This window comes from Peromyscus eremicus, chromosome 16_21, assembly GCF_949786415.1.
Source record: "Peromyscus eremicus chromosome 16_21, PerEre_H2_v1, whole genome shotgun sequence".
NCBI classification, from domain to species: Eukaryota; Metazoa; Chordata; class Mammalia; order Rodentia; family Cricetidae; genus Peromyscus; species Peromyscus eremicus.
In genome coordinates, this window is record NC_081432.1 from 60,169,696 (window position 1) to 60,305,536 (window position 135,841).

Consider the following 135,841-nt stretch of genomic DNA (forward strand, 5'->3'; position numbering starts at 1 on the left):
GGCACCCCTCAGTCTAACCTGCCCTCACCGGCGGGGCCATCTGGGGTTCCAGCTTTGCCCCGGAACTTTCAGGGAGGGAGCCGGGCGCGTCGGGCCGTCATAGGTAACAAAGCTCCGCGCCAGGCGCGCCCTAGGTCAGGTCGGTCGGGATCAGGACCCAGGCCGGTCTCCCTCACCTGGGCTCCAAGGCCCCGGACACTCCCAGGGTGTCGGCACCCTCTCACGGGATGGGAAGGCACTGTTCCCCAAAGAGGAGCTCCCCAGCAGGGCTCGGGAGCCGGCGACTCCGGGCAACGCTCGAGCAAACTCTCGGGTCGGGCGGGCGGGCGGGCGGGGAGAACTCGCGCCCCAGTGCACCGCGCGCGGGGGCGTCGCCAACCCCGGGTCCCCGAACTCCCAGCGAGCCTCTCCACCGCCCCAATCGCCCGGCCCACCTCTCCAGGCCCTTCCTGCCCCCGGGACTACCGCGCTTCTCATAAGCCTAGCTCGGTACCCCCGGGTCTCGGGGGACTCACCGGCCAGGAGCGGCAACAGCAGGGTGCTGAGCAGAGGCAGCGGGCGGGCTCCCATCGTGGCGGGCTGCAGGGGAGCGGCGAGGCTCAAGGCGCACGGACGAGCGGGCGCGCGGAGCGGAGCGGAGCGCGGGGGGCCGCTGCAGCAGCCGCAGCCCGAGCCCGAGGCGTCCGTCCGGAGCTGGAGCCGCGCGCGCCCCGTACCTCCAAGCCCTCGCGCGCCACCGCCGCCGCCAAACCACGCCCCCGACGCCCCCTCCCCTCCGCCCGCACGGCGCCCCGCCCCCTGACGCCCCCCTCCTCGCCGTCGAGGGGAGGAGCTGGCGGTGGAGGGAAGGCTCTGGAGAAGGATGGGGGACAGTGGCAGTCCCAGGGGAGTGCCAGAGACCGGGATGTTGTGCCCACCGCCTGGTTTGTCCACACCGGGACGCAGGAGGACCAGAGTGACTCTCGGGATTCTGTGGCCCCTTAGGAACGATGGTCACTCTGGACCTACCTAGAGGTCTGGACCAATAGTTTGCCCGGTGTTCTCCCAAGTTGGTGGAGATAAGCAACCCAAAGTGCCGGGAGACAGCCCAGCTAGGTGTCGCAGGCGTCCACAAATAAGACATCGGAGGGCATAACCGTGGTGCCCTGCTGATCAGAGGTAGCTAGCGAGGGGGGAGGGGCGTGACTGCAGTCAGCTTTGGCACTGGACGAATCTGAACCCAAGGTAGAAACACTGGGCTCCGAAAGCCAGCGAAAGAAAGCTATTAAACAGACATTCATCCCAAGTCCATCTCCAGGCAGTCTGGGCTGTGTCAGGGCATGGCCAAATCTCCAGCTGTGGGGAGGCCCAGCACAGCCCTTGTTCCACGCACCCTCCACCCCCAGCGCCACCACCCCCACATTCTTTCTTTGTTGTGAAAGCAGCAAGGGGTGTGGGAGGCGGGTCAGGAGAAGTCAAGCTCTCAAGGATGGGCCCCAGCTGCTGACAGGCCTCCAGGATATGCAAGAGGAGATGGGTAGTGCCTTGTCCCCCTTCTGGCTCTGGAGGGCCCCCCAGGCCTGCTTAGACCTCCCTTCCCCCAAGCAGCTGGGAGGAGGGAAGGAAGCCACAGAGGGCCTCACAGGCAGGAGAAGTGGCGCCAGGACGCCAGGGTCCTGCCACATGGCCACCACATGTCCCTGACAACCCAGTCCACAGCACCTTCTTCTTGTAGGCCTCCTTCCCCATCCCCCAGATGCCTTCCTCCAGGCCCTGCTAAAGAGGGCACACACACACCGGGAGGAAAACGGGAAAAAGCCAAGGATCCAACAGTCCCGCTGCCCCATCTACCACCGCCCTCACCCTCCGCCAAGAGCCTAACACACCCCATACTTCAATCAAGACTCAAGCCGCAAAAGGTTACCTGATTCTTTTATTAAAGAAACATCGTGAAATACATGGACCTGAAGTGAGGCAGAGGGCAGGGATGTAAGAGGCTAGCCCCAAACCCTCTGACAGAAAAACCAGCAGCAGGCACATCCCGGAGATGCAACCTGCTTTTCAGAAGCCCACCTTGGGGGTCTCAGTGAGCTACTCTAGAGGACTCCAAAGTAGAGAGGATATCCTGAGGGCCCTTCCAAAGGGGGCGGGCGTTCGTGAGGAAGGAGCCTAGACCCTAGAGGCTGCACTCTTCCCTTTAAACTGTCCTTCTTCACCTTCCCATTTGGGGTGGGAAGGACAGGAGCAACGAGGAATGCTGGGAGGCTGTGGGGACCCAGCAGAGGGGGGTGTGGGGGCTGGTGTCTGAATGTCAGCTGCTTGAAGAGAGGTCCATCGTGCTGGCACTGAGGCCCCGGGAAACCTGAAACAGATCCCACCAGCCAGCCCATGAGCACTGGGGGCTCCCGGAGTCTGCCTGTCCCACAGTCTCTCTGGACCTGGGATGGAACCTCCCACCTCCACCCAAACTCTAGGACTCAGCTTAGACACAGTCTGCTGGAGCATACCAGGCGGAAACCCAGGATTACTGGCTTGTAGGGGTTATGAGCCGACACAAGAGGGCACCGTACTGAACTAGCACTGCTGTTTTCTCAAAGACACTCAATACCTTTTGTGTTGTTCCTTTTTCATTCCTTACTAAGACCTCAAGGGACATGCAGCTCTAAACCATTCTGGGATTATTCCTAATCCCAAAGTACCAGTTTGGAGGGCATCAGTGGCTGGTACTCTCCTGATGAACTTGCTACTTACTGTCTGGCCTGAGACTCACTCACTTGCTCAATCTCTCTCTCTCTCTCTCTCTCTCTCTCTCTCTCTCTCTCTGGTTTTTCTTTGATTTTTTTTGAGACAGGGTTTCTCTGTGTAGCCCTGGCCAACCTGGAACTCACTCTGTAGACCAGACTGGCCTTGAACTCAGAGATCCGCCTGCCTCTGCCTCCCAAGTGCTGGGATTAAAGGCATGGCCATCAGTGCCCAGCATCTGAAACTGTCCCTTGATGCCTAGCACCTCCAATACCAAGCCATCAGCTGGACTCCCGAAGGGCTCCAGGCTCCCAGGCCACCTTCATCATGGGGGCACTTCCACCCTCCCTGCTGCCCCTGGAGCTGCCTTCTGGGAGTCCTTCCTTTCTCACCTGGAGTGGAGCTGCACTGGGTTGATTCAGGTAGTTCAGCGAGGCTGCCCGCTTCATGTTGCTGCTACAAGGGAGAGAGAGAGCACTGAGGCCAGCCCATTGTCCCTCGTGTGTGACACTTCCGGGCCATTTCTCCAGCGCCAAGAGAAGCTGCAGGCAAGGGCTTGCTGGCCTGCCTTGTCATACCTCAGCCGTGTCATGTACCTGGAAGGCCGAGGCTCAGTCCCTTGCAGCTTCCTCACCAGGAGTTCACTGCTTCTACGAAGCACATCCCGGATCTTGCCCAGAGAACCACTCCTCTGCAGGGCACCACTGCCGTCCTATCAGAAAGAGATGGGCAGTGGGGGCAAAAGGGTTCCGTGTGGCCTGGCTTCCAAGTCTACCCCTGCCATTTACTCTGCACACGCCCCCTGTCCCTGAAGCCCAGCCGCTGAGAACAAGAGCCCCGTCCATCCGTCCAAAGCAGACTCCAGCGACAGACCTAACCGGTGGGGACAGCAGGACCAATACCCTGTACAAACTTGGAGAAAGAGCCTCAGAGCTTCTCGGTGCCCATAAGAAGGGACAGGGCAGGGCAGCGGCACTGAGCAGACTTACCCCTGACCACTCCACAGCCACTGACGCGTCTTCACCTCCCTCGAATTTCACACTGTCCCCAGGGCCCTCCTGAGTGGTCCTTCTCCCGTCACCATCCCCGAGCAGCTCCGCCACCTTGGTCTGACTGATGGGGTCAGTGCCCTGGGAGGAAGAGGAGGAGATGCTAGGAAGATGGCCGAGCCGGAAAAGCACCAGCTGCTCTTCCAGATTTGGTTCCCAGCACCACACGGCAGCTCACCATGCCAGTAACTGCAGAGCCAGGGATCCAGGGCCCTCTTCTGGCCTCTCTGAGCACTGTGTGCAGACGCACATGCAGGCAAAATACCCCCACACATAAAATAATAAAATCTTTAAAAGACAAAAAAGTAGACGGAAGGCGCTAAGACTTCATAGTCCTTAAATCTCGGGATGGGGCTTTTGGTCTTTTTCTATCAGCGACTGTAAGGACGGCATTTCCCTGTCCTTACGATGCCCCTTACACAAATACTGGGCAGTATTTGCTCTGTGTGGTGGTAGTGCGTCCTTACACAGACTTATGTGTAGCTATGTCCCAGAGTGAATGGGCCACTTACTAAGTCAGCTGAGATCCGTAACTGGAAGAATTCTGACTTGGGTCTCTCCTCAACCTCACCTGCTTCATCCACACCACCCCGTCAAGGGGAAGAGCTGCATTTCTACAGCTCTGCCCAGTGGAGTGGATCCGTGTTGTGTTGTGTTCTTCTCTGTCGTTTGGTTTGTGCGTATTTGTACACGCTGTTGTAGGGAGCACTGACTGCCCTCCCTGTTGTCCCTCACACCATTCTCTCTGAGACAGGCTCTCACTGTACTTGGAGCTTGCCAACTGACTAGACTGGCTGGCCAGCAAACCCCAGGGAGCCTCTTGTCTCTGCCTCCCCAGCTTGGGTCCTCCTGGTCGTCTCCCCAGCTCCCCCCACACCTGACTTCACTATTGTTCTGTGTGATGGGAAAGAGACACACACACTGCTACAGCATGAGGTCAGAGGGCACTCTGGAGGGACTTCTCTCCTTCCACTTGTACATGGGTCCCAGAGTTTGAACTCAGCTCACAGGACTGTGCGGCAAGCACCTTTACCCACTGGGCCAACTTACCAGCCCTGGGGTTGTTGTTTGTTTTTTTCAAGACAGGGTTTTTCTGTGTAGCTTCCAGCCTGTCCTGGAACTCACTTGGTAGCCCAGGCTGGCCTCGAACTCACAGAGATCCACCTGGCTCTGCCTCCCGAGTGCTGGGACTAAAGGCATGCTGTAGCCCAGGCTAGCCTCAAACTCACAGTAATAATTCCACCTCAGCCTCCTGAATACTGGAATTACAAGCGCAAGCCACCACACCAGCTGTGAAAGGAGTCTTGACTCTGTACCATGACACAAAGGGCAAGGATGGAGTAAGAACGTTCTTAAAACCCACCTCAGCTACAGGACTGCCCCACCCTCTCAGCACATGCACAAAAAGCCCCAGCAGCCCCTTGTCCCCAGGCCCGCCCTTCTTGGCCTTCCATTCGGGACTTTTATTTTGGTTTGAGACAGGGTCTCTCTCTGTCTCTCTCTTTTTTTTTTAAGATTTTATTTTTTATATTTTTATTTTTTTTTTTACTTTCCGGAGCTGAGGACCGAACCCAGGGCCTTGAGCTTGCTAGGCAAGCGCTCTACCACTGAGCTAAATCCCCAACCCCTTAAAGATTTATTTATCGGCTGGGTGTGGTGGTACATACCTTTAACCCCAGCACCTGGAAAACAGAGGCAGGCAAACAGATCTTTGAGTTCAAGGCCAACCTGGTCTACAGAGTGAGTTCCAGGATAGCCAGGGCTACACAGAAAAACCCTGTCGGGGCGGGGGGATTTATTCATCTTATTTTATGTGTATATGTGTCTGCTTGAGTGATGTATGTACATCACATGCATGCTGGTACCCATAGAGGCCATAAGATGGCATTGGATCCTCTGGAACTTGAGTTACAAGCAGTTGTGAGCTGCTTGATGTGGGTGCTGGGGACTGAACCTGGGTCCTGTGTAACATCAGCAAGTGCTCACAATTGCTGTTATCCATCCCTGACACAGGATCTTCCTAAGTGACCATGGCCAGCCCGGAACTCCCTCCTGCTTCAACCTCCCAGGTGCCGAGATTACAGAGAGGCACCACTGCCCTGTGCTGTGGGGCTTCTGACCTGCTTCCGGGAACGCAGGGCACATTCCTCCAAGGTCTCAGCGGCCTCCAGCTTTCCCTGGCGCCTGTACAGAGCCCCTAGGTTTCTCAGGGTAGTGTTCACTGTGGGGCTGCAGAGAGATGAGAGAAGGCAGGGAGAAGGATTCAGAAATGGAGAACACAGCCCCACAGCAGAGCGCTTGCTGAGCGTACACAGGCCCTGCATAAACCCTAAGCATCACAAAGACAAGGGAACAGAAAGGGACAGGGAGGGGCTGAGGAAGGCTGAGGGACAGAGGAGCATCCCAGACCGCTGCCCCTCCTGCTGACCCCGGGCGGGCGGCTCACCTGCTCACTTTGCAGGCCTTGTACCACCCTCCATACTCTGCGTAGGGTGTGCCGCTCTCCCGGTGCCGGCTCTGGGGACGAAAGCACAAAGATGGTGCCGGGAAGAGGTGGGCGGCACAGGGCTAAGGTGCACACTGGGGTGGGAAAGGCACTGTACACTGAGGGCTGGGGCGAGAAGTCAGGAGCTAAACTAACACAAGGATCAAGCCAGAGATGCTGGTAGCCTCCAGCTCCCAGGCTGGGTCCCTACTCACCCTGCTCATTTCTTCCCGCTCCTCAGCATGCATCCAGATAGGCTTGTGGTCATCTGAGGATGATACATTGAGTGAGGGGGTAAGAAAACAGATCTGGACACTATGTGGGGAGCCAGAGCCCACAGGCCAATGGGGCTAGGCTGACAAGGCCTGGCTGTCCCAACCCACCCATGTGTGGTCCACGATCTAGCCCCCTTCCCAGACCTTACCACTCACCATCCACAGATCCAAACTCCTGCACATGGGCACGGGTCAGGATCTCTTTGTACAGAGTCTCAGCCTCCGAGTACTTGCCCTGCTTTAGGTAACAGGAAGCCTAGAGACAGAGAACAGAAACACAGGAGCAAGAGGCAGATGGAAGCAGGTCTCAGCCAGACTTCTTGGTGTCTGTCCCCGAGACCCTCTTCATTCATCCTGTTACAGCTGAGGGTTAGTTACCCCCACGCAACCCCCAGTAGGATCGGGAACCTCTGGCAGTACAGTGAAGCAGGCCATTTATCCTCAAAGCAGCCCTAGAGAGGCACAAAGTTGGCAAAGGAATGTGCCCCATTCTTAAGCTTTCTGAGTCCAGGATCCACGTGGGCGGCTTTTCCCTGCCCCCTCCCACCCCCCTGGCTCTTCCTTCCTTACCAGGTTGTTCTTGGTCCGAGCTACGTTAGGGTTGTCTGGCCCTAGCTGGCTCTCATAGATGGCTAGCGCCCGCTGGTAATAGCGTTCCACCGCCTCGTACTTGCCCTGGTTTTGACACAGGAGGGCCAAGTTGTTCAGCTGCTTTGCCACATCCGGGTGGTCGGTGCCCAGGACCTGAGAAAGGGCAAAAGAACCAATGACTACGATCGCATGTGTGCGTGCATGAGGAGCAGAAGGAAGAAGATAGTCAGGGAGGATGGGGTGAAGGGCTGGGGAGGATGAGGAAGAGGGCGGGCACCTTTTCTCGGATCTCCAGTGCCCGCTGGCACAATGGCTCTGCCTCCTTGTATTTTCCCCTTTTACCATACAGCACAGCCAGATTGTTGAGCGTGGCGGCCACCTGCAAAGGAAAGCCAACCGCCATCACACACCCGTGCTGCAAGTGAATGCCCAGTTCTCCATGCAGCAGAGTCCAAGGCAACAGGAGACACAGACTCCACGCAGGAAAATGCTTGCTGCCAAGCCTGCAGACCTAAACTCACGGGGGACGGAGGGACCAACTCCAGTGAGCTGGCTGACCTCTGACCGCTGGATCGACACCTCTCTCTCCCCTTTAAAAAGGACACAGTCTACCACAGAGCCAGAGGCTGCGAAGGGGAAACTACAAACAGATGCCTGAAGCTCTATGAGGGTGAGGGTATCGCCCTCTAGAGGGATTTCTAAACATGTCTAGAGGTGGTTTCTGGCTGCAGTACAGTGCTATTCACAAAGGGAGGCAGGAAAGCTGTGGAAAGAGTGTGGAAAGAGTGTGTGTGTGTGTGTGTGTGTGTGTGTGTGTGTGTACACACACTGTATGGCTCTGGCAACTTAGGAATGCCCTGCTAGGCCAGTGAGCGTGGGGCAGGAGGTCAAGATCGCAGGGCTGCTGAGATGAGGCATCCCTGCCTAGCTAATGTGCATCACAGGGACTGCTCTCACAAGGCCACCTCATTTCCAAAGACATTATTGCTCATTTTCTCAACTATGACAACCCATCAAACGCTTAGCATTCTGTCCTTACTCAAGGTTATTTCTAGAACTTTTTCCTTTTAAAAAGCTCTTAATGAGGGGCCAGAGAGATGGCTTAGAGGTTAAGAGCACTGGCAGCTCTTCCAGAGGTCCTGAGTTCAATTCCCAGCAACCACATGGCGGCTCACAGCCATCTGTAATGAGATCTAGTGCCCTCTTCTGGCCTGCAGGAATACATGCAGGCATAATAAGTAAATCTTAAAAATAAAATTTTAAAAAGCTCTTTCTGAATGTGTGTCTATATGTGGGAATGTACATGGGGAAGCAGGTACTGGTGGAGACCAGAGGTGCCAAATGCCGATTGCTGTAAGCCACCTGACGTGGGTGCTGGGAACTGAATTCCGGTCCTCTGCAAGAGCAGTATGTTCTCTTAACTGCTGAGCCATCTCTCCAGACCCCAGTTCTTTCTTTGGTTTTTTGAGACAGGGTTTCTCTGTGTAACCTTGGTTGTCCTGGATCTCGCTCTGTAGACCAGGCTGGCCTCAAACTCACAGACATCCGCCTGCCCCTGCCTCCCGAGTGCTGGGATTAAAGGTGTGCACCACCATGCCTGGCTGGCTTTCACTTTCATCTTAGCACTTCTATAATAAACCCAACATCAGATTATTTTGTTATTTCTTCTAGCATAGTTGTACTCAGCTATTTATTCTACATTGTATTGTATGTATTATGTAATTAAAAATTATGCTCTGTCTCTTCTATAGTCATTGGAGTTACTTTTTAGTCCTGTTACCTTTTGGGGGGAAATCATATGTACAGGTAGGATATTTTAATTGTAAATTAAATTTCAAGAAAAACCATTTGTCATAAAAAGAGAGTCAAAGGTCTAGGGGTATTGACTCATGGAGTCAAAGTTCAGTGGTAGGCTGCTTCTCTAACCTCAGCAAGGCCCTGGATTCGAGCCCTAGTTCCTATAGAAACATGAGGGAAAGGGGCCAAGAGAAGGAATAAGAAGGATAAATGTGGTCAGAGTATGTTATATACGTGCATGAAATGTATTAACTAGGGCCTAGAGCGATGACTCGGAGGTTAAGTGTGATGGCTGCTCTTCCAGAGGACCCACATTCGATTCCGAGCACCCACATGTAGGATCTGACGCTTCTTCCGGCCTCACGGGCACTGCACACACATGGTGCACAAATATACACGCAAACTACCCATACACATAAATTAAAATAGAAGAAAAGGGGTTTTTTGAAAGAAACTGTCATAATTAAACCTGTTATTTTGTACAATTCCTAAACACTAATATAAAACGCAAGTAACAAAAAAGGAGTCACTGGGTCTCAGAGAACTGAGAAGCACTGAGTTCGCTGGACAAAGCCTGAAGGTTCTCAAGCCTCCTCTATAAGCAGCTGTAGTGAGTGGACTGAGTTGCAAAACACAGAGGGCTAAGAGACCAAGACAAGAGAGTGGCCAGAAATACTGACGGCTGGGTGGTCCCGGCCCAGGGTGCTCTCCCGGATGCTGAGGGCATCATTCAGCAGGTGGGCGGCCTCCTTGTACTTATTCTGGTCCCTGGAAAACAGCAAAAATGATGAGTGTTAGCACACACTCTGTCCCCAGTCCATCTCCTCCCCTCCCTTCCTTTAAAAGGATTTGGGTACACTTAGAGATTAGGGACTCCCCTGAAGTCAGGAAGCCTGTTGGTGCAGGAATGAAGCTTCATGACACACACCAGGCTGCAGATCACTGCCATCCCCAGAGAAAGCCACAAGCTGAATTACACACACACACACACACACACACACACACACACACACACACACACTGTCTCCAGAGAGGCCAGAGAAACAAAGAGCTGGAGGGATGAGTATTCTCTGAGGTCAAGGGTTTGGGATTGGAGAAAGCGAGGGTTCTAGTATGGGGGACACACCCTTGCGGGAGCGTCCAGCAGAGAGGAGAGGAGGCAGGATGGGAGCTGTCATAGAAATGAAGGAGAGTAGTGCTCACCGATACACCAAAGCCAGGATGTTGAGCATGGTAGCCACATCAGGGTGACCTCGGCCAGATGTGCGCTCCAGGTCCTCTAGCGCCTGCTTGCAGAGTGGCACAGCCACCTCATAGCGACCCTGAGCGGCATACTGGATGACCAGGTTGTGCAAGGTCCGCAACCTTGCTGGGATCTCATATCCGCCCTGCTGGGCTGCTGTAGCACCCTGGCCACGGGACACTAACTCATCACAGAAAAAAACAGGGCATTTCCTCAGAGGACTCCTCCTTTTCCTTTACTGCCCCCCCAACACGCCCACCCATTGTCTCTATGCTGGCTCCCACCGGGCTCTCGAAGGAGACTGGAACCACTGTCCTTTTACCCACACCCTTGCACTTGTGCCCATCACAATCCTATTTATCCTCAGGGAGTCACTCACTAACATTTACTCAAAACGCATGCGCTAGAGGTGCCCAGCAAAGCCAAGTCACGAAAGGCTTGGGGACCCCTGCAGCTCCAGCCCAGGGCTATTCTCCACTAGACTGAGAACTGACTAGTGGACCCAGCATCTCTTGGGGACCCATGCAGCTCCAGCCCAGGGCTATTCTCCACTAGACTGAGAACTGACTAGTGGACCCAGCATCTCTTGGGGACCCCTACAGCTCCAGCCCAGGGCTATTCTCCACTAGACTGAGAACTGACTAGTGGACCCAGCATCTCTTGGGGACTCCTGCAGTTCCAGCCCAGGGCTATTCTCCACTAGACTGAGAACTGACTAGCGCACGACACTTATTAAATACTGATGGGCACGGGAGAGGGGAGGAGCTCTAGACCTAGCCTGGGACCCACCCAGTCCCCAAAGGAAGTGGAGAACTTGTCTGTGGATGTAGAGACCCTATCAGAGGGGGTCACAGCTGGAAGCAGCTTCCGGCTGCCCCTCATCACCCTCCAGCCCCAAAGGTAGACAGACTCACAGCCATTGCTGGAATCTTCCTCCTCCTCGTTGGGGAAGAGGTCATCCAGAGAATCCTTGGTGGCATCTCCTTCCTTCTCCTCCTGGAAGAGAAGGGACAGCATGCCAGACCCCAATGGTTCCTCTAAGCCACAAAGTCATCAAGCAAATGGGCAAAAAAAAGACTGTCCCAGCCTCTTAGGTGGAGAACCCAGGGATGTCTTAGACAAAAGCTCATGACTCTGCTTCTCACCCACCAAGTTCTCTTCCTAGCACCCTATTCTCATCCTCCCTCTCTCTAACACTCACTTCTGGTGATTATAGCCTTGTGCCGATCCCTGTGCGTTTACACTGATTATACGTCTCTCCTGAGGGGAGAGAGTATGTCTGCTCTTACTGACACGTACCCAAAGTGTCTAGCTCAGCCTTGGGCTCACCATCTCCCTTTGCTTAGTGTGGACTTAGGGCCTGGCCCTTACTATCTGACACACTTCCATAATGGAAATGTGCTTTTCTCCATCAGGGATGGCAACCTTACATGGAGACTTCAAACTCTAACAGGCTCGCCAGTGTGTCCCAGGCAAATTATCTCTTCACCGTCCCTGTGAATTCCCCTCCAGTGCAGAAACCTCCTCTTTCCCCACAAAATCCAGCACAACTCTTAACCATTTACATGAACCTGCCACCCTAACCGCTACCCAAGCCTGAACCCCACCTCCTGTCTGAACCCTTCTGACCATGCCAGCCCGCAGGGACCCATCTCTGTGGAAGTCCCTTTGTGGGACTGGCCACATCCAGACTGCGCACTTGCTGCTTGTCCAGTCACATCGTGTCCTTAAGCACGAGCCCAGCTCTCCACAGACGTTATAAGCCTGAGAAGACAGGTGCCTTTTCATAGATCTCCTCCTCTGCACTCATAAGGCCCAGGGTACATAAACACCTGCTCAGTGGGGGCTGAACCACGCATGGTTTGAGAGAAAATTGTAAGGGAATTTCCTGCATAAAGTGGGCTATGCTTTCCCTAACCGTAGCCCCTAGGATTCTGGGTCTGAGTTGTCTTGACTGTTTATCTTGCTCCACATACTGTTAACCGGGAGAACAAGAACTTCCGCCCCACTCTCTAGGGGAGTACACATTTAATTAAAGTTGACAGCTATCAAGGCTGAAAATGAAAGTCTTCCACGTGGGAACACGCTAGGCACTGAAGTTTCCTGTGGGATGATGGGGACGTTGCCCTGCCTGTGGTCCGGGCAAACCCTGGTTGCGCAGCTCACCATGCTGTGCCCATCCTCATCATACTGGCGCAGCTGCCTCAAGAACTCCAGGTGTTTTTTTTCCTCCTCGAGCTGAGCCACGGCCTGCTCACTGCGCTGCAGCCGCTGCTGAGTGCCTGCCAGCTCATCCCGGAGCCACTGGTTCTCCTGGCACAGGCGGCGGACTTGGGCCCGCAGCTTCTGCTTCTCCGACTCCACTGTGCTCAGGTGGCTGGCCAGAGCCAGCATCACCTAGGTGGGGACATCACGTGAGCTACAGTCTTCTGGACAGGAGCATCCAGGGGACTTCTGAGAGACGGCCAGTCTGGGAGAGGCATCCAGGAAGCAACAAGCAGGAGTGAGTGGCAACAGCTCTACCATCAAAAGACACTTGGAGGGGCTGGAGCAGTGGTCCTCAACCTGCGACACTGCGACCCTTTAATACAGGTCCTCATGTTGTGGGGACCCCCAAGATAAAATTATTTTGTTGCTACTTCGTAACTGAATTCTGCTACTGTTAGGAATTGTAATGTATATATCTGATGTGCAGTACATCTACTGTTAGGAATTGTAATGTATATATCCCATGTGCAGTACATCTGATGTGTACAGGAGTTTCACAATCCCAGTGAAAAGGTTGTCTGACCCCAAAACGGATCACGATCCACAGGTTGAGAACCACTGGGCTGGAGAGCTGGCTCAGTGATTAAGAGCACTGGCTGCTCTTCCAGAGGACCTGAGTTCAATTCCCAGCACCCACATGGCAGCTCACAACCATCTGTAACTCCAGCCCCAGGGGATCCAATAGCCTCTTCTGGCCTCTGTGGGTACCAGGCACACACGTAGTACACAGACAGACATGTAGACAAAACAGCTACATACATAAATTAATGGATTAAGTTTGAAAAAGATACTCGGAACCCCGTTTTCACCACCTCCACCGTTTGCATTCATCAGATGCAAACCACGGTTCCCACCCAGATCACCACAGCCTCTCCCTGGTCTTTCTCATCTGCTCTCAGTCCAGAAGGCAGAGGATCTCAGACTGAGTCCACCACTCCTTAGAACATCTCAATAGCTCCCATCTCTCTCAACAGAAAAGCAAAGACCCTAGGACAGCCTACCAGCTCCGCATGATCCAGCCCCATCTCCAACAGCATCCCTCCCCCTCCTCCTCCTCCTCCTCCTCCTCCTCCTCCTCCTCCTCCTCCTCAATTTTCTACTCTGTCTCCCCTCACTCAACATTCACTTTGCAGAAAGTCACACCAGCCCGCCCCTTGCTAACCACTAAACTTGCCAGCCACGCTCAAAGCACTTACCCTCTCTGCTTGGGACCCTGCTTCTTCCAGGGCTTGCTCCCTCACCCTCAGATCTTGGCTCAAATGCCACCCTTCCAGTGAGGTCTTTTGTGACCACTCTACATGAAGCTGCATCGTCTCTTTCTCCGTCTCTCTTTCATTTCATCTTGCTGTCTTAGCAGTTCTCACGGTAAATCATTGACTTATTTACCTGTGCCCTACCTCTCCCAGCTATAATATCAGCTCCAAGACGGCAAAGAATTGTACTGTTGTGTTCTGTGATGTGTCACCAGCATTCCAAAGAGGTGGCACACAGTAGGCACTTGATAAATATTTAATGAATGAACAAATCCAAGTTTCGAGGACGAAGTGACCCCCCCTTGCCTCGGGTGACTGACCCTCTCTGGGCTCTGGACCACTGGGCATCACCCTGACTCTTACCTGGGCCTCACTCAGTCCCAGTTCAATGTTCTCCATAGACCGCCGCAGCTGCCGGGCCTTCTCATGCACCAGCCCTTCCTCATGGCCTCCCTGCTGCAGACACTCAATGGTGTGCGACAAGCTCTGTAGCACAGCCTGATGCTCACTGTGTAGGGCCTCCAGCCCTTGGCTCACCAACCGGGTGCTGCCCAGGATCTCCTCCTGGCTGAGCCGGTGTCCTACAGGCTCATCCCGCTGCCCCAACACCAGGCCTGACATCCTGGCTGGGAAGGCTTGCCGGGCCTAGGGAGAAACCACCGAGCTCAGCTGGTAAAGACAAGAGACGTGCTGTTGGAGAGTGTCGGGGATCCAAGTGAAGGGAAGAGTTTGGGAGACCCTGTCCGTGGCTGGGCTGACGAAGAGAATGAGTAAGGGTTCTATGGCACTAACCATGAAACTAAGGTGAGAGATTAACTTGAATAAAGAGCTGTAGAATGAGCAGGTGTGCTTCGAGTTCCAGGAATTTAGGATTTAGCGATTGGAGAGAGCATGGGTTAGGACAGAGAAGCCGGGGATCCGAGGTATTCCAAGAATCATAGAGGGCATTGGGAAAACTGCAAAAGGAGCAGGGTTAAAGGGAACAGAATCTGCAGAAAACAGTGTTCCAATAAAGGGGCAGGACCCAAGGTTAGGGAAGGGGGTCGGGGGCCGACACGGGCCGACACAGAAGCCCTCATTACAGGGCTCCGGAAGGTTGAAGGTTCAGGCTGTGGCAGCAAAGGACCCAAACCCACCATCTCCCAACCTGGTTAGCTGGTGGCCTCCCTTGCCACCCCCCCAGGCTTCGGACTGTCTTCCTACTTCCACAAAACTCATCTTTGAAGTCTCCTTACCTGTGTAGAGAGCAGAGCCCTTGGCTTCAGGCGGCTCCCAGGCCTGAGCCCGGAAGAACTCTGAACTGCGGCTAAGGATTTAGAAAGATCTGCACTGCCCAAAGTCCAGAAGTCCGGCAGCCCCACCCTCCTCTCCCTCCACTTCACAGCCACCCAGGACAAACACCCTCCCTCCTTCTGCCTACAGGTTCTTCAGGGACTAGGACTAATGTCCTTCCTTCCGTAACTCAGTCTCCTCATTCCAGGTCTGAGGAGTGACTTTCTCCCAATAAGGAGAGACTGATTTAATCTGGGACCTGCGGCCAGGGGTGTGCCTGTGAAAGGCTGAGCAGGGAGACCCGGTTAGGATTCCCACCTGGAATACTGCAATAGCCTCCTTTCACAGCTTTGTCTGTCATGACCACCTAACCGGTACCTTAGGGTGCCTCTCAAGCGCCTGATGGCTCAGGAAAGCATAGCAGCTCTGATGAGCTGTGGGGTCACAGGGAAAGGCGCTGGGCGCGGGCTACCCTGGCCTGGGGCTGCAATTCAGGGGTGTCTACGGTTGCTAACTGCGCTGAGGCCCCAGGGTGAGCACAGAGACAGGCAGGGGCTGCGGGGAGGAAGGTGTGAGTGAGCGCAGAGTAGTCGCTGACCAAGACCCGACAGGGGACAAGCTCGAGGTCACAGAGTCAGGCGGTCCGGCAGGGGGCGGGGCAGGCTGTCCTACTGTCTGTCTGTCTGGATGCCGAGGGGCGGGGAAGAATCGTGGGGGGCGGAGTTTTTGAGTCAGTCTGGACTTTTGTGAGGTTGGTCGGAAGTGGTTTATTCACTTGTCCCGGAGTGTGGGGATAAGAGTTGGTGCCATCTTAACCCTCAGCCCCAGGGGTGCTCCCAAGGACTCACCTGCAGTCTGTCGGTCCGGCTGCCGCCTTGACGGGTACTGCCCCTTTAAATTCATCATGGCTGCCGCTCAAGGCAATTGTTTTGACGGCTCTGAGGGGCGGGGCCTGTCCTCCAGTCACGCGACCACAGAGGCCGCCGATAATTGGCTGAGAACTCGTTCTTCCAGGGCGGAGAGGAAGTATGTAGCCTGCGACGCTCCGCTTAGGGGCCCGCCTTACGTCGTCTGAAAGCGACAGTGCCGGGAATGAAACGTCATCCAAGAGCGCCGAGCTCTAAAAAAAGGTAAAAGCGTGCAGAGTCCCGGGGAGTCGGACCACCCATGGCCCTGTGCGCGCTCACTAGCGCTCTGCGCTCTCTGAGCCTGACATCCCCGGCCATTCCCGCCCGGCTTCCGACTCTGCTCCCTGCTGCCCAGGTAATCCGCTTACCTAGGAACTGGACTGTTTCCTCCTGGGCTGTCAGAGATCCGGCTAGTCACGATGACGTGACCTTGGGTAAACTCGCCTTCATCCTCTGCTCTTTATAAGTATTGCTCTCTCAAAGGGCTGGATTAGTCAGACCAGATACTGGCTTGTAAGTGCTTTAGCAGATCTCTGCTAAACAGGTAGCAGTCTTAACACTTATGTGCCTACTGTAAACCAGGCAAAATAGACGACTGCAATGAACGAACTCCTTTCAACCAAGTTATTATGCACATTTTGCAGATGAGAAAACTGGTCAGCAGTCTAAGGTCATACGCCTTTTAGTACTAGACTGGGTTCAGAGCTTGCTTTTGTTTTTGTTATGGTGCTGGGAATTAAACCTAGGACCTTGCACATGTTACTCACTCCTTCGACCACTGAACTACACTCTCCACCCCAAAGCCAGTGCTCTCGACCATTTTAATGTAAGGACGGCTTGTTGCTGAGATTAGAGAATGCCAGAATTTAGACTTGTAGTGGGCAGTGGTGAATCACAGAAAAGAAAAATTACCAATCTTGTTTCTCTGAAGTTCTCAGGCTGAGTATGGCAGAATTTAGCAAATGGGTATTTGATATTCCAAACTACTCTGAAGCACTGGGACTACAGCAGGGGGAAAGCAAAGTAATGGTTTCCATTCACATGTGGAAATTCCGGGAAACATGCAGAGGTCAAAAGGCACTGGTACTGATTGACGGTGCTATATGGGTGTGTGGAATTTACCAGCTCTGGAGAAGGGAATTCTTTAGGGAAGAAAAGGTTTCCTGACAAGAGCTTGAAACAGACTGGAAGATGATGAAAGGGAGAACATCACATTGGAGAAATATTTCAGAGGTGAGAGGACCAGATGATTGTCAACACATACACACACCTGGATAGACACATTACACTGATATTTGTGAAAGCTGAAGGTTGGCGGTTTGGGGACAGTGGTCTGAGGTGCTTCTGGGAGGAAGTGGCCTACAATCTAAACTTGGTCTATTCGCTCTCTCCCTTGATTCTCTGAAGAGAATATTTCTTATCCCTAGATACTTAGCAATGTTGTTCAGCTGCCCTCTGCCTTGGTGCTGCCTTCTCGCCGTCCAGTGCATATGTCTGTGGACCTTCATGCCAAGTTTGTGTCCTGGAAGAGTCGTACCAAGTACACAGTTAAACCAGTGAAAATGAGGAAGTCTGGGGGCCGAGACCATACAGGTGGGAGAAAGGACCCGCAGCATCAGGGAGGAAAATGCATTAGGATCTTGGATGTCTATAGTAGTACACTACAGCTTGTAAGATGTCAAGACATACAATTAGAAAGTATTCATTGAGGTGCTTCTTATTATGTGGATCATTATTGAAGCTGAAGAATAGACCTCACAGAAACAGTTAACTCGGGCTGGAGGGATGGCTCAGCAGTTAAGAGCTGTTCTTCCAGAGGTTCTGAGTTCAATTCCCAGCAAACACATGGTGGCTCACATCATCTGTATGAGATCTGGTGCCCTCTTCTGGCCTGCAGGCATAAATGCAGGCAGAGCACTGTACACATAATAGATAAATAAATAAATCTTTAAAAAAAAAAAAAAAGGAACCGTTAACTCACTCTACGCAGGAAGTGCCATGGTGTTTTTAACCTTCCCAAAACTCATAACAGTTGAAATTATGTGAGTCTAATTTATATCCTCTCAGAAAACTTACTGAATTCAGTAATTTGAAAAGACTTTATCTGTTTCATGCAATTTTAGTAATTCTGTTTTTATTTTATTGAGTCATGTGGTACCCCATCCCTTTTGCAAGGATGTCATGGCCCCCAAACACCCACACGATGCGGATCAAACCTGAGGCCTCGGTGCTTACAAACCAAGCTGTCTGCCCTGAGCTACAACCCCAGCCTTGTCGCTTTTCTGTTTGTGATATAACATTAAGGAGTCCTCCTGTCTAGTCTAGGCAAGGCCTGTTAATGCTGAAAGCTATTCTAACCTGAGTCATATCCCTGAACTGTCTTGACTCTAGGCCGCATCCGAGTACATGGTATTGGTGGGGGCCACAAGCAAAAGTATAGAATGATTGACTTTCTACGGTTCCGGCCTCAGAAGGAAACCAAGCCAGAACCCTTTGAGGAGAAGGTTGTTACAGTCCGCTATGATCCATGTAGGCAAGTTTGGGACGTGAGGTGGTGATGGTGTGGTCTGAATTGTTGTTTTGTAGCTTCTCAGAGAACGTGGACCTTCTTGATGGTCCGCTTATTTGTCCATCATTCTGAACAGGTCTGCAGACATAGCTCTGGTCGCTGGGGGAAGCCGGAAGCGCTGGATCGTTGCCACAGAAAACATGAAGGCAGGGGATACAATCCTGAACTCTAACCATATAGGCAGGATGGCAGGTGAGACACTGCTGCCAGATGCACGGGATGGGGTTGCAAAGGGTCTGGCGCTGATGAAACTGTCTTACAGTGGCGGCTAAGGAAGGGGATGCACACCCTCTTGGGGCACTGCCTGTGGGGACCCTCATCAACAACGTGGAAAGTGAGCCTGGCCGAGGAGCCCAGTATATCCGAGCTGCAGGTATGGGAGAAGAATCCACCCACATCTCACGGTTTGGCAAACGCAGGGTACCTGATGTCACTATCCTCTGAACACTGGGGACCACATCTGTTCCATGGACAGGAAAAAACAAGGCACAAGAGGATGAGCGTGTGCTGTTTCAACCTGACTCATAGTGTGTAGTCTTCCATGTTTCATGTGTCCCTGAAGGGCACAGGGAAGCACGTGGCCTAGATCCCCATGGAAACCACCCTCTCATTTGTGGAGGGTGGCAAACCTGCTTCTCCCTTCCCTAGGGACATGTGGCGTGCTGCTCCGGAAGGTGAATGGAACAGCCATTATCCAGCTGCCCTCTAAGAGGCAAATGCAGGTATCTGTGGGCACAAGTGGGAGGGGCCAGCAAAGAAGGAATTCCTGGAATGTACCTCACCAGCTCCCAAGTGTTTATGATGCCAGGAACTGCCTCCAGCTTGTCTGTTCTCTTTGCCACCTGACGAAGCATGCCTTGTCAGGTTGGCACCTTCTTGGAGTAAATCGAAATGCCTTTTCTCAGCGGGGCATGGTGGTACATGCCTGTAATCCCAGCATTCCAGACTCAGGCAAAAGAATCAAGCGTCCTGGGCTACCTGAGACCTTTTCAGGAAACCAGGAAAAGATGGATGTGGGCTGAACAGTCAGGCTGGAACTGGCTTATAATCTCATCACTCAAGAGGCAAAGGTCGGAGGATTTTGTTGAGTTCTAGGCCAGCCTGGTCTACATACCAAGACCCTGACTCCAAAAGAAAACCACAAAAAACGAACAAAAAAGGATAGAGCCTTTTAACTACTCAGCTCATCCTATTGGACCCACACTCATATACAGTAGAATTTTTCTTTTCTGTCCTCTCCCTGTACTCACTGAGGGTAGGAAGCCGCGCAGAGTTGTGCACTCAGCACTGCCATGCCTGCCTCTTGTCCCCACGGTACATTCTGCTTCTCTTGTCAGGTGCTGGAGACGTGCACTGCAACTGTAGGCAGAGTTTCCAACGTGAATCACAACCAGCGGGTCATCGGCAAGGCAGGACGGAACCGCTGGCTGGGCAAGAGGCCAAACAGTGGGCTGTGGCAGCGCAAGGGAGGCTGGGCGGGCCGGAAGATTCGGCCACTGCCCCCCATGAAGAGCTACGTGAAGCTGCCCTCTGTTGCTGCCCAAAGCTGATACCCCTGGACTCTAATAAAATGCCCCATGTTTTCATCTGTTATTACCTTTCCACTTTTGGAGGTCGGGGTACAGACTGAATGAGGTGTAAACAAGGGTAGAGGGAAGAGAAAGGAAAAGACAGGATGGGGAAGGGGTAGAAATGACCTCCAAGGTCTTTTCCAGTTCTGGCTTGGGGGAATGGGAAGGCACTTCCGGCAGCAGGAAGGAGGACGAAAAGGAAGAGGAAAGGGCGGTGCGGTGCTGGAGGGCCGTGTCGTCGAGGTGGCATCCGCGGCTCCGCCCGCCGCCGGCCCCCTGCTTTCCTCTAAGTCAGGCGGAAACGAGCGGCGACGGGGTACAGGGAGTGGAACCTCAGAGCGCCCCAGCCGGGACCAGGCTCCGCCCCGCAACAGCAGGCAAGCAGTGCGCCGGCGCCAAGTCCCCCGAAGGCCCCGCCCTCTGCCCGCCTGCAGAGGCACGCCCCCTCTGCGCCTCGACCCCTTCGGGGGGCCCAGGCGGGGCCCAAACATTCGCCAGCGCCGCAGCCGCCATCGTGTGCCGCGCGTCCCTAGCTCTGCAAAGGACAGGCCTCGCACCAGGATCCCGGCGGACTTCTGAGGTGGCCAGAGCCCCACCGCGGCCCCTGCCCCTATTCTGAGCTTCCGGATCGCGTCCCTTTCCCCACCATGCCTTAGGACTCTCCCTTATTGGGCCTACCCCCCACCCTCATCCCATCCTGCCGCGACCGCTCCCGATCTTATCAGGTCTTGGTTCCCATCCACCAAGCCTCGCGCCCCTTACCCATCGGACCCCTGTGCACCTTTTCCCTAGCCTCGCGTCTTTCCCCAGCCCCTGTTCTGCAATTGCTCTAGTCATGGATGTCTCCGTTCCTACCCCTTCTCCCAGTCCATCATGCTTTGCTGATGGCCATATTTCACCGTCAGTGCTCTTCTTGCCTTTGGGACTCAAAACACAGTGCTTCAGTTTAGAGATTGCATCCCTCTCCGACACAATCCTGTGCCTTCACACACCCCTTTCCCTGGGTTACCTTTTATCTGCCCCAGGACCTTGGGCTTCATTTGTAAATCCAACACAGCCCTATGCCACTGCCCCTCCGGCTTTCCGAACCAACCCACTTGAGGCTGCATGCCTTGGAGACCTTTTAGCTCCGAGATTTGTTCTTGAAGAACAAGCTCCGCAGTGTTCTGCCCAGCCCCGGTCTCACCCAGCCCGAAGCAGGCCCAGCTTTACCCCACCCAAGCTAACAGCTGTTGCTGCATTTGCTCCGTCAACTCCTGGATGCCCTTGATTTCTGACCTCCCCTCTCACTTAGCTTGCCTTTTTTCTCTCTCCCTCCCTCTCTTGTGTGTCTCAGGTGCCAGGATGGTGGGGGAACTCCGCTACAGGGAATTCAGGGTGCCCCTGGGGCCTGGCTTGCATGCCTATCCTGATGAATTGATCCGCCAGCGGGTGGGCCATGATGGGCACCCTGAGTATCAGATCCGCTGGCTCATCCTCCGGCGCGGAGATGATGGGGAAGGGGACTCAGGCCAAGTGGACTGCAAGGCTGAGCATATCCTGCTATGGATGTCTGATGATGAGATCTATGCCAACTGCCACAAGATGCTGGGCGAGGATGGCCAAGTCATCGGACCTTCCCAGGAGTCTGCAGAGGCTGGGTCCCTCGACAAATCTGTGCTGGGGGAGATGGAAACAGATGTGAAATCCTTGATTCAGAGGGCCCTTCGTCAGCTGCAGGAGTGTGTGGGCACCGCTCCTCCTGCCCCGCTCCTTCACACTGTCCACGTCCTCAGTGCTTATGCCAGCATCGAGCCCCTCACTGGGGTCTTCAAAGACCCCAGAGTCCTGGACTTGCTCATGCACATGTTGAGTAGTCCTGATTATCAGATCCGCTGGAGTGCCGGCCGGATGATACAAGCTCTGTCCTCCCATGATGCTGGTGAGGGGCAGTTTGGGGAGGAAGGGAGAACAGGAGAGGGTCTGGGTCGGCTCAGGGATTCACAGGACACTGTGACAGGAGCTTCTGACCTCATCAGTACGTAAATAGTTCTGTTGTCATTCACTTTAAGTTGGAAGAAAAAACGTGGGGGGCGGAGTTGGGGGAAATGCTTGTGGAGGGAAAACTGAATAAGCAAGAACATAGTTCATTAGCTTTTTTATGCAAAAGAAGAGCTTAGACTGTTGTAGTGTGTGCGTGAGAGAGAGAGAGTAAACTTTGGCTCTAAAAGCAAATCAACAAATATGTCATTCCGGATGAGTGCTGGCAGAGGATTGTTATGAAGTAGAAAACTAGTGAGTTCAGGGAGCTGCTTCTGATTGGAGGCGTGGGTTCCAGGGACCCGGACCCAGATCCTCCTGTCACTGAGCCAGCAAGAGGCCATCGAAAAGCACCTGGATTTTGACAGCCGCTGTGCGCTGCTGGCGCTCTTTGCACAGGCTACCCTCGCCGAGCACCCCATGTCTTTTGAGGGCGTTCAGCTACCACAGGTATCTTGTGAGGGTGTGGGGTGGCGGGAGCTGTGGACTTGTCGCAGAGGATGCTGTGGAAAGAGGGACAAAAGACGAAGACACAATGGGTGAGAATCAAAGGTGTGTCCTACAGGTCCCAGGACGGTTGCTCTTCTCCCTGGTGAAACGGTACTTGCACGTCACCTTCCTCCTGGACCAGCTGAATGGCAGTGCAGGAGAGCAAGGAGCCCAGAACAACTTTGTTCCCGCGGAGCTGAATGCAGGGAGGGGTCGGCTGGAACTGGAATTCAGTATGGCCATGGGCACTCTGATCTCTGAGCTGGTGCAGGCCATGCGCTGGGACTGGGCCTCGAGCGGACCAGGGAGGTTGGCACGGTCCCCCTCTTCCATTTTCCAGCCTCAGCCGGTAGATGCCAGCTTGGAGTTCTCCCGCCCCCACACCCAGCTTATCAGGAGGTCAAGGCGGTTTCGCCCCCGAACTGAGTTTGCAAGTGCCAATACCTATGCCTTGTACGTGCGGGACCATGTGGAGCCTGGGATGCGGGTACGGATGCTGGAAAATTACGAAGAGATCACTGCTGGGGATGAGGGCAAGTTCCGACAGAGCAACGATGGTGTGCCACCTGTGCAGGTGAGGGCTGCGTGGTAGCGGGACACCGAGCGGTTTATTCTGGGTAGGGCGTAACTTCGGTACAGGGGCCTCTTACAAGCCAGCTCAGTTTAGGTCAAAAGGGCAAAGGAGTGAACAGTTGAAGGGAGGGCTGCTTGGAGAGATTGGGACACGTGGGGACAGGAGGTCAGGAAGATGGGCTGCTTGGGGCCAGAGGGAAGCATAGAGGCGTGTGGTGTCAGGAGAACCAGGCATGGACGCACATGTCTGTAATCCCAGTACTGGGGAAGTAGAGGCAGGAGGATCAGGAGTTCAAGGCCAGCCTTGGCTACATAGCAATGCTGAGGCCAGTCTGGACTACGTGAGACCCTGTCTGAAAGAAAATAAAAATGAAATTAGAATAGATGGAGAACGGAGGTAGAGTCTATCGCAGAAGAGGAAGTGAGGCTGTCTGTATTCCGTCTAACACTGTTCGGGTGTTGGAGGTGGTTACATTGTGGACAGTAGTAGAGTCTCTCTTTCCCCCCACTGTCCAGGTGTTGTGGGAGTCAACAGGCCGCACCTATTGGGTTCACTGGCACATGCTGGAGATCCTGGGCTTCGAGGAAGACATTGAGGATGTGGTTGAGGCTGCTGAGTACCAGGGGGCAGTGGTCAGTGGAGCATTGGGTATAGGTGAGCTCTGGGAGGGGTCAGCTCTGAGCGGAGCAGCAGTGGTCTGCCTGGGTGGGCAGTGACATGGCCACGCCCCGTTTTCACAGCCTCACCCTCCAGGCGCTGGAAGCCCATAACTGAGCTCTTTGCTGTGCCCTTTGTGGTGCCTGAGGAGGAAGACGCCGAAGAGAGTGAGCACCTGGCCCAGGCTGAGTGGTGGGAGCTCCTCTTTTTCATCAAGAAGCTAAATGCAGCAGATCGTCAGCAAGTTGTGCAGCTCCTTCAGGACAATCTGGATGGGGAGGTAGGCACTTCTCAGTGTCCCCAGCAGCTCTGAACCATAACATTTGGAAAGCTTGGGAGGGGAGGTGGTGGTCAAACAGCATCAGGGGCCCACAGGGGAGGAGTCTGGAATGTTCAGAGATGCAAGTGTTGATGGGCCGCCGGTTCTAAGAGGTTCAGAGTGGCGGGCAGATGTGTGTGTAGACAGATCCCCGTTCCTACAAAGTGTCTCTCAGCATCTGTTCATTCAGCTGCCTGCAGGGTGACTTTCTCCCCATAGCATGTTCTGGACGATGAGATCCTGCCCGAGCTGACCGTACCCATTGAGTTGGCCCAGGACCTTCTGCTCTCTCTGCCTCAGCAACTTGACGACAGTGCTCTGAGGGACCTGTTCAACTGCTATATCTACAGGAAGTATGGGCCTGAAGCCCTGGCAAGGCAGCTCGGCTACCCGTGCCTGCTAGATGCCCAGCAAGCTATATTCCTGTTCAAAGCCGAGGCCGAGCCTCAGGAATCTGAGGGTGTGGCTAGTGCAGAAGGTGGGTGCCCTGCAGATAGCAGCTGAGAGACCTGCCTTCGGGAAGGGGTCCTCACAAGGATGTCTCTGCCAACGGTTGTGCCGTCTTGTCTGAAAGACATATCCTACCCAGAATCCTCTGTGTGTGTGTGTGTGTGTGAGTACCAGAGGACAACTACAGATGTCATTCCTCAGCTACCATTTATCTTTCTTTTTATTTATTTAAATTAATTTTATTTTAGTCAGGCGGTGGTGCACACGCCTTTAATCCCAGCACTCAGGAAGCAGAGGCAGGCGGATCTCTGAGTCTGAGGCCAGCCTGGACTACAGAGTGAGTTCCAGGACAGCCAGGGCTACACAGAAACTCTGTCTCAAAAAAATACCAAGCAAAAAACAAAACAAAACAAACCCCTTTTGTTATATGCATGTGGGTGTTTTGCCTGTCTGTGTCTGTGTACTATGTGCACGCAGTGCCCAAAGTGTCCAGAAGAGAGCATTGGATCTCCTGGGGTTGAAGTTCAACAGATGATTGTGAGCTGCCATGTGGGTGCTGGGAACTGAACCTGGGTCCTCTGGAAGAGCAGCCAGTGCTCTTAACCACTGACCTATCTCTTCAGCACCACCACCCCTGTTTTTTTAGGCAAGTTCTCTTGCTGCCCTGGTTCTTGCAAAGATCCACCCATCTCCACCTATTCGGTCTTGTGATTACAAGCATGAATTGCCATGTAGCTTTTGTTTCTATAAGGTTTTATTTTTAATTATATGTATATGTTGGGGCGGGGGAGTGTTGTACATGTGAGTGCAGGCACCCAAGGCCAAATGAGGTTGTCGGATACGTGGAGCTGGAGTTACAGGTGGTCATGAGCTGCCTGACATGGGTCCTGAGAACTAGCCAATTCTTACCACACCCCTGTTCCTATAGCAACAGAACCCCCTTCTCAGGGTGCCAGCCCTGCCCTGCAGCATCTGGTGGAGGGCTTGGGCCCATCTGGGAAGCTCCTTGTGGATCTGGAGCAGGCCCTCAGCTCCGACACTCCCCAGGAAGATGAGGTCAAAGCCTGCCTGCTGCAACTCCAGCGGCAACCCCAACCCTTCCTCACACTGATGCAGAGCCTCGACACTCCAGCCACCAACAAGGCCCTGCACCTGACTGTGCTGAGGTGAGGGTGTTGTGAGGGGCAGGTTTGGGCACAGGAGAGCCTCAGGCCAGCTCTATCTTTCTCTGCCTTCCCTCTCCTGTCTCTCCTCCTAGAATCCTGATGCGGCTGGTGAAGTTCCCTGAGGCGCTGTTGCTGCCCTGGCATGAGGCCATGGATGCCTGCATGGCCTGCCTTCGATCCCCCAATACTGACCGAGAGGTAACCCTGTTCCATTCTGGGGAGATGCTGGGAGGAGGAAGACATGTGAGGCAGACCCCTGGGCATGGCCTGGGGTACAACAGATAGAGCCTTTGTGCTCTTGAGTTAATTTTTGCTTTTAAAATGAAATTTTATTTTTCTAAATAGGTAATATATTCACAAAGCTCACAAATCAGAATGACACAAGGTATTCATTGAGAATTCTGGCTCCTACCTAATTTCTGTTTTCTCGGTGTCCCCCACCACACTCCTTATGGGTAACCCACCTGTATTAATTTATGTGTCCGTCCTGTGCTTCCTTTTTTTTTTTTTTTTTTTTTTTAATTTATTTATTTATTGTATATATAGTGGTCTGCCTGCATGTATGCCTGCAGGCCAGAAGAGGGCATCAGATCTCATTATAGATGGTTGTGAGCCACCATGTGGTTGCTGGGAATTGAACTCAGGACCTTGAAAAGAGCAGCCAGTGCTCTTAACCGCTGAGCCATCTCCCCAGCCCTGTCCTGTGCTTCCTTATGCAAGTAGAAACAAGAGCTCCATGGCTCCTTTTTAGCCAGGCCTTTAAGAGGAAGGGGAGGGAGCTAGAGAGATAACTCTGAGGTTAAGAGTACTTGGTACTCTTGCAGAGGACCCAGGTTCAGTTCCCAGCACCAACAGGGCAGTTCACAACCGTCTGTGCCTCCAGTTCCTCAGAATCTGGTGCAATACGTACTTGCAAGCAAACACTCATACACATAAAATAAATAAACTTAAGAGAGGAAGGGGAGTGAAGGAGGTAGAATTTTCTGTAGCAGGGTCTGGGTACAGAAGGCTTCAGAAGGGTCAGGGGTCATGGGGTTGGTGAGTGTCCCAAGTCAAAGCCTTCAGTTTTCAGGCTAGAATCACTGAGGGTCCGCAATGAATTCAGGCCTTCTCCATTTCCTTCCAACCCTCTTAAGTGTCTGGGCTGGGGGGCCTAGACATCTCAAGGCCAATCCTACAACTGGTTCTTGAATTAAAAAACGAAAAACAAAAACCCAGGGTTCTCTGTTCCCCACATACTTACTCACCGGGCAAGAACCCCCCCCCCCGGGGGGGGGGATGGAGGCCGTGGAGGAGGGGCAAGGAGGCTGTGAGGGGGATGGGGGGGGGATGAAGGCCGTGGAGGAGGGGGGTAAGGAGGCTATTCCCATGAGTGTGTGACTTGATTCTCTAACTCCACCTGACTTTGGGGTCTCTCCCAGCCTGTCACTTTCTTCCACACTCTGCCTTGCTCAGCTCCCAGCACAGAGTGGGCATGTGTCACTGCAGCTCTCCATGTAGCCCAGGCTCACCCCTTCATTCACTGCCCCCCTGACATCCCCTCCCAGGTACTCCAGGAACTAATCTTTTTCCTACACCGCCTGACCTCCACGAGCCGGGACTATGCGGTGATACTAAACCAGCTGGGAGCCCGAGAAGCCATCTCCAAGGCCCTGGAAAAGCATCTAGGGAAGCTGGAGTTGGCTCAGGAGCTGCGGGACATGGTGTTCAAGTGTGAGAAGCATGCCCACCTCTACCGGAAACTCACCACCAACATCCTGGGTGGCTGTATCCAGGTCAGGAGAGAGGCAGAGTGAAGTCTGGGTTCTGAGCTGCATAAGAACATGGATCCTGAGCAATGGTGGGGGTGGGGGGTGTGCAAACCTGGAATAGCAAGATGGCTTGAGTGAGCCTGGGGACGTCCGTTCCCTTGCTGCCTCACTTCTCCTCCGACTGTGTCTGCATGAGTCTCGTGTCCCTCTGAACCCAACTTTCTCTGATGTTCCGGCTCCAGATGGTCCTGGGCCAGATTGAAGACCACAGACGAACCCATCGGCCCATCCAAATCCCTTTCTTTGATGTGTTCCTCAGATATCTGTGCCAGGGTTAGTGTCTGTCCCTGATCTGTTTAACGTCACCCTTTTCCCCTCTAGACCTACCTGGCTATGACCTCCACCTCTTCCCACTCCCCCCAGGCTCCAGGGAGGAACAGAAGAAAGACAAGTGCTGGGAGAAGGTAGAGGTGTCCTCCAACCCACACCGGGCCAGCAAGCTGACGGACCGCAACCCTAAAACCTACTGGGAGTCCAGTGGCAATGCGGGATCCCACTCCATCACCTTGCACATGCGCCAAGGTGTCCTCATCAGGTAACGAGCTCCCACCCGCCAGCGTCCTGCCAGTCACCGGGGCTTGAGTGTGGACATGACAGGTTCCAGTTCCCATGGGCTCTTCTTCCCCACTCCCAGGCAGCTGACTCTCCTGGTGGCTGGTGAGGACTCCAGCTACATGCCAGCCTGGGTGGTGGTGTGCGGAGGTGACAGCATCAGCTCTATTAACACAGAACTCAATGCGGTAGGGATCCCTGGGCCATCAGCCCACCCTTTGCAGGATCTCTCTTCCCGCCCGATTCTAAACTCCTAACCCCTACCCATCATGAGCCCCGTACAAACTAGTCTACTGTCCTGGTGCCTATGCGATGGCGTTCGGCATGGAGCACTAAAGCCCCTTTGTCAGGACCCCCATGTTCCTGGGGTGGAGCAGGGAGAGATCTGACAGGAGGGCCAGAGCTGATGTTCTTAGCAGCTCCATCTACACACACCGAGGTGACAACCCTCTGCCACTCACCAGGTGAACGTGATGCCCTCTGCCAGCCGGGTAGTCCTTCTGGAGAACTTGACACGATTCTGGCCCATCATCCAGATCCGCATAAAGCGCTGTCAGCAGGTGGGATTGGGGTATGGGGGTACAGGTCTCTGAGCCCCAGCACATGAGGATAAAACCCAGGTCTCTGTCACCGAACTACCCCACTGCAGCCCCAAGCCCTGATACCTCTGTAGATCCTGAGCCTGGGTCTGGGGCAGTTCAAGGGGCGAAACTTGAAGGGTAAGCCACCCCACCTATGTCAAGGGCGTGGGGCCAGCAAAATCAGGCCTCATGTGCTGCAGGGCGGCATTGACACACGCATCCGGGGACTGGAGGTCCTGGGCCCCAAGCCCACCTTCTGGCCAGTATTTCGAGAGCAGCTGTGCCGACACACACGCCTCTTCTACATGGTGCGGGCCCAGGCATGGAGCCAGGACATAGCCGAGGACCGCCGGAGCCTCCTGCACCTGAGTTCTAGGTATGTCTGTGTGGAAGGTCAGGTTCGGGAGATGAACTGTGGGTGGGGTTCTTAGGATGTCATGAGATAGGGCTTGGGGACGGTCAAAGCCTTCTGAGGTGTGGGGATGATGGGAAGCAAAGAGATTTCTCTGAGCAGAGTTCCTGTTAGAGCAGGGCTCTTCTGGAATATTGAGTTGGGTGCTGGGCTGGGTGCTAGGACGCACACTGAGTAATGGAAACCGTAAGGCCTGAACCCCTTCTCCTCCCCAGACTAAATGGGGCTCTGCGCCAGGAGCAGAATTTTGCTGATCGCTTCCTCCCTGATGACGAGGCCGCCCAAGCACTGGGCAAGACCTGCTGGGAGGCACTGGTCAGCCCCCTGGTGCAGAACATCACGTCTCCCGGTAACCACCTCACAGTAGACCCTGCCCTAGAAACACCTGGGTTCTGTTCTCCGACCTTTGGTCCTTCTGTTAGGCACCTTTGTCCCCTCTCCTTCCAGCCAGGGCTGCTCCTGTCCCCATGTCATTCTGTCCACTTCTTTGTTCCTTGTCCAGCTCAACATCTCAGCTTCCCCAGAGACAAGCCATCCTTTGCTTTGTTTTTCTAACCTCCAGACGAGGACAGCACCAGCTCTCTGGGGTGGCTGCTGGATCAGTACCTGGAGTGCAGGGAGGCGGCCCACAACCCCCAGAGTCGTGCAGCAGCCTTCTCCTCAAGGGTTCGCCGCCTTACCCACCTGCTGGTTCACGTGGAGCCCTGTGAGGCGGCTCCTCCGGTGGTGGCCATCCCTCCACCCAGTGAGTACTTCAGACTCCAGCAGGAGCTCTGCCCAACTCATGAGCTCCGGAACTGTCCCCTCTCAATAGTATTAAGGACCTGCCTTAATAATCTTCTTCCCGGGGGGCCCAGAAGAGAAGCTACAAACGGCGGGAATTATTTTCAGGAAAAGAATCTCAGTACACTGAGCTCTTAGTCCATCCACTTTATTCCTCTGGGATAAAATCCTATCGACACAGCTTCAGTTCTGTTCTCACGCCTAGCTCCTTTCTTGCCTGATTTTTCTCTATCTTTATCTGCTATCCCCTCTAAGTTCTATCTTAATTCACTCATCTTAGTTCTGCCCCATCTTGGTCTTTCTCATCTCATTCTTCCCCATCTGGCTCTTCCTCATCTTCCATCTAGTTCTTCTAGTTCTCCATCTAGTTCTCCAGTCAAAATCCTCCTCAGTCTCTGAGGTTTACAGTTGTGTACCCATGTAACAGCAGTGCTTTAGCCAAAGCCAGGTCACAGGCTTGAATTCCTCCAGGGTCATAAAGGCAGACACGAGTTTTCCTCAGGCAGTGACTGTCAGACCGTCAGGATTTTTTTATTATTATTATTAATTTTATTAAATTTTCTATCCATTTTACATACCAACCACAGATCCCCCACTTCTCCCTCCTCCCGTTTTTTTTACAACCCAAAGGGAAGTGGTAAAGGAGGAGGTCAACTGAGAGCTGAAGTCGGTTAGTATATCAAAACAAGGGGGATTTATGTGCTCAATCTACATTCCTAGAAGTGGTTAGGTAAAATGTTAGAAGTCTACATTGTTAATATAAATACCACTGAGGCTGTATAAGAAAGGAGGGTCTGAGCTAACATACCTTAATTCCGGAGATCGTTTGGCCTTGGATGCTTGATAGGTATTTCAGATAAAATACAGTTATGAGTTCTTGGAAGTGTACATAGCACACAAGAAAATCATTGCAGGAATCGGTAATACAGATACAAAAGCTAAAATATCACCAAGACTTCTTAAGCCATGGCTTGACCTTCGGAAAAGTCCTTGACCTTTCCAAGTAGTAGCTTTTGAGACCGTAGCCGAGTTCCATTACGTTTTCCTGCGGCTTGCATCTGCTCCCCTTCACGCCTACATGCCCAGGCTATCCAGCTTCTGTTTGCCACCCCATCCAGGAACATCACTTCGAGGGACATCCTGTTGGGAAAGGCCTTCAGGGCTTGTCCTTAGGGAGTCGAGGGCCTGTCCGTCTTGACCCTGCCACTTCTCTGTCCCCACAGAGGGCAGAAACAGAAGCCATGACTGGAGCTCCTTGACCACGCGGGGCCTTCCGAGCAGCATCATGAGAAACCTGACCCGATGTTGGCGGTCGGTGGTAGAGGAGCAGGTGGGTAGCAGGAGGTGTGGAGGTGGGGGCGGGGCACTGTGACGGCACCATATTGGCTGCCTTTTCACGCTCCTGCCCCTTCCTTTCAGGTGAACAACTTTCTGACCTCATCCTGGAGGGATGACGACTTTGTGCCACGCTATTGCGAGCTCTTTTATAAGCTGCAGAAGTCGAGCTCTGAGCTGTTCGGGCCACGAGCTGCCTTCTTGCTAGCCATGCAGAATGGCTGTGCCGATGCCTTGCTGAGGCTCCCTTTCCTCAGAGCTGCCCATGTAAGCTCCTTCCCACACCTCACCTGGTCCTCTGCCTGTAAACTCTCTCCTGCCTCCCCAAAGTGGACCACCTCAGTCTCGATTCTGTGATGAGCAGTAGTTTTATATGACCATATATTGAAAACTAGGGAAAAAATCATTACATGTACCATGTTAAGATAGATAGATGAGCCGGGCGGTGGTGGCGCATGCCTTTAATCCCAGCACTCGGGAGGCAGAGCCAGGCGGATCTCTGTGAGTTTGAGGCCAGCTTGGGCTACCAAGTGAGTCCCAGGAAAGGCGCAAAGCTACACAGAGAAACCCTGTCTCGAAAAACCAAAAAAAAAAAAAAAAGATAGATGATAAAGATAGATGGATGGATGGATGGATGGATGGATGATAAAGATAGATAAATAGATAGATGATAGATAGTCTCAACTTGTATCTCTGGCTCTGGCTGGCCTCCAGGTCTTGAACTCAGAGGTCAGCCTGCCTATGCATCCCAGAATATGCCTATGCCTGGGATTAAACGTGTGAGCCGCCACACCCAGTTTTTTCAAAGGTTCATGTATCCTAGGCTGGTCTTAAACTCACTATGTAGCCTAAGAATGACTTAGAATCCTGATCCTCCTGCCTCTATTTCCCGAGTGCTGGAATTTCCGGCTGTCCCATTACACCTGTTTATGTGGTGTTAGGGATTGAACCCAGGGCCTTGTGCTTGCTAGGCAAGTGCTCTGCTGATAGAGAGCTACACTCCCTGCCCTCCTTAATTCCTAATACTTCTGCCTCTGTCTCTCCAGTGATCGTGCGCAGCTGATGTCTTCACTTTTAAATGATGTGATTTTTAGACCATGTGGGGGGGGTGACTTTTCAGAGTTGTTAGTGTTGCTGATTTGCACAGCCGTTAATGAAGGTGTCTGTCAGGCTGGGCTGTAGCTCTGTGTATGCTTCTTAGTCCTGATTTCCATCCCTAGTACCTCCTGAAGGGGGGCGTGGAGGCCGAGCGGTGGATGCAGGCGGTTGTCATCCTACCTGCGTTCCCAGCCCTCCCCACGGTTCTCTCCACTGCTCACTCACTTGTGGTTTTCCTGTGCTCTCCACTCAGGTGAGTGAGCAGTTTGCTCGGCACATTGACCAGCGGATCCAAGGCAGTCGGATGGGCGGAGCCCGGGGGATGGAGATGCTTGCTCAGTTGCAGCGATGCCTGGAGTCTGTCCTGATTTTCTCCAGCCGGGAGATAGCCACCACCTTTGAGCATTACTACCAGTGAGTTGAGCTCTGTTGCGTGGGATATGGAGAAGGCAGGTTGTCTGTTGTGGGGCAGAGCCAGCTCACGGGGCCTGCGTCTGAGATACGAGCAGGCAAGAGTGAGAACCTGGGCCACGCTGGCTCCCACACTGAGACCTGGCCGACTGTGTGTGCTGCAGGCATTACATGGCTGACCGACTCCTGAGCGTGGGCTCCAGCTGGCTGGAGGGGGCCGTGCTGGAGCAGATTGGCCTCTGCTTCCCCCACCGCCTTCCCCAGCAGATGCTCCAGACCCTGAGCATCTCAGAGGAGCTGCAGCGACAGTTCCACGTTTACCAGCTCCAGCAGCTCGATCAGGAGCTCCTGAAGCTGGAAGACACAGAAAAGAAGATCCAGGTGGGTGCCAGGGAAGGGCTGAGCAGGGAGGAGGGAGGAGGGAGGAGGGAGCAGGGGGCCTTCAGCCCTTCCTTGTGAACTTCGTTCCCTTTCAGGTGGCCCACGAGGACAGTGGCAAGGAGCACAAGACCAAGAAGGAAGAGGCTGCTAGGGGGACAGAAGCTGCGGCTGTGGCAGAAGAGGAGGAGGAGGGGGATGAAGAGGAGGAGGAGGAGGGGGAAGAGGAGCTTTATTATGAAGGGACAATGCCAGAAGTGTGTGTACTTGTCCTGTCTCCACGCTACTGGCCTGTCAACTCTGTCTGCCACATGCTCAGTCCTACAACATGCCTGCCCTCGTACCTGAAGGGGACCCTAACCCACTACTCCAACTTCTACAGCAAGAGTAAGCGACCGGCCGGCCGGGAGGAGGGCTTGGCCTTGGGGACAGGGTAGGCTACTGGGAAAGGGACCTGGAGCTGGGGTAGGTGCTAAAGTTAGAAACCTGCATGGCTACAAACACGGCATCCCAGCATGCCCTTGGCATCCCAGCATGCCCTTGTGCAGGGGTACAGGATACCGGAGCTATGACTCCCTTAGGGGGACAGGATGGCTCTGAGGGAAAATGGAGGTTCAAGTTTTAGCTGGAAATGGGGTTGCTGTTGGAATCCAGACCCTAGGAATCTCTGGGAATTGGGGAGACGGAGGCAGAAGTCTTCTAAGATAGGCCACAAGAAAGGGCTTTAAGAGTGGGTGTGTGGCCAGGCATGGTAGAGTACACCTTTAATCCCAGCACTCTGGAGGCAGAGTTAAATGGATCTCTAAGAGTCTAAGGCCAGCCTGGTCTGCATAGTGAGTTCTAGGCCAGCTAGAGCTACAGAGAGACCCTGTCTCAAAAACAGAAAGAGTGGGTGCACTCCTTCCTCAACAGTCACATTTAGTCAGGAAGTGTTCACTGCAGATGAGACTCCAGACTGGGAACAACATGGGGCAAAGAGCAGAACCCCCTCGGGAGTCCCAGACAAGCAGGGGGACAAGCCTTCCTAACCCAGGGGTTTGTCTCTAATCAAATGAACCTGCTTGGCACAGACCGGCACAGACTGGCTCCTTGATACCCAAGGCTCCTTAGGGAAGCTGAGATCAAGAGCCACCATTCCCAGAAGTTCTGCCTGGGGCTGCACACTGCAGAGATCAGCAAGGCCAAGCTAGACTGACGGTGCATGCCCCCTCCTTTCCCTCCTCCTGGTCTTTCCCCCTCCCTTCCCCTGGTACTTCTCCAGGCCAGAGCCACTCCAGCTTAGAGAAAGACCCACAGAGACGACTTCAGTGGACCTGGCAGGGCCGGGCAGAAGTGCAGTTTGGTGACCAGCTTCTGCATGTGTCCACAGTGCAGATGTGGCTGCTGCTGTATCTCAACGACCTAAAGGTGGCCTGTCCCTTCTGATTCATTCTCTTGCCTCCATTATCCCCAGTTCACCCCTGGGGAGGCCCTGAATGCTTCCTACCTCTTCTAAGGTGGTGTCCGTGGAGAGTCTGCTGGCGCTCTCAGAGCTCCCTCCAGATGTGCTCAAGCAGGCGATTGGGCCTCTTACCTCATCGAGAGGCCCCTTGGACCTCCAGGAGCAGAAAGATGTATCGGGAGGTATGCACTCAAGGCCCGGGAGGGCTGCTCTGAGCCAGGGACCGGCTTCTCAGGGCCCTCCCCAACCAAGCGACCACTGTGTTGTTTCAGGAGTGCTCAAGATTCGAGATGACAGTGAGGAACCCAGGCCAAGGAGGGGCAATGTGTGGCTCATCCCACCTCAGACGTACCTGAAAGCCGAGGACGAAGAGGGCCGGAACTTGGAGAAGCGAAGGAACCTTCTGAATTGCCTTGTTGTCCGCATCCTCAAGGCTCATGGGGACGAGGGCTTGCACATTGACCGGCTTGTCTATCTGGTAGGCAGCGGTGGGCATGGCCATGGGGTAGCGCCCACAAGAGGTGGTGGGCCCGTATTTGAAGCGTCTGACTCACTATGTGTGATGGGCGAGACTGGGCCGCACTTGCCCTGCTAGGAGCACGTGACTGTCATGGAAGGCACGGTAGTGAGCTCCATGTTTTGACCTGATTTCCTCTCTGATCTTGGTATCAGGTGCTGGAAGCTTGGCAGAAAGGCCCATGTCCTCCGCGGGGTTTGGTCAGTGGCCTTGGCAGGGGATCTACATGCAGCAGCACCGATGTCCTCTCCTGCATCCTGCACCTCCTGGGTAAGGGCACCCTGAGACGCCATGATGACCGGCCACAGATGCTCTTCTATGCAGTTCCTATAACCGTGATGGAACCCCACACCGAGTCCCTGAACCCTGGCTCGTCAGGCCCCAATCCACCCCTCACCTTCCACACCCTGCAGATTCGCTCCCGGGGTGTCCCTTATGCTTCCTGTACTGGCACCCAGAGCTTCTCCACGTTCCGGTAGCCCTGGAGATGGGGTCCAGGGTAGGTGAGGCTGGGGCTTTCTACAGAAAATAAAACATGGGAATTTGATGATCTGACTTGTGTGGTGACTGCTAGAGATAGGTGAATGGGGGGTGGTTTTAGTTGATGGGGACGGAGTCCTCTGGCATTCAGGCAGTCTTCTGACTCACCAGGAGTCTTGTCAAGGTGAGGAGGGTGGACTGGAGAGCAAAGGAAGTATCAGGTGTGTCCTTGCAGGGGGATTCAACAGCCAAGAAAGGGTCTCAGCCCCTCCTCAGAGGGTGTGGTCAGGACTTTGACATGGCAGGTGGACACCACGCCCACTTGGCCACATGCTTTGCAATTTGCCTGTTACCAAATAGGGCTTCGTTTTCCTCATCTGTACAGCTGGACAGGAGTGACTAAGGGACTTTGACAAGTAACAGGGGGAAGCATTTATACGGGGAAGGCAGACCCTGCCAACCAGCCCACGTCTGTTTTACCTACCACTCCCAGTGCCAACTACAGTCACTGCTGCCTTCTAAGCAAGGGTGACAAAGTAAAAGACCTCTGCAAGTGCCCCGAACCTTGCCCATCTTCCACTGCTGGCTCAGGACCTGGGCTGGAAGCTGTCCTGGGAGGAAACGTAGCTTCTTTCTGCCTCCCTGTCGTCGTCCGTCGTCCCGTCCCCCCACCCACCCTCTTTACTCCTTCATCCTCCCTCCCTCCTCCAGCCAGGAAGAACTGCACAGACTGTCCTTAGGTTCCTGCCTCCAGCTAGCCCCTAGGCAAGCCTGTTGCTTCAGTGAGGCTCTGCTGCCAGGACTGGCTAGCCTGGCCCCACCACACTGAACCAGCGTAGAAGAGTCTAGAAAACCCCAGTGCCAGGGGCAGACTCATCTCAGTAGGGTGCAGGAGAAAGCAGTCTATGGCCCTTGAAGATCAACAGTGACAGAAAAAGTAACAGAGTCGGGGAGAGGGTGAGGAAGTCAGATGGTGGGGGAGGGCTCAAAGGCCAAACAGAAGGAACTGGATACGGCCCAGAATAGACTTGGAACAGAGGAAGGGCAGAGAGGGTTTAGGAGAGAGGGAGTTCAGAAAGAAGCAACAAGAAAAGGCCTGACGGGGTAGGGTGGGGTGGGGTGGGGCGCTCTAGTGGACCAGAGGGCTAGCTTGCTTTGTTGTACAGGTCCCATGATACCTTTGGTCTGTCAGCCCACGAGTGCTCAGGAAGGCCTGATCAGTGGGCTCCGAGTACATGGGGGTTGTCATTTGTCACCTGGGAGCCTTCCTCCTTCAAAGCAGAGATCATGGCTTTTTGAAATATATAATTTATTTTATATCCATTGGTGTTTTGCCTGCATGCATGTCTGTGTGAGGGTGTCAGAAGCCCTGGAACTGGAGCTGCAGATAGGTGTGAGCTGTCATGTGGGTGCTGGAAATTAAATCCAGGTCCTCTGGAAGAGCAGCCAGTGCTCTTAACCACTGAGCCATCTCTCCAGCCCCGAGATCATGGCTTTTTAATGGCTCAAGTCATATTTTTGAACACTACTTTGCAATGTTAGCCCAGATTGCCCTAGAACTTAAGTACCTCAATCTCAGCTCAGCCTCCCAAATGCTGGGATCACAAGAGTATGGCATATGCCCAGAGCATGCACTTCAGCTAGTGGCAAAGTGCAAAGCTTTGTCCCTCTCTGGGCCCTGGTAGCCAAGCCTGCACACACTTCCTACAGGAGAGGCTAGGCCTCAATTTCCAGCACTGCCACTGCCCCAGGAGCTCTGGCATACTCACTAGACTCAGCGCCAGGGGCATAGTGCTGCTCACCTCACCAACCGTGGGCAGTTTCCATCTAGCAACACACGCGAGTGAGCGCACACGTGCACACACACACACACACACACACACACACACACACACACACGATGTTAGGCATTAAACTCCTGCTAGGGAGGACACTACCATTCTGCTGTGTCTCAAGTTCATTCCTCGTAGGAAGTCCCCCAAACACACACACTTGCTTTGCTCTTAAAATCCCTCGATGACGGACTCCTCCTGAATTGCTGGTTATCCTAATCACACAGCTCACAGCCCTCCTAAGTACACAGCCTAGTTGATTTGCTTATATCCAGAGCATCAAGTCTGACTCCAAGGACAACCTCCTGACCAGGCATGAGCCTGTTCCTCTGGATCATTCATTCCTGGAGGGCAGACAGGTGTTTCACTTCTAACAGTGACTCAGGGGAGAGTTATGATTGCTTATGTACCCACACCTGGTTGAGGACTTGTAAGGTCCTCAGTCCCCCAGCTCCCAGTCACACATACACACACAGAAACAAAAACACAGGGACTGGAAAGATGGCTCAACAGTTTGGCAGCTCACAATCACCTCTAACTCTAGCTCTGGGGAATCTGATACCCTCTTCTGGCCTCTGTGAGTTCCCAGGCACATATACACAAATGCAGGCAATATACCCACACCCATAAAATAATTTTTTTTTAAAAAGACTTCACAGTGGACATGTGTTGAACCTGTGAGCTTTGTTTTTTTTTTTTTTTTTTTTTTTTAGATTTATTTATTATGTATACAGTATTCTGCCTGTGTATCAGAAGAGGGCACCAGATCTCACTACAGATGGCTGTGAGCCACCATGTGGTTGCTGGGAATTGAACTCAGGACCCCTGGAAGAGCAACCAGTGCTCTTAACCTCTGAGCCATCTCTCCAGCCCCCATAAAATGATTTTTAAAATTAAAATTTAAAATTATCAGCGGCTGGAGATGGCTCAGCGGTTAAGAGCACTGGCCGCTCATCCAGAAATCCTGAGTTCAACTCCCAGCAACAAGGTGGCTCACAGCCATCTGTAGTGAGCCCTGGGGCCCTCTTCTGTCCTGCAGGCATACGTGCAGGAAGAACACTATACTTATTAAATAAATAAATCTTTAAAAATAAAATAAAATTCTCAGCTCATCCATCTTTTAAAAAGATCGGAAAGGGGGGCTGGAGAGATGGCTCAGAGATTAAGAGCACTGGCTGCTCTTCCCGAGGTCCTGAGTTCAATTCCCAGCAACCACATGATGGCTCACAACCATCCGTAATGAGATCTGGTGCCCTCTTCTGGCCTGCAGGTGTATATGCAGACAGAACACTGTATATATAATAAATAAATCTTTAAAAAAAAATAAAAAAAGAGAGGAAAGGACCAAAAAACAAAAAAACCCGCCAGGTGGTGGTGGCGCATGCCTTTAATCCCAGCACTCGGGAGGCAGAGGCAGGCGGATCTCTGTGAGTTCAAGACCAGCTTGGGCTACAGAGTAAGTTCCAGGAAAGGCTCCAAAGCTACACAGAGAAACCCTGTCTCGAAAAACCAGAGGGGGGGGGGGGAGGGAAAGGAAAGGAAATCTTACACATAAATAAAATAAAAACAAATCCTAGATGGTTATTCTTATCTGAAAATCTCAATTGAAGAAAAACAATCTATTCTAGGCCTTAAGAGGAACATCTACTGTACAGGCTAGTTTTTATGTGGCCTTGACACAGTTGTGTCTTCTGAGAAGAAACTTTGAGAAAATGCTTCCATAGGATTGGTCTTCAGGCAAGTCTGTGGGGCATTGTCGTGACTGATGATTGATATAGGAGGGCCCAGCTCACTGTGGGTGATGCCACCCCTCAGCAGGTAGTCCCTTGTGGTGTAAGAAAGCAGGCTGAGGCCAGGTGTGGTGGCGCCACCTTTGATCCCATCCCTGGGGAGGCAGAGGAAGATGGATCTCTGAGTTGAGGGAAAAAAAAAACAAAAACACATGTCCTGAGGATGGCTGTGATAGCACATACCCATAATCCTACCATGAAGCAAGACACACTGCTGTAGCAAATGCTCTGTCTTACTAGATATGGGCCCAGAAGCAAGGGAGGCCAGTGGCCATGGACTGAAGTCTCTTCTCAGGTGTATGCATTAAAAACACTGACTAATATAGTACCCCCAACATCCCACTCTATCGAAAATCAAGTGATTGTAGGGCTGATTTACACTTTAGACATCTTTTCAGGGCCTAGATTCCAGATGGGGGAGGGCTTGATCTGATTCCTCACACTGTAGACCCACACACAGAGCCCACTAAACGTAGTTCTAGGTCTTCCTTTAAAAACAATGGAGCCGGGCGGTGATGGCACACTTGGCCTTTAATCCCAGCACTCAGGAGGCAGAGGCAGGCAGATCTCTTAGTTTGAGGCCAGCCTGGTCTACAGAGTGAGATCCAGGACAGCCAGGGCTACACAGAGAAACCAAGTCTCGGAAAAAACCAAGTGGGGGAAGGCTGGAGAGAGAGCTAGTGGTTAAGAGCACTGACTGCTCTTCCAGAGGACTCAGGTTCAATTCCCACCATCTATACCGTAGCTCACAACTGTCTGTAACTCCAGGATCCAACACCCTCACACAGATGTACATATGGGCAAAACACCAATAAAATAAAAATAAATAAATAAATGGGAGGGGGGCTGTAGAGATGGCTCGGTGATCAAGTGTGTTCTGTTCTTGCAGAGGATTAAAATTTGGTACCCAGCACCAACACTGGACGCTCACAACCACCGATAACTCTAGCTCCAGGGGGAAACCAATGCTTCTGTCCTCCAAAGGTCCCTGAATTCATGTGCACATACCTACATACAGACACATACACATAATTAAAAACAACTTAAAACAACAATGACCAACCAGAGTAAAGCGATGAGTAACAAGCATGTTTTCAGAGCGGCTCTTATGTAAAGTCCTTTCCCTGGAGCCAGGAACACAGCCCAGGCCCCTTTTCTTTTGAATCCCTGACTTAAGGAAAGGATGGCAGGAGAGCATGAGAACACGATGAACCAGATGGAGAAAGGCAGTGTGTCTTGATGGAGGACGGAGCTCCTGCTGCTGCACAGCCCTGGCACAGTCCCACAGCAGGCCAGTCTTCTGAGCAGCCCAGTTGAGGGAGAGTTGTGAGGCTTGCCTTTGAGCGGGAAGAACCAGAGCTGGCCAACCCCAGATCTGTCCCACAGATCCAGGTCTCCCTGGGACAGTTCCTTCCTACTCATTGCTCGAAGGGAGATGCTTCCTGTCCTTGCCTGCATTCCGGCGCCTCTTTTGACTCAAGAAACTCTCCAGCTTCTTGCTGCGTTTCAGCTCCTTGAACTTCTCAGCTAGGGCCAACTGGCGCTGCTCAGCTAGATAAAAAAGAAGCAAGCTGGTGAGTGAAGGATGAAGACCTTCTTTCTTAGTCCCCCATGGGGACCAAGTCCTCCGTGCTAGGCCGTGTGTGAAGCCATGGTGCACGAGGGACATGGGAACTGCTGTGTGTGCTGTGCTGGTGATCAAACAGCTTCATGGATGCCAGGCAAGGGCTCACTAATGAGCTACAGCCCCAGCCCAGTGAGCCAGCTTCTTTCCGCTTGTGTTAGGAACTAAAGCCAGGGCTTGGCTCATGAGAGGCACTACCACCGAGCTATCAAACACCCCGGCCTAAGCTGACTTTCTTTTTCTTTCTTTCTTTCTTTTTTTTTTTTTTTCTTTTTTTTTTTTTTTTGCGGCAGGGTCTTTCTTACTGTGGAACTCACTATGTAGACCAGGCTGGGCTCAAACTCTTAAGATCTGAGTGCCCCTGCCCCGAGTGCTAGGAGTGAAGGTGTGCCCTACCAAGCCTGGCCTCTAAGCTAACTACTTTTGATGACTCAAGTCTTACTCATCTGAACCAAGGTGGGCATTTAATAAGTGGAGATGCAGTGAGACGGAGATAACAGGGACAGTCCCTGACTTTGGTTTTGTTTCTTTTGGGGGGTGGGCAGGGACTCTAGTCCAGATCAGTCTTCACTTCTACATGTCCAAGGCAACCTTTACCTTCCCATCCCCCAAGTGCTGAGACTGCAAGGATCCGCCTCTTCTTGTTTGATGTGGTGCTAGGGATCAAACCTAGGGCTTACTAAATGCTAGGCAAGCACTCTCCCAATCCGCCCACAAACACCATCTAACTTCGGATACAAGACTGATCACAAGTAGCACTTCCTACTATCCCTGCTGCCTCCGAGTTACCATAGGTCCTTCCTCAAAGGAGCTCATGGATCCTGGTACCATACCCAGCCCACTCACATTTCTTCAGGAAGTAGGGCCGATGGCCCTGCTGTGCCAGAGCCCGCCGCTCCTGCTTCAGGGCCAGGCGCAGCTCCTGCTGCTGCCTCCGCTCCTGCTGTGCCACGTCCTGCTGCTCCTGAGGGCCCCGGGTGAGAAGGGATGGGTGTGTGAGCAGGACAGGCTGTGACTCACCACCTGTAACCGCTCCCGATCACCCGCTGCCACCAGCACCCACCATCCGCTGAAGTAGCTGCCGCAGTTTCTCATGCTCCTCCCCTGAGCGGCGCTTCTTCAACTGCTTCCTCACGAGCTCCACGGTGGAAAACCAAGAGCAGAGTTAACATTCTGTGCCAAGCACTATTAGAAAAGGTTCACACGAGTTAACACAAAAACAATAAACAATGTGTGTGGTGTGTGGTGTCTGAGGATCCAGCACAGTACTAAATATATATTCAAGCACTGAGCTGTAGCTCTTGGGCCCTTTCTTTCTCTTACTAGCGCTCTCTCTCTCTCTCTCTCTCTCTCTCTCTCTCTCTCTCTCTCTCGTTTTAAAATAATTAATTGTGGGGCTATATGTGTATGTGCACATATTTAAATGGAGAGAGGCCCTGGGGTTACAGGCACACAGATGATCATACCAAGCTTTTTATGTGCGTTTTGGAAATTTGGATTCAGGAGCTCATGCTTGCAATATTTAGCCACTGAACCACATTTTTATCCCTTTTTATCCTTTTGTGGTTAGAAAACTAAAGCAGCCAGGCGTGGTGGCACACACCTTTGATCCCAGCGCTTGGGAGGCAGAGGCAGGAGGATCTGTGAGTTTAAGACCAGTTTTGTCTACAGAGTGAATTCCAGGAGAGCCAGAGCTACATAGAGAGACCCTGTCTCAAAAAAACAAAGAAAGGAAGGATGGATGAATGGACGGACGGACGGACGGAAGGAAGGAAGGAAACAAGCAAACGAAAGCAAAGCTGGTAAAGTGGCTCAGTGAGTAAAGGCACTTGCCACACAAGCCTGAGGGCCTGAGCTGGACCCCTGGAACCCACATGGTTGAAGAGAGCTGAAACCGACAAGCTGTCCTCTGACCTCCACACACAGAGGGTGACACTGCAGACCTACACACCAAATAAATACTGAAACAGCACTAAGTTTAATCAGGAACAGAAAGACAGTTATCATATATTCTTTTTGTTTGTTTTGAGACAGGGTTTCTCTTTATAGTCCTGACTGTCCTGGAAATCACTCTGTAGACCAGGCTGGTCTTGAACTCAGAGATCCGCCTCTGAGTGGAGGGATTAAAGGCGTGCGCCACCACTGACCCACAAAGTCTTATATTTTTTTATGCAGATGCCATAGTCAATTTCAAAGAAGTACAGAACAGTGGCTATGAGAGCATGCGAAGGTATGGGGAGGATGGGGAGGCACAGAACTAGTTAACCAGCACGGGATGCACCTGGATACGGAGGAGGATTTCCAAGGTTTGGAAATCAGTTACCATCAGACAACTATGGTTGACAAGTAAGTGAATCCATTATTTTGTTCACTCTTCTTTTTTTGGAGGGTAAGGAGATGATGTCTCATGGTCCAGGGTAGCCTCAAATTCTCTATTTTCCTGCTTCTGCTTTACATCCCAGAGTAGCTGGGATTATAGATATGTGCTGCTAAGCCTAGCTTAAGTGAATATTTCAAAATAGCCAACAGGAGGATTTTGACTGTTTCCAACATGAAGAAATGATTCAGTGTGAGAAGTGAGGCCTATGGCAATTACCTTGATCATTAAACACTAAATACACGGACTAAAATGCCATCCTACCCTACAAATATTAGTAAAGACTATGTATCAACTTAAAAACATACTCATTTAAAGATAACTAAAGCAAAGGGAACTAAGCAACTTGATCACACAGTCACAAAATTGATGAACCAACTAACAGCAAAAAGATCTGCTACCAATATGCGTTCCCACTCCTCTTCCTGACTGTCCAACATGTACTCCGGTTTCCGCCCTCCAAGAGTGGATAGACCAGTTTCATATTACATACCTCTTTCTCCTTGGCTCGGATATCATCCAGGAATTGGTAAGTTTTGTCAAATATCTCAGGGTTATATTCCCCTGACAGATCATCAAAGCGGGGGTCCCGGGCTACCTTTGGAAAGAGAAGGAAGAATACAAACGGCTTGTCTAGCCTCCCTCTTTTAACAAAGTGATGTTCCCTGCCCTTTCCTCACCTTTTTACTGATGGGAACAACCTGACGTAAGAACGGCACTCGGACTTTGGCTGACATTTCCAGAGGACTAAGGAGAAATAAAAGGTCAGGTAAGTACACTTACAGTCTTGGGCAAAGACTGGCAACTTCCCACCCAAGAAAACGGACATCTAATCAAGGTCCTAGGTTCCTTTTGGCTCCGAGGGCAAGTTCCTCACCGGTGCTTATCCGCAGCACACACAGGTTGTCTGGGGCTTTGCTTCTGAGCGCTCCTTCCAGCTACCAACTGTCTGTGTGCCTTGGGTCCCCCTTGGCTCTGAAATTCCAACAGCTCCTCAAATGACATGTCAGATGTGTCTGCTGGAGGGAAAGGTCATACCACTCGGGTCAGTACCTCCCAACAGCAGGAAAGACTAGAGCTGGTTCAGCAGATAAAGGACCATGCTGCCGAGCCTGACCACTGGAGTTAGAGCCTGGAGTCACCACGGTTTAGGTAGAGAACGGACTTGCTAAAGTTGTCCTCTGACCTCTACATCGTCACTGTAGTACGTGTACACATGCATACATACATGCGCACACGCACACACATACATACACACACACACACACACACACACACACACACACACCCAAGATACACAGCAGAGACTCATCCTACCCCCATCCTTTCCAACGTTCTCCATCACAGCAATCATTTTTACAGTACAGGTTATAATGGTGCTACCTGCAATGGTGCTACACTAATATCCAACTCTCCAACTATTTCGGCTACTTGACATCTCATCTTGTTGTAGGGACAGAGGTCAATCAATCCACAGCCCATTTCTTTTGCAATCTAAAAAGAAATCTGATTCTATCACTCGTCGCGGTTAATTATCAGGTCATCCCTGAACTAAAAACTCTCCAGTGGCTTCCATTTTGCTAACCTAGAATTCAATATGGAGACATGGCTAGTTTGGTGCGCCCCCAAATGTGGTTGCCTCTGCCTCCAGAGAGCTGGAAGCAGCGCTGCAGTGTGCTATCCTGCCTGGCCAAATACCTTTTTTTTTTTTTTTGAGATACTGGGGTTTCTCTGTGTACCCCTGGCTGTCCTGGAACTCGCTTTGTAGACCAGGTTGGCCTTGAACTCACAGAGATCCACCTGCCTCTGCCTCCCAGGTTCTGGGATTAAAGGCGTAGGCCAGCGCCGCCCGGTTCTAAATACCTTTTCTTAGATAAGTGGCTTGAGGACGAACTTTTTGCTTTGCTGTTTGATTACTCTTCATCTCCAAGTGCCTGCATACAGCTCAATAAAGGCCCAATTTGTTACATCCGGCTCTCGTAAACCTTCTGGGAAGATCTCTCGTCCTACTGCTAGGAATCTACTCAGGCCTGGGCTGGAGGTTTATGCCCATAATCCCAGCACTTGTGAGGCTGAGGCACGACTGCCAGGAGTTCGAAATTAGCCCGAGCTACTACACCTGGAGACACCCTCCGCGCACCCCTCTGCCAACACATTCTAAAAAACCAAAACCAAGAAACTTCCCTCAAAGTCGTAATGCCGGAAGCACTCCCTCTCACCCTCCACTGAACTGCGGCGCTCAGGGTGGCCTTCCGTTCCCGCAGCCAAACGTCGCGCACTCCGCCAACCCCAGGCCCTCACCCTTCTGCTGGCCGCCTGCCACGCTCCCAGGCTGCATGGCTCCGCGGGAACCTTGCGCCCCAGCCCTAGCTCCAGCTTTCGGCATGTTTTGCGTAGTGCGAAGGTAAAAGACACCACTTCCGCTCACTGCACCGCCCCAAGCCCCACCCCTTCCGGAAGCCTCAGCCAATGCGGTGAGGGCCCTGGCAGAAGCCCTGCTCCGCAGCCCGTCAGACCTCGGGTCTCTTCAAGGCTAGGCTGCGCAGCCAGACCCGAGGGCGGCCCCTCTGCCGACTCCACCCTACTCCCCAGAAACATGACACAGGTTTAGAGGTTTTACGTTTTATAAAATCAGAGCTGGCCGATCTTCGGGGGTCCAGCAACAGCTCAAGGATGAGTGAAGCTGTCGGTTGGTCCCCACCCCGGAGGGCCGGGGAAGGGGGGGTGTCATGCCAACAGCCGAGGCTCCCCTCAGCTCCCGGGCAGATGCTCAAGCAGGGCGAGGGATGGTCACGGGGAGGGAAGCTCCTGAGGCTCCGATACTGCTGGCTTCTCCTCCTCCCCACTCCTGTCCCTTGCCAGCACAGCCTGGCTACCCAGCGGGCCTGGGTCAGAGCAATGGCCCAGGAGCAGTGGAGGGAGGTGGATGGGAACAGAGCACCAAGGGAAGGGGCCCTCGGCCCAAGGGAGGAGGGGAACGCCCTCCCCCAACAACTCCCCACTGAATTCACAGCACAGAAAACACCTCTAGTCCATCAACTCCACGTGGAGGTATACTGAGTCCAGGGTCCAAGGGGCAGGCAGGTGAGGCGGGGCAATGAAGACAGAGCGGGCTCAGGAGGGGAGGCAGCAGAACCTTCTTCCTATCCGTGGGAGGAGACAATGGGGCGGCTGATATTGCTGTTGGTAGTCATGGCATTGAGCTCCCACCTGGAAGGCCAACGATGGGCAGAAGACAGAAGAGGTGGTCTCTATGGCAAGCCCAGAATTCTTTGGACAAAGCCAGGAACACAGCAGCCCCTCTGATTTCCCACAGCTACCTCTTCCTTACAGCCCTTTTGGGTTTAACCACCAGATCCCACCCACCACTAAATTCAACACCACCTACTCATCCACCTCCAAGCTCTTGCGGATTTCCTGTTTATGTTTACACAGATTCCTGAATCCAAGCACCTGGATTATGTGTACCCATCTCAGTAAACATCCCAGCATACCTCTCCTGCTCCGCAGAGATCCAGCCCAACGGCCCTTCTCCCTCACCCCACAGGAGCCCCCATTCTTGCTGTCTATTTCCATTATTTCAAGGTCGTGCTTCATACCTCCTGCTCTCCCTAAACTTTAGGGCTTACAGCCTTTCCCATTCACCCCACCAAATTAAATTATGCTTCTAACAATTCTTTCATTCTACAAAGACTCAGGAAACACTCCTTACACCGAGACACTAAACATGTGCTCAGGACTGAGGGACTTGCACCTCTGTCAATCCAGAGCCTGCCTGGTCATCAGGTCACCCATCATCTGTGTCACCAGAGGACACACGGACCTCAGCAAGGAAGGAAGGACTGGCTCAAGGACTAGGGACTGTCTCAGAATGGCCAACAAGAGTAAATGATACATGGAGTGACATTTGGTGTGTGACTTGAACTCAATACTTGAGTCAGAGGCAGGAAACCAGGACCTCTCTCAATTCCGGAACTAAGGGGGTCCAGAGACTCTTCAACTTTCTACTTTGCAGTCAACCATGAAATTTACTCAGCCCCTCAATACATCACCAAAATAAAAACAAACAAATAAACAAAAAACTGCACAAGGAAGCAGAGCTTCTTCTGAGCATGGTTCAAAAAACCCAAGTTTTTTTTCATAGAGCTAACAGCTGTCACGTGATGTCACCTCTCCCTCCCTTGTTCTTCACAGAAACTTCATCTCCAACAAGAAGTGTCTGTCTTCTGCATAGTGAGACTGAGCTATTCGGGTCACACCTGTGCTGGCCACTCACCCTCAACCAACCCCTCCTCTGCCACCACTTGCTTTACCTGATATCATGGGGCAAACAGGACTGGTCCAGGTTATACTGAATCACGGCCAGTTTGCACAGAGTCTTCAGACTAGGGCCTTTAATGCAGGAGTTGAAGAGCAGTCAGAGTAGAGCAAAGGCCCCCCTGGAAACCACCCAGAACCAGAGGACCTGACAGGAGGAGCACTTGAGGAGTGAGTACTTACTAAAGTCCAGGATGTGTAAGTCAGAATGATCTATGAGGTCAAATTCATCTCCCAGGCCTTCCTCAGGAGAGGGGCTGTACAGACGGGAAGAGGAACACGTAGGTGGGAGAACCACCCACAAGGCCCCTTGCTCAGACACCTCCCCCTTTCCTGAGTCCTGCCCTCTCTCCTAACCTGGTACCCCCAAAGAGGACGATCTTATCCCCAACAATACAGCAGCACTGGCGCCGGCGAGGGCATGGCCCTTTCCCCTTGGGCTCGATCTTCTTCCAGGTGAAGGACCCTAAAGACAAGTCCATAGAGGGTCAGCCCCCGGCCAACCTAGACATCACACAGCCCACCCCAGCCCTCACCTACTCAGCGTCACTCTCTCCTCCCACCTCGACTGTTCCTTGTCCCTCCCCAAGGGTAATGCTCCTTACCAGGATTAAACTTCCAGAGGTCATGGAAGTGCCGGTTCAGCCTTGCATTGTAGCCACCAAAGATGTACAGCTCCCCATTGTAGCCGACTGGAAGGGCAGAGACATGTCAGAGTGGATGGGGCTGCACGGGGGAGTCCACAAGAAGTAACAAGCACTCACAGGCTGAATGGCTCCTGCGCCCCTCAGGCAGCACCGGAGTGTGTGGACAGTCGAGCCAGGCCTCAGTTCTGGTGTCAAAGACTCGTATTCGGTTGCAGTAAATCTCATTGTTGGAATGAAATGGCCCAAAGCGGTCAGCACGGCCCCCAAAGACATACATGTGATTGCCCAGCATTGTGGCTGAATGGAAGTCCCGCCAGCGTGCAGGGTTGCCCTGGCCAAGAGCAGAGAGATGGGGAAGAGGGTCAACATGGGCTCATGTAGGGGAAGCTAACTGAGCTTCCTAGGATTTCAGCGACGGGTGGGGATCTAACAGAACAAAGGACAGACCTTTGTGCAAACAAGGGTCCATGTCATGGTGCTGGTATCCAGCTTGTGAATGTCATTGGAAAAGCAGTCTGCCTGAGTGATGAGAAAAAGGAAAAAAAAACGGGTGTCAATGGTTACTCTTTGACTATCCTTCCAAAGTCTCCTGTTCCACCATGCTAAACTTCCCTCTCTTCTTCTTTTTGGTATAAAACTGTAGTTTTTTCCAGACTTACCAGCTGCTCATATCCCCCAAAAATGTACATGATCTTGCCCAGGACACAAGCTGAATGTCCATCACGGGCCCCAGGAACTGTTCCTGACACTCGGGGTGTAGACCACTTGTGAGTATCTTTTGAAAGAGGAAAGAGGACACAGGTCAGCTGACATGCTCATCTTAATTCTGGCCTTCCCTTCTCCAATACTCCCCGAACCTCCCCTTTCCCAGCCCCACGGCATCATGAGACCTGTACTCACTGACATCAAAGGCGTAGAGTACGTTGCAGGCTCCTTCAGTGTCATTACGCCCACCCCAAAGGAAGACCGTGTCATCGATGAGGACGGTTGAGTGTCCATACCGCATATAGGGTACAACAGGAGCCTGCCCTCGGACGGCAGGCCTCACTGGGGGCAGCTTTGTCCAACGCAAGGACACTGTGGACACAGCTCTGCTCAGCCTGGGAACCTCCCTCCAGGCTGCCACCTTATCCCAAACCAAGCATTCTTATCCAACCCTCCCTGGCCACAGAGACCGCCACCAAACTTCATTCGGGTGCCCACTCCCTCCCCCTGATGTAGGAGCCCAGGAAAGGTACCAGAACTGGCTTACCCGCGTTGAAAATGTGCACGTCTATCTGCCGCAGTGTCTCATAGTCTTCACCGGAGCAGTAACCCCCGAAGGAGTACACTCGGTGCCCAACAGCCACTGCAGCATGGTTCACCCTGCGTGGCCCGCCCTCCAGATGCACTGTCCACCGTAACATCCCCTGGGCCACAGGTTACAGGAACATGCCCCCCCGGCACGGCCTGCTGCCTTTGCTACCTGTACACAAGTCAGGGCCACGGGTTCCTCAGACAAGGCTTCTGCTCGGCTCAATGTGGCTGCCCAGGACCAGTCTTTGCCTCCTGTGTCACCCTAGTGGCCCTCCCACACCACCCCTCTACAGGGACACTAGTCACAGCTCAGGTGGCTGGCCCTGTCCCAGGGGAGCTGCAGAGGTCAAGAAGCTAGCCCTGGCCCTGTGTTCTCCCACAGTGAAGGGTGGGGCCACCTTAACCTGACTGCCAGCTCAGAAGCTGGTGACCATTACTACCCCTACTCATGCCAACTCCACCCTGCCCCTGGCTGGAAACAAGCTCCAAGCCCCCAGTGTCCAAACCCCTTTCCCATACTGGGTGTTCTTGCTTCTGGCTCTGCTTCCTGCCGCCTCTCTAAGAATTTCCCTCCATCTCTTAAAGGTAGGGATCTCCAAAGCCTCCCAGCTATTAATAGCACAGCCAGCCCCAGCCAGTCCACTGAAAGCTGGCACAGTGCTTTAAAGGAAAAAAAAGCTTTCAGGTTTTTAGAATGCAAGTGTCCCTACCTAGGACAGGGAACTCCATGTAACCATGGTTGATTAGCCCCTCACAGGGAGTTCTTGTCCAGCTGATCCGTTGTCCCTGGGGTCACCCAGGGTGCCCACAGGCAGGAGGAGTTTCTCTGACAGCTGAGGCTCTCGTATGCTGCCAGCACTAGGAACTTAAGCCAGAAAGGTTATGTGTACATTGCGGGCTGGGGGAGGGGAGGGAGTTTTCTCCCTTGCCACTTTCCCAACCTTACTATCCTTAGAGAACAAGCCACTTCCAACAGCTCTTCCCCTGTTATGTCTCTAAAGGAGGGATGGGTGGGGTGCACACAGGAAAGAGGAGGGAAGCAAAAATGCCTTTGGGCAGGACAAAGAGCCCCAAGCATGAGACGAGCCATGGCCTCTTAAAGACAGCTGGCAAGCCTAGTGATAACGGGTACATCCGAGGGCTCTTTCAGGTAAATCCTTTAGCAACTGGCAATGCCTCTGCCAGGAGACATCTGCTGGGTATGGGCGGATCATCTGCTCCCTGTTCAAAAAGCCTTGGCAGACAGAAAAACGGGCTCAACCTGCGGCCAAAAAAAACCCACCTCAAGGCCAGCCCCCTGCAGGAGGCAGACATGTCCTTCACTCGGCTTGCCACTACTGCCCACCCGACCTCCCCCAACCCTACACTGCATACTTTAAATCGCCATCTCTCTCGACCTGAAACAGCAGCGGCCCAAACTTCCTCTCACTTCATTACTCCTGCTCTTAAATCAGTGTTGGTCGGAGAAAGCAGATTCAAGAACGGAAATCCAAGGCAGGTGCGGCCTTTAATCTCAGCACTGGGGAGGCTGGGGGATGTCTATGAGGTCAAGGCCAGCCAGAGCTACATAGTGAGATCCTGTCTCAAAAAAAAAAAAAAAAAAAGGGGGGGGGACCTATCACCTCCCCTGAAGACAGTCCAGATAAAATGAAAATGCACACAGATGAGACTATCAACCCCAGTGAGATGGTAACGAATCCGAGCATCTTCATAAAGACAACTCAAACGCAGGGGTTAAACAGGACCTCCGGGTCTCCAGCCTTCTCCACCACTACATCTTCAACCTTCCCTTCACTTGATGTGCGCTCCCCGTCCCTGACAGCTTGCAATTTTCGCCCTCCACTTGCGACCCTTCCCTTCCTGCCATCCTGAGAGCTGGATACAGTTCCCGTTTCCGTCTCCCATCCCGGTCCGCACTAGAGCCCTCTAATTCGTCTACCTCCACGGGGAGAAGAAAACATTCACTGTCCCCTTCCAACCACGGTGCTCCTCTCCGAGAATGACTCGACTCTGTCTCATTCCACCTTTCTCAGCCGCCCCTCCCCCACAACGCCAGACACTGTCCCCTCCCCCTGCCATTATGCTCAGCTTCCTGATTCTCTTCGGAACCCACTCGTCCAGTCTCTTTCAGCGCCTCCTCCAGTCACCAGGTCTCTCGCACCCCTCTCCAAACCATTTCCCCCAAACCTTTCGCTGCCCATTAACACTCCTCTTTCCCAGCATCCCCCTAGCTCCCTCCCCACCCCCATCTCATCCTTCTCAGCCCCTCCCCCGCGACTCCGCGGCAGGCATGGGCGTCGCCAGACCCTCCAATTTTTCTCATCCTTCACCCCATCCCAGGCTACCTGCCAGGCCGGGCCGGGGTGGGGCCGCCGGTCCTCGCGCTGCTGGCAGCCTAGAACCCGTTGCGCGCCAACCGATTCCTCGGTCCCCAACGAGATAAACACTGCCAGGCTTCGTCCTTCCGGCGGGCAGCAGGACGCGCACGTGCAGTGGGAACCCTGGGCCCGACGCCTTCAGGGACTTGTAGTCCACAAGTTACTTCAGGGCCGGTAGGCTGGGGGAGGGCGCGCATGCGCAGAATACGGCGCGCTCCCGAGGATCACTGGGTAATGTAGTTCTTTGTGGTCCGGGCGGGGGGGATGGCGGAGGCGGGGCAAGAGGCGGACTTCTCGTCCTCGCCTGCGTCAGTCTTGGGCACGGGGCGGGGCTGGAGGACTAAGAGCCACACCACGTCCTGCCCCACCGGAAGTGAAGGTGCGGGTCCGGCTGTGGGCTCTGAGAGGGTGAGGCGCGAGGAAACACCAACGCCGAGAATCAGTGGGGGCGGGTAGGGCACGGTGCAGCTGGGGCCACTGAAGGGGCACCCCTGGGCTTGAAGGGCTTTTGCCAGGCGGTACTGCGGTGCCCCGGAGAGTGGGGATGAGGGGTGGGGACGCGCTATTGTGGGTGGTCTGGCGACCTGCAGTTACCAAGCCGGGGAGGGCGTGACGGGAGGGGGCGAGGTTCTGGAAAGGGTCTATAGGGAGGTGGTGAAGCCTTCAGGAGTCGGGAGAGCTAAAGACTGGTGGGCTGGAGTTCAGTATGACAACCTAGACTTAAGACGACGCAAGAGAGAGAGATGGGAGAGAGACGGGAGAGGGAAGGAAGGTGCAAGAGCCCTGAGAGAGGGAAGTGGGTTTTATGAATGTAAAAGGAGACTGCAAATCGCGGGATGAAAGAGGACCTGGTTTCATCCCGTCGCTATCCTGCCTTTCTGTCCTTGCAGCCCCTGCCCGGATGGCAGCAGTAGTTCTAGGGGGAGACACCATGGGCCCTGAGCGTATCTTCCCCAATCAAACTGAGGACTTAGGGCCACATCAGGGTCCTACAGAAGGAACTGGGGATTGGAGCAGTGAAGAACCCGAGGAAGAGCAGGAGGAAACAGGAGCAGGCCCAGCAGGCTACTCCTACCAGCCCCTCAATCAGGATCCTGAACAAGAAGAGGTGGAACTGGCACCAGTGGGTGAGGGAGAAGATGGAGCTGCTGACATCCAAGATCGGATCCAGGTATGGTGGAGGAACAGTTCCTAAGCAGCTGAAACAGAACTGCCAAAAGATGGATGCAAATGATCTTCTCTCTGGTTCTGCAGGCCCTGGGGCTTCATTTGCCAGACCCACCATTAGAGAGTGAGGATGAAGATGAGGAGGGAGCTGCAGCATTGAGCAGCCACAGCTCGATCCCCATGGATCCAGGTAAAAAAGCACATTCTTTCATTTGGGAATAATTATGAAGGAAATAGATTGGTTTAGAACCAGTAAGAAGAGTTAGAGGACCACCTTACTCTTAAAAAGAAGGTAGTTTGCAGACTTCAGGATCCAGGTGAAATGCTATTCAGCTCAAGTCGGGTGGGGAGATTTGGCTCTAGTGTGGGAGTGGCGACTCCCATAGTCTATCCCCTAACCAGCCTACGGCTGTGCTTTCAGAACACGTGGAGCTGGTGAAGAGGACCATGGCAGGAGTAAGCCTGCCTGCACCAGGGGTTCCCGCCTGGGCTCGGGAGATATCGGATGCTCAGTGGGAAGATGTGGTACAGAAAGCCCTCCAAGCCCGGCAGGCATCCCCTGCCTGGAAGTAACCACAGAGAGCTGCCTCGTCTCCCTACGTTCCAAGCCAGGACCAGCCCAGGACTAACACAACTCTGGTTTTAACATCCACCTTCCCATGTCCCTTTTCACATCAAGGCAAGTCAGACCTCTCAGAGACCCACTTTATTCAGTTCTGTACATATGGGGACATTGGCCCAAGCCCAACCCACCTCAGCATGTATCACTCTGTGGAGAATAAAGCACCCTATGTACACAGCCAAAAGCCGCACTGCCTGTGCCCCTGAAACCTGGTCCAGCCCTCCCCACCCTTGCTTTTCTGAGTGCCCAAAGGGTACAGGTGAGGCCTGCCCAGCACCAGCATAAACAAGGAAATAAATAGGGTTGCAGGGGCCATGCTTTGGGGCACTGCTCCTGCTTCCTGCTTTAGAGCTTTGGAACCAACAGCACAAAGGAGAGCAGTCAGCCACAGGGTGGTCCCTTCCGTATCTGTGATCCCAGGACTGCTGCTTACCAGAGAGGGGCAAAGTAGATGGTTCATTCTCCCCACCTTGGCCCACGGGGCCCTGTATTCATCTAGTGTCCGTACATACTTTCTGACCTCTGTGCTGTCCTGGTTAGGCAGAGGATAAGGGGGAATACACCACCGCCCCCTGCCTGCATCATGCTAGGGCTAGGGGCCTATTTGTGCTGCTGGGGGTTGGTCCCTCCAGCTCTTCACTCCAGGGGCCAATGGAGCCTGATGTAACTTTGGTGACACTCTCCTGCTTTACCCTGCAGTGGAGAGGAGAGACACCTCAAGTTCACATGAGGATGAAGGGGACAGGAGAGGAGCATGTAACTCCTGTGTTTGTGTTTCTCAGAACAGTTTCAGGTAGCTGTGGGGTTAGGAGCAGGGGGACAGGCACCCCCAGGTTGTCTAAGCACTGAGCACTCAGTGCTCAGCCTGTCTGTACTAGCCACAGGGAGGCATGAACACATTTAGGGGAGAAGAGGGAGCCCTCTGGGCATCCCTGCTTCCAGTGCCTGCATCCTCTAGAGTAGCCAGAGAGGTGCTGTTTTGCCCCAGGTCAGCCAATAAGGAGCAGAGGGTGGAGGGCCGGGCTGCGTCCCAGGGCTGAGTGGGCTGTAACCCTGTGGGAAGGGGAGGGTCAGAGAGCCTCCTGGCTAGCAGTCAGGAACTCTTCTGCCCGCTTGTGTGCCTCTAGTGCCTTGATGGTGTACACGTCCTGTGGCAGCTCTGACTTCCTCCGCAGCAGCACTTTCTCCTTCTTGATGTCCTTTAGCATCTGGGTATGGACAGGGAGAAGGAAGGCCGTGGTGACCAGTTCCCAAGAAACGCCCCTTTCTCCTCTGTTTGGTTCTGCTGGCCTCTCTCCTCTGTCTCCTAGAACTGTTAGTGCTATGCCAACCTGACCCTTGCCCCCGGTGCCCTCTCACCTGCACAGCCTCTGTTTCCACTGTCCTCTTCAGAAGCTGGATGTCCTCTGCTGTGGGGGTCTCTGTCTCCATGGAGTACACAGGGGGCAGTGGTGGAGGGGCTCGGAACATAGGGTACTGAGAGGGCAGGGTACGGACACATGGTGAGCACTTCAGAGCCGTCTGCCTCATCCCTCCTGAGTCTCTCCCCAGCTCTAAAGGACCGTCCGAGTTAGGGCGCTGGCAGAAAAGCCTCACCTGGGGATTGAGCCGTGCCAGCTCCTCAATCTTCTGCCACATTTCCTCTCTTTCCTTCATTCGGAACCGGCCCCTGTGGGAAGGAACAGTCAGGTTGGAATTGGGGACAGTGAGCTGGAGGCTGGAGATAGAAACAATCCTCTTAGGGGGGAGAGAGAGAGAGACAGAGACAGAGAGACAGACAGAGAGAGACTCACTTCTGCTTCTCTGCCTTGTACTGTTGTGTACAATCATCAAACAGCTTCTGGTTCATTTCCATGAACAGCTTCAGGGCGTTGTAGATCAGTCCATGGATTGTCCTGCCATCCAGAGAAAGATGGTGTGCACGAGACCAGGGCCTGCCGCCACTGCCACAACCCCAACTGCTTGTTTCCAAGTGTCTCTGCCAAAAGCTTTTCCATTTCCTGTTCCCCTCACAAACTCTACACTGTAGAAGCAGCTAACTCTTGACTAAACCATGGAGCTTTGAGGGCATTTGATGGTCCTTACAAATACTGGCCCTGCAGTCGTACGTACGCTTGCTTTCCCTGCTCATGCTCCACGGCTTCCCAGGAACCGGAGGACTGTCAGCACCACACTAAACTTACCTTCTGCAGGAAAGCCTTCTACAACTTGGACTCCTTACAGGTTTTTAAGCATACCGTAGCATACCACACAGTTCCCTCCAGTCTAGAATGTCTCCAAGGCTGTGGTATCAAACAGCTCAGCTATTTGGTACTGCAAGGATGTCTCATTAGCACCTATTCTTGCCAATCAGCTCCTCAAGGACCTACTTAGTAATATTTGGTGGGCACCAGCTCTGCTTGCTGAGTGGCCAGGTGAATTCCTATGTCTTGAGTTCTACACCCTCAGCACTTTGAAACCCAGGTCCCACCATCAGCCCAAACTCGGTGCCCTACTTGTTCCAGTGGCTTTTGGAGTTCCGATAGAGTGCAGGAAACATGATCGGGAGGACTCGGGCAGCGTTGTCGCTGATCAGGCTCATGATGTACTCATTGTTCCAATAGTAGAGGGCGCGCTCTGCCACCTGGCAAGGAGAAGCGGAATCAGTGGGCACTCCCTGCGGTCCTCAAGACCTGCTCTGCCATGTCTAGGAGACAGCAGGTCTGGTCTCACCTGGAAATGGGGGCTGGAGACACACTTGGCAAGCTGGCGAAAGAGGGGCTCCATCACTTTGCTGAATTCTGAGGGTTCAATGACATCCAGAATCTCCTCTAGCTCGTTCAGAAACATCACTTCCTTGGGGCTGTGGGTCTTAGGCCAAAATTTGAGAAGTCCCACAATCACCTGTGAAGAAGACATGAGGATAAAATTCCTAACACTGCTCAGTCTTCTGGGAAGCCTTTGTATTGCCTTGACCCACACCTACCCTCACCTAACCACATGGCTTCTCTGGCTTGAGTCAGTTTGCTGAGTATATAGGTTTGGGCTCCCTCGAGAGGAACCCACCTCCCTCAGTCCTCCTGGGGTCCACTTACAACCTCATTCAGTAGTTAGAGACTGGAGCTAGGGGTGTTGCTCAGTCATAGGAGATACACCTGAGATGTACAAGCCCTAGGGTTGATGGCCAGTGTCACCAACACCAGAAACAACCAACAGGTACAGATAGGCGAGCACTGCTGACGCCCGGGGCCCCAGAAGGGAACTTACCGGCTCGGTGAGACTGCTCTCCTTCTCCAGGAACTGAACCACACAGTATGCCAACTGCAAAGGGTTGAGGACGGAAGTGAAAATACGGCTCTCAGAAAGCCTCAGTCACAAATGCGATCCCAGAACGGAAGGGGAGGTGTAGACGATTCCCCACCACCCCCCTTCTGTGTCAGCAGGAATCCCTTCCCTCCCCTTTGTCTCCGATGCTCAGGTCAGGGATCCTCAGAGGCCAGCAGCTCACCTGAGGGTGGTATACACTCAGGGACTTGACCTTGTGAAGTGGAAGCAAGACACGGATGAGAAACATCTTGTGCTCTTCCTTAAGGGGCAAGGCAAAGCCATTGATGATGCTAGAAGTCGAGGGAGGTTTTTAGGACCGAAGGCTTTCACATTCAAGCTCCGTGTGCCCACCCCCAATCTTCCATGGCCTCTGCACCCCTACTCACCTGCCGAGGATCTCCAGGAGCTCAGCAATCCCATTGTGATGTTCAGTCTCATAAATGAACCTAAGGGAAGAAGGTCCTCTCGACACTACCCTCCAGCATTCTGCAGTCTCCCCTGCCTTCCTGTTCCCATCCCACCACAGCAGGGGCATGCTCCTCTCCCAAGCCTGGAATCATTGCCTCACCTGTAGAAGATGTGGTTGATCTGCCTACGAATATACGCCCGGAGCCCCAAAAACTTGCCATAGATGCGATGCAAAATGGTCTTGAGAAAGTCCCGCTCTCGAGGGTCCTCACTATCGAATAGGTCCAGGAGCTAGGAGCAGGAGGTTAGAAAAGGCAGAGAATGAGGCAGCAGGCAGAGAAGGCACGGGCTGGGGTCACAAGGTAAGGTTCTAGCCATGAGAAATCCCAACGTTCTCTGGGGAATGGAGTCAAGTCTCTGAAAAGTGATTTTATTATATGGCTCATTCAATTTGCTATCTGGGTATGCATGTTTATACCCCACTGAGTGGAGAGAGATACTTTGTTCTTTTTTCCCCCAGTTACACTGGAAGTTTCTTTGGGAGCCTTTTACTAGACAGGGCTGAACCCCCAGGACATCAGAATAAGGGAAAGGAGCAGGCAGGACACAGGTGGCGGGTGGTGAGGTGGGGGTGGTGAGGTGGGGGTGGTGAGGTGGGGTACAGTTCAAGGGGAGGGCAGGAGACTCAGACTCACAGCAAGTACAAACTTCTGGTCAATATACTTCTTGGCTATGTTTGGCTGGAAATCTGGAGACTCCAAGAAACGTAAGAAAAACTCATAAACAAGCTGTGGAGGAAAAGAAGTTTCACTGGGACCTGACCCAAGGACTGCGAGCTGCCCCCTTACCGCAGTCCTGAGTGACCTGTGTCCTCCAGCCAGACCTAGCCTGTCCCTTTGCCCTGGTACCTGGAGATGTGGCCAGGCAGCTTCCAAGGTAGGCTCATCTTCCTCAGGGTCGAACTCGGCTCCTGTGGGATTCGATGAAGGTGGCAGCGTCCGGAAGAGATTCACTGAAAACTGAGGGGTGAGCCCAGCTTAGAGCACTGTCTGGGCTTGCCCAGGGGCTCCCATCCCTCCCCCTTGTATCCTTTCCCTATGCCCACCATGGTGACAGCCTCCGGGTAGATGGCCTCAGTGACAACATCACGGCTGTGGGTGATATACTCCACCATCTCGTTGAGTCCTGCCCGCTTCACCTCTTTGAATTTGAGGTCGCTGAGCGGGTCTGACACAAAGTCAAAGAGGACGCAGCACTGGCGTAGCTTCTGGATGAAGAGCTCCTCACGCTCCTGGGTGGGCGAATCTGTGGAGGTCTCAGCAGTCAGGTGTGCCCCATCATTCTTCATGCGTGTCCCACTGCCTCTGCAGATCGTCCCTCCCCACCCTGCCACCATGCTGCTCCCGGCACGTGTCACAGCTGAACCCCCATGTCTATAGAACACCCTTTTCCCGAAGATAGACTCCTAAGCCAGTCTTCACGGCCCACAGCCAGTTCACAGTCCCTCTCCATCTGGGAGTACCTTTCAAGGCAGGAAGCTTTTGTAGCTCCCTGTTCTTGCTGAGGTTGAAGCGGGAGGAACTCTGCCGTCGTTCTTTCTTGACAATCTGGGGTCCCCCTGAGTACTTGATTTTGCTGAGCTGTGTTGGGGGTGGTGTGCTGTTGCTGGGACGCTTGTTGGATGATGGTGGCTGAGACTGAGGCTGGGGCTGGGCCTGGACAAAAAAGTAATTTGTTGAGTCCAGTTCTCCAAGCGATGCCCTCTACCCTGGCCTTAACCATCCCATCCTGTAGCTGAAGTTTTCCTGGTCCTGCCTGGCCCATGGTCAGGACAAATCTCTTACCCATCAGTCCCCCAGCCAAGTAAACACACAGAGACTTATATTACTTATAAACTGTATGGCCGTGGCAGGCTTTTTGTTATCTAGGTTTTTTTTTATCTTAAATTAACCCATTTTTATTAATCTATAAGTTGCCACGTGGCTCGTGGTTTACCAGTATCTTAACATGTTGCTTCTCATCACAGCGGCTGGTAGCGGCTCCCTGCCTCAGCCTTCCACTTCCCAGCATTCTCCTCCCTTTTTGTCCCGCCTATACTTTCTGGCTACTGGCCAATCAGCACTGTATTTCTCAATCAATCATAGCAACACATTTTCACAGCATACAGAACATCCCACGGCACCACTCCTGGCCTATTCATGCTTGTGGAGAGGTAGTGAGCTATCCTTGTCAGGTACGCCAGGGACAGATACAACTGTGGTTATAGCTCCAGAACACAAAAGCCAAGAAGTCCTATCAGTGTATCAACAGCCTTCAAAGTGGTCATGTCGTAAGGAGGCAAAAGTGATTGGGTGAGTGGTGACAGAAATCAGAAAAGTAGTTTTCAGGGCCAAAGATCTAGCTTAGCAGTAGAGTGCTTGCCTAGTGTGTGCAGAGCTGAGTTCAGTCCTCAGTATGGGGGAAATACAATGTCAGTCCTAGCTGCAAGAGCTGACTGAGAGGAGACACGAGGCATCTTCTGAACAATGGAAACACTATGTCTTGAGGACATTTGGGAGGGGTAGCACAGTGTGTAGCATACCTAACAATTCTGAAGTACACTTCAGATTACTGAATGTTCTATACCCTTCAATTAAAAAGAGAAAGAAATTCATTCTTAAGTCTTAGCAGCTTACCAGAAATTTAGTTTAATAAAAATCCTAGCCGGGCAGTGGTGGCACATGCTTCTAATCCCAGCACTTGGGAGGCAGAGGCAGGTGGATCTCTGAGTTCAAAGCCAGCCTGGCCTACAGACCAAGTTCCAGGCCGGGCAGAGTTGCATAGTGAGACCTTGTCTCAAACAAACAAAAGGCAGCCGGGCGGTGGTGGCGCACGCCTTTAATCCCAGCACTCGGGAGGCAGAGCCAGGCGGATCTCTGTGAGTTCGAGGCCAGCCTGGACTACCAAGTGAGTTCCAGGAAAGGCGCAAAGCTACACAGAGAAACCCTGTCTCGAAAAACCGGAAAAAAAAAAAAAAAAAGAAAAAAAGAAACAAACAAATGGAGAGTGGCTGGGCTGCAGAGATGGTACAGCAGCTTAAGAGCACGGGCTGCTCCTCCAGAGGACCTCAGTTTGATGCTCGGCACCCACAGCACAGCCTACAAATGCCCGTAACTCCAGCTCCAGCTCTAACACCCTCCTCTGGCCTCCAAGAGCACCAAGAATACCCATGGCACACAAACATACATACAAGTGGGCAAAACACTCATACACATAAAAACAATACATCTTTTTTTTGCTTATTTGGGTTTTCCAGACAGGGTTTATCTGTGTAGCCCTGGGTGTCCTCCCTAAAAATAATAACTCTTAAGGCAAAAAACAAAAAAACTGGCGATTATGCACACCTGTTAATTCCCAAATTTGATGGTGGACGCGAGAGGATCAACACCAGTGCAGGCCAGCCTGGACTGCACAGCAAGACCCCGTCCAGACAACAACCAACCCCACTGAACTGAGGGGGCTTGGCGGTACACACCTGGGAGTCAGCTGTTGGGAGGCGACGAGGAGGAAGCCTGAGCAACTGAGGGAGACGACTCAAAGTTAAGAGGTGCAGACACACATCTCCACAGCAGAGTGTTCGCCCAGCCCTACGTTCAATCCCCAGTATAGCAAAAATAAACAAAAACAGTTAAGTCCTGCGAACCCTGTGCTCTCTGGATACAAGAGAATGAAAGACAACAGAGCCTGGCTAGGGGAGGCAGGGTGTGTGTGGGTGTGTGTCCCCAGCCTGGTTCATTACCACGGTGGCCACCTGGCTCTCTGCTTCCAACAACCCTAGAAAACCGGCTTGACTGGAGGTCTGACTCGGGGAACACAAGGAAGGGGACAGAGGAGGCACACACACCTCTGTGTGACCAGCAATGAGCCAGTGTCATTCGAGACAATGCAGGGTGTGCGGGACTCTGGGGGCTCTCCCTCTCTACAGTCAGGCGGGATCCCACCTTGAGGGGAGAGGGGAGAGAAGAGGTTGGGAGGTGAGTGTCTGGTGAACATGTAGACCCTCCCATGCTTGCCTGCCTGAGAAAAACCAAACTCTCAAGAACACACTAAAAGCCAGATGTGGTGGCGCACACCTTTAATCCCAGCACACGGGAGGCAGAGGCAGGTAAATCTCTGTTGAGTCTGAGGTCAGCCTGGTCTACAGAGTGAGTTCCAGGACAGCCAGGGCTGTTTCACAGAGAAACCCCGTCTTGAAAAACCGGGGAAAAAAAAAAAAAAAAAGAATGGAAGCAAGGAGTGTCTGGCACACAGCAAGTGCTCTGTAAGTACTTGCTGCTGTTCTTGCTGCTGCTGCTGCACCTGTGACCATTTTTATTTCTATACCTGGGTCCTAGGAATATGGCACCCTGGAAATGCCTCCCCAAGTCAGCCCCATCAAATGTTCCTTGGAGTCCACTATGCCCCGTCTCAGGGAAGCACACCTCTTCCAAAAAGCTGAATCAGCTCACTGTGGCCCTTGGGGTCACCTCAGCTTCCTTCAACTGCCAGTCTGGTCCATTGCCTCTGTAACCACTCACTCCCTAGTGACACCTCTTCCTTAATCTATTTATGTGTCATTCCCTTCAACGAGATCAGTGGTGCTCAGCCTTCCTAACACTGCAGCCCTGTAATACAGCTCCTCATGCTGTGGTGACCCCCAACCAGAAAGTTATTTTCGTTGCTACTTTATAACTATAGTTTTGCTATTGTTATGAATTGTAATGTAAATATCTGCAGAATATCTGCTATGTGACCCCTGCAAAAGGTCATTGTAACCCCCCCCCAGGGGTCACGACCTACATGTTGAGAACCAATGAACTAGATAATTAATTTCTTTTTTTTAAAGAAAATTTATTTGTTTATTATATATACAGTGTTCTGCCTACATGTATGCTTGCAGGCCAGAAGAGGGCACCAGATCTCACTACGGATGGTGGTGAGCCACCATGCGGTTGCTGGGAATTGAACTCAGGACCTCTGGAAGATCAGCCAGTGCTCTTAACCACTAAGTCATCTCTCCAGCCCCCTAATTTCTTTTTTTAGAGGTTTATTTATTTACTATGTATACAGCATTCTGCCTGCATATATCCCTGCAGGCCAGAAGAGGGCGCCAGGTCTCACTACAGATGGTTGTGAACCACCATGTAGTTGCTGGGAATTGAACTCAGGACCTCTGAAAGAGCAGCCAGTGCTCTTAACCTCTGAGCCAGCTCTCCAATCCCCCCCCCCCCTAATGAATTTCTTGAAAGCCAGGGCCCTGGTTTGTACCCCTCTGGGCATCCCCAGAAGTAGCATCTAACAAGCACTCATTGATGTTTGGTTGGCTGAACAGGAACAAGCCTCCTCCCTGCAGGCCCTCCTTGTCTTATCTCCATAGAAGTCCTCAGAGCACTGGTGGGTCAGCACACCATGAGGAACTGTAATGAAGGGTCGCAGCGTTAGGCAGGTTGAGAACCACTGTCTTGGAGCAGCTCTGTGAAGCAGCAGTAGCAGCAGCAGAGTCGAGTAAGGGTAAGGGACACACGAGGCCCCAGCACCCTGACAGACCTCACACTGCGGGACCACGCTGAGAAAAAAGGTGCTCTTCCCAGAGACGGAAAAGCAGAACCACAATTTTCTGTTGACGAGAAGGGAAGTCAGCTAGATCAGTCAGGCGCGGCGCTGCACACCTTTAATCCCAGCACTCAGGGCAGGAGGATCTCTGTGAGTCTGAGGCCAGCCTAGTGTGCATAGTGAGCTCCAGCTAGAGCTGCATAGTAAGACCCTATCTCACAGAAAGAAAAAAAGAGTCATCTAGATCAGTAATTTTCCAACCTCCGTCCAAGTAGGGTTTCAAGAGAACACAGAGTTGAATGGGTTAAAAATAAAATGTCCAAGGCTGGAGAAATGACTCAGTGGTTAAGAGCACTCATGGGCTGCTCTTCCAGAGGACCTGGGTTCAGTTCCCAGAACCCACATGGCAGCTCACAACTGTCTGTAACTCCAATTCCAGGGGATCCAACACCTTCACACAGACATACATGCAGGAAAACACCGATGTACATAGATAAATAAATCATTTAAAAGAATAAAATAAAGTAAAATGTTGTGGTGGCACTCTGAGTTCGAGGCCAGCCTGGTCTACAGAGGGAGTTCCAGGACAGCCGGTAACACAGAGAAACCCCACCTTGAAAAACCAACAAACAAACTGTCCAAAGCCAGCCACACTGAGACTGCACTGCTGAGCGCTGGAGTGGCTGGAGAGTCCTGAGGGGCATCTGCTTCATCTCACTCAGTCACTCCAGTCTTTGTTTTGCCGTTTGTCTGTGTGTGTGTGATGTCGATGCACATGTTCATGTGTGTGAGTGCACTGTGTGAGGACACAGTGTCACAGTGGGCATACGGATGTCAGAGGACAACAACCATCCATCTTGTTGGAGGTGGGGTCTCTTCTTCACTGTGCACATGCCAGGCTGATGGCCTGTGAGCTTCCAAGAGTTCTGTCTCCAGCTCCCATCTTGCTGTAGTTCACTGGCATTCCCAGAGCGCACCTAGTCAGTCTTTACATGTTCCAAGGATGGAGCATAGCCATGCTGTGTCTAAGTACTTATCTACTGAACCATCTCCCTAACCCCAGCTCTAGTTTTTAGAAGGACCACTGGTCGGCCCCCAACACAGGAACCAACCTGGGAGACAGCAAGCCCATCTAGTAGAGTCCCTGATGACCAAGGCCCAGTGAGGCCACCTCCTGTTTGTCTACACCCTTCACATGCTTGTCAGAAAGCAAATGCATGGATATGTCAGCCACTCACTGCATACTCAAGCATTTATTCCAAATCTTCCAGCTTCTTCGAACGTCTCTCCACTGTCCTTGAGTGGGTAGGAGACAAGTGAGCCCCTCTATACGGCAGCCATCACGAGGGTAGCTGACCAAAGGCAGCCCAGCATTCTGCCTCCCAACTGGACTTTGTCCTGTCTAGTCCTGAGACTCCGCAGAGACCTGAAGTACTTTCCAGAATCTACACCCACCCAGGAAGCCTTCCTGTACTCACTCCTCTGGCCTCTACCTCCCAAGTGTACACACACACCTATACCACCACGCCTGTTCATGTGCCACTGGGCATAGAACCCAGGGCTCTGTGCGTGCTAGCCAAGCACTCTACCAGCTGAGCTACATCCATAGCCCCCACTAGAAGAATTATTCTAACAGAAGCCAGGTGATGGTGGCATATGCCTTTAATCGCAGCGCTTGGGAGGTAGAGGCAGGCAGATTTCTGTGAGTTCCAGGACAGCCTGGTCTAGAGAGGGAGTTCCAGGACAGCCTGGTCTACAGAGTGAGTTCCAGGACAGCCTGGTCTACAGAGTGAGTTCCAGGACAGCCTGGTCTAAAGAGTGAGTTCCAGGACAGCCTGGTCTACAGAGTGAGTTCCAGGACAGCCCGGGCTATACAGAGAAACCCTATCGAAAAACCAAACGAACAAGAAAAGAAGACGTATTCCAACAGAAAGAGATGGAAACATAAAATTAGTAGAAATAGAAGCTGGGCAAAGTGGTACATACCTCTACTCTTGCTATGTAAGAGGCTAAGGCAGAAAGATCCAGAGTTTGAGACTAGCCTGGGCTACATAGCAAGACCTTCTCTCAAAATTAATTACAAAATGCACAGACAGAACCAAGCATGGTGGTTCACACCTCTAACTCCAGCACTCGGGAGGCAAAATTGAAACTATCACTGCAGATTGAAGCCAACCTGGACTACTACAGAGCAAGGCTCTGGTGCAAAACACAATTAACAAGGGCTAGCAAGGTGGCTCAGTGGGTAAAGGCACTTGTCCCCAAGACTGACAACCTGAGGTCAATCCCCAGGACCCAAATGGTAGAACAAAATCAACTCCCACCAAGCTGTCCTATGACCACCGTGCAAACACACAATAAATATACAAATAAATGTAGTTAAAACAAACAGGGCTGGAGAGATGGCTCGAGGTTAAGAGCACTGACTGCTCTTCCAGAGGTCCTGAGTTCAATTCCCAGCAACCACATGGTGGCTCACAACCATCTGTAATAAGATCTGGCGCCCTCTTCTGTATACATAATAAATAAATCTTGAAAAAAACCAAACCAAAACAAACAAACAGCTGGGCAGCAGTGGCACACACTTTTAATCCCAGCACTCGGGTGGCAGAGGCAGGCAGATACCTGAGTTCGAGGCCAGCCTGGTCTGGTCTACAGAGGGAGTTCCAGGACAGCCAGGGCTACACAAAGAAAACCTGTCTTGAAAACAACAAAACAAACAAAACCCAAAAACAAAAACAAAAAAACCAAAACAAACAAACAAAAAACCATACAAACAAAAAGCACAGATTACATGCTGTATCTGCGGCACCATGAGTTAACTGGTTTAACACATGAAGACCGTTTTAGTTGAAGACCACAGCGGCATCGTCTCCCATGGTCACACTCAGGGCTCCATCCAGTCCTGTCTACTTCTTCCCATCTTCCTTTCTTCTCTAAACACCCCACTAAGCATTAAAGAGGAAGAGGTGACTAGGACATGCCCTGGCCTTCAAAGAGCTCAGAGACTGGGTAGGTGAGGCAGCCACAGAAGCAGCTAATGGTAGAAGGAAAATACTAGAGCAAGACCACAAAGGCTGTGGAAACACAGAGGAGTGGGTTACAAATTGCCTGGAAGAATTATGGAAAACACCTCTCAAAAAAAATATTTATTTTTAAATTATGGGGTGTGTTTGTGTAGCTGGAATTACATACAGGTTGTGAGATGCCCAACATAGGTGCTAAGATTCTAACTCGGGTCCTCTGCAGGATCAGCAAGGGTTTTGAACCACAGATCTACCTCTTCAGTCCCTAAAGGGGTGAGTTTTGATTTAGCTCTTAAAGGATGTGAGTTTAGTAGCAAAGAAGAAGAGAGGACAATAAAGCAAGTCCAGAACAGGGGAACTGCATGCAGGAGGCCACATTACAGGGAGGCTTGCTGGTTCAGATGACTTCCACGGGGACAGTAACCAGGGCAGATGCTAGAAGAACAGAGGGAGGCCAGCTCAGAATCGCTGTGGATGCTGGATTTTAACTGTGGGAGATTCCAAAATAATTTTATGTTGTTTTAAAACAGGGTCCCACACTATAGCCCAAGCTGGACTGGATCTTAATGTGTAGCCGAGGCTAGCTTTGAATTCACAACTTTCATCCTGCCTCCACCTTCCAAGTGCTTGGGATACAGGCACGAATGAGCACACCTGGCTCAGATTCGACTTCGGTGGGTTTTTTGTTTTTATTTTGTTCTGTTTTGAGACAGAGTCTCTCTATGTAGCCCTGGCTAGCCTGGAACACACAATGTAGACCAGGCTGGCCTCAAACTCAGACAGCTCCGCCTGCCTCCTCATCTAGAGTGCTGGGATTATTGTTGTGGGACACCACGCCCACCTCAAATTAGTTTTGAAGTAGAGAAACTTGGCTGAGGTACAGCTCAGTGGCAGAACACATACATGCTTTGCTTGAGTGACACCCGGGGTTCAGTCCCCAGTACTGGAAAGAAAAAAGGAGAAGACTATAAAACCAAAAAGGTTTGAGGATGCCTACTGTGGCCTTGGAGCTGAAGTTGGGGAAACTGGGCTGTTTCTTCCTCCCCTCATCCCTACATCCAGAACTCAAAACAGCAGTGTACTAAAGAGTCCATTTTTTCCAAAGTCAGACCAGAGAAGATCCTTAAATGCAGAGGCTGGACACAGTGAGTCTCATTTGACCTCTCAAAGTCATTTTCCACTCTAGGATCCTCTTTTAGAATCTCAGAGGCAATACTTTATTTAGCCTATGAATCCCAGCTCTGCCATTTATCCACGGAGTGATGCTGTTCACTCTGAGCCTCCAGACCATCTGTAAAATGGGGTGACAAGAGCAAGATCCTAGGAGAACGCAGTGACAGTTAAATGTCCATGCAAAGCATTAGGAAGTGACTGGTACTACATGCTGACTGAGCAGTGTCCCATCCAAATCTGTGTCCACTCTGCGTCTTTGAATGTGACTTTACAGATACACATCATCAAGTGAAAATGGACATTACTGGGTTCCATAGGATGTCCCTGATGACTGGTATCCTGCTACAAGGAAAATTCAGAGAGAGACGACACAGGGCTGTGGAAAGCCAGCAGGGAGGCAGAGAACTAACCTGTCCCTAGAACCTGCAGACAGGACTGGGGCGACGGCTTGCAGAGTAATGTGCCTCTATGTAATCGGGTGAACAGTTTTGGATCCCCAGGACCCACGTAAAAGCCAGGTGGCATGGCAGCACACCTGCAATCCCCAGGAACCAGAAGCAGGGACAGAATCCCTAGATCAGTGGTTCTCACCCTTCCTGACACTGTGACCATTTAATACAGCTTCTCATGTTGGGTGACTCCCAACCATAAAATGATTTTGTTGCTACTTCATAACTGTATTTTGCTACTGTTAAGAGTCCTAATGTAAATACTGATATGCTGGATATTCGATATGAGATCCTGTGAAAGGGTAGTGTGACCCCGAGGGGGTCAAGATCCACTGGTTGAGAACCTCTGCCCTGGGGCAAGCTGGCTAGTCTGACTAGCTCTAGGTTCAGAGAGAACATACCTCAACATACAAGGTCCACAGAGATTGAATAAGACATCAAAATTAAGACTGGGAGCAGCTGAGAGGACATCTGATGTCAGCCTCAAGCTTCTAACGAATGTGCACAGACTCATGCACCTCCACACATGTGAACACACATATATACATACTGTACACACCACACACATACATACACAAAAATTAAATAAATTGAAAACATTTAAATTTAAATAAAAGAGCACAATGACATGGCTCAGTGGGTAAAGGACCTCGGTTCAATCCCCAAGTCTACGTGGCGGAAGGAGAACCATCCTCTGGCCTCCACCGGTACATCCTGGCACACTCACAATCACTAAACAAAAACAAACAAACAAATAAAGGTAGTGTGTCAAAATCTGAGACATGGTCTCAAAACTGCAGACCAGGCTGGCCTTCAACTCTCAGAGATCTGCCTGCCCCCGCCTCCCAGGTGCTGGGATTACAGTGAGCACAACCATCCTGTCCCCAGTTTTTCAATGAAAGTAAACCTCAGAAGCTGGAAGATGTCTCTGACGTGCTTGCAGAGGAACCAGAGTCCAGTTCCCAGCACCCATGTGAGGCAGCTCAGGTCAGCTTGTAACTCCAGCTCCAGGGGACACCACAGGGATCCAATACTTCCTTCTGGACTCTGTGGGTACCTGCACACACATGTGCACATATCCACACAGAAATTCAAAATAATTTAAAGAAAGATCTCAGGTCATGTCTGTTATGCTACCCTGACTTCAGACTTCTAGCCTTCATAACTGTAGGGAAATTCACTTCTGCTGTCCTGGTGTATGGGAATCTGTTTTGGCTGCTTTGGAAAACTAATACAGAATAACTTCTCAATAAAGTAAATGTTAGCTGCTATAATTACTAGGATTAATTGAAAAACACTCCGGTAAATGTTTAACAGAGTTTGGCCGGAGGACCTCCAAATTCTACACTAGAAAAGGGGGAAGGAGGGGCTGGAGAGATGGCTCAGAGGCTAAGAACACTGGCTGTTCTTCCAGAGGTCCTGAGTTCAATTCTCAGCACCCATATGGTGGATCACAACCATCTGTAATGAGATCTGGCTCCCTCTACTGGCCTGCAAGGACACATGCAGACAGAACACTGTATACATAATAAATAAATACATCTTTTAAAAAAAAAGAAAAAAAAAAAAAAGGGGGAAGGAAAGCATGGTGAATAGTATTTTAAAACCATGCCTCAGGGCCGGAGAGACGAGGCAGCACTTTAGAGCACTGCTCCAGTGGACCCAGGTTTGATGCCCAGCACCCACATGGCAACTCACAACCACCTGTAACTCTCATTAGGGAAATCTGATGCCCCTCTTCTGGCCTCCACAGATGCCAGGCATGCCCATGGTACACGACATACATGTAGACAAAACATCCACACACATAAAAATAAAAAACACATTAAAAAAAGGCCACGTCCTCCCAACTTGGCCTTCAATTTTCCCAGCATGTCTCTAACATCTGTATAAGAGTACCTTCTGAAAAATCATGAAGTAAATGCCTGTGGCTACCTCACATAGACAAGCCCTGGAGACTTTACATAAAATAGAGCCCAGGGTGAACTTGACATCTAGAGGGACTAAGACAGACGCCACCTCCCTGAGCAGAGCCTCCTAAAGACCCAGAGACATCACGGCAGTCGGCCTCAGCACACTCCTCACTTCACCAGGCCTTCATTTCCCCATGTAGAGAGTGAGGTCTCACTCACTCTCCAGTTCACACCTTCACTGACTACTACGTTCATATGTGGGTGCTCACACCGGGCCAGGCAAGTGAGAGCCTCCTGAAGCTCCCAGACTAGGAAACAGTGAGTTCACAGAACTATTTGACACTGTTGTGAAGTGCAACCAAGGGGCTGAGGGACAAAACCGTAACTCACAGGGCCCCATTCCCTGGGGATGGAGGGAAGTGGTCAAGGCCGGCCACCCTAAGCAGATAATAAGCAGGGGGCCTAAGAACTGGAAGAATGTTAGCGAGGCAGAGGAGGGAGGGCTTGGAGTGTCCTCTTCCTTTATGTCCTGGCTCTGAATCTCTCCTGCTGTTTTTAACACTGCTCACTAACTCTCAACTACTTTCCCAGTGGGTCCCATCAATACCATCACCTCTGAAGGGGAGACTGAGCCCTGAGGGTGTGTCCCAGACACATCTGGCCCCAGACACATCTGGTATGACCCACATTGAGTCCACAGGCTTGAGGGGGAAGCCATACAGCACCATACAGCTTTTCCCTCAGTTCACAGCCAGGTGGGAAGACCGTGATGGGAACAAATGGTCACAACGTCTGGTGACAAGGACCAGTCCAAAGACTGTGCGGATTCCTGTGAGGTGCAGAGAAGGAGTCATCACTCTGTTGTGGTCTTTATCTGCCCGGGGCTGCAAATCGGGCAGGAAACCTAGTCTATTCTCCCGATGACTTTGCGACCCCTACAAGATGGTCACCAATGCAAACATTAACTGGCTCTCTTACGAGGGACAGGGACAAGTAGCCTGGAAATCTAAACCCAGACTTAACCACAAACACTTGTCAACCTCCTTCTCAGGGAAGTAACTGAGACTTCTGCTTCCTGAACAGTTCAGAGTGGGAAAGAGCGGGGAAAGCAGAGAGGATGACGGCCCCCACACATTCACAAGGCTGCTCAGCAAACAGCACCCCACCGACTGTACCCCAGATGTTCAAGGACACCCCTGAACTTCCCTAAGCCCCTCGACTCTGGCTGTCTTGTTTGCCTGTTTATTGCTTTATAGCTAGCCCTAGACTGCCGAGCTGTGTTGACCTCTGTTCATGGCTGTCCTTTGGTCACACTGAGACCAAGAGCAGTGGGCCCAGCCCTGCCCAACTCAGGGACACTAGCCACTCCCGAGCCCCTGCCCCACCCAGCTCCATACCAAAGTGACTTGTCATCCCACGAAGCACTTGTAGACTTTTCCCCTTTACACCAGGACCACACACCTCTCAGCACCCCACCCCCACCCCTTTTTGAGTCAGGGTCTTGCTACATCACACAGGCTGGTCCCAAACTTGTGATCCCCAGCTCCCCAAATGATGAGTTTACAGGCAAGCATAAGCAGACCTCACATCTTTCCATGGTTTTTACCCTAAGAAAGACATCCGCGCAACACACTTGAGCATGCTGGAAATTAAACCCAAGGCCTTAATCATACTAAGCCTGGGCTCCACTACTGGCCATACCCCTAACCACTGAGAAAGGAGCTGTCAACACCAGAAAGTGGCAGGCAGAAACACCTTCCACGGGACTCTAAGGAATCTGAAAGAATTAGAGTACTTGTTTGTTCTATACCAGCCAAATGCTGCCCCAGAGCACAGAGGCCTGCCTCCCATCCAGGCTGCAGGAGCCTCTGTCTGTGTAACCGCCCCTCAGACCCGGGCCCCAGCCATCAAGGGGCTGTGGCCAGCACCTGCACGGAACCAGGGCCATGGCTACACCTTTACCTCGTCTGCGTTCTCTCCTCCACCATCTTTGCTCGAGCTGCTGGGCTTGGCTGTGCCTTTGGCAAGCTTGGGAGGGTCCTGCTGGGAGAAGATGGGGTTAGGGTTAGTAGAGGCCAAGAGAAAGGAGAGGCCTTATCTGAACCTCTTAAATCTTTTTCTTTTTTTCATACTGGAGATCAAACCAGGGGCCTTGTCTATGCTAGGCCAACACTCTACCACTGAGCTGTATGTCCAAGCCCTTCCTAGGTCTTTGTTTTAACTACATACCACCCAACTGATTCAGTTAAAACCTACTGTATCAGCTGGGCATGGTGGTGCACGCCTTTCCTCCCAGAACTCAGGAGGCAGAGGCAGGTAGATATCTGAGTTCGAAGTCAGCCTGGTCTATTGAGCAAGTTCCTGGACACCCAGAGCTACACAGAGAAACTGTATCTCAAAAAACCAAAAATAAATTAAAAATCCTACTGTATTGACTCCGGGACACACAAAGGAGATACAGCCCCTCCAAGGAGTTTAGATTCTAGTTAGGAAGCCAATTTCAATCTAATAATTAAGCATGACAGTAGTCTTCATCTGTCCCCTCACCAGGTAGTGAACGGCTGGGCTCAGGAAGCTCTAGTCAGGAAAGGACCTAGGGGAGGCGGCTTCCTGGAATAGCATCAGTAACAGAAACTCTTCCTCAGTTACTCTGACTGGCTTCTGGGCAACCTGGTCAGAGGTGCCAACTGCTTCTGTGCTAGAGCACAGCAGAACTCGTCTCTCTCCCCTCAGGGCCATCCAGAAAGACCCTGAGGCATTTGTTTAGATGTCAGAAGCAGCACCCAAACAGGAGGGTGCTAGAGTCTCTAACAGGGTGCTAACGGATCAGAAGGGTTCCGCCCGAAATGTTAAGAGCGTCTCAGGCAACAAGCAGTGGACTAGAGATGGAGGTGAAGTCCTGAATTGTTAACAAACTGTGAGCACCAATCTAAAGGTTCCCTTGGGAACCTGGCAACTGGCTCAGAGCCCTGGCCTGTCCAGCATCTCTTTCCACGCTCTGGACCAAAACAAAAGCAGCCACACAGAGACAGGATGGGGAGACTGTGAAAGAGACCTGAGGATGCAGCCACACAGAGACAGACAGGATGGGGAGACTGTGAAAGAGACCTGAGGAAGCAGCCACACAGAGACAGACAGGATGGGGAGGCTGTGAAAGAGACCTGAGGATGCAGCCACACGGAGACAGGATGGGGAGACTGTGAAAGAGACCTGAGGAAGCAGCCACACAGAGACAGACAGGATGGGGAGACTGTGAAAGAGACCTGAGGATGCAGCCACACAGAGACAGACAGGATGGGGAGACTGTGAAAGAGACCTGAGGATGCAGCTCTGACTGCAACTTGAACACAAATCGATGCTGCGGCATCCACTACAAGTCTTGGGAACTTCCACCCACTTAACAGACCTGTGTCTGTGCTGGGCCCCGACAGAACCACGCTAGTGGGTCTGGTTCAGTCATGAGCACGAGCCCGTGGAAGGGGCAATAAGAAATCCTTACTTGTAAAGGGAAATGCAGCCCATTCTGGCAGTGTATGCAAAAGCTCAGCCTGAAGTGCAACAGCTGCACGACTGGGAAAGTAGACAAAGAAGGGGGGGGGGGGGGCAAGATGAAGCTTCGCCCGCAGAGGAGGGCTGCCATGTGTACTAAAGACACAACTTATCCTCGTGGACTCGGGACGCTGAAAGAGCACAGGCCGAGGCCAACAAGGACGGATTTTCTCACGGTGGAGTTGTATGGAAACAGACTGCCCAGTGAAGCTAAAAGCTCCCGGTCCTGAGCATTTGAGCAGAGGCTGGATGACCTCCTCTAAGGCATGTTGCGAAAGGATTCAAGTCTCAGCTGAGAGCTGGACTGGAGGACCTTGGAAATCACTTCCAGCTCTGAGAGTCGGCAATTCAAGAGCAGCCAAGCCCCTTCAGTAAGAAGTGTTAAATCAAATGATTGTGACTATGGGGGCAAACGGATCCCAGGGAGAAGAGAGTTATGTGTGGGCTGGAACAGGGGGAAGGCTTTCTGGGGGTGGAGAGGGAAAACCGTTCTCTCGCGGATAGGGAGCAGCTTGATGCTCTGTACTAGGGGGAAGGGGCTTCTCTGGGCTGAGCACTCTCCCACTGCACTGGCCAGGCCGGCCACACTGACTTGACAATTGCTCACAGCAAGTGGTGGAGAAAAAAAAGATGCAGCACACACCACCAAAGTGACTGAGAGCACACAACAGACACGGGCCCTCCAACAGAGCTGACCCATCTTCACTCCAGGCTGGTCTCTAGACTCCATCATAAGCTGCTTACTTCTCTTGTCCCCTCCACCCACCTTATGGCACTCAGCACGACGCCTGAGAAACATATCTCAGGGAATTTGCCTGATGTCAGCTGCCTTGGTGTGTGGGTGTGAGTGGGTGTAGGGGAACAGGGCCCACAAGCCTTGCTCCCTGTCTCCTCAAGAGCAGGTGAAGCACACACACTGTGGCCCGGCCCAGCTGTCGAATGACATGAGGCCCTGGGGTTTAGGGCTAGCACTGTGTTTTGAGCTCAACTTTTACAGTTCCGTGAGAGTGAGGAGGTAACTAGCCTCTCCCTGTCCTCACCTATTAAACAAAAACAATAATAGGACCACTTCCCTTAGCCCAGTGTCTGGCACATCAAACCCTAATGTTGGTTAATTCTGTTATTACGAATAAGAAAGCGGGAAGGAGCAGGGTACTTCATGCAGGAAAATCAAAGACCTAAATCGATTCTCAGAAGAGAAGGATGCAAATCTCCCCGAAGACTGACTCAGCACCTACCTACTGTGTGTTAGGGGATGCCAAACCTCCAGAGTTTAGTTACTTCCTCAAGGAGGAAGACAAGGGCTGTCCACAATCCATTCGCACCCAAGACTGAACACATGCAGTCTGTAAGTGAGCCCAAGTGAAGGCTCGGCCAAGCTTCACAGAGGGAGCAGTGAAGGACAGTGAGGACGGGGACCAGCGGAGATAAAGGAGAAGGGACAGGTGATGGATGAGCAATAAGGAGCCTCCACCCACCTGTCTTTATGCCTCCATCCTGGTACAGCTCCGTCACACTGTCATCTCTCTCCCCCTCAGAACTTTAAGGAGGCCAAATGCAGCCCAAACTCCAGTGCAGGAGGTTAACTCTCATAAAGGGTTCCACACCTGCTTCCATGCATCCCAATCCTCCCAACACCCTTGATCAACCAGATCACTCATGGCCCCAGGAAGCTAAGAGTGTCTCCTCTAATTCTCTATTATCCAGTAGGCAAAGGCTTTCTGCAGATGGGACACGATCTGGTCCACAGACTAAAAACTCCAGAGGGGTAAGGATCTCAATGCTTCCTCTGAACACCACAACCTCTCAAGTTTCCAGTTTAGCTCAGGGTTAGGGTTAGGGTTAGGGTTAGGGTTAGGGTTAGGCTAAGGATCTCAATGCTTCCTCTGAACACCACAACCTCTCAAGTCTCCAGTTTAGCTAGCTGGAGTGTGCAGTTTCTACAGGGGAATGGCCCAAACCGTACTGGCAAGCCCACTCCCAAGGTCAGGACTGGGTAGGGGACACAACTCTGCTCAGCTCACCACCTTTAAGAGGTTCAGCAACTAGTATATGCTGAATATATATGTATATGTATATGTATATGTATATGTATATGTATATGTATACATATACATATATATCAGCCCTGTGCTCTAATCTCAGACTCTGAGAAGTTATGAAGACAACCCATAATCAGAGCTACCTGGAAAATACCCAACAGCCCCAGGATAAAGAGTTTAATTGATAAGGTGGGGTGGTAGCATAGCAAGCCAACCGGGGGACATGAATGCAGTCCGCCTCTGGGGTCTTCAGGAGGGTGGACCACAATACCAGGCCAGAGCCAGCCCCGAGAGAAGAGAGGCCGGGGGAGGCTGCAACTGGTATCCTAGCATCCCTGGGTAAGTCTGTACCTCAGAGGAACCACACCTCTGAGTCAGATCTCAGCAACAGCAGGAAACAAAGGGTAGGAAACGGCAGGGATGAGGAACAGGTGAAGGCGGTATGGAGACAGAAGAAGGTGAAAGAAGGCAACATCAATCAACGGCCTGTGAGGCTGGGAGTGTAGCTCAGTGGTGCTGCACATGCTCAGCGTGTGCAAGACCCCGGGTTTGATCTCCATCAAGGCAAATAAGAAAGAAATGGCCTGTGTAAGGACAGTACGACAAAGTATGAATGTCCAGGGGTGCCAGGACTGCAGAATAAGAAGAAAACTAAACAGAACAGGGCAGATTCCTGCTTTAATATAACTCAGGAAAGGGAGAAACCCAGCACTGGTGCAAAAAAAGGAAATGCAAAGGTTATCCTAAGGAATAAGGGGAGGAGCCTGTGCAGATTAGAAACGGTGTCTGGTTTAGGGTGAACGTGGAAGCCAGCTGATGGCAGTTAGGCACTTGCACAGAAGAGCCCTCCAAGTCGGGAGACCTGATATTGCAGCTGGGCCTCCAGCAGGATGTGTGACCTTGGACAAGTCCCTTCCCTTGACTCGGCCTCAGTCTCCTCATCTGTACCACCAGGGACTATAATGCATGCGCTCAAAAGCTCCCTTCCAGCACCAACGTTCTGGGGTTCCATCAACAGAAGGAAGGGCTCAGTCCTGGCTTACAAGTTTGTGTGTAAAGGAAGACTCGAGGGAGGGGCCTAGGCCAGATTTGGGCGGAGGAGAGAAAAAGCAGAGCGGTTCTAGGTCAGGGGCTTGTCGTGGAGAGAGAAGGGACTGTCCAGAACTGTGGAGAGGCCGTTTATAGGCTGGTGAGGAGAGGAGGGAAGGGGCTGCACGGGGCGGGGGTGGGGGGAGTACTGGAGGAAGATGCAGTCTTAGATGAGGACTGTCCCAAACCCGTGGGGGATCGGGGACAGAGGAAGGTGGGGAGAAAAAGCAAGGGAGTGAGCTGGGAGTGGAGCAGATCTGGAGGGGGCCAGGGGTAGGAGCAAAGAGGAAGGGAAGAGAGATAGGTGGGGGGAATCTGTCCGGGGCAAGGAGGGAGAGGTGCCCCAGCTGCTGCACGGGCTGGGGGTGCTGCCAGCCGCGCGGCCCAGGGGCTGGGCCCGGGAGTGCTGCGGGGGGCCGGACCGGAGGGTCAGTCTGAGGCTGTCCCGGGCCTGCCTCGGGCCCCTCCCAGAGCTCCGCGCAGGCCCCGCGGCGGAGGCGCAAGGGCAAAGGCCACGCTCACCTTATCCTTCTTCAGTTTGTAGGGCATCTCGGCCGGTCCACACCCGGCCCGGCTCCTGCGGCCCCGCTCCGGCTCCGGCTCTGCTCGGCCGCACTCGGCCCGCTCGGCGTCTCTTCGCCACCGCCTGCGCGCTGCGCCCGGGCCGAGCGGTGGCTGCGCCTCCAATTGGCCCTAACTCTTACAAACCTGCCTGACAACCAGGCGCCGCCTCCTCGGATTGGCCATTGGAGCCAAGCTGCTTCCTTTTTTTCTCATTGGAAAGAAAGAGTACAAACCGCCAGGGTTCGGCTCCCAGAATTGGCTGGAGGGGAAGGTCCCGCCCTAGAGGGGGTCGGGCTTCGCGGAGGAGGCGGGGCCATAGGGAAACCCGAGCTTGGCTGGCAAAGCTGCTCTCCGGCGTCGCCTGTGCGTCGTCCTCTGCTATTCATTCCTTGGCTCCTTCCCTCCAGAAGTGGCTCTCACGTTTTCCCCTGCTCTGCCTCGTCCGAACTCGAGGAAAGAGACCTAACACGGAAGGGTAGGAGTTTAAGCAGCTCAAATTGCACACGTCGAATTGACAGAGAAGACTCCTAAGGGTCCCCCTGTGCATTCATCAAGTCTGTTCTAGTTCACAGTTGCAGAGGAGCAGAGGGGAAGCCGGTCAGCAGTGGAACCCCACTGAAATAAAATCAGAATCCCTGGTTCGCTGCAGCTTCAAGACGTGGGTCCCGGTACCTACTGCAAGGAAGCTGGGATCGGTAAACCAGCTGCGTTTGAGCCATTAGGGATGAAGTGGAAAAGTAGCCTCATCGTTCAGTGTCTCAGAAAACCTATCCCTTACCCGTGCCGCTGCCGCCGCGCCCAAGCTGGTGTTCTAGTGGATGAGATTGGGTTCCTGCCCTCAGGGAGTTCCCACTCTGATGAAGTACACAGACTTGTATAAGATGATTAAAATACAATGTCATAAATTACACAAACCTCAGAGTGGCATGGAGAAATATATTTTAGTTATCCTAGTAGCCAATAGACTACATTAACAAACTGGAGGAGGTCCATCAAAAATAAGCCTGTGGGAGCCGGGTGTGGTGTCTTACTCCTGTAATCCCAGCACTTGGAAGGTGCAGGAGAATCAGGAGTTACAGACCAGCCTTAGCTATAGCCAGTTCAAGACCAGTTTGAACTACACTAAGACCTTGTCTGTAAACAAAACAAAACAAAAAAACCATAACAAACAAACAAAACCCAAACATGAGTAAAAAGTTAAAAATAAGCCTCTAGTTGCTGTCCCGAAAGTAAGGGGCCTTGGATCCCCCCCAACAGCACAAATAACTAAACAAATAAGTAGCCAATGATTGTTATACAAAGAGTAGGAGCCATGAGAATGGGAAAGATGGAGGCTGGAGAGACGGCTCAGTGGTTAAAAGCACTTGCTGCTCTTCCAGAGGACTTGAGTCTGGTTCCCAGCATCCATATTAGCTGGTTCACAACTGCCTTTAACTCCAGCTCCCAGGGATCTGATACCCTCTTCTAGACTCTGTAGGTACCTGCACTTACACACACACACACACACACAATTTTTTTTTTAATAGAATGGGAAAGATAGGCTGGAGACATGGCTCAGTGGTTAAGAGCACTTGCTGCTCTTCCAGAGGACCAAATTAGGTTCCCATCCCCTACATCAATTAGTTCACAACTGCCTGTAATTCCAGCTCCAGGGGATCTGACGCCCTCTTCTGGCTTCCATGGGCATCTGCACACAGGTGGCACACACACAGACACATTTAAATAAAAATTTTAAAAACAAATGAAAAAGAGATGATGGGATCAGGAGATGTGTACAGTCAACAGGATTTGGTGAGTCACTGGATGGGGGGGGAGATGGCATAAGAGAAAGGAGGAGTTAAGGATGACTTTCCTAAGTGATGAAAGACGGACAGAGGAAACTGGCCTCCTAATGGCAGAGGTAGTAAGGATTGGCCAGAGGCAGACAGAGATGATAAATACTGAACAGTAACACCTTGATTTTGCAATTAGGAGGTGTCTGGTGATCTTTGCCAGGAACCTTCGGAGGAGCGGCAATTTATAGTGGGTTGAAGAGTGAGCATGAGGTGAGGACATCAGATGTCGGGTCCTGGCTGGGACACAGAAATAGCATTTAGCTTTATGACTAAGAATGAGTTCAAGGCAACACACACTGGACTGCATTTCTACTATTATTTGAGGGGAACAGCCTGGGAGGGAAAGATGTTTATTTGTGGGTGGACATTTGTATCTGTATGAGTGTAACTAAGGCAGGGCAACAAACCTCCTTGCCCCCACCCAAAGCCTCAAGATGAACTGTAGTCCTGAGGCATAGAGCTTGCCTGCGAGTCTGTATCCTCTTTAAACCCACAGTCCTCGGTTCCTCTAGGAAGCAGGGACAAAGACATAGGCTGGAAATGAGACTTTTGTCATCTGGGGGACTCCGAGTCCCCAGCACCTTCTCATTTGTAGTTCTCACTACAGGGTCTCGCTGTGTACCTCAGGCTGGCCTTGAACCCGACATTCTCTTCCCTCGGCCTCTAAAGTGTGGGTTTACAGATGAATGGAGCCGTGTGCAGTCCCAGTACCTTTCTGCATGCTGTTCTGCAATCTGAAATGAGGGTCTGGGATTGCAGCTCAGTGGGAGAGTGCTTGCCAAGCATGTGTGAAGCCCTGGGTTTAATGCCCATGTGTATGTAAGCACCAATTTCGCCAGGCATGATGATGCACAGCTATGATTCTCATACCCAAGAGGCTGAGGATGAATTACCATGAGTTCAAGGCTATCCAGGGATATATAGCAAAACCCTGTCTAAAAAAAACATCAAGAGAAGGACAGGGTGTGGTGGCACATGCCTTTAATCCCAGCGCTCGGGAGGCACAGGCAGGCAGATCTCTGTGACTGAGGTCAGCCTGGTCTACAGAGTGAGTTCCAGGACAGCCAGGGGTACCCAGACAAACTCTGTCTCAAAAAACCGAAAGAAAAAAAAAATCAAGAGAAATGCAGGCATGGTAGAGCACTTATAATTCCAGTACTTGAGAGATGGAGGAGGAAGGGTCAGGAGTCTAGAGCCAGTCTTGGCTACAGAGTTTGTTCAAGACTGACCCTCAAAAAACTGAGAAGGGCGGGCTGTGAAGATGGTGAAGTCATCTTCATCAGCGCTTGCTGCAAAAGCATGAGAACCTGAGTTCAGCACTCAAGAGGCCACTCCTAGCATCCATGGAAAAAAGACAGGGTGTGACGTCACTCATCAGTAGTCCCTGCACTGACCAGGGTAGAGACAGAAGGATCCCTCAGGTTTGCTGGCCAGCCAGTCTAGCCACATCAGTTAGCTCCAGGTACAGTGAGAAATCCTGTCTCAAAAAAACATTGTGGAGAGCAATTTCAGAAGACACCTGGGTTCCATAATGGTTTCCTCCCAAAACAAAATTCCATGCTGGCTGGACAGTGGTGGCACATGCCTCTGATCCCAGCACTCGGGAGGCAGAGGCAGGTGGATCTCTGTGAGCTCAAGGCCAGCCTGGTCTACAGAGCAAGGTCCGGAAAGTATGAGCTACACAGAAAAACCCTGTCTTGAAAAACCAAAACCAAAACAAAACAAAAAACAAAAACAACAACAAAAAAAAATTCCAGCCCGCAGGAACCTCCTTAAGCAGAACATCTTCAGAAGTTCCTGAAACTGAGCAGATTCACTAGGCCCCTCCCTGCAAGAGTGAGCAATAAAATCTGAGGGTCCCTCTCAGAGAACTAAAGCCAAGTTGCAAAGACTCTCAGACCAGATGAACTACCTGGAAGAAGCAGAAACCAGCCAAGCTGCCTAGAAGAGGTTTGGACCAACTGAGGCACTGGGAAGGATGCTCTCCAACCTGTTGAGCTGCCTGCAGGCTGTGCAGTGTGCTCCAGGTTCCCAGCGCTGTGAGCTGTCCCCATGCTGGGGTGGGCTTTGGTGATGCAGCTGTCTGTGAGTCATTTCTGCTCACATTCCTGTAGTAACTGCAATAAAGCTCATTGTTTCACCAAGTTGGAGTTTGTTGGTATTTGTGCTTTGGTCTGTCATGGGACCCCTATCTGGGGGGAGAGACATGTGTTGTGGTTGTGTCCCCAGGAAAAAGTTTTGTCACACAACAACCTAACCTTAACATCTGGCCGGCACGTGAATGTTCACATGTGCATCAGTAAGATTACATGCGTGCACATGCATGAACACGTGCACAGACAAAAAGAACAGAGAATGGATAATTCCACTTGAGACAAGTTCTCATGTATGTTAAGCTGGCTTCAAATTCACTATGTAACTGTTGCCTCTACCTACCAAATGCTAGGAAGATGGAGTGTACCACAACCCCTGGTTTCAAACCCAGGGCCTCACCATTGCCGGACACTCTACCAACAGAGTTATATCCCCAGCCCAATTTCAGCTTTATAAATAAACTACGGTATTCCCAGGAACTATAATCAGAAATCTAAATATTTTCTCATCTTTCTGGGGATAAAGACCCCTTAATACATGTAATTCTAATTCTCAGCTTTCAGGTGTCTGATGTTCAGATTTTTCAAGAATGTGTACTACATAAAACAGAAGCCTTGCTCAAGAAGCTCAACTGTAAAGAACGAGAGAGAGAAAGCTGGACGGCGGCGGGAAGAAAAACACAAGATTCAGGAAAAGGCAATAGCCACCATCCAAAACATGGGTTAAGTGTAAGGAATCGAAACCCCAGCAACTGTTAATTGGAAATGTGATCTCTCACTGAACGTGATAGAGCAGCAGAGACGGAGATGAAATCTAGGTAACACGTTGCCCAGGCTGTTGGCTCAGTTCCCATCACACAAGGCTCCAACCCTTTCCTCTGCCTGCTCTGCCGCCTTCCCCCATCTAGGGCAGAAACAGAGAATGGGTCTCCGAGGACGAGTAGGACAGAGCACCGGGTGTGAGGGAAGACCTAAACTGCTCCATCTTAAAGTTGGGTGGGAGTTCAGTGACCACGAAGGGCCCAGGACGCTGGAACACAGCTTTGTGCGGGGCGTGTGGAGCAGGGGTGGCGAGCAACAAACCGTGAATCAGGTGCGGTACTCAGTCAGCAGCCACGGCTTAACTACACACATCGACGCGTGTCTGGGACAGTTTTATAATCCTACCACGCCCTCTTACAACCCTCTCCGCAGCCCTCAAGCCTCAGTGCCTACAGCTGAGCGGGACAAACTACGATTTCCTCAGGAAAAGATGGACTCCTTCCACTTTTCCCACCAATCGCTCTTGATCAGTAAAATACTGAGGACGTGTGACCGGGCGTGACAACTGAGAGGGCGTTATTTCCCCTACCGAAATGCAAAGGTAAATGCTCCCACACGCAGACTCAAAGGGCGCATGCGTCGGCGATTACGGAGGCGGCGGCCGAGCCAGCCCGCGCGCAGTACATCTTCCCTGGGGCCGGCTCGGCCACCGACGCCCCGCCCACCTTCCCCGCCGGAAGCGGAAACGCCCCTCGCTCCCGGGAGTTTTCCGGTCGCTAGTTCCGGAAGTGGAGGTGCTCTGGGCTCAGTGGCCATGGCGCTGGCTGTCTTGCGCGTCCTGGAGCCCTTCCCGACTGAGACGCCGCCGCTGGCGGTGTTGCTGCCGCCCGGGGGCCCGTGGCCTGCGACAGGGCTGGGCCTAGTGCTGGCGCTGCGGCCGGCGAGCGAAAGCCCTGCGGGGCCCGCGCTGCTCGTTGCGGCTCTAGAAGGTCCGGGCTCCCAGAACGAGCAGCGAGGGCCCGGGCCTCCGCAGCTGCTGGTGAGCCGCGCGTTGCTGCGGCTCCTGGCGCTAGGCCCCGGGGAGCGAGTGCGAGCGCGGCCTGTGCGGCGGCCTCCGGCGCTGGGCTGGGCGCTGCTTGGCACGTCTCCCGGGCCGGGGCTGGGGCCTCGAGTCGGGCCGCTGCTGGTCCGCCGCGGGGAGATCCTGCCCGTGCCTGGTTCGCGAGTGCTGGAGACGCGGCCGGCCTTGCAAGGGCTGCTGGGCCCAGGGACGCGGCTGGCTGTAACTGAGCTCCGCGGGCGGGCCAGACTGGGCCCGGAGAGTAGGGACCACAGCCACCCCCCACCCCCGCCCGTGGTATCCTCCTTTGCTGTTTCCCACGCAGTCCGGCAACTTAAAGGAGTTTTGGGAGGGGCTGGAGATACACTGGGTGTGACCCGGAGCTGTCTCCGGGGTCTCGGGCTCTTCCAGGGCGAATGGGTATGGGTGACCCGGGTCGGAGAGTTCCCAAACACCTCCCAGCCGCACTTGGCTAAAGTACAGGTCCTAGAACCTCGCTGGGACCTGTCCGAGAGACTGGGACCCAGCTCTGGGCAGCTGGGAGAGCCACTCGCTGACGGACTGGTGTTTGTGCCTGCTACTCTGGCTTTTAATCTCGGCTGTGACCCCCTGGAAGTGGGAGAGCTCAGAATTCAGGTCAGGAATGCTGCTTTTCCTTCTGCCCTCTTCTCTCTCTTAACTGAATTGGAAGGCTAGCTGTAGAATTTCGGTCCCCTGTCCCTTACAGCCTTAGACTTTGCACTTCAGGTCTCTTAGCCTTGTTTACCCAGTCTCCATTATCAGACTGTCTCCATAGTGGTGCATGGGAAGAGCTCATGTGTTAAGGTGAAAAGTGAGGTTCACTGTCAAGTACCAGATGTGCGGACTCTTATGCTAATCAGTAACTTGGGTGCTACATCAGAATGATGTCTTGGTACCTCCCGCTTTCGCTTTTCATTGACTTCCTATTCTAACACTTTTTCTGATAAAAGTCTACCATCCTTTACTTCAGACCTAAAAATGAAAACTCCTTAAATCCTTTTATGATCTCAGTACCATAACTTTAACATCATTTCCCCTCCTCCAGCCTTTTGAGTCTTCGTTAGGATATTTACCTTATTCTTTTTATGATTATATAATCTGTCTAATCCTCAATCATATATTGTAAATTCCTTGAAAGGGCTCTTTGTTATCTTTGGTGCCTGGTATTTAATATCTTATTAAATACATTTAAGAGACATTCTTGAAGTGTTTCGGTTTCTGCCTTTACTTCAAAAAAATACAGTTGTGCTGGGGGGCCACAATGCAGTTTAGTTTCTAAGCATATAAGTGTACTTGAAATTAACTAGCTAGAACAACACCAGCTCTTGCATTGATTTAACCCCCCAGGTGCCCAGTGGTCATATGTAAAAACATGTCCATCAGTGTAGAAACTTGTTAGGTGAGTGACCAGTTAATACTGTGCGATGGAGCTGGTATGTGACTCCATGAAAGAGCACTTGACTAGCCCGAGAAGCCCTGGATCCAGCCTAGCCCTCAAACCACACTAAGCAAACAAGTCCACTAAGATGTCCATATGTGAGTAACAGTGGGAGTGGGTTTCTTCCGACTGAAGGAAACTGGTATGTTGGAGCTCCTTCGGTTGGAACAGCCCTGTTAGCTTGGTGAGGCTGTTCCCGAAGCTGGCTGTGGGAGCTAGCTCCTGTCTGTAGTCCTAGAACTGAGAAGCTGAGGCGGGAAAATTGCTGAGTTGATGATCAACCTGAGCTCTAGAAAGAGACAACAAAACCATATCCTTTTCTCACAGCCAGAATTCGGTGTCTTCACAAAAGACCACTTAGTGTCAATTCCAGTAGCTGCCTAGTGTCACTCAAAGAGCTTGTAGGGGCAGGGCATAGTGGTGTTTGCCTGTAATCCCAACACTTGGGAGGTGGAAACAGAAGGATCAAGAATTCAAGAGCACTCCCACCAACATAGGGACCAGTCTGGGCTACATGAAACCCTGACTCAAAAACAGACAGGACTTACAAAAATACATTTTTTTTTTTTTTTAAATTTGGTTTTTCGAGACAAGGTTTCTCTGTAGTTTTGGTGCCTGTCCTGGATCTCGCTCTGTAGACCAGGCTGGCCTCAGACTCACAGAGATCCGCCTGGCTCTTCCTCCCGAGTGCTGGGATTAAAGGCATGCACCACCACTGCCCGGCTCAAAAATACATTTCTTTGCCCCTTACTGGCTTTGGGCTAAGTAACAGGTTTCAAAGAAAGGTCCAGGAAGATTCTCTTTACATGCAGCTTTTTGGAACCAGGGTCACAAAGAGTTGACATGGCTTCTTAGTACACATTAGAAGGAGAGTTTTTGGTTTTCTAAGGACGACAGAGATACACAGTTTGGCTACCTCAGGCTGCTAGCCTTGATGTAAAGACAAAAGGCAGATGTAGACAATGGCTGCTAAGAGGGTAAAACCTGTCTCCTTGGAGGTTGTAAGGTGATGATTGTTTCTCCGTTAGAGGTATCTGGAAGGCTCCATCACCCATGAAGACCAAAGAAGCTCTTCACTGCTGTCTGGGCCTCCGTTTGCCAGAGAGTTACACATTGAAATTGTGTCCTCACCGCACTACAGCTCTGATGGAAACTATGACCATGTTCTTTACCGGCACTTTCACACACCCAGGTCAGCTGCCTACTCCTTTTAAGGAAAAGAACACCTCACCTTGTCCCTCTCCATCCTTGTCCAGCCCATGCCTCAGGTCCGGGTACCCCAGGGCTACTGGCTTAGGAACTGCATGATAGTCAGTATTGTGGCAGGGAGCCTTGGAAGGTGATTTGAGCATTCTAAGAAGGAAAGGACTGTTTGGTCAAAAAGCACTCTCAAAGAGCCACGGATGCTCCCATCTCCAGCCTCACCGTCATTTCCCCAACAATCTAAGTCTTAATTGTTCCCTAAAAATTGGAAGCTGTGGGTCTTACAGCCCAGCTGTGTCAGTATGACACACTTCCTGACACTCCTAGTGTGAGCTGACTGAGGCCACTGATGTGTTACAGGGTGGTCCAGGAAGGGGATGTTCTGTGTGTACCAACAGCTGGGCACGTTGAGATTCTGGAAGGACGCCTGGAGAAACTGCCCAGGTATGCAGCTGCCGCCTCCTCTATGGTACAGAGTCATAACCTAAGTGCAGTTCAACAGTCTCCTCCCAAGTTGTATGTAATAGTTTTGTGCTAAAGGATATTTTATTACTGCTAGAGAGGAAAAAAATGCAGTTTCTGGTTCCCGAGTGGACCAACCAAAGACATGTTAAGAGTCACTGCCTAGGGCTGGGGTGTAAGGAGTGGTAAAGCACTTGCCTAGCATGTGAGGGGGCTCTCTATTTGGTTCCTTGCGCGCACACACACACACACAACACTGAGTGAACAACACTTTAATGGACCTGGAGCTACAGTTAAGTGTGGAACACTTGCCTGGCTTGACTGGAGGCCCTGGGTTCAATCCCCAGCACATATAAGTTGGGGATGGTGGTGTACATCTGTACTTAACAATACTTGGGAGGTGGAGGTAGGAAGATCATGAGTTCAAGGCCAGCCAGGGCTTAATGAAACTTCATGGGGGAAGGGAGTAGAGACTACTTTAGCCTTCTATGAAGGGAAGAAAGTGTACCCCAGGTAGTAGTCCTTCTGCCTTTCTTAGACTGGTTCCCATTGCCTGTATTTTTTTCTTCTTCTGTTATATTTCTCTGTGGTGTGTGTGTGTCTGAGTCTGAGCACTCGAGTGCACACTCATGGTTTCGTGCACGTGAGTGCCACAGTGCACATGTGGAGGTCAGAGGATTACTCTCGGGAGAAGGGTTTGGAAAGAGAACTTGGGTTTGAGGTTTGGCAGCGAGTGCCTTTACCTACTGAGCCATGCCCTTCCTGCCTTTGTTGTCCTTAGGTTTATTTAAAGATTTATTAAGGCAAAAGGAACCCTTGACAGTACCAGGGACTGACGCTAAGGGAGCACTACTCCCCTCGTGTTTTATTAGGGAGCACAGTTGACAGACAGGCTAGCCCAACTTTGACACCTGTCACTTGCAAGTTTTCTGCCTCGTCCTGTGTCCTATGCCAAGAGAGATGCCCCGCCAGGAGGGCCTGGTTCATCTTTGTCAACATCCAGAGCCTGGTTCCTGTTGGTGCCTGGTGCTCCCTGTGATAGCAACCCTAGGCCAATCGGGCCTGGCGTCGGGGCTGGTACTTACTAGTCTCTCCTGCCCCTGTCTCTCTTGTTGAACAAATGCCTAAGAGCTAGTACTGTGTGTTGTGGTTGGTGGTGGTGCTGACGGTGGTGGTGGTGGTTTTTGTTTTTTTAAGACGTGGTTATCTGTGTCGCTTTGGCTGTCTTGGAACCTGCTCTGTAAATCAGGCTGGCCTTGAACTCACAGTGGTGTTGTATTTTTGAGTAAGGGCCTTACGCTGTAGCTCAGGGTGGCCGCAAACTCATTATGTAACCTAGAATGACCTTGTACTTGGAGCAATTCTCCAGGCTCAGCCTCCTGAGTGCTAGAATTACCATGCCTGACTTAGCTGTTTTGTTTTGAGACATGTCTCACTATGGATCTCTGACTGGTCTGGAAATCACAGATATCCACCTGCATCTACCTCCCAAATTCTGAGATTAAAGGCATGCACCACCATGCCCATCTTGACTTGGATTATTTTTTGAGAAAGGGTTTCATGTAGCCCAGGCTAACTTCAAAATACATGTGTGAATGATGGCCTTGAACTTCTGATCTTCCTGTTTCTAACTCCTGACTCCTGAGATTTATAGGTGTGCACGCACAAATCTATGTGGTGCTTTCAAACAGACCAGGGCTTTGTGCTAGCTGCTAGCTGCCTTAGCCTCTTCCCAGTTAGTAGCTTAAATACCTCTGACTCATGGTGACACTGGTTAGGCTAGGCAAGCATTCTGTCAGCTAAACTAAACTCACAGCCCCTGACTTAGTTTTCTGTGGAAAAACTGAACACCACCCACACTTCATACTGTCAAAGGAAAAAGCACCAGCAGGTCATTTTCTGGACTGCTGCCGACCAGCTCCAGCTACCTGTCTTCTCAAGGAAACCAAGGTTGGGAAAGTAAGCAGCTGAGTTCAAGGGCAGGTGTAGGACGTTAGCCACCTAGGCATGGTGAGGGAAACCCAGGAGCTCCTTAGATTGGCTAGAAAGGAACTCCATCATTGATGGACCCTCTTCAGCCTCCCTTAGTCTTGGCTTTACCAACCAGAGCTACCTGGGATTCATCTGCTCCACTGCCTCGCCAGCACCTGCTCTCTGGCGGTTTGGAACACAACCCAGTACTCCCTCAGCAGAGCTCTGGTGAAGTCTAGATCTCTGGCCGTTCTACTTCCTGAAGTGGAGCACCACCCTCTGCTGAAGAAGTCGGCCCCTTCCCAGCTCCCCACAGTGCCATCCCCCATTGCTTTCCTATACACTGCTTCCAGGGTGTACTGACAAGATTTCCGGCGTGGTAGAGGTGTGAGGCTGTATACTCAGCTGCAGTGGTACAGTTTTCTGAACTAGAGCAGGGCTCAGACCTTTCACCTGCATGCACCAAGCTCTAGGTTGGGTACACAGCACATACTTTCCCTTAGGTTTTAGTTTTTAACACAGCCACTGCCAGCCATAATACTTAGAGAAAATGTATTGTTTGGGGTATGTGTTTGTGAACACGGGTATGCAGGTGCATGTGTGTGTGTGGAGGCCCCGAGGTTGACATCAAGTGTCTTCAATTGCTCTCCACCTTATACTTTGAGGCAGGGTCTCTCGCTGCACCTGGAACTCTTTTTTTTTAGGCTAGTTTGTCTCACCAGCTCACCCTGGTGAGTCCCTGTCTCCTCCTCCTGTGCTTGCTGGGGTTACGGGCAGGTGACCATACCCACCCATCTTTTATGTGGCTCTAGGGCTCTGGACTCTGGCCTTTCTATTGTTTGGGTAGTACTTTACAGCTGAGCCGTCTCCCCAGCCCCTTATAAGACTTGTAATGCAAACCTTCCTCTACTTGGAAGTACTCCCACCTACCTTTGCTGCCAGAGTGGGCAGCTTGGCAACTATATGGCATTTTGAGTAAAGGAATTTGCATCCTGAAGGGTCTTAGAGAGGCCTAGAGTGTAATTGTTCCTGGTGTCTCACTGCCTAAGAATTAAAAGGAGGAGAATTTAATCATGTCTGCCCGGGAGACTGAGTGACTAGCCGTTATCTGTTCTTACCCTCTTGCCGTTAGTAGCATAAGTACCTCTGATTCACAGTGACACTGGGTGTGATTGCTTAGCCTTGGTTATACCTCCAGATTGCATAAAATACAGATGCCTGACACACCCAGACCAGGACTAGAATCAGGATGAGCCTATGGGCTGTGTGTCTGTTTCTTTCAAAGGATGAAGTAATATTTTTTTAAATTCCATTTATTTATTTAAAAATGTGTGTTCGGGAGCTTATGGAGGTCAGAAGACAACTTGTAGGAGTTGGTTCTCTCCTACCATGTGAGTTCCAGGGATTGAACTCAGGCAGTCAGGCTTGGTAGCAAGTGCCTTTACCTGCCCAGCCAGCTGGTTGGCCCCAGTGTTCACTTTTGAAATTAAAGTGAGTGGCTCTGAGATTGGAAGACCTTGACTACAACCTGGCCTCTTACACTCTTTTGGGGGTGGGGGAGTTCGAGACAGGGTCTCTCTCTGTAGCCCTGGCTGTCCTGGAACTTGCTGTGTAAACCAGGCTGCCTTGGACTCAGAGATCCTCCTGCCTCTGCCTCCGGAGCTGAGAGTAAGGGTGTACGCCGCCGCTTGAGGCCTCACTTCCCCTTAAAGTGTACGGTTCAGCTGGTCATGGTGACATGTACCCATCATTCCACCTACTTAAACTGACACAGAGGATCACCTGAGGTTATGAATTTGAGGCCATTCTAGAAAACACAGAGAGACCTCTTTCAAAATAAACAAGTGTATAATTCAATAGTTTTTGTTGTAGTTACAAAATTGTGCAAACATCTCTAGTTCTTGAACTTTCCTAACCACAAAACAAACTACCCACTAGTAATCATTCCCTGTTTCTTTCCCTGTCGCATGGACTGAGAATACGTGAAAACCATTTCTTTTTAAACCCTCACAGATCATTGCAGGACAGAGAATTACTCATCCCACTGTAGTACTGTAGCGTAGCCTGTCTATCTCATGACCTTCCTGCTTCAGCCTCCCCGGGACTAGAGTTAGATGGCATTATTAAGGAATCTAACTTCAGTTAGCGTTTGCCGGATTATTGAATAAGAAACAAGGGATACCTCGGTCTGAGATCTGGGACCCTGGTGCAGCAGTACAGGAGAGAGACTCTTCTGAAGCCAGGGAAGCGGCCATAGGTCGCAATGCTCAGTGATGGCGGCTTCACCTTTTGGAGCAGGTGGCTAGGACATGTGCCGGGAGAAATGCCCTCCCGGCTATCTGATGGCCGTACGGGGGGTTCAGGAGGACAGACAGCTGCCCTCAGAGGCGTTATGGTCCAGTCAGGCAGACAGGACCATCTGCTTTCCTCCCTCCCAGCCCCCATCATGCCAGTCTCAGGGTAATCACCTGTGCTGCTCCTAAGTCCACCCTTTATGAGAGAGCCACCTGCTCTTGGAGGGGGCAGATGTGGACTCTGGGTCTTGGGTTCCTTGGCCTCTTTCTTGCAGGTGGCGGGAGGTGTTTTTTAAAGTGAAGAAAACAGTTGGGGAAGCCCCAGCTGGGCCAGCCAGTGTCTTCCTGGCGGATACCACCCACACCTCTTTATACATGGTAAGGCCTTGGGCGGGAGGAGACCTGGCAGCGGGCTGGGAACACTGGAGTCACGGGCCTCTTCCCACCTTTCACAGGCAGGCTCTGCCCTGAGCCGTGTTCCACTGCTGCCTTCAGAAAGGTCCACTCCCTGGGACAGCTTGTCTCCTCCAGGCCTGGAGGCCTTGGTGAACGAGCTCTGTGCCGTCCTGAAGCCTTACCTGCAGCCTGGGTGAGTGAGGTGTGAATCCAGGCCTGAGAAGGGCCTGCTCAGAGCATCCCTGCGGAGCAACATCCAGAGAAGTAGCTCCCAATGGTCCAGCCAGAGTTGGGGGCCGCAAGCCAGGACACCTAGTCCAGGCCACCAGCAGACTCCCAGGTGCTGTCACTGAGCCTGCTTTTCTGCTCGGGGAGTCCATGATCCATCCTGGCCTTTACCACTCCATCCCTGAAGGACACAGTGCCCCATTCCAGGGGCCCAGGTCTAAACCCAGACCCCTCCTGTGCTCTTCAGACTAGAGCTCTCAAGCTAGGCTTCACTGAAGGCACGGTGGTCTGTGGCTGCAGAGCACTCTGAGTTCATTGCTTCTGCCTGAGCACCAGAGAAGGTATAAGACAGGGCCTCAGAGTGGAGACAGCCTGAATGGGAGTTAGGGAGGCACAAGGGTCCCTGTGTTACTGGAGTCTTAACATTGGGGCAGAAAGTGGCGGACAGTGTATATTCCTTAATTGCAGAGGAGCCTTGCTCACAGGAAGCAGCTGTATACTTCTTCGAGGGCCCCCAGGCAGTGGGAAGACCACAGCAGTCACGGCTGCATGTAGCCGCCTCGGGCTCCATTTATTGAAGGTGAGAGCCTCTGGAGAGGATCCCAAGCACTTCCCCCCAGCCCAGATTCTGCCCCTCTCTCTTCCTCTGTTCCCTCATTACCACCTAGCAGTTCTAACCCTGGAGCCCCGTAGTCTGGGCTAATGTATAGCCCATGATGCTCAGCTCCTCAGAGGTCCTTTCAAGGTTGCATATCCCAAGGAATGGCTAGGGTAAAAAAAGCTAAGACCCGGTCAGTGCTCCTCCTTCGCCGGTCCCTGCTCTCCACAGAAAGACTGTCTGCTTCCGACTCCTCCCACCTCTCTCCCTTCCACAGGTGCCCTGCTCCAGCCTCTGTGCAGACAGCAGTGGGGCCGTGGAGACAAGGCTGCAGGCCGTCTTCTCCCGGGCCCGCCGCTGCAGGCCTGCTGTCCTGTTGCTGACAGCTGTGGACTTTCTGGGCCGGGACCGCGATGGGCTGGGAGAGGATGCCCGTGTGGTAGCCACACTGCGTCACCTCCTCCTTGATGAGGACCCTCTCAGCAGGTACTTACAGAGAGGCGGGTGACGAAGGGGAAGTCCCCCCTAAGTCTTTACAGCCCTTTATTCCTTATTTCCTCACCCCTGCTGGCTTCTCAGAAATCTCACCTGCCTATCCAGGGCCTGGATTCTTAGGAGTCACCAGACGTAGGAGGGTGCAGTCTAGCGTTTTGGAGGAAGCACTAGATTGAAGCCTTTGTCCTCATGAGCTCCCCCTGTGACGCACAGACCCCCCCCTCAATAGTGTCCCCACAGGTCGTGCTGGGACTTTGGGTGGCGCTCGTCCCTGCCCAATCCCGACACCAGTCATCCCCACAGCTCGAGCTGTGGGCTGTGTTCTACACTCCGCCCGTCCCTCTGTCTGCAGTTGCCCTCCGCTGATGGTGGTGGCCACCACAAGCCGTGCCCAGGACCTGCCCGCCGATGTGCACACAGCATTTCCTCATGAGCTGGAGGTGCCAGTGCTGTCTGAGGAGCAGCGGCTCAGTGTCCTGCAGGCCCTCACTGCCCACCTTCCCCTGGGCCAGGAGGTGAACCTGCCCCAGCTGGCACGACGCTGTGCTGTGAGTGTCTACGCAGGTTCCTCGTCACACTAGGACTTCGGTCCTGCATGAGGTGGTGTCCTGTGAGACGGGAAACCGCCAGAGCCTCTGCAGCTGCAGTCCAGACCCCACGGGCTCTACCTGCTACGCCATGCCCATGTCCTTTTGTATAATTCCCTAGGGCTTTGTGGTAGGGGACCTCTATGCCCTTCTGACCCACACCAGCCGGATAGCCTGTGCCAGGATCAGAGCCTCGGGGTAAGGGGGGCTCATCATGGGGACGGTGGCTGGGCAGGTGGGGAGAAAGTAGTGGAACCCGCAGAGAGGTTCTGTCTCTCTGTTGTTTTGTGACAGTCTTAATCTGTAACCTGGTTGGCCTGGTCCTTTTTTATTTTCATTTTTTTAAGATGGTCTCAGCCTTGGCTGCCCTGGAATTCACTGTGTAGTCTTACAGGTGTAAGCCTAGCCCCACGTTTCTCTCTGTAGTTTGGCAGATAAATTGAGTGAGGAGGATGAGGGGGCGCTGTGTGCGGCTGGCTTTCCCCTGCTGGCCGAGGACTTTGGGCAGGCCTTGGATCAACTGCAGACAGCTCACTCCCAAGCTGTGGGTGCCCCCAAGGTGAGAACCAGGTCCTCGTGGTGGGGCAGGTGCTCCCCCTTGCACCTCCCTACCCTACACTCCTGTGTCTCCTAGATCCCTTCAGTGTCCTGGCACGATGTGGGTGGGCTGCAGGATGTAAAGAAGGAGATCCTGGAGACCATCCAGCTCCCTCTGGAACACCCTGAGCTGCTAAGCCTGGGCCTGAGACGATCAGGCCTTCTGCTCCATGGGCCTCCAGGCACTGGCAAGACCCTCCTGGCCAAGGCAGTGGCCACCGAGTGCAGCCTCACCTTCCTCAGGTCGGCAGGCGTGGGAGGAAACGTGGGAGGCTGGTGGGAGGGCGGGAGGAGAGGACAACTGTATACGCTGAACACCTGTGGTGGGTCTCACTCATCCGTCTATCGCTCAGCGTAAAGGGACCAGAGCTCATCAACATGTACGTGGGCCAGAGTGAGGAGAATGTGCGGGAAGGTGAGTGAGCAGGGAGAGGCGGAGCCTTGGGTCCTTCTCCAACTGCAGGGGCCCTCACCTTCCTCCCCCAGCTGCTGCTCATGGTCAGCCGAGTCGGGCAATTGTCCGGGCTGAACTGCCCGGCCCGTTGCCCGCCCTCCCCCCCGACTTCAAGCTCCCTGACACCCTCCTGCGAGCCCTCTCTCTCAGTGTTTGCCAGGGCCAGGGCTGCTGCTCCGTGCATCATCTTCTTTGATGAACTAGACTCCTTAGCTCCAAGCCGGGGGCGAAGCGGAGATTCTGGAGGTGTGATGGACAGGTCAGGAGTCCAGTGTGGGGATGGAGTCTGGGATCCCAGAAGGGGGGGATGTGAGATTAGTCTTCAGGTCGGGGATCTGCCCTTCCAGTTCAGAGCTGGTAGAATGGAAGCTAAAAAGGAGTTGGGTGTGGAACTTTGAGGAGGAGGGCTGCCTGTGTGGAGAGGGACGTGGTGCCGAACTCAGCAAGGACCTTGCTGAAGTAGCCTTCAAAGAGACGCACGGCAGCCTGAGGGCACACCAAGGACTCTGGCCTTTGCCTCCTCCCCACAGAGTGGTGTCTCAGCTCTTGGCTGAGCTGGATGGGCTCCACAGCACTCAGGATGTGTTTGTGATCGGAGCCACCAACAGGCCAGACCTCCTGGATCCTGCCCTTCTGCGGCCTGGCAGGTGGGTATCCTGGACCTCTCTTCCCAACCAGACCCCTCCAGGCTTGTGTCTTGACCTCTGCATGTCCTTCACCTCTCATGGCTGGCAGCCCTGACGCTTTTACTGTTTCTGTCTCTGAAGGTTCGACAAGCTGGTGTTTGTAGGGGCAAGTGAGGACCGCGCCTCCCAGCTGCGTGTTCTGAGCGCCATCACGCGCAAGTATGCTTTGTCAAAGAGCTGGGGCCTTGGGATGGCCGGGGAGTGTGTGCCAGTCAGTGAGGCTCTGGAGGGGGAGGTGGAGCCAGCTTGAACATTTCTGGTATGGGTGTAACAGGTTCAAGCTGGAGGCCTCTGTGAGCCTGGTGAACGTGCTGGATCGCTGCCCGCCCCAGCTGACAGGTGCAGACCTCTATTCTCTCTGCTCGGACGCCATGACAGCTGCCCTCAAACGCAGGGTTCGAGACCTGGAGGAAGGTGAGCCCCCTTGCCAGCCCCAGAGGGGAACCAAAACGCTAGTGGGAGGCGGGCGGGCCTGGCCCGCATTTCAGGGGGGCAGCTGAGCAGGAAGGAGCCTCCCCAGGGCTCCCTCCTTCCTAGGCACAGACCAGGCCTCGGTTCTTCAGCTAGGTGGGCTCTGCCTTACCCTTCCTTGCCGCCCCCCAGGGCTCGAGCTGGGGAGCTCAGCGCTGCTGCTCACCATGGAGGACCTGTTGCAGGCCGCAGCCAGGCTGCAGCCCTCAGTCAGCGAGCAGGAGCTACTCCGGTACAAGCGCATCCAGCGCAAGTTTGCCGCCTGCTAGGAGCTGCCTGCCCTCTTTGTCTGCATCTGCCCACACTGCTGAAGGTACCTGCTGCCATGTCACCTGAAGGCTGCCTTCCTCCAGGAGATCCCCTGTGGGCCATAGTGGGAGGCCCTTGTGTTTGGGAGGAGGGCCAGACCTGACAGCCTGGGAGCTTGGCAGCCTGGGTATCAGTTGAGGTACCAGTTGTGGCAGAAAATAAAGTGTATACTGCCCCCTGCTGGAGACGCAAGGGGTTGCGGTGCAAAGGGCAAGGGTATGGGAGGATTCAGGTCTGGGGAGGGGATGGACACCACGGGGGCATGTCACTTCTGAAAGAGACACAAGGCACAGGGGGATTGAAAAAGGACAGACTGTATTGTTGACTCCCCATTTGCCTGACCCCACATCCCCTGCACCAGCTGCAGAATCTATGTTAGAGTCGGTCTTGGGATGGGGACCTGAGTTAGTCCCACCCCAGAGGCTGCCACTGTCTGGGCAGGAGGCTTACAGGATCAAAAGCCACACTCAGCCGGTCTTCTTGAGCACATGGATGAAATAGCAGGGAACGTAGGCCTGGCCGGGCTTGTAAGGCTTGAAGTCGCCCAGGACGCTGTGTTGGCACTTGCCCCCGAAGGCTGCTTGGAGCAACTCCGTGAAGGACGCCAAGCAGTGTGGGTAGTAAGAGAGCCGGAACTTACTGCAACAGGGCCCCCAGCCAAGCATGAGGGCTGCTGGCCTCAGCTCTCCCCACCTCCATCACCTCACTGCCGCCAAACCGTGCCATACCTGAAGCCAGGAGAGCCGTCTCTGCCAGCGCCTGGCACCTGCACTGTGTAGTCCAGGGTCACCATGTGGGCCTTGTTGTTCACTGCCAGCACTGAGGTTGTGATGTCCTTGGTCAGGTCACTCTGTAAGCAGCGGCGGCAGCAGCTGCATTAGCTTCCATAAGCCACCGTGGGGCTTCCGACCTCCACTCATACCTCCCACTCGGGGCCAGCCCAACCTTATAGTAGATGTTCTTCCCTTGGGGTGCATAGCCTGTGCTGAGGATGTGGTCGTAGTTACGGTGATCGATGACCAGCAGGCCCCCGGGCCGCACCATGCTTGCAATGTTCTTCAGCGCCAGCCGGTGGTCACTCTGGTCACCTGGGTGCCAGGCAGGGCCACAGACACCATCTGCTTGGGCCTCCAGCACCAACTCCCTCCCATCTCCCTCCCAAGCGCCAGCACTAAGGAAGAGAGGCAAAAAGCAGGTCTGCCTTGTCAAGGCAGCCAGCCAGCCACCATCAGACACGGCAGAGCTCACGGCAAAAGCCACAGCCAAGGCCACACGCTCGCTCACCTTTGCAGTCTGGCAAGTGAGCAAAACTGTTCCCGAGGCAGATGACGGCATCAAAGCCATCTCCTGCTGGCACATCTTGGTTCAGAGTCAACCAGTTGGCTTCTTCAATGACTGGAGGCCGGGGGTGGGGATTGCAGAATCAGTGGCATCATAGTATAGCGGCAGCCGCCTCCACCCAGGGACACATGGGACTCATTGGGGACATAGAGAGTGAAATGGGAGAGAGCCATTGTTGGAAAAGCCAGCTCTCTACAGGCTTTCATAGCGGGGAGAGACAGGATGCTGTAGAGATTTAAAAGTAGCTCTGCAGAACCCCTGTGTTGGTGTGCACCTCTAGCCCCTGCTGGATGGAAAGCTGAGGCAGGAGAATCACTTGGACCTAGCCTAGCCAGAGCAGGCAACATGGGAAAGCAAAAATGCTGGCATAGCTCAATTGTCAAGTATCTGCTTAGTATGCCCAAGGTCAATCCCGAGCACCAAAAATACAAGCTCCATCTTTCAGATTTATTTATTTACTATGCATACAGTGTTCTGCCTGCATGTATGCCTGCACACCAGAAGAGGGCACCAGATCTCATTACAGATGGTTGTGAACCACGGCGTGGTTGCATCAGGACCTCTGGAAAAGCAGCCTGTGCTCTTAACCTCTTAGCCATCTCTCCAGTCCCAACAAGCCCGTTCTTTACGCCTGGTATCTTATTCTGACAGCGAAGCCTTCCTCTTTAGGAAGATGACAGGAACTTCACTGTACCCTGAGGACACACGCCGCACAAAAGAGCTCAGGGCAGAGAGGAGTGCCCCTGGGAGCGTATGGCCAGGGCCCTGACTGGACCTACGTACCCCACTTGTCAAAGGCTGGCTCCTGCCTCCGGTTCCAGCGCTCCTTAAGTGCGTACTTCAGCATCTTGTCACTGGCGTCCACACTCGTCACGCTGAAGCCCTCTTCCACCAGCATGATAGAGTCCACTCTGGATGAGGTCGGAGAGGAGGGGCAGGGAGGACCAGTTAGGAGAGCCTGGGAGGCCAAGGAGGAGGCCGTGCGTGTGGCCTCCATGTTCTCCAAACATGGCATTTCACAGACCATTCCTCTGCTTCCTGCCTCAGACCACCTCCACTGACCTCAGGTGGCCCATGAGTATATTCCTCTTTTTACTTTCTTTCTTTCTTTCTTTCTTTCTTTATTTATTAAGGGAACAGGGCTTCACTGTGTAGCCCTGGCTATCCTGGAATTCACTCTGTAGACCAGGCTGGCTTCGAACTCACAGAGATCTGTCTGCCTCTGCCTGCTGAGTGCTGGGATTCAAGGCATGCTCCACCACTGCCCGGGATGAGTATATTCCTTATACTTAGCAAAAAAAGGTTTTTTTGAAGGTTTTTAGCCTGATTTACATAGTGAGTTCCAGGATAACCAGGCCTTTAAAGGGAGACCCTGCCTTAAAAAACAAATTCAAAATTTTAATTTTATGTGTCTTGCCTGAATACATGCATCATGTGCATGCCTGGTGTCCGCAGAAGCCAAAGGAAGACGTTGGGTACCAAACCTGGGTCTCTGTAAGAGCATAAGCACTCCTAACTGCTAAGCCATCCCCCCGGCCCCCTCTTATTTATTGAGTACGGGTCTCATATGGCCTGGAATGCACAGAGATCCACCTATGTAGACCTCACAAAGTGCTGGGATTAAAGGTATGTGCCACCACACCTGGCAGCAATACTTTTTAATTTAAATTTACCCCCCCCCCCACACACACACACAGGGTTTCTCTGTGTTGCAGCTCTAGCTGTCCTGGAACTTGCTTTGTGGACCAGGCTGGCCTTGAACTCCCAGAGATCCACCTGCCTCTGCCTCCCAAGTGCTGGGATTAAAGGCAAAATTTTTAATTATGTCTTATGTGTGCATGTGAGTGCAGTGCCGTCCAAAGCCAGAAGAGGACATTCAATTCTCCTGGAATGGAATTACAGACTATTGTGAACCAGCTGACATAGGCACTAGGAACGGAATACCTGTCTTCTGCAAAAGCAGTGGGTGCTCTTTAGTTGCTGAACCATCTCTCCAGCTGAATATTTTTTAAAAAATAATCGGAACCAGGCACTCTACAAATGTGCACTTGAGAACTGGACACACTAGGCTCCTGGAAATAAAGTAACTCATTGAGAGGGGGCGGTATGTGTCCTGCTGGGTTGGAGTGTGGGCCAGACACTGTCCTCTCTGTCGCTCTCCACCAAATGCGAGCCTTTACTTCTTGGGAATGAGTTTCCTTGGTACTAATTGGAGAAAATCACTACTTACCTCGTGGGTTTTTGTTACAGATTGAAACACATGTAACCCAAACTCTTGGCGTAGCACTTGACTGTGCAAACAGGGCACAAATGTCCTGTTCACACTGCCCGAGGCCATCACAGGAGGCACAATGCTAGAGCCAAGGATCCATCCAGCTTGACTGAAGTCCGGCTTCTCCCTGCCCATGAACCCTTCTCTGCTCACACCCTCGCCCTGGGCCAAGTCTCCTTGGCCCCCTCCCCACACTCACCGTGCTCATTCTACCCCGTGGGCAGGGACCCCTGACCCGCCAGTGCTGCCTGCCAGGCTCCAGCCCGCAAAGGCTGCCCCACTGGCCTTCCTGTGTGCTCTTGTTTGGACTCACCCTGTGCCACAGGCCACGTCCAACACCCGACGGCAACCATGCTGGCGCAGCAGCCCAAGCAGCCACGCCTTGTACTCTGCGGTGCGGCTGCGGGTGTCCCCGATGTACAGCTGCCACACGCGAGCGGCCTCCCCGTCAGCATACTGGTCGGGGATCCCTTCTGCCGCCACCCCCAGGGAGCGGGTACGGTAAATGCTGTCCACCATCCTGACCTGCGCCTGGCTCCCGGGCCACGAGCTCCGCACTTATAGCCCTCAGGCAGGGCAGCCCCACCTGGCCAATGGCAGGTGAGAGCGGGGACACGCCCCTGCTGGGCCCCGAGCCCTGGGACCGCAGCCAAGCTGCCTCCGCAGTGGGGATGGTTCAGCCAGGCAGTCCTAGACCTGGTTTTCCCCGTTGGACGAAGTTCGGTGGCCCAGGGCTAGGAGGCAGATCAATGAGTGCCCACTCCATCCCTACCAAGTGAGAAAGGGAAGACGCCTTTGAAGTCCACGCAAAGCAGAATTAGACCACGCCCAGCATAGTTGGGTGTCCCACTACTGACCACAGAAGGAACACCCCACTGAAGAGGGCCACTGGGTCGGGGTGACGGGAAGTCAAGTGCAAGAGCCAAGTCCACCTGGAGATAGGTGTGTCTCTCATCAGGCCCCATCCCTCCTCCCATCCCTTTCTCAGGCCAGGAGCCTCCTAGTCTGGGCCTTCCAATCCCTGAGCTATACCGAGCACTCTCCTATAGGCTGGGCGCAGTGAGGCTGAGGCAGGAAGATGCTCAGGAGTTGGAGCCAACCTGGGAATGTAAGACACCCATCGGCTCCCCATGCGGGTACGGGTCAGGAGCGGAGGTGCAGGTGCGTGGTGCCCTGGCTCTAACTAGCCTCACAATTTGAGGGTCGATTTGATTCGTTTACTCACCCTTCTAGTCCCAGCCAGGGTTCCTAGATTTCTCTCTCAAGGACAAGATCCCAGCAGGACTCTGATGTGGAGAAAGCTGTTCCCCACAAGTTCATACACTTCCAACTTCACAGACTGGTCAGAGCGTAAGAATAAAGGAGCGCCCTTCCTTAGCCTTTCTGATGCAGGGAGAATACCCACGATCCTGTGATTGTTAACTTTCCTGTGTATTGTATGGTTGTTCTGACTGCATAGATGTCAGTGGGCCACATGTGTGTCTGGTGCCTGTGGAGACCAGAAGAGGGCATCAGATCCCCTGGAACTGGAGTTACAATTGTGAGCCGTCACATGGGTGCTGGGATATGGAACCTAGATCCTATGGAAGTGCAGACAGTGTTTGGGTTTTCTTTTTTGTTTGTTGGTTTGGTTGGGGGTTTTGTTTTGTTTTTTGCTTTTCCAGACAGGGTTTCTCTGTGTAGTCCTGGCTGTCCTGGAACTTGCTCTGTAGACCAGGCTGGTCTCGAACTCAGAGATCTGCCTGCCTCTGCCTCCGAGTCCTGGGACTAAAATGTGAACCACCACCTTCCAGCTGCGGCCAGGGCTTTTAACGGTTGAGCTATTACTCCAGCCCACATTTTTTACTTTTTATTGTTAGTACAGAGTCAATCTCAAATGATTCTGTCAAGGCTCAAATAATACAGCCTCGGGGCTCAGTGACCCTCAAGACAGGTCTGTGACACTAGCTCAGAAAGGCTCTGAAGGCTGAGTGCCACGGTGCGTGCCTAAAATCCAGTGCTTGGAGCAGAGCCTGAGAGGATAAGAGCAGGAGTTCAAGGTTATTGTAGGTGACAAAGTTCAAGGCCAATCTGGGCTACATCAGTTCCTGTGGAGGAAACTTCAAGTAAATCCAATGTCATTTATCAAAATACTCTTGGAGTAAATCTATCAACCCTAGACTTTTTTCAAATCTCATCTTAAATGACTATCATTTTATTTACTTACTTAGGTTTTAAAAATTGGGGAGCCGGGTGTGGTGGTTATTCATCTTTAATCCCAGCACTTTGGAGGCAGAGGCAGGTGAATCTCTGTGAGTTCAAGTCTAGCTTGGTCTACAGAGTGAGTTCCTGGACAGCCAAGGCTATGTAGAGACCCTGTCTCAAAAAACAAGAAATTGTGTGTGTGTGTGTGTTTAGAAAAAAGTATGCCATGGCATGGACACGTGAGAGCTACTTCCTAAAGTCAAGCCCAGGTCATTGGACTTTGTAGCAAGCACTTTTACCTGTTGAGACTTCTTGCTGGTCTTTTTGTTGTTTTAGACCAGTGGTTCTCAACCTTCCTAATGCTGTGACCCTTTAATACAGTTCACGTTGTGGTGAGTCCTAATCATAAAACTATTTTGTTGCCACTTCATAACTGGAACTTTGCTACTGTTATGAATCATAATGTAAATATCTGATAGGCAGGATATTGGATATGTGACCCCTGTGAAAAGGTCCTTTGGCCCCAAAGGGGTCATGACCCACCAGTTGAGAAGCACTATTTTGGACAGTTTTATTATGTAGCTCTGGCTGGCCTGGCACAAAACATTCTAGTTTTGAAAGCAAGCCTCCTGCCTCAGCTTCCTGGATGCTAGGGTTCTAGGCATGAGGCACCATACCCAGCTTAAACGACTGTATTTGTGATGGGCTCCCTGCATCCACCTGTATAGTTTCAGCTACTCAGGAAACTAAGGCAGGAAATCATGTGAACTCAGAAATCCAAGGCCAGTCTGTGCAACAAAGTGAAAACATCTCAAAAATCAAGAAAGGAAAAAAAGGAATTAACCTGGACGTGGTGGATTAACCTGAACATGGTGGATTAACCTGGACGTGGTGGATTAACCTGCACATGGTGGCTCAGGCTTTAATCCCAGAGTTGGGAGGCTGGGGCAGGAGAATTCCACAAATGTGAGAGCAGCCTGATAAGTGAGTTCCAGCCTAGCCTAGACCACAGCGTGAGATACTGCCTCAAAACATTGAGAAGCCATTGCCTTCTCAATGGAAGCGGGACTTTGTGTACTCTCTCTTCAGGAAGGCACACGTGACCACCTCTATGCTGTTGAAAACGGTTTTTGTGGGGGTAGGAAGGTTATTTAGTAATGTTGGGGATGAGGGTGTTGTTGAACCCAGTGTCTTTTTTTTTTTTTTAAATTCTGTTCTGAGACAGGGTCTCACAATGTAGCCCCCGCTGGCCTCTGCTTCCTAAGTGGAGAGAATAAAGGTGTGCACCCCGACACCAGACCTACTTTTTTTTTTTTTGTAGACAAAGTCTTGCTGTATAGTCGTGGCTTGCCAGGGCGATCCTCATGCAGGACTGGCTAGATAGATTTGAAAAGCTAAGCAGTGTAGGACACATTTTCATTTTTCCCTTCATTACTCCACTCCCCACCCCCCTACCCAACCCCACCCATCCCCACCTCACCCACCTACCCCCCTACCCAACCCCACCCTCCCACCCCAGAAAAGAGTTCTTAAGAGAGCAGGTGAATCCCTTAACACTCTTTGAATGTGCCGGAGGGTCCGGGAAGGGAAGTGCTCAGGGATTTAAAAGCTGCTGGAGAAATGTCACCGTACAATGACTGTAGGGGGATTGTGGCTCAGGGCAAAACCATTCACCTCTCATGGCAGGCCCTGGGCTTGATCCCCAGCTCCACAGTCAATCGATGGGATCACACCGATAACTGGCAGGCCACTTCTGAGGCCAAGCCCTGGGCACAGTGGGACTTCATTAGAGTCCTGCTCCTTTATTTCCAAATGGTGGTGTGGGTTCCACCCAGCTTCATCTTAAGGTCCACAAGAACAGGACATGGCGCGTGCTTGTAGCACAGCTGGTTCACAACTTCAGGGCCAGCCTTGGCTAGTAAATCCTACCTAGGTCAGCCTGTGCCAGAGAGATCCGTAAACACATACACACGCGCACACAGTGTCCAGTTAGTTGGTCTCCAGGAGACCCACCCAATAAGCACTAAGCACTCCAGGCCATTCTCCCACTGTTATCAAAGGTTTCTGATGAGGAAACAGGCCTAACTCCAGCTCCAGCTAATGCGGCTGGGGTGGGAAGTTATGAAAGTGTTGTCAACACCCAAACTCAAAGGTTTCTATAAAGGGGGGGGGGGCAGCCTGGGCAGCCAGATCCTGCCTCTGCCTATCTGCACTGGGCCAGGTCGGCCTGCTGGGGTGGGCCGTGGCAGGGGAGCAGTGAGGGTGATACCAGGTCCTTGGGAGGCAGGGAACCGTTCCTACAAGAGCTCAGGTCAAAGTGTGGCAATCCCCACACTGCCCTCAGGTCTGGACCATACCAGGATTGGGTCGCTGGGCCAACACCCCTGGACATTGATAGGGCTTTGCTTCATCCTACTCTTAGATCAATGATGCTCTGTGGACAGATTAAGATATGCCCTGAAGTGCTGTGGGTTAACAACAGGATGAACTAGATTCCCTGACTCCTAACCCCACTCCCTACCCAACCCCTAAGCTCAGAGCCAAGTCAAGGGAGTCCTGACTCCAGACTGAAATCTCCTGACCACCGGCCCCTTACGACTGGGCTCATCAGTCTTGGAGAGGGACAGGCAGCTAGACCAAACCGGGACCCCTCAAAAGGCCTGTCCTAGGCCCCAACAACCAAAGACGACTTCCTCTTTGTTTCACTCTCCACACTTGGGGTCCCAACTCAGAGGAAAGAGGCCTCACCCCAGGAGCTTCAGTGCTGGAGCCTCTCTGCACCACACCCCTAATCAGCTCAAGGAAGTATGGAGTCTGTGGAATAGTCTGGCGAGGGCTGAGTTCTGGAGGCGCTGTCCAAGCAGCAGCTGCTTCTTGGCTTCCTTTCTGCTAGCACTGGGATTGAACCCAGGGCCGCCTGCACCCTGCCACCAATCCACCCCAGCTGCACACAGAGCTTCTCCTGGGCTTGGCTTTCCCTAACAACGTGCTGTCGTTTCCCAGCCCTTCTGTGACACAGGGTCTGAGTTGGGAACTAGCTCTTTATCCAGGTAGGATCTGAAACTGCAACCTCCCTGCCTCAGTTGCTGGGATCAACTGTCTTGGTATTCTCAGGAGTGGTAGGTCAAGGCCAAGAAACCCCAGCTGTTGAATAGGAATTACTCTGAGTGCCAGGTACGGAAGGAAGTCTTGGTAGCTGTGGGCCGTGGAGTCTGAGCCCCGGCTCTTCTCACTGACGGGAGGCCTTAGGTTCGCTGGCCGACTCCATCTTCACGGAACTCACGTCGCAGGTGTCTTAAAGCTGGGAGTGAATGCTTGAACGGCTGGCAACACAGGAGTTACCAACCTTGCCCGGATGCATGCGCCATCCCAGCTCTAGGGCAGGCAGGGTGTGTGCTCCTGCCGGCTCTGCCTAGGAGGTGGCCCTCCTGTTCCTCCCTGCCTGGGAGAGCAGGGCTGAAGCAAGGCCTCGTTAGGAGACTGAATGTCCAGGTACTACTAGGAAGACCAGAGGGAGAAAATGGGATCAATTAGGGAGCAAGGTCCAAGAACAGGCAAGGGCAGAATTCGGCAGGAGGGGTGACGGCAACCACTCTACAGCAGGGACAGCAAAGCCTTGGGGCAGAGAGGGAGGGAAGGAGGGCAGCCAGGTGCCCAGGGCACAGTGCACAGGAGGCACCAGGGAAGTGGGAAGGGCCCTGGGAAGCATGGGCAGCTTCTCTAGAGGGTCAGCTGGGGGACAGGGTCAGACACCATGCCGGACCTTACCCTATGCCACCTTTAACCCAATGGTCCTCAACCTGCGGGTCGTGACTCCTTTGACAAATCTCTATCTCCAAAAAACCCAAAACTAAGATTCCTAACCGTAGTAAATTTACAGTTATGAAGTAGCAACAAAAATAATTTTATGATTGGGGAGGGGGCGTCACCAGAACACGAGGAACTGTATTAAAGGGTTGCAGCATTAGGAAGGATGAGAACCACTGCTTTAACCCAAACCAACGCTGGGCACTGTTGGCACCCGCTCCTCCCAGTACCTGGCAGGAGCCTCATTAAGCCTCCAATGAGGGTGGCAGCTTCATCACCTTCCCAGCCCTCAGGACTGGGGGAGACAGGCAGAAAAGAGCAACCAGGGGACACTCTGGAGGCTGAAGAGGACCCAGGAACCAGAACCAAAAGGCCAAAAAGTGTTTACTCAGGTAGCCCTGGGGAGGAGGGCTGGGCAGAGCGCGAGCTGTCCTCAGGAGTGGATGGAGATGGGGTGCTCCCATGGCTGCAGTTTTCCTTCCCGTGGGGTCAGGTGAGGTGCCCTCTCCGCAGGCTCTGGAGTGGCCCCAGGTCTGGCCCCTTGTGCCACACCACATTGAGTTCATCCTGGAAGTTCTGAAACTCACGACCTGACCAAGGACCCAGCAGAAGAGAAGGCTTGGTGGAGGGAGAGGCAGGTGTGGCTGCCACGCTTCGCTAAGCCCTTCCTGAGGCTGCGTCCGTCCCGGTGAAGAGGGTACAGGGGAGTCGGAGACCGGACGCTGGAGGAGTCGATTTATGTGCCTTGTGTTCTTCAGGTTCAAGGTCGGGGTCTCAGTTTAGGGATGCTGGGTTGGACCCAGAGCTCACGACGGGGGCTGTGTGGAAAGAGAGCTGCCTTCTGTACACCCTCCTCCTCTTCCCTTTGGGGGGGGTCTCCCACCCCCAGATCAGTCCACTTCTTGCTGTTGCTCAAGGGCAGGAAGAGGGCACAGCCCAGGCAGGAGACCTGAACTGGACAGCAGGCGGCCCTGCTGGAGGCGTGTCCCATGCTCTTCAGCTCTGGAGTCAGGGGTCTTGACTCGAGGACACTACGTTGGGCTCACAGCTCATCAGGGGGGCTGTGTGGGAGGGGGGACGCCTTCTGCACCCCCTCCTCCTCCTCGGGGCTGGCATCCCCCTCCAGGCTCGCTAGCTCCTTCCTCTGCTTGCTGCTGCCACCCCCAGAGCCCTTGACCCTGCCACGCTTCTTCTTGGATTTCTTCCCGCCCAGGGAGGCGATGTCCCCCTTCTTGCCAGACCACCGCTCTGCCAGGCAACCTGAGGGAAGATGCAGAGAGGCTTTAGAAGCAGCTCGCTGGCGGCTGCTGGGAGGAGCCCCTCACCCATCTCCACATCACTCTTTTGTGGCCACCAGACTCAGTTCTCCCGCTCTGGGCCACCACCTCACCTTATCTCAAGCTCCCTGAGGGCAAGATGCCCTCTACTCCCCACCCTTCAGCCCACCTCCTGAGGGTGGGCAGATGATGGAGACACTGCCCACCCCTCCTGCCCTCACTCACTGGTGTCCTTGCCCTTGAGCACGTGGTTGGCGCAGAGGAATTCAGTCAGGTCTTCCTCCTGGTGGTTCCTGTACCAGTCCTCAATCACTTCTTCAAATTCTTCCACCAGCACGTCACACTGTGAAGTACAGCACCGGGAACTGGCAAAGACCAGGCACCCGGCTCTCTCCCAGGGCACCTGGCCACACCATGACCCACAGAGATAGGCGGGCAGGTATGACTTGCCTGGGGAAACTGAGGCAAAAGTAAAAAGGTGCCAGAAATGGTGGCGCATGCCTTTACCCTGGTATTCAAGGCACAGGCAGGTGGATCTCTGTGTTTGAGCCCAGCCTGTTCTACAGAGTGAGTTCCAGGTAAGCCAGGGCTACACAGGGAGAACCCATCTCCAACGGATGGGTGGGTGGGTGGATGGGTGGATGGATGGACGGACGGATGGATGGACGGACAGACGGACGGATGGACAGATAGAGGAATGGCTCTTGGTAGCCTTCCTCAGTCCAGCCCTACCCACCCCACTGAGTGTAATAGGCTGAAAGGCTCTAACCTGCTTCTTGAGGTCGGCCACCTCGGCAGAGGTCTCGTTCCACAGTTCGTAGGGGATGTCCATCACCACCTTGACACCCTTGTGGACTAGGTTGTGCAGTGTCTCAAAGGTCTCCGACATACCCTGGAAGAGGCAACCAGACATGGGATGCAGCACCATCTCTACCTCCCACCTTCCTCTCGCTGGTGTCTAAGAAGCTGCCTCAAAGACGTGCGTCTGTCCAGGGCTTTGCACCCTTGGCCCTGACCTCTCGCCCTCTTTCAGGCTAGCCTTCCACCACCCCTGATTACGTACACCCTGACCTGACCCTCGCCGATGTTATGTTCAAAGCTATCTGCTGTTGCTCTCTGGTCTGTGAATTTAGATTTCTCTCCCAGGAAATAAGATGCCCTTGGCTCCATCCCTTCAATGTGGCTGGACACTCTTATGCAAACAAAATGGTTTAATTCTGGGGAAAAAGAACTTCAAACATTTCCTTATCATCATTCTCTACCCTGCGAGTATCTAATAAGTATTTTTTGGTTGTATTATGTTACAATGTTACAATGTTTGATTCTTTATTGCAGTCTGAGGCAGGGAGTGGCAGCTCATACTTTTAATCCCAGAGTTAGAGACAGACAGAGGCAGGTGGATCTCTGTGGGTTCAAAGCCAGCCCGGTCTACACAGTAAGTTCTAGGCCAGACAGGGCTATATAGTGAGACCCTGTCTCAAAATTAAAAAGCAAAAATAAAAATAAGCCAGGTGTGGTGGCATACACTTTAATCCCAGCACTTAGGAGACAGAAGTCAAGTGAATCTCTGAGAGATTGAGGCTAGCCTGGTCTACATAGTGAATTCCAGGTCAGCTGGAGCTACAAATAGAGAGACTCTTCCTTACACTACACAAACAAAGAGATAAGTGACTAAAAACTGAGTTTCACAGAAACCTGACCTGAGTTTCATAAAAAGCATTCAATAAAATCATGGACAGGATTCCAAAGTTCTTCAGTGGCTCTACACAAACTCCTGCCATGCTGGATACATATGTACATAGAGCAGAGGTTTAGCACTTACGACACAGAATCAAAGTATAAGTCAACTCTGAAACCCCCGAAGATGCCGTGTCCTACAGCATCAAACGTTCAGCCAGCTGAGTTCTGTTTCCAATCTTTGTGCATGTGTGTGTTTGGGGATGTGCACGTGGACAGAGGGCGGCCCTGGGTGCTGGTCTTCCCCTTCAACTCTGGGACAGGCTCTCTCATTTGCCCCCGCACACTCCAAATCGGCTGGACTATGAGCTGCTGGGGATTTTCCTGTGCCCACCTCCCTTTGTGCTGCAGAACACTGGGGTAACAGGCCCGTCCTACTGCATCTGGCTTTATGGGGTACTGGGGATGCAAACTCAGTCCTTACACCTCACTCAGCCATCTCCCTACCTAACAACTGTCTGATGTCTACACTTATTTGATGCACCTATATACCCAGGGTGACATAAAAATTTACTGATAAAAAGTGGTTGCAAGTGTTCCTTCTTACATTTTTGTTTTTGAGACAAGGGTTCTCTGTGTATCAGCCCTAGCTGTCCTGGAACTCGCTCTGTAGACCAGGCTGGCCTTGAACTCAGATCTGAACTCAGATCTGCCTTCTGGGTGCTGGGATTAAAGGCGTGCACCACCACGCCTGGCTTTTTAAAACTGTTTTTTTTTTTTTTTTTATCAGATTCATTAATTTTATTGTCTGTGTGTTTTGTCTTCATCATGTGCATGCTTGGTGCCCACAAAAATCATGAACCACCACAGCACAGATGGCTGTGAGCCACGCCTGGTGCCCACAAAAATCATGAACCACCACAGCACAGATGGCTGTGAGCCACGCCTGGTGCCCACAGAAGTCATGAACCACCACAGCACAGATGGCTGTGAGCCACGCCTGGTGCCCACAGAAGTCATGAATCACCACAGCACAGATGGCTGTGAGCCACGCCTGGTGTCCACAGAAGTCATGAACCACCACAGCACAGATGGATGTGAACCAACACACGGGTGCTGAGAATCAAACCTGGTTCCTGTACCAGAGCAGTAAGTGCTCTTAACTGCTGAGCAAGTGTTTTAGTGTAAGGAGCCCGCCCCGTGCCCAGGCCCATCACCACTCCATGTCCTTCCTCGCTTGTGTCTTTAGGTGTAGGAACAGCACAGCTGAGGCCCGAGGCGTCTGTGCTGGGAACAAACTGGACTGGCTTCCAGCGAGCGCCTGTCCCCAGAGAACTCACTTCCGTTTCCTGGAAATAATACACACACACACACACACACACACACACACACACACACACACACACACAGGGGCTGGGTATGGCTCAGGGATATGAGCACTGGCCTGGCTCGTGTAAAGCACTGGCTTAAAGCTCCGAACAATGAAAAACGAACCAAACATCCAATCCATCCTGCCTTGCTTCCTGTGTAAGCAACAGTGTACCACAGGATTTTTGCCTGTGACAGAATCTCATCATGTGGCCCTATCTGGTCTGGAACCTGCTGTGTAGACTGGGCTGGATTAGAACTCAGAGAGCCGCCTGCCTCTGCTTCTTGAGTGTGGGGGTCACCAGTGTACACCCCTCGTCCAGCCTACCTCTGCTGGCTAACGGAAGGTTTCTAATCTCGGCTTCCAGCTTTTTGGTTTTTGTTCTCTGTCACCTGTGTAGCCAAGGCTGGCTTCAAAGTTCCGGTCTTCTTGCCTCCTAAATTCTGGGACAAATAGTATGTGGCACAGCACTTGGGCAGGAGAAATAATTTGAAACACTTTTACGAAAGAAATTACGGATCAACAAACTAAATCCATGTAAGTTTTAAAGAAAAACCTAAGATTTCAGCTTGAATTCCTGAGGGGTCTCAGAGGCGATACCTGACATCCTCAGACAGAAGGAAACTTAGGAGGAAAATGTGGGTGGGTGGCAGGCACAGAAGACACAAGACCCACAGGAACCTACCAGCTCCTTCTCCAGGCCTGAGCAGGTGGATCTGGGTGGCTCACAGGACAAACAGGCAATCATTGTTTTTTTTTTTTTTTTTTTTAATTGTTTAAGACAGGATTTCAGGTAGCACAGGCCAGCCTCAAACTGATGATGTAACGAGGCTAGCCTGGGACTCCTGACTCCTGATCCTCCTGCCTCTGTTTGGGAGGTGAGTGCTGGGATTACAGTGCATCATGCCTGTCTTCTAACATCTCCCTGGCACAATGCTGTGAGAATCTTGCCAAGTCCTAGTGCTTTTGATACCCACGTGAGCTGCCAGCACGCGGCGTTTCTGCCTGTTCCTGACGTGGAGGTGGAACCTGGGGCATGCCCCGGCCATCATAAACACACCGCAGACCACTGCAGTCAGTGCTCAGCGAGCAGCTACTCAAGAATGGGGGGAGGGAAGGAAGGAGGGTCCACAGGCATGCCCTACCAGTCACACACACACACCAGCAGACACACTCATGAGAGCCCGAGGGAATGAGGCACACACACACACACCAGCAGACACACTCACGAGGGCCAGAGAGAATGAGGCGCGCGCACACACACACACACACACACACACACACACACACCAGCAGACACACTCACAAGGGCCCAGCCCCAGAGGGAATGAGACACACACACACACACACACACCAGCAGACACACTCACGAGGGCCGGAGAGAATGAGGCACACACACACACACACACACACACACACCAGCAGACATACTCACGAGGGCCCGAGGGAATGAGGCACACACACACACCAGCAGACACACTCATGAGGGCCCGAGGGAATGAGGCACACACACACAGCCAACCTTGGCAAACCGGTTGCTGCCGGTCCTCTCCTTGTGCAGACTGTAGTCCAGAAGCCTCTTGCAAATGGTCTCAGTGACTTCAATTAACCGTAAGTCCCTGCCGAGACAGCAGCACAGAGGAGCTGAGTTCTCCTCCCAGCCCCTCGGAGTAGCGGTCTGTCCCTCCAGCCCTGCTGCCTGACTGACGCCTGCACATCTCCCCAACGGGAAGGCAGGGCTGGAAGGAAGATGGGTCACCTGGCCTGGGGGCTCTGAAATGCTGGGACACAGACCAGAGAGACAAGGTTTTAAGAGATCTACGGGAAGGGCCTGTGTGTGTGTGTGTGGGGGGGGGGGGGATATCTATAGAGCCTGGATCAAAGCCAGCGCCCTGCACAGGTCAGGCAGATGCTCTACCACTGAGTCTCACCCCAAACCAATCTATTTGTTTTTATTTAAAAAGAATCTACGGGGGGCTGGAGAGATGGCTCAGAGGTTAAAAGCACTGGCTGCTCTTCGAGAGGTCCTGAGTTCAATTCCCAGCACCCACATGGTGGCTCACAACCATCTGTAATGGGATCTGGTGCCCTCTTCTGGTATACAAGCATACATGCAGACAGAACACTGTTTATATAATAAATAAATAAATCTTTGGGGCTGGGGATTTAGCTCAGTGGTAGAGCGCTTGCAGGCCCTGGGTTCAGTCCTCAGCTCTGGAAAGAAAAAATAAAAAAGAATCTGTGTGTGTGTGTGTGTGTGTGTGTGTGTGTGTGTGTGTGTACACACATATGCCACGTCTGTGCAGGTGCTGACGGAGGCCAGGAGAAGGCACTGGATCTCTGGTGAGCTGCCTGACATGTGTATTGAGAACTGAGCCCGAGTCCTCTAGAAGAGCAGCAAGTATTCTTAACTCTGCTGCGTCGTCCTTCCACCTCCCACTTTTTAAAAAACCCTTGGTCCTGGGAGTCAAATCCAGGACATCACACATGGGAGGCAGGTGCTCTGCACCTTAAACCTTCTTCCTGCAAACAAAACGTGTCGGTCTTTTTTAAAAAATAGTACTTTTAATTTGTGAAGTACTTTTATTAGTGAAGATATCATTTATTTACTTTTTTGGGGTTTTTTTTGTTTGGTTTTTCTAGACAGGGTTTCTCTGTGTAGCCCTGGCTGTCCTGGAACTTACTCTGTAGCCCAGGCTGGCCTCGAACTCACAGAGATCCACCTGGCTCTGCCTCCCGAGTGCTGGGATTAAAGGCGTGCGCCACCACCGCCCTGCCTTCGTGACGATATCATGAACAGGTCTTTCTTAGTGCTCCCTGGAAACAAGTCATTAGCCATCTTTTTAAATATATGTGTGTGCCAGGCAGTGGTGGCGCACGCCTTTAATCCCAGCACTCGGGAGGCAGAGGCAGGCGGATCTCTGTGAGTTCGAGGCCAGCCTGGGCTACCAAGTGAGTTCCAGGAAAGGCACAAAGCTACACAGAGAAACCCTGTCTCTAAAAACAAAAACAAACAAATAAATGTGTGTGGTATATGTGTGTACATGTTCATGTGTGTGCATGTATGTATAAGTACACATGAATGCATACACACATGTGGAGGCCAGAGGTCAACATCAGGTATCTTCCTTGATCACTTTCCATTTTTTGAGACAGGGTCTCTCTGAATCTGCAGCTCGCCCTCTGGACTAGACTTAGGTATGGAGCAAGCCGCAGGATCCCTCCTGGCCAGCCCTCCGGTCACTGGGATCAGAAGTGAGCACTGCTCCGCCTGCCTGTAGGTACTGGGGACCAAAGTCAAGCGCTCACACAACAAGCACTTTCCCAACAGCCGTCCCCAACTCCTATTAATCACTGCTTGCTTTCTTCTGTGTAGCCCTGGCTGGCCTGGAACTCGTCACGCAGACCAGGCAGGTGCTGAACTCAGAAATTCGCCTGTCTCTGCTGGATGCTGGGATTAAAGGGATGCACCACTGCACCCAGAAAACCATTTCTTTCAAGTCATCTGTCTGCACCTCTTGGATCCCGACCTCATCATCTCCTTTGGGATCTGGCAGACCTGTCTATGCTGAGCATGGCAGTCTGGATGGAAGACTCACCTACCCATCTGGTTGGAAGGCTCACCTACCTGGTTGTTGCATTTTTTTTAGTAAAACCAACATGAAACAGACAAAGCAAACAATGACCAGTATCTAGACACCAATATGAGCCCCAATCACAGTGAAATGACCATTATATTCATAAATCACCGTGTGTTGTTTGAGCTCACTAAGAAGCTAACTCTGGAAGCAGGTTTGTCCCACCTACTGCACCCCCCTAGGCCCCGCCCCCCGCCCCCTTCAACATGTTTTTCTCAAAGTGTGCTCAAGGCATCTTGTTTGGGGATGGGCTGGTCCCCCAACTCTGTGGCAGAGAGGAGAAAATAAATGGGCAATGCTCAGAGTCTCATTTCCCGAGTGATTCTGGATTCTGTGCCCTTGAACACTGAGGACAAACTATGTCCAACAGATGCTATCATATCACTGCTTATCCCCTGGCCAAAAAAAAAAAAAAAAAAATACCCACAGTGGGAAAGAGAAGCAGGGAGGTCAGCCATGACTGGCTTATGCGTGGCAGAAAGCCGCTCAACTGGGAACCCCAGCTGACCGTCTCTACTCCCCTGGCTTCTGGTGGATGTTGGTGAGAGGCTGATCTGACTTTATCTCTGTCATTTGCTGGGAAGCCTTGTTTGAGGGACACAAGTCTGTAGGGACTTCTGATGGAGAACACCAACTGGCTGCTTTACTGGGCTTCCCCAGTCCGTTTCTTCTAGAAGCTTTGACACCTGATTTAATGCTGTTGGTCCATCCTTCCTCTCTCCCTCCCTCCCCTCCTATCTATACATCAATCTGCTACTTATTCTTTTTTTTTTTTTTTTGGTTTTTCGAGACAGGGTTTCTCTGTGTAGCTTTGCGCCTTTCCTGGATCTCGCTCTGTAGACCAGGCTGGCCTTGAACTCACAGAGATCCGCCTGGCTCTGCCTCCCGAGTGCTGGGATTAAAGGCATGCGCCACCACCGCCCGGCTTACTTATTCTTTTATTTTGGCTTACTGTATACTTAATAAGTCACTCATTCAAAACTGAAAATACACGCTTTTGGTCCTAACACTTGGGAGGCAGAGGCAGGAGGATCCCTATGAGTTCTCAGCCAGCTTGGTCTACAGAGGGAGTTCCAGGAAAATTGGGGCTGTTACACAGAAAAACTCTGTCTCATTTAAAAAAAGAAAGTCTTGCCACATAATTAATGGTTTGTAATCAGGGTAAGTCTCCACAGGTATTCTCAGAGGCTAACCTTCATCTAGATGATCCCTCAGACATGCCCAGAAGCCCATCCCAGGGGAGTCCAGATTCTGTCAAGCTGGTAATTAACACTAACCATCATGCCCAAGTAGGGCATAAACCTAAATTTGTCACCGTCCTGCCTCGGCCTCCCAGCTGCTGGAATGACCGGTCTGAGATACCATGCCCAGCACGTATCTTGTTTGTCTGGGCTTCTGTTCTGTCCCTATGTAGCTCTGGGCAGCCTTGAACTCTCAGGGCAAATCAAGGAGGCCTCAAATCTGCAGTAGTCTTCCACTTCTCAAGAGCAAGGTCTACGGGTGTGACCACTGTGCCTAGACATGTATCATGCTGATGGCAAAGCATGTCTTTTTTTTTTAAGTTAAAAAATTTGTTTTATAATTAAGGTGTTGTCGACAGGCAGTGGTGGCACACGCCTTTAATCCAGCACTCGGGAGGCAGAGCCAGGAGGATCTCTGTGAGTTTGAGGCCAGCCTGGTCTACAAAGCAAGCTCCAGAACAGCCAGGGCTGTTACACAGAGAAACCCTGTCTCAAAAAACCAAAACCAAACCAAAACCAAACCCAAAAACAATAATTTAAGTGGTGTGTGTGTGTGTGTGTGTGTGTGTGTGTGTGTGTGATATATGGGCATGCCTACGGTGTCCAGAAGAGGGCATCAACATCCCCCGGAGTGGGAGTTACAGGTGATGGGTGAGTCACTTGACATGGGAGCTGGGAACTGAACTTGGGTCCTCTGAAAGAGCAGCAAGTGCTCTTAATTAAGACCATGGTTTTCAACCTGTGAGTCGGGTCCCTGGGGAGCTGAACATCCCTTCCATAGGGGTCACGTATCTGATACCCTGCATATCAGATATTTACATTATATAATGTATTTTTATATTATATTACTGTTATTATAACAGTAGCAAAATTACAGTTATGAATAGCAACAAAGATAATTTTATGGTTGGGGTCACACAACATGAGGAATTGTATTAAAGGGTCGCAGTGTCAGGAAGGTTGAGAACCACTTTTAAGGGCTAAGCCATCTCTTCAGCACCCTCACTGTGTTTTTTTAAAAATTACATTTTATTTGTGTGTGTGTGTGTGTGTGTTTGTGTGCAAATATAAGGTTTGGTGGCAAGTGTCTTTACCTGCTGAACCACCTTGTTGGCCCTTATATCACTTTAATTTTTTTTTTTTCTTGTTTTCATTTTTTTGTTTTTTGAGACAAGGTTTCTCTGTATAGCCCTGGCTGTCCTGGAACTCACTCTGTAGACCAGGCTGGCCTCGAACTCTCAGAGATCCAACTGCCTCTGCCTCCAGAGTGCTGGGATTAAAGGTGTGCATCCACCATCACCACGGGGCTTCTTTAGTTTCTTTTAACTTTCATTGTATGTGAATGGGTTATGTGTTTTGCCTATATGTCTGTCTGTGTACCATGTGCATGCAGTGCCCAAATAGGCCAGAGGAGGCGCTGGATCCCCTGGAACTGGAGTTCCAGATGGCTGTGCGCTGCTATGTGGCACTAGGAATTGAACCCTGGACCTCTGAAAGAGCAATGTGTGCTTTTAACTGCTGAGCCATCTCTCCAGCCACCTCATGTCATTTTGAAAACATGATCTTAACTGACATAAGCTGTTTTTGTTTTTTATATTTTTATCTGGCAAAATAAAAGTCTGACACAAAAGTAATCCAGCTGACACAACCTTTAATCTCAGCACTCAGGAGGCAGAGGCAGGTGGATCTCTGTGGGTTTGAGGCCAGCCTGGTCTACAGAGGGAGTTCCAGGATAGCCAGGGCTACAAAGAGAAACCCTGCCCCCAAAAATAATTAATTAAAAAAAAAAAAAAAACCCTCTGGTAATCCCATGTTAGCAATTTTTTGATTATTTTGTTTTCTTTTGAGACTGAGTTTCCCTTTGTAGCCCTGGCTATCCTGGTTCTGGATCTGCTGACCAGGCTGGTCTGAACTCAGAGGGTGCCCTGCCTCTGCTCCCAAGCGCCAGGATTAATGCCACACACCATCACTGCCCAGCAATGTTTTTTATAAATTACACTGGTTGTGAGATCTATGGCTTCAGGGATTCACCAGGAACTTGCCAGGTCTCCCATGAGCAGTCTCACTTCTCTAGATGAGGCGTTTGAGGCACAGAGAAAGGATTTACGAGGGTCACCTAACCTTTAGTGGCAGAAGCAGTGGGCAAATTTGAGTCTATTATTGTGACCAAAGTCTCTGTTGTGGGTTTGCCTGCATGGAAGGAAAACAGCAGCCACAACTCATCCCTCACTCGGCCCTCCCCCCCAACCCCACCACACAAAACCCAAAACAAACAAACGCAGGCCAGCCACCAAGTCCCCGTTCACTTACGACTTGGTGTACTTGACTCCGGAGGCCTTCCGGTCCAGAATGCCGTAGCCTGTGTCGATCACTTCCTTGGTCTTCCCGGTTTCTTCAAATGCTGATTTCAGCTCCACTGCGACATACTTGCACACTGGAGAAGGTAAACACGGAGCAGCCTGCTGAGTGCACAGAACTTCTCCTGGGAGGCCGGCATGCAACCAAACAAACCCAGAGGGGCGCCCTTCCTAGCCTGGGCCAAACCAATATTCAGTTTGGAAATTAGTTCCAGCCCACAAATAGAGCTCATTAATGCACATCCACTCCCGGCCTTTATCTATGTAACTCAACTCCCATCACTTTACCCCGCCCCCTCAAAAAAGCACAATGGCTAATATCTCTAATCTGAACTATTTGGGAAGCTGAGGCAGGAGGATTGTAAATTTGAGACCAGCCTGGGCAACACAAGAAATAAGGAAAAAAAAAAATCTCGCCGGGTGGTGGTGGTGGCGGCGGCGGCGGCGGCGGCGGCGGCGCACGCCTTTAATCCCAGCACTTGGGAGGCAGAGGCAGGCGGATCTCTGTGAGTTCGAGGCCAGCCTGGGCTACCAAGTGAGTTCCAAGAAAGGCGCAAAGCTACACAGAGAAACCCTGTCTCGAAAAACCAAAAACAAAAAAAAAAAAAAACAAAAAAAAAATCTCAAAACATAGCCAGGCATGGTGGCACACATCTTTAATCCCAGCACTCAGGAAACAGAGGCAGGAGGATCTCTGTGAGTTCAAGACCAGCCTTCTGTATCTAACAAATTCCAGGACCACCAGAGCTCCACGGTGAGACCTATGTCTCATTAAGTAAACAATCGGTGAGGCTGCAGAGATGGCTCCATGGTGAAGAGCATTGACTGCTCCTGCAGAGGACCAGGGTTCCATTCCCAGCACCCACATGGCAGTTCACAACTGTGCTACTCTAGTTCCGGGGAACCAACGCCCTTTTCTGGCCTCTGCAGACATTACATGAGTGAGGTGCACATACATACATACATACATACATACATACATACATACATATACACATACATACTTGTAGATAAGTACATACACACAAAATAAATCTTCAAAAATAAAATAAAAGTAAATGTGCTGGAGAGGTAGCTCAGCAGGTAAAGGGGTCACTACCAAACCTAGTGAGCTAAGTTCCGTTCCCAGGACCCACAGACTCACATAAGCTGTCCTCTGAGCTCCATAGGCAACACTGTGGTATCTGCCCCTGGTCACCCCTCCAGCCGCCCAACAAATAAATAAATGTAAACAAAGTTTTAAAATAAAATATTCACGCACATTACACTGACAGAAGAGGATGAAAAATTTCATTCTTCTCCTCACATTCAACACTGTTAATGATTTACCCTGCAATATCTATATTTAATAATCCATCTCAACAATTATACATCATCATGTACTGCCTGTGAACAGGAACTCTATAACCAGAAAGAAATCATAGTACTCGGGAAATTAGTGGGAGTCTTCATGATTTCACGTATTCCCCCACCAGCTCTCTCTGGCTGTCAAGTTACTCTGCTCCAGAGAGGCCTGTTTGTGTGCATGTATTTCCTCTTCCCCCCCTGCTCAAGCAGGTATTAAGCAACTGCTGTGTGCTGAGCACTGGGGACAGGGACATGGAAAACATGGTCCCACCTTTCTCTGCTCACTGTCAAAGAGCAAAGGGTGTTAACAATTAACCAGGAGGCCACCAGCCTCAGTGTCAGCACCTACAGTGTGTGATGCACCCTCGGCCCTGGGAAAGGGGTTAGTGCTCTCTAGAGGCTTCTTTGACCCAGTCTCCTGACACGCCATTAAGTGTCCACCCCAAGAAAGTTCTGAGCTTGTCCCATGTGCGCCTGTCTTCACTGGGCCTCGGTGAGATGGCTATGATCCCTGGAAGACCCAGCTCAGACATACAGGTCTTCAAGGGTAAGCATCGTCGCTGGACTTCTGTGTTGTCCTGGTCTGGTGCCCTGTATGTGTTGAATGCTTGATAATTATTGCTGATGGAGGTCACATGGGATCGTCTGAATGGAATTTCATCTGCAGGCTACACACACACACACACACACACACACACACAGAAGATAATGACGACACTACCCTGAAGGCTTGTTTGATGTAATTTTATGTAACAAGTCCATTAATTGATGCTTGGAGAACTTGGAACACAAACGTCCCAATTATAAGCTGGTGATTTCGGAGTCTCCAGTGTACCAAGGTTCTCACCTCCCTGCTTCCCCATCCTGAACCATCTGGCTCCCTCCCCACCCCTGTTCTGTACTCCCTGCAAACTCATCATTCATTGTTCTGGCTCCTCTGCCCCATTCTCCCCATAGCCTCAGCATGGGGTATTCCAGAAGGGAGAAGAAAAAAAAAAAACAGTGAAGGTTCTGAATATCCCTTCTCTTATACCCATCAAGTCACACCTGCTTTCCCACTCTTCCAGAAGTCACTTCTTCAAGACCACCCCAGAGCCAGACTTGGGGGAGACTCATGGCACAGACCCCAGACCCTCATGGACAGCCGCCTACTTTTTCTGGGCAGGTTCTCCTTCCTCTGTGCTGAGGCCTGTTCCACTCAGACTACTAAGCCCGAAGGCAGGCTCTGTGAGCCAGGTAACAGTCAGCGATTAATAGCAAAGGTGCAATAATAATAAACATAAATAAATACAGTATTAAGAGGAGCCTAAGGGTCAACGTTTGCCAAACCACTCCATGACTGAAAAATCCTTTGTAAAATTAATATTCACTGATTACAAAATCAGTTTGGGCTTGATGGTCTCTAAGACCCTTGCCAACTCTATGCTTCTGGGTCTATGAAGGTCTCCTAAGGAAAAGATATGAGCTTGTGACTAAAAATAAAAAAATAAAAATAAAGGAAATAAAACCCCAGGACTAGAGGAAAAGAGATGGAAAGCATCCTGGTACAGGCAGGACTCTTCTTTGTTTTGATTTGATTTTGTTTTGTTCCAAGATGTGTTGCCCCATCTCTCCTGAAACTCACTCTGTAGACCAGGCTGGCCTTGAACTCACAGAGCTCTATCTGCCTCTGTTTCCTGAGTGCTAGGATTAAAGGTATGTGCCACCATGGCCTGGTCAGGTAAGACCCTTTACCAGGTACCCTTCCAGTGAGGTCTGAAGAGTCTAGAGAGTCTACTTAAGAAAGAAAATTCCACCAGGCAGTGGTGGTGCATGCCTTTAATCCCAGCACTTGGAAGGCAGAGGCAAGAGGATCTCTATGAGTCTGAGGCCAGCCTGGTCTACAGAGAGAACTTCGGGACAGCCAAGGCTACACAGAGAAACCATATTTCCAAAAACAAAAACAACAACAAAAATCTCCTGTGTATTCATTGACTCACTTAAAAAACAAAAAATCCTGTGTATTTATAGTGTATGTGTATGTATGCATGTGTGGGTAAGCACATGGAGGCCAGAGGTGCTTTATGATACTGCTCTTCACCTTATTTTTCTTCAGACAACATTTCTCACTTGAACCTGGAGCATGACAATTTGGCTACACTGGCTGGTTAGCAAATCTCTAGGGTCCTCCTGGGTATGTCTCCCAGCTCTGGGATTACAGGCACACGAACAGTGCAGCATCTGGCTTTTTATATTTGTCTGAATTCAGGTTCTCAGACATGTGCAGCAATCATGTTGCCCACTGAGCCATATCTCCTGCCCCCATTCTCACTTTTAACTGCTCAAATGGAAGGATTTGATCTGCACCAGGCCAGATGTTCCCAGTGCTTAGGGAATATCTGGCCTGGTGCAGATCTGGCTTGGTGCAGCTTGGAATGAACATAAAATAGATTTCCATTATACTTTGGGGAAAGCTTCGAGCTAGGATGAAGAAGGGGGGCGGGGGGAGGGGGATGACTGTAAAAACGAAGAGCAGGACAAAGGGAGGTCTGAGATCCTCAACAGCCGAGCTCCTGCCTCCACTCCTGGTCCTCTCAATTTAAAATCTTCCTCCTTCACCTAAATCTCGCCTGGGCTCTATGCTTCCCCGAAGTGACCTCTTGATCCTCTGAGCCTCCTCTCCCCACACCCATGTAATCGTATGTATTCCAAGAGCTTTGTTCGTTTGCCAATAAATATCTGCAACCAAGTCCTTGCCCTCAAGAAGCAAAAAACCATACACACATTAGGTTGGAGTGAAGGCACAACGGGGAATGTTTCGCGTTCCTTTTCTGAGTCATATGGACCTTTTCAGTTCCTCAAACTCGCCCTTTGGCTTCTTGGCCTGCAGGGCCCCCTCATTTGCCTCTGCTTCTGTGGTTTTCGCGGAGTGGGTTTTCTGCACTTTCCTTTTCCTGGCCAACTCTTAATCTCGCAGCAGGCTTAAGCCTTCCCTCCACCCCCACCTCCAGGCTAGATAAGCAGCTGCGCCTCGGCCGGCCTGAAAGCCCAGACATCTAGTTTATCCGAGAGGCCTGGCACCTAGCAGTGCCGAGCACACGGCAGGGTCAGGGAGACCCCGAGCCCAGGACCCTTGCCCACAGGCCCCGCCCCATCCCGCCCCTCGGCCGGGGTACGCCCCGCGGCCCCGCCCCCTCACCTTCGCATTTGCTGGGCAATCGCACCCAGTCGGTCTCCTCCGCCCGGGCGCGGCTCGGGCCCAGCAGGAGCAGCAACGACAGCAGCAGCAGGGGAAGCAGGAGGCAGCGGGGCGCGAGCTCGGACATCGACTCCATGGCCCAGCCGGACCCCGAGCGGAGCGGACCCGGCGGCGCTTCCTCCAGCAGCGCGCGCGGAGCAGCTTCCCCCGGCCGCTTCCGGGACTGCACACGTGCCTCCGTGTAACCACGGCAACAGCGAGCCCCGGCCCGCCCCCTCGCGCGCGGCCTCGGGCGGCCTTCGAAACGGACCGAGGCCCCGCGGGCGACGCAGCCAATGGGTTCGCTGGGCGTTTGCTTTTTTAGCGAATGGGAAAGAAACGATCTTTTTTTCCACCTGGGCCAATCAGAGAGCGGATGGTGGCCGCGGCGACCAATAGCGACCTCTCCGCCTTGTAACGGAGGTTTGGAGAGGCTGGAGCATCTTGGTCCTCGGGAGTACATGGACCGGGTTTGGCCACTCTAAGCCTGGATAACGTCGAGCGGTCTATCTTTCGTAGTTTTTGTTTGGGGTTGTTTGTTTTTCGAGACAGGGTTTCTCAATGTAGCCTTGGCTGTCCTGGAACTCACTCTGTAGTCCAGGCTGGCCCCAAATTCAGAGACCCACCTGCCTCTGGCCTGTGCTTCCTTCCACACCGGGCATCATGCCTTTCTCTTTTAAAGTGTAAGAAAGTTTTTATTTTATGTTGGGGAACGACTGAAATCTGTTGCTTCTTTCCACCATGTAGGTCCTGGGCATCAAACTCTGGCCCTCAGGCTTGACGGCCACCTCCTACCCGCTAAGGCGATTCGTCAACCCTCTTCATGGTTTTCTTTGCAACCCTTCACTAGACACCTGCTTTTAAACTTTATTATTGCAGCCACCCACTCTAATACATGCTTAGGGACTCACACCAGCCCTGATGCCCATTAACCTTGCATTAGTGACTTCTTTGACCAGAAAGCTATTTAATGACAGTTACCTGCCTCCTACATCTCTGTGTATCTTGCCTATTGGGAAGCTCAAATCAATTCATGAATTAATGGTTTGGTTTGGTGTTTTGAGACAGAGTTTCTTCTCTAGTCCTGGAACTCATTCTGTAGACCACGCTGGCCTTGAACTTAGAGATCCACCCTAACTTTGATCGGCCTTTTCTGACTGCTACCTTTTGTCTCTGTCTCCGGTACCTTCCCTTCCCCTTCCATTTGAAGCATGTAAATCTTGTGAGAGTTTCCTAAGGGTGGTGTGTGGGGGGGGGGGACGACTCCTAACTGAGAATTTGCATTTGGTATTGTCTCTTTGGGGAGCTTAGACTTATCTAAGGTGTTGGTTTACGGAGATTGACTTAAGTCCATCAAAGGCTGATTCCCCTGTAGCTGGAAGGGCTAAAGAATCATCCTTAAAGTGCCTCTCTGTCTTCTTTCCACCCCCGATACAATAGCCTCTGCCTCCCTGGAATTAAAGGCTTGCACCACTACCATATAGGATTAAAGAGCCAAGGAAAGAACACCCTGCTCCTGACTTGACCCCAAGCCTAGGGCCAAGAAAAAGAATCCCACCAATCCCTGAGCTTGCCCCAAGACCAGGCCACCCTGGAAAGCTTTGCCCCTCCCCCTCCCAGGAAACCCTGCCTCCTGCTCAGTTCCCTGCTGCTTCTCAATCAAGCAGAGGCAGCCACCCTCCTCCTTTTTGCCTCCCAATCTCTTGTGTGAGGTTTGTTGTGCAGTGTGACTCTGGTATTCCTTAGCTTCCCTAGCTCCCGATTGCTCAGAGCTGGAACACACCGGGGAAACCTTACCCCACAGGAGCAGAGCTGTAACATTTCCACTGGGGAAGCCTTTCCCCTCAGAGCTGTAACATTTACACACCCCCTGGCATAAGGAAGGATTAAAAATGAATGAACAAGCTAGGGTGTAGCTCAGTGGTAGAGCCCTTACCTAGCACACACAAATCCCTGGTGTTCCATCTCCAGGCTGGCATAAACGTGGAGCTGGGTGGTGATGCAAGCCTGTAATCTCAGCATTCAGGAGGCAGAAGGAGAGGATTAGAAGTTCAAGGCCATCCTTGGCTGCACAGTCGGGTGCAGCCTGAGCTACAGGAGACCCTGTCTCCAAAATAAAAAACCCCCTTGAAATGTGTGGAGCAGATGGAAAACATTCCAGCATTTTTAGCGTGCCGATCTCAGTCTCTTTATTTCTTTGTATTCTGAGCTCCTAGAAGGCAGGAACCTGGCATTGAACATTTACATTTCCTTTCTGCCTCTGACATCAGGGGTCCTGACACTAGCTCTTTGTTAAACAAAGAGAATCCCTGACTGAACATGGGTCTTAGCTGCAGAGTGGTTGCCTTGTGTGCATGAGGTTCTGGACTCAATCTGGCACCAAACTCAAAAGTGAGCAATGTCAGTTAGGTGTGATGTACCAGCATTTTGATTCCAAGTCTTGGAAGCTGAAGGCAAAAAGACCAGAGGGCGGCCTTGGTTCTGGAAGGACTCTCTGGGTTCTTGGCATTGCTTTAAACTGACTCTGAGCTCAGCTTCTGCGGGAAGCTGTCCGCAAACGCAGCTTCGCCCATAAAGCCCTGTTTTCTCCTCAAGTCTAGGTATGTTTGCTGTGCTTATGAAGCTCTCCAAACCCAACAGGCCTTCTGCTGGCGAAGTGTCCTGTTTAAAGCAGTTGTGTCTGTAAGCCCCTCCAGGAGAGAGTGGCTAGCCCCGCCTCCAGGCTTCTCTGGCTGTGTTACAGCTCTGAGAAGAAAGACTTCCCCAAAGCAAGGGTTAGAGCTCTGCGGGGCCAGGGACCAGGGCTGCCTGCTAGCAGCCTCAAGGAGTCAAGCCTGACCTCCAGGTCTCCAGGGGCAGGGCTTGCGACAGGTATCTTCGAGCAGCAGGAAAGCCAGACCTGCCACCCAAATTGGCATGAATAGCCAACACAGTCCCTGCTCTACAGGGGAAAAAAAAAAAAAAAAAGCCCAAGACGAGGGCACAAAATCCCACCAATCCCTGAGTTTGCCCCAAGATCAGGTCACGTAATCTCTCCAATCCAAGGCCACCCTGGGAAGCCCCCACACAAGAAACCCTATATAAAGCCTGCCTCCTGCTCAGTTCTTTGATGTTTCCCCCTCAAGTAGAGGCAGCCACCCTCTTGTGTCTCTGCCAATAAATCTCTTGTATGAGGTTTGTTGTGTTGTGTGACTTTGTGGTATTCCTTGGTGTAAATGGAAGTTTCTGTCCCACCAGCAACTCCCAAATACCCATCAGCCACATCTGAAATTACCACTTAGAGGCTTATATTAATTATAAATGTTTGGCCAATGGCTCAGGCTTGTTACCAGCTAGTTCTTACACTTAAATTAACCCATACTTCTTATCTATGCTTTGCCACATGTTTCGTGGCTTGTTACCTCATTTTTCTATATGTCTTGCTTCCTCGGTGGCTGGCTGGCATCTGCTCAGCTCCGCCTTTCTTCATCTCCATCTTCAGTTTGATTGTACAGCCTAACCTTGTTCTGCCTCACCATTGACCAAACAGCTTTATTATCAACCGATGAGAGCAACACATAGTCACAGCGTACAGAAGGACATCCCACAGCACCCTGGCTTCTGACTGTCAGGATGACCTTCCCTTCAGAGCTGTAACACTCACAGTGTTGGTATCAGGGCACTTTGGCTAGATGGCGCTATGGCACATGGAACTTCACAATACACAGCACTGGAACAGCCTCTAGGGTGTCTCTACTTTCTCAAGGCTCTGTTAGACTTGGGGAGGCTCAAAAGCTGGCCATTGTCCTTGACTCACAAGACTCGGAAGCCCTCCTGGAGACTCTTCAGCCACAGCGGTGACTTAAGGGATGGAGCAGGACAAGGTTGAGAGTGAAGGAACTCAGCTTCCGGACCAAGGGCTGCTGAGGGGACATTTACACAGGTAAACAATTAGCTCGGTTCAAAGTCCCACGGATAGCTGGGAAGGGACAATGTTTAAAGAAATTGAGGCTACAGCTGGACCCCTCCTGAACTTGGCCATGGAGGAAAAATCAATTCCTAAGGAGGCAGGGACAGCCTCATCTCTAGAGATGTGCCCCTGCTCCCCAAAGGATCCGTAGAAAGAGGCAGGAGATGGGCTGGGGAGATGGTTCAGTGGTTAACATGCTCACCACACAAGCATGAAGACCAGAATTGAGACCCTCAGAACCCATGTAAATGTTGCAGGGGAATGGTATCGTACCGGGAATTACAGTGTTCTGTGGAGACAGGATCCTCAGAGCCCAATGAAGCTAGACTAGTCTTCATCTGTGAGCTCTAGATTTAGTTGAGAATTCAGGGGCTGCTGAGTTGGCTCAGCAGTTAAGAGTACTTGTTACTCTTGCAAAGGCCCTGAGTTCAATTCCCCAGCACTACATGGCAGCCCATAATTATCTTTAGCATAGCAGTGGTGGCATACACCGTTAATCCCAGCACTCGGGAGGCAAAGCCAGGCAGATCTCTGAGTTCGAGGCCAGCCTGGTCTACAAAGCGAGTTCCAGGACAGGCTCCAAAGATACACAAAGAAACCCTGTCTCAAAGAAAAAAGAGCATTCAGAGTTCAACCGAGAGACTCTGCTTCAATATATACAGTGGATGTAGAGTCTCAGGGCTGGGTATGATTGTCAGAACACTCCTTTAATCCCAACACTCAGGAGGTACAGACAGGTGGATCTCTCTGAGTTTGAGGACAACCAGGGCTGTGTAGTGAAACTCAGTGTCTTTTTTTTTTTTTCTTTTTTTTTTAAATGTGAATTGGTGATTTGCCTGAATCTATGTCTGTGTGCAGGTCCCGGATCCCCTGGAGCTAGAGTTACAGTTGTGAGCTGCCATGTGGGTTCTGGGAATTGAACCTGGGTCCTCTAGAAGAGCAGCCAGTGCTCTTAACCTTTGAGGCATCTCTCCAGTCCCAAGACTCTGTCTTAAAGAAGCAGAAGTGGAAGAAGATGCAGAAGGAGGAGGAGGAGGGAGGGAGGAGAAAGGAAGGGGAGAGGAGAAAGGAAGGGAGGAGGACAAGGGGAAGAGGAGGGAGAAGAGAGGGGGAGGAGGGAGGAGGAGGGAGAGGAAGAAAGAAAGAAAGAAAGAAAGAAAGAAAGAAAGAAAGAAAGAAAGAAAGGAGGAAGGAAGGAAAGGAAAGAAAGACAGACAGACTCAAGGGATGGAGAGATGGGCTTCCAGAAGCCTGTGTTGAGTACCCACACCCATATTAAGTGGCTCACAACCATCTATAACTCCAGCTCCACCTCTAGTCTCCATGGGCTCCTACTCTCTCTCTCTCTCTCTCTCTCTCTCTCTCTCTCTCTCTCTCTCTCACACACACACACACACACACACACACACACACACGATTGAAAAGAAATCTTTCTCCAATGTGGGAACCTCATCCTCGGTCCATGTGAGGGCTCTCTTTGGGGAACAAGGGAAGATCAACAAAGCCAAACCTCTTTAGTACCTGGCTCCCGGCGGATGCTGAGTTACTACCTGTCAAATGAATAATGACCTTTAATTAGTAGCGCGGAGGTTTGCAATTACTGTCTTATGCTGCTAGCATTGGATGTGATCCTGATGCTCGGGAATCCTGGCTCTGCACCCTTCCTTCAAGTCTGCACAAGACCAGCAGATGGGCACTAGCTCCTTGGCTCCCTGACTCTGCCTTGCCCTCTCAGAGAAGCTGTGCCAGGGTAAGGGAGCGGAGAGGACCCTTGTCCAGTGAGTGACTGACAGCACAGTAGATTGTGTCCCTACACCCCCTCCCCAGTCCCCAGGCCCACCAGACAGTTTCCAGGTTCCCACTCTTCCTCCAGAGAGCCCTCCCAGATCTCTGCTTCCTCTTCATCTGGCACACCATCTCCCCCAGGCACACAGATGAAAAGCTTTGCAATGTGTTTGTCATCTAAGCTCTTCTGTATTGTGCCTGATTACACACACCGGGGCACATGGTCACCCTCCTACCCTGCTGATGGGAGAGACACAGTCCTTTTCCTCCCAGAACCTCAGGCTGTGAGGGAGGCAGAGCCCAGTCCCAGAAAGCCCCATTTACAGGAAGAGGCCGACCACATACAGGAAAAAAAAAGTTCCACAGCTCGAGTAAGGAAACAAAGTGGGCAGTCCTGAGCTGCAGGCCCAGCCGGTCTCCTCGAAGCCAGGGTTTGTGTCCCCGCTGCAGGCGGCAGGAGTGTCCAGTGTCGCCATCTTGATGTGGCTCAGCAAAGAACCTCAGAGGGTTGGATAAGACCAAAGCTTGTGTCTCTCATTACGATGTCCAAATTCGGTGGGTGGGACGCAGGGACCGGCGTGGGGGTGGCGGCAGTGGGTGCTGGCCAGCCAGCACACAGAGGCGGCTGCAGGTCAGAAGCACGTCGGACAGAAGCAGCTTGAAGAGAAGCAGTCGCAGTGCACTCAGCCACAGGAACTGACCCGGTGTCCCTGCAGAAGAAAGAGTGGAGGAGTCCCCAGGAGCCCAGACCGCCCAGGGACAAGGAAGGAGGGCCGTTCTCCATCTGTCTCCTCCTCCGGGAAATTCCTTCCCGGTGTCTGACCTTAGTCTCTACTGGTGATAACATGTGCCTCCTACTAATCCCTCATTTTACTTTGTTTGGCGAGGGAGGCAAGCCTTCAGGAAGGAGCGTCTAATGCAAAGAGTAAATCCCTCAGGATAGCTGGGCAAGAAACAGGTGTTGTGATTACTAGCCCAGTGCCCTCACCACCACCTCAGGGAGTTCAGTAATGCACAAGCTCTCAACCCAAGCCCACCAGCCACCCCCTACCCAAGGAGCCATCAGGCCCCACGTGTTGGCGCTCCTCTGTGCTGCTCCACGGGGTCCAGGAGTTAGGATGGTATCTGAAAACCCCACCGTATCCCAGGGAAGCCCAGGCTAGACCTTAGCAAAGCAATCCCTTAACTAGAAACTCCTCAGTTTCCCAACTGCAACCTCAGGAGACTCATGGTCAAATTAGAGCTGAATGCCACCGGCCAGGTACCAGGACTCAGACCCTTGTTCCCAACCGCCCTCCTACCCCACCACCTGACTCACCCCTAAGAGGTTCCTGAGAGCAGGTCCTGGCTGTGGAAGCTTCCCCTGTGAACCAAGAAGAAGGAAGTGAGTACCATGGGACGGGTGGGCACCTCACAGTCCAGGCCTATGCCTGGCCCTAGCCAACTTGCAGGGCATAGGGACATATGCGGAAACTCTGAGCCCACTTGTTGGCAAGTCCTGAGAAGCCATCACTGCTCCCCTCCCTGCCTGACAGTTCTGTCCCCTAAGAGGCACCTCAGTCCCTTCCCACAGGGAGCCCATTCTCTTACAGCTCTTGCTGGAAGGCAGGGCATTTTTTCAGAAAGCTATCCTCTTTGGGAGGTAATAAAACTGAGGTGACCCAAATGGCCCCATCATGACAGTGCTGGTAACACAAACACAGGACCTGAGCTCCATCCCCATGTTAAAAAAGAAAGAAAAACAGAAACAGGGCACGGTGGCCCATATTTATAATCCAGCGCTGGGGAGGTGGGGACAGGCAGACTCTTGGTTAGCCTAGTCTGCTTGGCTTAGGAGGTGGCTTAGTTGGTAAATGCTTTCTTGAGTTGGAACCCAGCACCCTCATTAACAAGCCCGGCAGTGGTGGTGCACACCTTTAATCCCAGCACTAGGGAGGTAGAGGCAGGGGGATCTCTGTGAGTTTGAGGCCAGCCTGGTCTATAAAGTGAGTTCCAGGACAGCCAGAGCTGTTACACAGAGAAAACCCTGTTTTAAAAATCAAACAAACCAAAACTAAACAAGAAAGTGAGTACTGCTTTCTCAGAAGACCAGGGTTCGGTTCCCAACCTCCTTGTTTGTCAGGAGGCTGGTAAGTGCCTGTAACTCCAGCTCCTGGGGCGGGGGGGGGGGGGGGGGGGGGGTGGGGGTGGGGGGTGGGGGGGGTGGGGGGTGGATGGTGATGATGATCCAATGCGTCTAGTCGAGTCAAGCACCTAGACTCACACACCTCACACACACACACACACACACACACACACACACACACACACACACACTTCAAAATAATAATCTTTACAAAATTTAAAATGAAGCAGCACTTAGGACAGTGCTTGGCATAGAATAAACTTGGTAAAAAGCGATGAGTTTATTTTTATTTATTTATTTATTTTGAAGACACGGTTTCTCTGTGTAGCCCTGGCTTTCCTGGAACTCACTCTATAGACCAGGCTGGCCTCGATCTCACAAAGATCTGCCAGCCTCTACTACCCAAGTGCTGGGATTAAAGGCGTGCACCATCATTGCCCAGTGATAGGGGATTATTCTTTAATTATTGTTTGGTCTTACAGGATTTGTTTGTGTGTATATGAACTATTTATATAGATTATATATAAAACATATGATACATGCACTTATGAATAATCCATTAAAAGTTATTAATATCTCTTAGCAATCACACATCAGAGCCTGGATTTGCTTTTGTTTTGTTTTGTTTTTTTGGGGGGGAGTTGTTTTTTGTTTGTTTTGTTTTTGTTTTTTCGTTTCTTGTTTTTTCGAGACAGGGTTTCTCCGTGTAGTTTTGGTGCCTGTCCTGGAACTTGCTCTGTAGACCAGGCTGGCCTCAAACTCACAAAGATCCGCCTGCCTCTGCCTCCCGAGTAAAAGTGTGCGCCACCACTGCCCGGCTTATTTTGGTTTTGAAACAGAGCTCCATGTAACCCAAACAGGCCTTGAACTCACTTGTCAAGGATAGCCTTGATCCTCCTGTCTGTTTCTCAAATGCTGGATCACAGGCTCAAGAGCAAACCTGAACCTGATATCACAGCTGTCAATCCCAGGAATCATGGCCTCTAAACCACTCTCCCGGAACCAGGGTCTCCCCTTACACGTCCTTCATGCCTGGTGCCTGGAGCCCCCTCCCTCCCCACCATATTCTGACTCCAGGGTATGGAAAGGGACAGGACCCCAGGCTGCTCCCCACCTGACAGCTGGAGGGGGAGTGTGCTCCGGCTCTGGCCCCCAGCCCCAGGCCTGGCGTGGCAGACCAAGGACTCCCAGGCTTCCAGTTCTTCAGAGGGCAAGGAAAGCTGGGCCAGGCTAGTCCAGGTGCCGTCCGGTGCTGGGGAGGGCCCGTAGGTGAAGGCATCGAGTGCACTGCCATTGCCGGCTGAGAACCAGATGGGGCTGTCCAGGCCAGGGGGTGCCGCATCAAGGACCAGGCAGACCACCAGCATCTGCTGCCTCCCATCCACCAGCAGTGTGACCGGTGGAGCCAGAGAAGGGAAGGGGATGGCGGCCATGCCTGCAAGAGAGGAGGGTGTCTGTGCTGGCTCCATTGGCTGGTGCCTCCAGATGGGAACTTTCCTGAAGGTTGGAGTTCCAGGTCCTGTCGTCTCACGCTGCCCCATACCATTACCATTCATCATCGTATTCTTCAGTCTACCCCTTCCCTTCCTGAGTCTACTCATTTCGTGTCCCTTCTTCCTCTGTGTGTGTGTGGTGTATGTGTGTGGTGTATGTGTGTGTGTGTGTGTGTGTGTGTGTGTGTGTGTGGTGTGTGTGTGTGTGTGTATGTGTGTGTATGTGTGTGTGTGTGGTGTGTGTGTGGTGTGTGTGTATGTGTGGTGTGTGTGTGTGTGTGATGTGTGTGTGTGTGTATGTGTGTATGTGTGTGTGTGTGGTGTGTGTGTGGTGTGTGTGTGTGTGTGTGATGTGTGTGTGTGTGTGTGTATGTGTGTGTATGTGTGTGTTATGTGTGTTTTACGCATGGAGGCCAGAGGAGGACATTAGCTGACCTGTTCCATCTCGTCACCTTATTCCCTTAGGATAGGGTCTCTCACTGCTCCTGGAGCTAGGCCCGCATCCAGGGAGCCCCGAGACCCTCCTGTCTCTGCTGTCCACAGTGCTGGGACATGCAGCCTAAGAGCCATGCACAGTTAGTCACATGGGGGCTGAGAATTTGAACTCAGGTCCTCCTGTTGGTATAGCAAGCATGACTCACTGGGCCGTCTCCACAGCCCTTGGAGCCACGCATCCATCCATGCATCCATCCATGCATCCATCCATCCATGCATCCATCCATGCATCCATCCATCCATCCATCCATCCATCCATCCATCCCACCGTTCTTCCTACTGTCCACCCACCTATCCTTCCTGAGCCCCTTCCTAGGCCAGGTGCCGGGTATTTAACATTGAGGAAACCATTGCCAGGCCTTTCGAGGAACTCCGTCCTGTGGGAAAGATATTAGCATCACAAACAAGTGCTTCAACACCAAGCCGTGCCGCCTGAGGAGAACTGGCGTCTCTGGGGAGGAAGGGCCTGGAGTGAGAGCAGAGGGAGCCTCAAGTATACCTGGGCCTTCCCTTCTTGGAAAGACTACTTAAGTGTGGTGTGGTTGTCCGTGTCTGTAACCCCAGGACGTGGGAGGCTGAGGCAGGGGTACGGGTGCGTGAGCTGGGTGATAGGACGCAGAGAGCTAAGCTAAATTGTCTCAGAGGGAGGTGGAGGCTGACACGATGCCTCACTGAGTAAAGATGTTGCCAAATCTGAGTTCAGTCCCGAGATCCCTCATGGTGGAAGGAAAAAAAGACCTGACTCCGGAAAGTTGTCCTCTGGTGGCCACACTCCTGCCCCACACATGCACGCACATGTGAAACTTACAAATAATGTAAACTAAAATAAAAGGAGGAAGAGAGGAAGCTCAGAGGTAGGGTGCTTGTCTTTAACACATGAAGCCCTGAGTTTGGTCCCCAGCACCATGGTGGGGTGAGAGGGTGGACTATCAATTGACATACAGGAATGAGCTGGAATAACAGAGGTTAGTAAATGGTTGACATTTTGCCATAGTCAAATCGGATCTTTTTTACTTCATTTTGGTTTGTTTTTGAGACGTCTTACTATGTAGCCTAGGCTGGCCTCAAACTCCCAATGGAGTCAAGGACCACTTTGAAATCTGGATCCTCCTGCCTCTGCCTCCAGAGTCCTGGGATTGCAGGCATGTGCACACCAGGAGGTGTGCAGGGAATTAATGAGGTGCAGGGAAATAAACTCTATCAACAGAGTCACACTCCCAGCATGTAGTCTTATTCTATTTTTTAAAGATTTTATTTTTATTTTATTATATGTGGGTGTTTTGACTGTAAGTATATCTGTATACCACATGCATGCAGTGTTTGCACAGGTCAGAAGGGGGCATCAGATCCCTTGGGATGATAGGAGTCTGATCACAGATGGTTGTGAGCCACCATGTGGGTGCTGGGAATGAAACTCAGGTCCTCTGGAAGAGCAGTCAGGCTCTTAACCACTGAGAACTCTTCTTCTTCTTCTTCTTCTTCTTCTTCTTCTTCTTATTATTATTATTATTATTATTATTAGGCAGGGTTTTTCTGTGTAACAGTCCTGGCTGTCCTGGAACTTGCTCTGTAAACTAGGCTGGCCTTGAACTCACAGACATCTGCCTGCCTCTGCCTCCAAGTTCTGGGATTAAAGGAGTGTGCCACTGCTGCCCAACATCCTTTTTCCTCTTTTTAAAAAACACTTACTGAGCTGGAGAGATGGCTCAGCGTTTAGGAGCACTGGCTGTTCTTTCTGAGGCCCCAGGTTCAATTCCCAGCAACCACATGGCAGCTCACAACCATCTGTAATGAGATCTGGTGCCCTTTCTGGCCTGCAAGCATACATGCAGGCAGAACACTGTATACATAATAAATAAATAAAACTTTAAAAAATAATTTACTCTGTGTGTGTCAGGGGCATGTGTCTGTGGAGACCAGACTACAACTTGGGGAGTCAGTTCTGTACTATGCTTCTGCTGTGGGATGTATGGCAAATGTGTTGCTAATTAATCAATAAAACACTGATTGGCCGTTGGCTAGGCAGGAAGTATAGGCGGGGCAAGGAGGAGAATAAAGCTGGGAAGTGGAAGGCTGAGTCAGAGAGACACTGCCAGCCGCCACGATGACAAACAGCATGGGAAGATACCGGTAAGCCACGAGCCATGTGGCAAGGTATAGATTAATGGAAATGGATTAATTTGAGCTGTAGTTAGCAAGAAGCCTGCCACAGCCATACAGTTTGAAAGCAACATAAGTCTCTGTGTTTACTTGGTCGGGTCTGAGAGGCTGTGGGACTGGCAGGTGAAAGAGATTTGCCCTGACTGTGGGCCAGGCAGGAAAACTCTAGCTACATGCTTCCACAATGGAAGTCCCAGGGCTTGAACTTGGGCTGTCGGGCTGGCGGGGAGTGCCTTTGCACATGGAGCCATCTCAGTCATCCTTCAGTAAAGATGACCCATTCAGGACACAATTAAAGGTTATTTTTTAAATAGGATTTTTAAAATTATAAATAGAATCTCAAATATTAACAACTGGAAATAAATTCACACTATGAACTCTGTGTGGCCAAGGTAAGGAAACACCCCAGAGTGCCAGAGAGCCTTGTGAAAGGTGAGTTGAAGGTATCAGGAGGCCAAATAACAGGTTGAGGGCACTGAGCAGATATGCAGTCAGCGTTTGAGCCTCTGTGACCACAGGTCACATAGTCTGCTTTGCCTTGAAAAATGCCTGAAGTTTGGTCATATGACACAAGGAATCAAGCCTTAGACAGGGCTGAGGTTGGTCCCTGACTCAATCCCCTTAATTGACTGAGATTAAAATGCCCCGACAACGCCGGGCGGTGGTGGCGCACGCCTTTAATCCCAGCACTCGGGAGGCAGAGCCAGGCGGATCGCTGTGAGTTCGAGGCCAGCCTGGGCTACCAAGTGAGTCCCAGGAAAGGCACAAAACTACACAGAGTAACCCTGTCTCGAAAAACAAAAAAAAACAAAAAAACAAAACAAAACAAAAAAAAAAAAAAAAAAAAAAACAAAAAACAAAACAAAACAAAACAAAATGCCCCGACAACATAATGGCCCAAGAGAATCTTTGTGACGAGTATAGCTAATATAAGGCTTTGCTAGGTAAGCTTTGGAAATACTATTTATATTAATATTCCTAAAGCCCTGTAAACAACGGGACAACAGAAGGCCAGGAGTGAGCCCCAGAACCCTCAGCCCCTCAACCGAATCAGCTTCCACCTCCACTATGAAGCCTTCCAGGTTTTCCCTCCATACCCCACGCATTTCCTTCCCAGAGCTCAGGCCTCCTGCTGTATCTTCTACCAATGAAGGAAGTCCCCACGACACACTAGGGGTGAATTTAGATCAAGTAGACTCCCTGACTCAAAAGTCCAAGGCCTCCCCACCGTATATGTCCATGCTTCAGATGGACTGGAACTCTGGTCTTGACCTTGGCTAACCTCTTGGGAAGCTGCTGACACCTCGGGACCTCCTGAGTTGGAAGTGAACTTGAGACACCCTGGTCCCTGTTGGAAGAGGGTACTCTGAGGGCAGGAAGGACAGGCCAGGAGCTTACGATGTTGCCCATAGTGCATCACCCTACATCACACAACACAGCCCTGGCTCCATGACTCCAACTTCTATGGGATACCATCCAGCTTGCTCTTTTTCTCTTATATGATTCAGTTCTGGGACTGAACCTAGGCCTCACGCATGACAGCGAGGCAAATGCTCTACCCCTGAGCTATACCCATAGTTCTCTTCTTACCCTTGACTTGGATTCCCCTGTCTCAGCCTCCTGACTAGCTGGAGCTACAGGCCTACACCACCAGATCAAGGATGCTTTTACTTCTCTACGCTTCCTAGAAGGACAGCAAGCCCTGCTGTCACTCCACTTGGAGGACACGAGGACTCAGAACCAGGTGGCCGTGGATCCCAGCGTCATTGTAGAGGCTCAGCTGGTACCAGGGGATGGCTCAGTGGCAGCCAAAGAGGGAGGCAAGAGGGACTTACCTGTGGGCAGAGTCTGACCCCTGAGAGCCAGGAAAAGCAGCAACCATGTCCTAGCCATGGCCAACTCAAGAAGAGGCATGATCCAGCTGCAGCCCTGAGGTGTGGGCTGGGGGAGGAGGCTCCCCAGACTCCCTCCCGGGCCACAGGCCCAGCTGCAGCCCTGAGGTGTGGGCTGGGGGAGGAGGCTCCCCAGACTCCCTCCCAGGCCTCAGGCCCAGCTGTACCTCAGCTGCTCTGCCAGGAGCTGAGCCGTTTCTCTCCCACCTAGTTCTCAGACCTCTCCGGGGAGGAGGGGTGTCAGGCACTTCAGGTGCCACTCCCATCCCAGGAGCTGGGTGCCCACCCAAGGTGCATGGCGGGACCTCCACATATAGCTCTTCATGTCATCCTCCAGCTGCTTCAACTCACAGACAAGGCAACTGAGCCTCAGGGAGACTGAGTGGCCTGCCCAAGGTCACAGCTGGCAGAGCCAAGGTTGAACTTTTTTATTATTTTTTTTTACTTTATGTGTGTGGGTATTTTGCCTGTATAGATGTCTATGTGCCAGTATGTGCCTGATGCCCAAGGGGGACAGAGACTGGCAGATCTCTGTGAGTTTGAGTACAAGGTGAGTTCCAGGACAAGGTGAGTTCCAGGACAGCCAGGGCTACATAGAGCGATCCTGACTCTCTCTCTCTCTCTCTCTCTCTCTCTCTCTCTCTCTCTCTCTCTCTCTCTCACACACACACACACACACACACACACACACACACACACACACACACTGTTTTTAATTATGTCTATGTGTGTGTCTAAGGCATTGGATCTTTGGAGCTGCAGTTACAGAGGATTGGGAGTCACCTGACGTAGGCACTGGGAACCAAACTCAGGACCTCTGCAAGAGCAGTATGTGCTCTTAACCGCTAAGCCATCTCTCCCGCCACCATTCTTGTTCTGTTGAGGTAGGGTCTCATGTAGTCTAGATGGCCTTGAGTTTGCTATGTAGCCAAGGATGGTCCTCCTCCCTCCACCTCCCCAATGCTGGGTTATTTCTTTAATATATGTATTCATTCTTTGGCAGTTCCACACCTGGATCCACCCCTAATTCTCCCTTCCCTCTCCCCTGCACATGCCTCAGCTTTCCTCCTATAATCAATATGACTTCTCCCTTTTTTTTCTAACCCGGAGTCCGGTTAGTCGCTGGACCGCTGACTGATCTTGTCAGAACTGTGTGCAAGTTGGCACAGCTGCAGTGAGTTCATGAGCACCAAAGCCACCTTCGTCTAGAAGAGAGGGTTTCACAGCGCTCCTCCCCATGCTTTGGTTCTTACTCTTCCCAGCTCCTTCTCCACATGATGTTTCTTGAACCTGGTGAGGGGTGGGGTGGTGATGATGGAGATGTCCCATTTGGAGCTGAGCACTCAACAGTTGCTCATCTGGACCAGCCCTGAGTCCTCTGCATTAGCTTCTGCCCCTGCAGAAGAAACGTCTCTGGCCAAGGTTGCGGGCAGCACTGTATTGTTTTGTTTTTGAGACAGGGTTGCACTGTGTAGCCTTGGCTGGCCTGGAGCTCCGTAGACCAGGCCAGCCTTGAACTCACAGAGATCTACCTGCCTCTGCCTGCTGGGATTAAATGCATGCAGCCCCCATGCCTGGCTGTATTACTTTTTGACATGGGGTCTTGCTGTGTTGCCCCCGATGGCCTCATAGAGCAGGAG

The 135,841-nt window shown here is 52.0% G+C and overlaps 10 protein-coding genes across 18 annotated transcripts; 4 read left to right on the forward strand and 6 right to left on the reverse strand.

The window, feature by feature from the left end:
- Positions 1-1,894: 1,894 nt before the first annotated feature.
- On the reverse strand, positions 1,895-14,323 carry Klc4 (kinesin light chain 4). Its single transcript, XM_059243966.1, has 15 exons — positions 14,046-14,323; positions 12,328-12,558; positions 11,076-11,157; positions 10,122-10,341; positions 9,599-9,686; positions 7,399-7,500; positions 7,101-7,274; positions 6,687-6,786; positions 6,471-6,523; positions 6,217-6,287; positions 5,891-5,999; positions 3,711-3,851; positions 3,318-3,433; positions 3,114-3,177; positions 1,895-2,341 (listed from the first exon to the last, which is right to left on the reverse strand). The coding sequence occupies exons 1-15, from the start codon at positions 14,301-14,303 to the stop codon at positions 2,291-2,293; spliced, it is 1,860 nt and encodes a 619-aa protein (XP_059099949.1). The 5' UTR covers positions 14,304-14,323; the 3' UTR covers positions 1,895-2,290.
- A 1,723-nt stretch (positions 14,324-16,046) lies between these two features.
- On the forward strand, positions 16,047-20,017 carry Mrpl2 (mitochondrial ribosomal protein L2). Of its 2 annotated transcripts, none has more exons than XM_059243963.1 (7): positions 16,047-16,217; positions 17,290-17,455; positions 18,254-18,395; positions 18,508-18,623; positions 18,694-18,804; positions 19,080-19,153; positions 19,769-20,017. In XM_059243963.1, the coding sequence occupies exons 1-7, from the start codon at positions 16,122-16,124 to the stop codon at positions 19,979-19,981; spliced, it is 918 nt and encodes a 305-aa protein (XP_059099946.1). In that variant the 5' UTR covers positions 16,047-16,121; the 3' UTR covers positions 19,982-20,017. The 2 variants fall into 2 exon arrangements, with proteins under 2 accessions (XP_059099946.1, XP_059099947.1); XM_059243964.1 differs by having other exon boundaries at positions 16,105-16,217; positions 17,270-17,455.
- Positions 20,018-20,404: 387 nt separating this feature from the next.
- On the forward strand, positions 20,405-35,542 carry Cul7 (cullin 7). Its single transcript, XM_059243965.1, has 26 exons — positions 20,405-20,582; positions 21,339-21,923; positions 22,320-22,471; positions 22,587-23,084; positions 23,600-23,738; positions 23,825-24,021; positions 24,280-24,538; positions 25,439-25,676; positions 25,769-25,874; positions 27,224-27,451; positions 27,670-27,760; positions 27,851-28,022; positions 28,122-28,227; positions 28,504-28,599; positions 28,821-28,996; positions 29,248-29,381; positions 29,595-29,777; positions 31,039-31,145; positions 31,235-31,417; positions 32,502-32,662; positions 32,824-33,040; positions 33,136-33,424; positions 34,299-34,444; positions 34,534-34,660; positions 34,751-34,956; positions 35,151-35,542. Exons 2-26 carry the CDS (start codon positions 21,347-21,349, stop codon positions 35,472-35,474), a joined length of 5,112 nt encoding a protein of 1,703 aa, XP_059099948.1. The 5' UTR covers positions 20,405-20,582; positions 21,339-21,346; the 3' UTR covers positions 35,475-35,542.
- Positions 35,543-40,165: 4,623 nt separating this feature from the next.
- On the reverse strand, positions 40,166-51,910 carry Klhdc3 (kelch domain containing 3). 3 transcript variants are annotated; one of them, XM_059282373.1, is made up of 16 exons: positions 51,704-51,910; positions 50,069-50,223; positions 49,315-49,527; positions 48,963-49,139; positions 48,722-48,837; positions 48,510-48,581; positions 48,180-48,393; positions 48,021-48,107; positions 47,773-47,881; positions 47,599-47,672; positions 43,976-44,114; positions 43,779-43,845; positions 43,592-43,696; positions 41,785-41,859; positions 41,568-41,685; positions 40,166-40,648 (listed from the first exon to the last, which is right to left on the reverse strand). In XM_059282373.1, the coding sequence occupies exons 3-16, from the start codon at positions 49,466-49,468 to the stop codon at positions 40,512-40,514; spliced, it is 1,644 nt and encodes a 547-aa protein (XP_059138356.1). In that variant the 5' UTR covers positions 49,469-49,527; positions 50,069-50,223; positions 51,704-51,910; the 3' UTR covers positions 40,166-40,511. The 3 variants fall into 3 exon arrangements, with proteins under 3 accessions (XP_059138356.1, XP_059138357.1, XP_059138355.1); XM_059282372.1 differs by lacking the exons at positions 40,166-40,648; positions 41,568-41,685; positions 41,785-41,859; ... (1 more) ...; positions 43,779-43,845; positions 43,976-44,114 and adding exons at positions 45,705-46,308; positions 47,412-47,490 and having other exon boundaries at positions 51,704-51,893; XM_059282374.1 differs by lacking the exons at positions 47,599-47,672; positions 47,773-47,881; positions 48,021-48,107; ... (5 more) ...; positions 50,069-50,223; positions 51,704-51,910 and adding an exon at positions 45,400-45,539 and having other exon boundaries at positions 43,976-44,117.
- On the forward strand, positions 49,818-53,709 carry Mea1 (male-enhanced antigen 1). 6 transcript variants are annotated; one of them, XM_059282380.1, is made up of 5 exons: positions 49,818-49,943; positions 51,699-51,967; positions 52,627-52,907; positions 52,991-53,093; positions 53,325-53,709. In XM_059282380.1, exons 3-5 carry the CDS (start codon positions 52,638-52,640, stop codon positions 53,474-53,476), a joined length of 525 nt encoding a protein of 174 aa, XP_059138363.1. In that variant the 5' UTR covers positions 49,818-49,943; positions 51,699-51,967; positions 52,627-52,637; the 3' UTR covers positions 53,477-53,709. The 6 variants fall into 6 exon arrangements, with proteins under 6 accessions (XP_059138363.1, XP_059138362.1, XP_059138359.1 ...); XM_059282379.1 differs by lacking the exon at positions 49,818-49,943 and adding an exon at positions 51,436-51,508; XM_059282376.1 differs by lacking the exons at positions 49,818-49,943; positions 51,699-51,967 and adding an exon at positions 51,974-52,115.
- On the reverse strand, positions 53,595-76,734 carry Ppp2r5d (protein phosphatase 2 regulatory subunit B'delta). The gene is made up of 16 exons (XM_059282382.1): positions 76,574-76,734; positions 71,334-71,411; positions 58,762-58,954; positions 58,345-58,544; positions 58,148-58,258; positions 57,935-58,027; positions 57,400-57,530; positions 57,218-57,277; positions 57,013-57,121; positions 56,772-56,825; positions 56,238-56,408; positions 56,021-56,148; positions 55,319-55,420; positions 55,122-55,194; positions 54,885-55,001; positions 53,595-54,733 (listed from the first exon to the last, which is right to left on the reverse strand). The coding sequence occupies exons 1-16, from the start codon at positions 76,598-76,600 to the stop codon at positions 54,596-54,598; spliced, it is 1,785 nt and encodes a 594-aa protein (XP_059138365.1). The 5' UTR covers positions 76,601-76,734; the 3' UTR covers positions 53,595-54,595.
- A 5,366-nt stretch (positions 76,735-82,100) lies between these two features.
- On the forward strand, positions 82,101-94,767 carry Pex6 (peroxisomal biogenesis factor 6). The gene is made up of 17 exons (XM_059244106.1): positions 82,101-83,001; positions 84,853-85,016; positions 85,388-85,471; positions 90,030-90,132; positions 90,210-90,343; positions 90,847-90,958; positions 91,254-91,462; positions 91,824-92,019; positions 92,180-92,256; positions 92,485-92,617; positions 92,693-92,898; positions 93,009-93,070; positions 93,260-93,368; positions 93,640-93,756; positions 93,877-93,954; positions 94,070-94,209; positions 94,399-94,767. Exons 1-17 carry the CDS (start codon positions 82,120-82,122, stop codon positions 94,533-94,535), a joined length of 2,943 nt encoding a protein of 980 aa, XP_059100089.1. The 5' UTR covers positions 82,101-82,119; the 3' UTR covers positions 94,536-94,767.
- A 106-nt stretch (positions 94,768-94,873) lies between these two features.
- On the reverse strand, positions 94,874-98,740 carry Gnmt (glycine N-methyltransferase). The gene is made up of 6 exons (XM_059244108.1): positions 98,502-98,740; positions 96,700-96,827; positions 95,860-95,970; positions 95,521-95,663; positions 95,304-95,425; positions 94,874-95,214 (listed from the first exon to the last, which is right to left on the reverse strand). The coding sequence occupies exons 1-6, from the start codon at positions 98,705-98,707 to the stop codon at positions 95,043-95,045; spliced, it is 882 nt and encodes a 293-aa protein (XP_059100091.1). The 5' UTR covers positions 98,708-98,740; the 3' UTR covers positions 94,874-95,042.
- Positions 98,741-104,545: 5,805 nt separating this feature from the next.
- On the reverse strand, positions 104,546-120,486 carry Cnpy3 (canopy FGF signaling regulator 3). Its single transcript, XM_059244107.1, has 6 exons — positions 120,264-120,486; positions 115,692-115,815; positions 110,025-110,121; positions 106,226-106,348; positions 105,682-105,799; positions 104,546-105,439 (listed from the first exon to the last, which is right to left on the reverse strand). Exons 1-6 carry the CDS (start codon positions 120,397-120,399, stop codon positions 105,222-105,224), a joined length of 816 nt encoding a protein of 271 aa, XP_059100090.1. The 5' UTR covers positions 120,400-120,486; the 3' UTR covers positions 104,546-105,221.
- A 6,087-nt stretch (positions 120,487-126,573) lies between these two features.
- Positions 126,574-134,223, reverse strand: Ptcra (pre T cell antigen receptor alpha). The gene is made up of 4 exons (XM_059281438.1): positions 134,145-134,223; positions 129,276-129,596; positions 127,355-127,399; positions 126,574-126,746 (listed from the first exon to the last, which is right to left on the reverse strand). Exons 1-4 carry the CDS (start codon positions 134,221-134,223, stop codon positions 126,574-126,576), a joined length of 618 nt encoding a protein of 205 aa, XP_059137421.1.
- Positions 134,224-135,841: the final 1,618 nt, after the last annotated feature.

Excerpts from the sequence above, each read along its gene's own strand:
- Mea1 (XM_059282376.1), top strand. The coding sequence starts at position 52,001 with ATGGCGGAGGCGGGGCAAGAGGCGGACTTCTCGTCCTCGCCTGCGTCA. Across the intron at positions 52,116-52,626 it reads CTGCCCCACCGGAAGTGAAG|CCCCTGCCCGGATGGCAGCA; the intron begins GTGCGGGTCCGG and ends CTGTCCTTGCAG. Across the intron at positions 53,094-53,324 it reads CTCGATCCCCATGGATCCAG|AACACGTGGAGCTGGTGAAG; the intron begins GTAAAAAAGCAC and ends CTGTGCTTTCAG.
- Klc4 (XM_059243966.1), bottom strand. The coding sequence starts at position 14,303 with ATGTCAGGCCTGGTGTTGGGGCAGCGGGATGAGCCTGTAGGACACCGG. Across the intron at positions 9,687-10,121 it reads ATCCTGGCTTTGGTGTATCG|GGACCAGAATAAGTACAAGG; the intron begins GTGAGCACTACT and ends GCTGTTTTCCAG. Across the intron at positions 6,524-6,686 it reads GGAGTTTGGATCTGTGGATG|ATGACCACAAGCCTATCTGG; the intron begins GTGAGTGGTAAG and ends TATCATCCTCAG.
- Cul7 (XM_059243965.1), top strand. The coding sequence starts at position 21,347 with ATGGTGGGGGAACTCCGCTACAGGGAATTCAGGGTGCCCCTGGGGCCT. Across the intron at positions 31,418-32,501 it reads CTTTCCTCAGAGCTGCCCAT|GTGAGTGAGCAGTTTGCTCG; the intron begins GTAAGCTCCTTC and ends CTCTCCACTCAG. Across the intron at positions 34,661-34,750 it reads GCAGAAAGATGTATCGGGAG|GAGTGCTCAAGATTCGAGAT; the intron begins GTATGCACTCAA and ends GTGTTGTTTCAG.
- Pex6 (XM_059244106.1), top strand. The coding sequence starts at position 82,120 with ATGGCGCTGGCTGTCTTGCGCGTCCTGGAGCCCTTCCCGACTGAGACG. Across the intron at positions 90,133-90,209 it reads CCCACACCTCTTTATACATG|GCAGGCTCTGCCCTGAGCCG; the intron begins GTAAGGCCTTGG and ends CACCTTTCACAG. Across the intron at positions 90,344-90,846 it reads AAGCCTTACCTGCAGCCTGG|AGGAGCCTTGCTCACAGGAA; the intron begins GTGAGTGAGGTG and ends CCTTAATTGCAG.
- Gnmt (XM_059244108.1), bottom strand. The coding sequence starts at position 98,707 with ATGGTGGACAGCATTTACCGTACCCGCTCCCTGGGGGTGGCGGCAGAA. Across the intron at positions 95,664-95,859 it reads TCACTTGCCAGACTGCAAAG|GTGACCAGAGTGACCACCGG; the intron begins GTGAGCGAGCGT and ends CCTGGCACCCAG. Across the intron at positions 95,426-95,520 it reads GGAAGAACATCTACTATAAG|AGTGACCTGACCAAGGACAT; the intron begins GTTGGGCTGGCC and ends CGCTGCTTACAG.
- Ptcra (XM_059281438.1), bottom strand. The coding sequence starts at position 134,223 with ATGCCTCTTCTTGAGTTGGCCATGGCTAGGACATGGTTGCTGCTTTTC. Across the intron at positions 129,597-134,144 it reads GGGTCAGACTCTGCCCACAG|GCATGGCCGCCATCCCCTTC; the intron begins GTAAGTCCCTCT and ends CCTCTCTTGCAG. Across the intron at positions 126,747-127,354 it reads CTCTCAGGAACCTCTTAGGG|GGACACCGGGTCAGTTCCTG; the intron begins GTGAGTCAGGTG and ends TTTCTTCTGCAG.
- Ppp2r5d (XM_059282382.1), bottom strand. The coding sequence starts at position 76,600 with ATGCCCTACAAACTGAAGAAGGATAAG. Across the intron at positions 55,421-56,020 it reads TCCAAAAGCCACTGGAACAA|GACAATCCATGGACTGATCT; the intron begins GTAGGGCACCGA and ends TCTGGATGGCAG. Across the intron at positions 55,002-55,121 it reads TGGCACGGCTCAATCCCCAG|TACCCTATGTTCCGAGCCCC; the intron begins GTGAGGCTTTTC and ends CTGCCCTCTCAG.
- Klhdc3 (XM_059282373.1), bottom strand. The coding sequence starts at position 49,468 with ATGTTACGGTGGACAGTGCATCTGGAGGGCGGGCCACGCAGGGTGAAC. Across the intron at positions 47,882-48,020 it reads CCTCTGGAAGTTTAATCCTG|GGTCCTTCACCTGGAAGAAG; the intron begins GTAAGGAGCATT and ends ACTTGTCTTTAG. Across the intron at positions 47,673-47,772 it reads GTCCTCTTTGGGGGTACCAG|CCCCTCTCCTGAGGAAGGCC; the intron begins GTTAGGAGAGAG and ends CCGTCTGTACAG.
- Cnpy3 (XM_059244107.1), bottom strand. The coding sequence starts at position 120,399 with ATGGAGTCGATGTCCGAGCTCGCGCCCCGCTGCCTCCTGCTTCCCCTG. Across the intron at positions 110,122-115,691 it reads GGAGTCAAGTACACCAAGTC|GGACTTACGGTTAATTGAAG; the intron begins GTAAGTGAACGG and ends CTGTCTCGGCAG. Across the intron at positions 105,440-105,681 it reads GCTCAAGGGCAAGGACACCA|GTTGCCTGGCAGAGCGGTGG; the intron begins GTGAGTGAGGGC and ends ATCTTCCCTCAG.
- Mrpl2 (XM_059243963.1), top strand. The coding sequence starts at position 16,122 with ATGGCCCTGTGCGCGCTCACTAGCGCTCTGCGCTCTCTGAGCCTGACA. Across the intron at positions 17,456-18,253 it reads TGGGGGCCGAGACCATACAG|GCCGCATCCGAGTACATGGT; the intron begins GTGGGAGAAAGG and ends TCTTGACTCTAG. Across the intron at positions 18,805-19,079 it reads CCAGTATATCCGAGCTGCAG|GGACATGTGGCGTGCTGCTC; the intron begins GTATGGGAGAAG and ends TCCCTTCCCTAG.